General features: G+C 39.1%; 1 protein-coding gene across 3 annotated transcripts; it reads left to right on the plus strand.

Annotated features, from left to right (window-relative positions):
- Positions 1-30,548: 30,548 nt before the first annotated feature.
- On the plus strand, positions 30,549-111,787 carry Rb1cc1 (RB1 inducible coiled-coil 1). 3 transcript variants are annotated; one of them, XM_063258507.1, is made up of 24 exons: positions 30,549-30,948; positions 53,953-54,067; positions 55,298-55,419; positions 56,874-57,000; positions 57,171-57,341; positions 69,926-70,128; positions 71,909-72,335; positions 76,455-76,625; positions 79,868-80,052; positions 80,268-80,454; positions 80,553-80,634; positions 80,918-80,979; positions 82,760-82,863; positions 83,339-83,465; positions 83,542-85,442; positions 95,215-95,380; positions 96,869-96,977; positions 97,071-97,311; positions 98,919-98,973; positions 99,595-99,642; positions 102,323-102,381; positions 105,036-105,163; positions 106,116-106,186; positions 106,887-111,787. In XM_063258507.1, the coding sequence occupies exons 3-24, from the start codon at positions 55,349-55,351 to the stop codon at positions 106,962-106,964; spliced, it is 4,773 nt and encodes a 1,590-aa protein (XP_063114577.1). In that variant the 5' UTR covers positions 30,549-30,948; positions 53,953-54,067; positions 55,298-55,348; the 3' UTR covers positions 106,965-111,787. The 3 variants fall into 3 exon arrangements, with proteins under 3 accessions (XP_063114577.1, XP_063114578.1, XP_063114576.1); XM_063258508.1 differs by having other exon boundaries at positions 106,122-106,186; XM_063258506.1 differs by having other exon boundaries at positions 30,550-30,948; positions 105,036-105,172.
- The last annotated feature ends 32,392 nt before the right edge of the window (positions 111,788-144,179 follow it).

Here is a 144,179-nt window from a genome sequence, read left to right on the forward strand (position 1 = left end):
GGTCCAAGAACAAATGAGCTCGGGTGTATTCAGAGTGTAGACTCAGTCCTTCAACTGTTACTAAGATTGTGAGTCTTTCCACCAGTTGCTGCCCTCATTCTGGGTGACTGCACTGTATCATTGGACAATTCATTCATTACACTTTTTGAGATCCTCAAATTGAATCACTCACCAGTCAGTATCTCCCCTCTGGATGAGCCAGAGAAGCCCTCTTTGGCCTGGACACCAGGTCAGTGCCTCCTCTAGCCTCGCCCTAAGCAGGAGCCAGCTGGGGTACGGTAGTATTACTGGAATCTCTTGATTACCCCGAAATGTTATCAGGTAGCTCCTTCCAAAAGTGGTTCACCAATTACACATTAGCAGCTCTGGGTTACTCTTCCTTCCCTCTGGAGTTAGATTCCAGGTTCTTTTCCTCTCCAGCAAACAACTGAACAAAACAAGCAACAAACAGGGGCAAAGTTCCTTTTTTCTCCCCGCCAATCCATTTTATTTCAAAGAGGAAAATAGAAGACTTCAAAGCACAACAATCAGGGGACAACCAAAGTTTCTTTGAAAGATAAGAGTGAGGAGTGGAAGAAACTGAGTCTGCAGAGTGAGCCTGAGCTGAGTAAAAGAGGAAACAGCAGGGTAAAGCACCCCCTGGAGCAAGCGGTGTGGGTTACCCGGACAGCAAGCCCTTCTGTCGGGGTCCTTTTACACTGTCCAGCCTCCTCTGCACAGGGTTCCACCCCACAGGCCCAGGTCAGGCCCAGGCCATCCTGCTGAAAACCCGCTCCAGGTCTTGCCCGAAGGGCAGATACTGGGCTTTAGGAGGGGTATTGGGAATTGAACTCACAACCCCGTGCTTGTCAGGCACATGCTTAAGCTGCTGAACTATATCCCTGGCCCAAGTTCACAGTCTTTTTTTTTTAAGTTCCACAATCTTAAACTATTTTTTTATTTTGGGGGGTTTGGCTTTTTGAGACAGGGTCTTACTATGTAGTTCAGGCTGACCTTGAACTCCAGGAAGTTCTACAGGCATTGACCGCCACACTTGGCCACAATCTTTAATTCTTTTGTTATTGCATGTTTATAGTATGTAATGATTAGGTTCACTGTAGGAAACTGGAAAACATCCTAATGCTTTTTTTTACCCCTCCCCTCCCCTCTTCTCCTTGTGGCCTCCTTCCATTTCTTTAGGCTCCTTCCCTTTGGTTAACTCTTCTCCTGTAAGCAATACTTCCTGGCTCAAAACTAACCCCAATGGTACCTTGTTTCCTGCTCCTTTCCAGGTCATTGCTCTGTGTTTGTTTGTTTGATTCTGTTCTGTTCCTTTTTTTTGAGACAGGGTCTCAGGCTGGCTTGGAGCCCACTATGCAGCCCAGGCTGCCCTTGAACTCATGGCAGTCCTCTTGCCTCAGCCTCCCAGGTGCTGGTATTGGAGGCCTGTGCCCCAGGTCACTGTTTGGGCTTTTGTAAATTACAGCCCTTGAAATGGAACCTGGAGAGGAAAAGGGAAAAAGGGGACTTCCTAGGCCAGCTTCAGTCTCTTATCTTCCAGCTTATTTGTGATTTGCCTCCAGCTTGCTAACCAAGTACTCTAGTGCTGAGCTATGTCCTCAGCCCAGAATCCTAAATCCTAGAATTTATTTGGAAGATGCTTGCAGAATTTTTCTATATAATTGCTAGTATCTAGTGCTGCCTGGAGCACAAAAGAACCTCAACAACTATTTGCTAAACCAAAAATGTAGGGAGAAGAAGAGGAAAGAATGAAAAATGAATGAAGTGTGTTATGTACCTGCCAGACATGGTGGCTTACACTTGCCTGAATTTACATAGTGAGACTTTGTCTAAAAATAAACAAAAATAAAGATGTGTCATGTATTTGTATTAACTCCCCACAATGAATGTAATCAGTATATATTGCAAACCTCCTGTACTAATAAAAAAATGAAATAAATACTACTTGGTAAACCAACAGATCAATCTCAGTCTATGATAACACAGACTTTGATGAATCCCATACGCAAAATCATCTTTTAGGGTGAATCCCTGGGATAAAGCTATACCCCATCTCCTCAGGGACAGAAATAACTCCTACTTGGAAGTTTAAGGAAGTCTGGAAACGCTTTCTTGCATTTATGTATTTATTTAAAGACAGGATCTCACTTCAAGCTAGGCGAGAACTCCTGCCTATCTTTCCACTTCAGCCTCCTGCTTGCTGGGATCATAGGCCTGCACCACCACGCCCAGTTTATTTATAAATACTGGGGCTGAAATGATAACCTTTGCACAGAGCTATGTCCCCAGTCCTTTTAATCCACTTTTGTTTCATTTAGGTTTTGGCTTTGAGACAGGGCCTTGCTATGCAGCCCAGGCTGCCTGGAACCCAGGGCACTCCTCCTGCTTCAACCTCCCTTGTGCTGGGATCACAGGTATGCACCACAGCTCCCAGCGATTTTATTTTTGTTTTGAGATAATCACAATAACTTGCTGGATTGCCCAGGTGTGGCTGGTTTGGGGATTTTCCTGCCTCAGAGTGCTGGAATTACAGGTGTGTAGTGTTAGAGCTTTCTGGAGCAATAGAGAAGTGAAATGAGAAAAAAGAAAAGAATGGGTTTATTGAGGGTTATTGAGAAAGGAACACACGACCCCTGAGGCTGGGCTGTCTCCTTCCACCAGATACGGGTGGGAGGATATATGACCCTCCGCCGGATGTGGCGCTTGGGGTGGGCATTTATGACTCCCTGGGAGCTGATTGGGATTTTCTTTGCAAACTGGGAAAGGAAGGAGGAAGTGGCCCTCAGGGTAAGCGTTCCCAATGTGGCCTTCCACCATGAGAGGCCACCACCATGATGTCCTGTGATTTATTCTAGGGCAAAACTATTTCATGTACCACCATGTCCAGCTCTTGGGTCGTTTTTTAAAATTTAAATTAAAATGGCAAGAACTGATGATACAAGGCAATGAAGTTTCCAACCTAGGTTTCTGGTGGGAGCTCATGTTTGCTAAAAGTGAATGAATTTTAGGAACAATGGTGGTTAAGAGCAGAATATGTTTATTGAGAGAAAGAAAGCTTCTGCTTGAAAGACAGAGGGGGTTGCCAGGGACTCTGTCTTTTCTAGGGACTTTTACAGAGCAAAACCATGAGGTGAGATGGATCCAGGATGGGGAAAACATGGGAACTCAAAGACAGGAGGGCATGAGCTAGGACAGAACTAGAGTAAATCAATGAGATGGATTGTTCAGGTATAATTGATTTAATCAGGACCAGTGGGGAAACAGCCCTGTGGTAAGCAGGCACACTTACAGGGCAGTGACTCTCCCTGTAGGAGGTTGGGGTGGTGACTCCTGGCTTCCTCCAGGTGACCCATACCTATTCAGAATATTAATCCCTAGGTTTATACTTAGGGTGGGGCTGTGTTGGTTTTGTCTTTTGTCTTGAGGTCTGGCCTTCTGCACTGGCTCCTTCACAACTGCCTGTAATATTGGGATACATATAACAATACTCTTAACTAGGATTTAAGGAAATCCAGTGAATCCAAAACTAACCCTTGTTCAGCCTGTGACTTTTCTCTGCCTCTTAGCATCTTCTCTGGGTTCTGGGAAAGGGTGAGTTACAACTTTACCGTGTAATTAGTGCCATATTTTAAACATTAAATATAGTGAATTGATTTCTTGCCAGCATAGAAAAATGAAAAACAAAATAATTTGGCCATTTTTTTTTTTTTTTTTGTCATTGCCAGTACTAAAGATTGAGCCAGGGAGTGCTGGGCTACACCCCTAACCCTTTTGATTTTATTTTGAGATGAAAGTCTCCCTAAATTTCCCAGGCACACTGGGTAGTGTCTACCCATAATCCCAGAACTTGGGAGGCTGAAGCAGGAGAATCACTGTGAGTCTGAGGCCAGCCTAGGCTACAAGGTGAGTTCAAAGTCAGCCTGGACTACATAGGAAGACCTTATCTAAAAATTAAATAGCCCAGGCAGTATTTAAACCTCTCCAGTGGCTGGAGTTATAGACTTACTACCATGCTCAATGATTTGGTCATTTTTGAGCATAAGTTTGTTACTGTACTGAGTATATAGAATTACAAATGTTTTAAATACATTTTCCTTAATTATTGTTTGAGAATTAAAATAATTTCAAGTAAACTTTCAAATGCAAAAGCTAAGCCTTATCCTCTTGATATGGGGGAATGAAATGCCCAATTTACTATGTCCATAAGTTCATACTCTCTAAAATTGAAGAATGAATTTTAGGAACAATGGAGGTGAAGAGTAGAATATATTTGTTGAGGGAAAAAAAGCTTCTGCCTGAAGAGAGACAGAAGGGGGTCCCCAGCTGGTTGCCTAAGACTCTGTCTTTTCCAGGGACTTTTATAGACTAAAAGACATGAGGGGCTGGGGTTTTAGCTCAGCGGCATAAGCACCTGCCTTGCAAGTGTGTGGTTGTGAGTTTGATCCTCAGTACCGATTAAAAAAAAAAAGAATAAAAACCATGGTTCATGGTGGGACATAACTATAGTTAGCCAATAAGATCAATAGTTTAGGTAAAATTGATTAAATTGGGGACAAATGGGAAAGCAAGTCACGTAGGAAGGGGGCATTCTTAAAGATCAGTGACTCCTCCTATAGGGGCTGGAATGGTGGCTCCTGACTTAAAGGTGATCCAGATTTAATTCCTAAGGATTATACTTAAGGGTGTGGCTGCATTTGTTTGGCCTTCTGTTTTGAGATCTGGCCTACAGCAAGAGGAGTGTGTCCTTTCCAAGGTCACCAGACATCTGGGTCTCTGTGCCAGCTTCCTCGAGGGCCCAGCCCTGTCTGACTGCCTGTAATATTTCTAACTCAGCTGCCTGCAACACTTTCATTAAGCCTTCTATCAAACCAAAATGTTTTAAATATGAAATTAATGTGTATGATCTGCATACCTGGAAACAGAGTGAAATTCTTTTTTGTGGGGTGCTGGGGAAATTTTTCTGTGCTGAGAAATGAAGGCTTTTGCTTTTGCTATTTTTTTGTTTTGCTGAGAGTCAAATCCAGGGTCTCCTATGTACGAGGCAAGTGGTCTTGTCCCTAGCCAAGATGCCAAGAAATTTACAAGATGAAATAAATTTCAGCAACTAGAACTCCGACTTTGATATCTGAAATGTCCTCAAGTTGTTTTATCTTTCAGGATATCTAGATGGGTAAATATAATTAGGAATGTCTGACTTGAAAATTTCTTTGCAAAATCAACACATTAGGAAGATTCTATGAAAGGTAGTGATTTCAGAAGGACAAACTGATCTGAGTTATACTTCCAATTTGTCTATCCTTGAGAATTAGATTTTGCTCTCAAAAGGTCTCTAATCTGGTTTTATCCAAGAAATGAGATGCTAAATTAAACTAGGGTTTTGAGGGGTTTCTTGTTACTGGGATTGAACTCATGACCGAGCCCTTGCCAGGTAGGTGTTTATGCCATTGAGCTAAACCTTCCAGCCCCTATGAGATGCTAAATTAACCCTTAAGTCAGTGAGTCAGTAGAATATCTTAAGGAAGGTGGTGTATTTTCCTGGAACATTAGTGTCTGTTATTTATTTATTTGTTTATTCAGGGCCGAGGAATGAACTCAGGGCTTCATATATGCTAGCTGAGCGCTCTACCACTGAACTGTGTCTCCAGTTCCTCAAACACTATGGTTTGGTTTGGTTTGGTTTTAAAACAGGGTCTTGCTATGCTGTTCAGGCTAGTTTTGACCTCACTGTGTAGCTCAGGCTGGCTGTAAGCTCATGACAATCCTCCTGGCTCAGCCTCCCATTGTGCCACCACCCCCAGTGTATTTTTGAAGTTTAATTCAAATGTTTTAGTTCAAATCATTGTTAGAAGCCTAAGAATGTGTGTGTGTATATATATATCTTTTTTTTTTTTTTGATACTGGAATCAAACTCAGGACCTTGCACTTGCCAGGCAGATGCTTTACTACTAAGTTTTATCCCTGGCCCAAGAATGTGTATCTTGAGGTAATAGTCCATACACTAGAAGCCTAAGTACTTAGTGCTTTATGACATACCATTTCAACTTGTGTGTGTGTGTGTGTGTGTGTGTGTGAGAGAGAGAGAGAGAGAGAGAGAGAGAGAGAGTCTCACTATGTAGTCCAGGCCAGCCTCGAGCTCACCTTGTAGCCCAGGCCAGACTCTAATTTGCAGGAACCTTCCTGCCTCAGTCTCCCAAGTGCTGCTGTGATTACAGGTGTGCGGCAACACTCCCAGCAAGCATTTCACCTTTATTTTATTTTTTTCCAGAACCGGGGATCGAACTCACAACCACCTGCTTGCAAGACAGGTGCTTATGCTGCTGAGCTAAATCCCCAGCCCTATTTTTTTTTTTTAAAGACAGGGTCTCGCTATGCAGTTCGGGCTGCCTTGAGTTCTCTTGATAACTGAAGCGGTCTTGAACTTGCAGTGATCCTCTTGCCTCAGCCTCCTGAGTATTGGGATTACAGGATGCACCACCATGCCTGGCTTTGCCTTTTTTGTATTTGATTCTTCTTTAAAATTCCCTTTCCCCAGCACTTGGGAGGCTAATGCAAGAGGATCCCTGTGAGTTCCAGGTCAGCATGGACTAGAAAGTGAGTTGAAGTCCAACCTGAATGGTAGAGTGAGACCCTGCCTTAAAAGAACCCAAAAGATAAAAAATAGTAATAATAACATAAATAAACAAAAACTTGGTTTTAATTTTTTGTGTATAAGACATGGTTTTTCTAGGTAGCCCAGGCCAGCCTTGAACTTGTTATGTGCCCCAGGCTGGCCTCAAACTTGTAATTCTCCTGCCTGGCTAAATCACAGGCATGTGCTATGGGGCCCTGTTTAAAAAGCTACAATCTACTTGAAGTTTTCCTCGAAGCTCATGGGATCCCTTTTCTTTTTTTCCCTTTACTCCGTGCCTTCTTATATTGCCAGCTTGTGGCAGTCTTGGGCAGGGATTAATACAATCTACTTCAGATTGCAAAAATAACAACCATACCGTTTCCATCCTCTCTTTCCCTCACTTCATTTCATTCTTTGCCTCTGTCCTTCATTTTTGGAGATAGTCTCCATATATAGTTCAGGTTGGTTTTGAACCTGAGATCCTTCTGCCTCATCCTCCTTATGCCTCCAGCATAACCAGGATTAGCCAGGGATGGAGGTGCACACCTATAGTCCTAGCACTGGGAGGTTTGGAGCAGACAGTTTGAAGCTAGCCTGGGCTACAAAATGAATTCAAGGTCAGCCTAAACTACATAGTGAAATCCTGTATCAAAACAAACAACAACAAAAAAACCCACCTAAGTTAACTGGGCTTATAACCATGTGTCACCGGGCCCAGTGTTATTAATAGTTTTATGTTTTATTTTGTTTTAGGTTTTTTGAGACAGTTCTCACTGTGTAGCCCAGGCTAACTTTGAACTCACTATGTAGCCCAGGCTGGCCTTGAACTCAGGATGATCCTCTTGTCTCAACCTCTGGGATGCTGAGATTACAGGCCAAGGCCACCACACCCGTCTTGTTATGATCTATATCCAGATGTCCCACCTCCTGTGTTGATAGGGAAGTGATCAGCGAGAGAGTGTGATATCATTAATGGGATAATTCACTGATAAGTTTGTAGCTCAGTGTGATTTGGGAGTTTGAGGCCTGCCTGGAGGGGAGAGTCATTGTGGGTGTGGTCTGGAAAAATCTTTTCTCCCTCCTATAACTCTTTCTGCTTCGCATCTGCCATCCTCATGCTTTCTCCGCCGTGAAGCCCCTCTGCCATGCAGCCCCTCTGCCGTGCAGCCCCTCTGCCGTGCCACCTGCCTGAGAGCCAGCAGTCTGTGGACTGAAAGTTCTGCAAACTGTAAGCCAAGATAAATCCTTCTTGCTTTAACTTGAGTGTTGGCATACTGTGTCTTAGCCAGGACAAAGTGACTGAGACACCCAGCTAGGGGAGCACTTTTATGTCTGCCTTCTTTCACTCAGCATAATGCTTCTGAGATCCATCTGCCCTATGTGTAATTTGGTACTTTGTTTGGTATGCTGAATCCACTGACTGTCCACTCTCTCTCCTGCATCTACCCACTCAGCTATTGATGGGCTTTGGGTTGTGGTCAGTGTGCAGTTGTCGTGCTGATGGCTCCTAGGAAGATCTACCATACCAGTCTTGATGTGGACACTGAATTTATTTCTTTAAAAGAATATAAGAGTAGGATTGCCAGGGTGCATGGGAAGTGCTTAACTTTCTGAAGAATGGTCAAAATGTTTTTTCCAAAGTGAATGTGCAATTTTGAATTTCTTACTAGGACTATATGAGCATAAAAGTTGCTTTGTAATCATTTCCAATATTTGACGTACAAAGTCTATAATATTTTGAGAATAAAGTGGTTTCTTTATTTTAATTTGCATTTCCTTTGATGACTAATAATCGTGAACATTTTGTGTACTAATTTGCCATCTACTTCTAGGTGAACTGTGTGCTTTGTTGTATTTGTTTTATTTGGAATTTGTTGAGTTTCTTTGGTTTATAGTTTTCTTCACATCTAATAATATGCAGCTATTTCTTCAAATATCTTTCATCTGAACCCCTCGGCTCCCCCCCTTTCTGAGACTCTAATTCTATGTGTAATTCCATATGTATTTTAGATCACATGATGTTGCTCTTCCAACTTTCCAAATCTTTTCCCTCTGTTCCATTCCAAGTACTTTTGGTGCTGTCTCGGTTCTGGCAGTTGGACCTGTGGCCCTCATGATGAACTCTATCGCCAGCCCATTTTAATTTTTTGTATGTAAGTTTCTGACTTAAAAAGTTTTTTTTTTTAGAATGTATTTATTGAGAGAAAGAAAGCTGCTGTCCGAGAGAGACAGAAGGGGTCCCAAATGGGTTGCCCTATTTTTTATTTTGAAACAGTGTCTTGTAGACTGCCAAAACCTAGGTAGAATTTGGAATCCTTCCACCTCAGCCTCTGGGTCCTGAGATCACAGACTGTGCTTTTTGTTTTCTTTTTTCCAGACAACATCTTTTCATACTGTCCAGAATGGTTCACTCTTCTCAAGTGAACTTTCTCTGAATTCCCAAGTACTAGGACTATGGATGTGCCACCACTCCCTGGAGAAATATGATATTTAAAATATCATAACAAGAGATCTCAGAAAATATTTGTAAACTACATAGTTAAGAAAAGATCATTAGGCTGGGGATTTAACTTGGTGTGGCATAAGTGCTTTCCTGGCAAGCACGCCACACGGTCGTGAGTTCGACCCCCAATGCCAAAAGAAAAGAAAAGAAAAGAAAAGACTGTTATCTAGAATAAAGAACCCTAAAGCTAGGCACCATGGCACAAGCCTATCATCCCAGCACTTGAGAGGTTCAGGTAGTAAGAGCCAGGTTGAAGCCAGCCTGGGTTATGTGAGTCCAAGGTCACATGAGATCCTGTCTCAAAAGAAACTAAAGCAAAAAAGAACAGAAATAATTCTAAAAATTGAATACTAAACAAAAAGCTAATTAGGAAATGAGCAACGGACGCAAGCATAGACATGACCAGCACCTGAAAAAATGACCACTTTCGTCACACATTAGGGAAAGGCAAATTAAACTAAAATGAAATATCGGGGCTGGGGATTTAGCTCAGTGGCATAAGCACCTGCCTTGCAAGCAGGCGGTCATGAGTTCGATCCCTGGTACCGATAAAAAGTTAAAAAAAAAAATCAATGCATACCTACCAAAATGACCAATATAGATAAAAAATAATTGCTGGCAGTAGCAATGAATACTTGTAACCTTAGCTATGCAAGAGGCTTAGGCAGGAGTACCCTTAGCCTGAGCCAAATTAGCAAGACCCTGGCTCAAAAATAAAAAAATAAAAAGGTTGAGGATATGGGGAGAACGCCTCCCTCCCCAGGTGTAAAGCCTAGGATTTGATGCCTAACCTTGAAAAAAACTACTTAAAATTAGATTTTTGGTAATCTCAGGAGTCCTAAAGCCAACCGCCCATCTATCCATGAACAAGAGGTTTTCAAGTCTACTCCTCTGTCTGGTAGCGGCATTGCTTTCACCTGGGGGCAAACACACTTGCCACAGGAATAAGCAAATTAGTAATAAGGGTCAGAGACCTTGTTCCTCATGCGCATACCTTCACGGGGGACAGATAAGCATCACAGTTTTGGTTCTCTAAAGTCTCTCTCATGTTTTACTTGAATTTCTCTGACCAAAGAGGTTATGTCTGTTTTCGTATGTTACAATCAAGGTGTTTCCCATGTGAATTTTTCATATTGTTGCTTTATTTTTCTCATTGCACTAATCTGTGTTCCCCTGGATGAGTGATTCTTCCCAGGTTCCCAGGTTGTGTTCCCTCCCCTCAACTTCACGCTGTAGTACAGACCTTTAATCTGTGTGTATCTGAATCTTGTGGTATCTGGATATCCCATCTTGTTTGTCCGTGGGCTTGGGCCTTATTCTTAGCCCGTCTTATTTACTAGCCCATCTGTGAGTGAGTGTGGGGGTAGTGGGAAATGAATGTGGGTATAGGATGCCCTGAGATTGTAACACCAGGTTCAGAGTAGTTTCTGTCTCTTTCTCTGTCATTTTTTCTCCCTCCGTGTCTGTCTGTTTTTTTGTTGTTGTTGTTGTTGTTGTTTTTTTCTTTTTGCATTGCTGTGAATTCATTCAGGGCCTTTGCACTGAGGCATATTCTGAATCGCTTTTTTTACTTTGAGGCAAGGTCTTGCAGAGTGGCTGGACTCAAACTTTCCTCTTTGCCTCAGCTTCCCAGAGTGCTGGGGTCACAGGCTTGTACCTCCAGGCTCAGCCTCCCTACACATCTCGTAAGATAAACACCAAATTGGGAGAATGTGTTTTTGGTCTCACCAGTAGGATTTGTGAAGTAGTCATTTTAGGATTATAGAAACTGCAGTGGATTTCCATTATAGGATACAATTGTTAAACAAGTTTCCATATAAATTGTAGCGCTTTTTTGTTATAAGCAAGAAAACAGTGAGGTTTTATAAAATGCTCAAGTACTTGGATAGGATTATAGAAATCCTCATGTAGTAATCTCTTTCTAGATGACAAATGTAGATGACAAATGTAGGCAGGGGGCTGGGGATTTAGCTCAGTGGCATAAGCACCTGCCTTGCAAGCAGGCGGTTGTGAGTTCAATCCCTGTGTACCGATTAAAAAAAAAAAGAAAAATGTAGGCAGAAATATTACATAAATATATTTTATTTTATTTGTCTTTCCTTCCTTCCTTCTTTTCTTTCCTTCTTTCATGTGTGTGGTACTGGAGTTTGAACCCAGAGCATTTACACTGGGCTAGGTGCCCAGCCCTCTGTATTTTTATTTATAGATATGGTCTCAATGAGTTCCCCAGACAGGACTAGCACTAGTGATCCTCCTGCCTCAGCCTCCCAGAGTGAGGGGGCTTGTACGCATGTACCATAATGCCAGCTAGAATGCTTCTATTATGTGCCACAAATTCAAGAATTCATATTTTCTGATTTTAAGTCTTACACTTTATCCATGATACTATACCCAATTTTTGCAGGGGTCCTAAGACCCCTGTAAGTATGCCGCTTTGTCTGTGGCAGTATCTCTTCAAATCCTAAACAAAGATTTTTTTCTCTTTTTAAAAAAGTTGAATTGAAATTAGACAATTTCAAGGTGATTAAAGGTAATATGAGCTACTATAAAAGCAGGAGATAGAGAAAATAATTCACCAAGTATCAAGTATTCAAATAAATCCTGAGAGTAAACTCAGTATTTTAAGACATGGTCGGCAGTGTTTAGCCTACAGTGACCTCTGGTGTTACTCTGAAAAATGTGCAGCCTGCTATTCATATCGCTAATCTGGAATACTGGGGGGAGTGGGGAGTCCTGAAATTTTTTAAAAGAATACAGCTCTTAAATGTAAGACATGAGGCCAGGTGTGGTGGCACACAACTGTAATCCCAGCTCTCAGGAGGCTGAGGCAGGAGGATTGCTCTAAACCCAAGCCCAGCCTGAACTACATATAAGACCCCATCTCAAAACAACAAATACACACACAGAGATGATAATATAATATGAAAATTTTCTTCTTAACAATCCAGTTGAGGCCATTTCCTATAGTCAAAATGCCTACAATCAAAGAATGAGAGAAAAGGGAAAAGGAGGGAAAGTGTGAAACCCAAGCTGAGGACGTGAGGAATGGGCTTCCTGTTACCTAGACAGCTACAGCGTAGGCCTGCGGGAAGTACTGTACAGGAGCAACCAAAGGAAGGAAATGTAGGATGATGAGACCGAGGGACCACAGAGGCCAAAACAGGGAGATGAAGCCGGCCCAAAACCTGGAGGGCCTCCACAGGAAGACGTCGGTGTTTATGGCATTTTAAGTTGTTGCAAGGCACTGGCCTCTCAGAGACAGAAGCCAGAAACAACTTTCGGCAGCTTGAAACCGGGAGTGTGCAGAGCCTTGGCTTATGACTTACTGTGGAGGAGATGGGAAGTAAACACAGACTTCCCGTGCCAGGTGTATATATTCATCCTTGGTACCCCCAGATTTGTTCAGTGCCAATCCCCCAACAAAATACTAAAGTCCATTTTTTTGGGCTGATTTGAGACAGGGACTCACTGTGTGGTTGCGGCTGGCTTGGCCTCGATGTGCAGGAGGATTGCAATCCTCCTGCTTCCTGTAATCCCGAGTGCTAGGATTACAGGCATGTGCCGCCATGCTCATTTAAAATGGTGTAATGTTTGCATATAATCACCCCAAGATTATTTCAGATACCTAACAGTGAACATGCTATGTAATATTTTTGTTGCTGTATTATTTAGGGATGATAAGGAAAAAGGTATTTAGTAAAAATACATTTTTTGTTGTGTTACTAATGATTGAACTCAGGAGCCCTCTGCCACTGAGCTTCATCCTGAGCCCTTTTTATTTTTCATTTTGAGATGGAGTCTTGCTGGGTTGTCTAGGCTAACCTCAGACTTGCGATCCTCCTGCTTCAGCCTCCTATAGTAGCTGGGATTGTAGGCATGTGCCCCTGTGTCTGACTAAAGATGTATTTTTTTCTATTGTCCATCATTCATGGTTGAATCTCCAGAAGTAGAATCCAAAGATACAGAAGGCTGTGAAAATAACTTGTAGAAATAAACTTGAAAAAAATTCTAAATACCAATAATGGAGCAGTTTAATAAATGTGTTATATCCATATGGATAAACTTTTATTCTATATATTGAAATACTATACAGGCATTAAAAGAATTGCAGTATATATGCCTATTGACATCATACATATTTATAAATTTGAATAACAGTTGACTATGTGAATAATTTGGGACAAATGAAAGTATTGAGCTTTTACATAATTCATTTTTAATGATCATTTCTATGTTTTCTAAGTTATTTCCAGTATAATAAGATTATTACCTAGTAGAGATCACCGTTTTTATTTTTATTTTTAAAAGTAGGTTAAAGTAATTGTAATAGAGAAAGCAACATTTGAACATTTTTAGGGGCCAAGGGTATAGCTCAGCAGCCTGGTGCCTGCCTGCAAGCACAAGGTCCTGATTGATTTCTTTTTTTTTTTAAATTTATTTTGAAGATAGTAAAATACAACAGAACAAGACAGAATAAAGGCAACTGAGACAGTGTAGTAAAATTGGTACAGAACTTCACAGCAGGTTACCGGGATAACAGTAATAGATATCACAGTATATTTCATTATTTTTACAATAGTTGTTCTTTCAATCATGTATATCAAAATAAAATGAAATATAGAACATTATAGAACTTAAAACAGAATATTGAATGGGGCAGTACCATTAATCATAATAAAGCAAAATAGTGATAAAAATATTTGCCTTCAAAGAGATGGTAGAAGGAAATCCCCTTATTTACTATGGTCAGCCTCCCAAGAGATGCTCAGATCTCTGGTTCACATTTGCTAATGGGGAACAGGCGAAGGGGGATAGGGGAAGTGGGATGTTTGACTCTAAGCCGTGCACCAGTAGGTTCACTATTGCTTAGCAGGGAGGCAGGCTGGTTGCTTGGTTTCCCAGCATCCTAAGTTCCAACATGGCACGGATCTCAGGAGACAATGGTGGTTCTCCCCGTGGACGGTCCACAGCCTGCCACACCACAGCCGCTTACTAGGGAGGGGAAGGGTCCTTATTTCTATTCCCTGTTTTGAAATACTGCTTCAGTGATATTTATATCTTTTTTTCTCTTTAAAATTGCCCGCTCATAGTTCCTGCTGCAGTTCTGGTTGCTTTAGTCTCTTAGACACAGCTGGTCACTGTGATGAATGTCAGAGCCAAACGAGCTGCCCTCCTTGGTAATTCAGAACCACTCACAGTTTGTAGAGGATTCAGTCCACACTTAGCACCTAGATACTACAGTAGTTTGGTCCTGCGAGCGGTCAGGAGAATGCATGTTCCCTCATCCACCAGCTAGCGTTACTGGTCAGCTTTACTGGTCAGCTCATACCTCTCCTCTCCCCAGGGGAGGGGACTGCTCCTGCATGAGGTGAGGTGCTGTGCTCTCCCAGTCTATCAAACAATCCTAGTTGTCTTTTCCTGAATAGATAGTCCATAAGCTTCAAAACTTAAATGACCCAAGAACCACAGGGGAAAGTTTCATTTCCCCAACGTGGGCCTGAAACACCTAGGTTTACTTTTTGGAAGCAGTTGGTACCCCTCTATCTCTGCTCCTCTAGAACTCTCTGAGACACATGGAGATTTCTGTTTTGTCCCAGAAGCATTGGATGCATAACTCACTTAACCTTCCTCTTTTAAAATTTTTTTGGGGCAGGATTTTGTTATATAGTTCAGGCTGGCCTTGAAGTCACAGTGATCCTCCTGCCTCAGATTCCTGAGTCCTGAGATTTTAAAAATGCTGTCAGGCGCAGGTATAGAGAGATGAATAAGGCATGTTTTCTGTTTTCAAGCTACGCAATGTTTGGGATAAGCAGAAAGGGCTGGTGTGCTCTGAGGAAAAAGAGGCGCTGCTTGCACGCAAATGTAATCATGAGCAAATGGGAAGAGCAGACAAACTACCTAGTCAGAGCCTCTGTCTGCGATAGATGCTTGCTGAGTCAGTGAGCCAGCAAGTGCACAAAGGCCGGCTATGATAAAATACCTAAATATGGACTTCCTTTGTTCGATTTTTTTCTAGAGACAAAGCCTAAGTATTCTAGACTAACTCAAACTTATTTATTTATTCATTCATTTATTTGGGGTACCAGGAATCAAACTGCAGACTTCAGCCTTGACAGACAGGTGCTGCACCATCAAGTTAAAATCTTCGGTCCACTAACTCAGACTCTGGATGCTCTTTAATTTTAATTTTTAATTTTTTTTTTGATACCAAGGATCCAATCATGACCATGCACTTGCAAGGCAGGCGCTTATGCTGCTGAAGTGAATCCCCAGCCCTTATTTTTTTTTTAATTTTAATTTTTCTGATCTTGTCTCAGCCTCCAAAGTGCTGGATTGGGCACAAATGCATAAGGAGCTGGTTGGAAATCCTTGCTATCAACTGGAGTGTTTAAGGGATGGCTAGGTGAAGCTGTACATGGGAAAATCCAGCCCTAGTCCAAGGTTCTCTTTAAGTTCTGAAAGACAAATGGGATAGGTTAGAGCAGGAAACTGTAGTTTTATTGCTATTAAACCCCTTATTCTTTTCTCAGTTTTCATAACTTCAATAACCAGTTAGTCAAAGAAACACTACAAATGGAGGCTGATTTTTACACTTGTAATGTTGACTGTACTCATTAGTCATATTGAATCCCAGTGACACTTCCAGCCAGCTAAAGGTCACCACACCCTGTCTATATTTACACAGAATTAAGGGTAAGTCTGAAAGAAAGAAGAGTTAGTCTGGTTACTTTGTGAAGACAGCGCCAATTATCTGAACTCAGATTCAAGTTTGTGTATGGGGACCAAGTAGCAGGTTCCGTCTGAAAACTTTGGGTGCTGACAGTTCACTGGTGGGGAATTTTGGCACAGGACACTGTCTGATATTTGTGTAATGATGCTTTTTTGTGACTGGGCAAAAGAACACTCACTGTGGTTAATTTTGCCAGGGCCGTACTTGGATGCCATTCTGTCTTGGAATTTCTATGTTTCCTTCTATAATTAATTAGCTGACTACCATGGGAATAGAATTCACTTTGAAATGTTTACAATTGTTATCTAATTTTGGTTTATGTGGGGTTTTTAAACTTCATTTGTGGATTTATTTGTTTAGAGTTAGGGTCTTGTTACATTGGTTGGGTTCCCCCCCCCACACACACACACACAAGGGCTTGCTATATGGTTCAGGTTGCCCTTGAACTCACTATGTGGCCCCCCACTGGCCTTGATTTTTATGGAAATCCTCTTGCCTCAGCCGTCTGACTGCTGGGCTCATAGTCATGTGCCTCCATGCCCATTGGCAAGGAAGAACTACCAGAAGGGCACAATTTTTTTTTTTTTTTTTTGACTTTTTTGAGACGGTGTCTCACTATGCAGTTCAGGCTGGCCTTGAGCTCACTTTGTAGCCCAGCCTGGTCTTAAACTCACAACTATCCTCCTGCCTCACCTTCCTGAGTGCTGGGATTATAGGCATGAGCCACCACACCCAGAAATCCTCAGTTCTTTTTACCATTGTTTATTTTGAGACAAGTTCTTGCTAACTTGGACAGGCTGGCCTCAGACTCATCCTCCTGCCTCAGCCTTAAAAGTAGCTGGGATTACAGGCTTGCATTACCAAGCCCAGTTATCCATGGTGTTGAGTTGTTTTTGTGGGATGGGGTAGGGGGAATTTTTTAAAATCTTTATTTTTCTTGTGCCATTAAGATTTTTTTAAAAATTTTATTTAAGGAGAAAAAAGAAAAAAAAAAAAAAACAGAAAAAGGGTACAAGTTATACAGAATTTCAGAAAAAATAAACAGGAGGTTACTAGTTAATTACTTATTGTCATCTTAGAAATAGTTGTTGAAGTTACAAAATTAAAGCATATAGAGGGGACTTTCAAATATATTATAGTAACCCACTTTGATTTCCTACTAACTTGATTTGAAACTCTGTATTGCTCTCACCATCTTGTTTTGACTGATTTTCCTCTATTCTGTTATGCTTGATAGTACCAAGTTTGAAAGTCTAGTGCTGTGAGACTGCAGACAGTTTTGTTCAATGATCCAACAAAACTCAGTAATATGGTTATCTATCCTATACACTTAAATATATATGCAGTTATATCTTTTAGAGAACTTTCTTTTCCTTTCTTTTGTACAATGACAATTACACATTTTGGGTTTTATTACTCCCACAGTTCTTATTACTTTTTTTTTTTTTGAAGAAAGTAAAACCAAATGTGACATACCAGGACAGAGTCAGTCAAATCAAAAGGATGGACATAATACAAAATGTAAAAACAATACAAGGTGATCAACAATGGTTACCATAATGCCTCTTATTATCTTAAAAAGAATTGCCTATATCATCAGTTATAATAAAATTGAACAAAACAGTAAAGAATAAGACCAATAAAACCAAAACATTGGCGACATTAGAGGATTTCAAAAGAAGATAATAGTCAACCAGAAGGGGGGCGTCACAATGGATCTTATTGTCTTCATAGTTGTTGCCTAGACTTTCAAACTTGGTACTATCAAGCATAACAGAATAGAGGAAAATCAGTCAAAACAAGATGGTGAGAGCAATACAGAGTTTCAAATCAAGTTAATAGGAAATCAAAGTGGGTTACTATAATATATCCTGCTATTTTTATTTTTCCCTTAATTAAAAGGATAAAAATGAAAAAGTAAATAATAAAAAGGAGATTGAGATAAAAAAGAGGGCATAACAACAAAACAGTGCAGGTCAAAACATAGCCATTTAAGCAAAATAGTGTTTCACCACAAGATAATCTCGACATAATAGTAGTTACCATAGTGTCTCTTCCCTTAAAATCTTTGGGTATAACTTCGTATACTGTAGCATCAAACATATCAAGACAATGTAAAACCATTCAAGAGAATGACAGTATTACAGGGTATTTAGAATCAACTAACAGAAAATGAACAATGGTTTCTGTATAATCTCCTTGTCTATAAAAGTTTTTGTTTATATTATCACGTATAATAAAATCCAATAAGATACAGTGCCATTAAGATTTAATTTGATTTTTTTTTGAGACAGGATGTTCTGAGACAGAATACACAGTTTAGGGCAGGCTTGAACTCACTACTTGGCCCAGGCTGGCCTCAAACTCACAGTGATCCGCCTGCCCAGCCTACTGAGTGCTGGGATTACAAGTGTGCACCACCATTCTTGGCCCATTAAGAATTTTAAATAGAATTTGCATTAAAAACAATTAAGCCTGAGCTTCTGTTTCCTTGTATAAAATGGCACTTGTGATAAAAGTACCAGGGTGGGGGTTGTAGCTCAGTGTGGAAGGCTTGCTTAAGCATGTATGAGGCCCTGGGTGCAATTCCTAGCACAGCAAAAAGAGCGCACACCCCATCACACACTTGCTTACCTATGTTAGCTCCCCACCCGACCACCACCTCAGCGTCTCTGCGGCCACTAGAGAATGCACTAGATCACTGTGTGACTTTGGGGATCAGAGCAAGGGAGAAGAGAAGCCAAGTAGGGGCTGAAGGGTTAAGAGGGATTCATTTGTAACTTAATGTGTAGAAGAACAGCTGATACTTTATAATCTTGGTTTGCTGCCCAAACAAACAGCAAGGAAATAACAGAATGTAATAAATAAAACTCATTAATCCACACATTTCAGAAGTTACCTATTTTCCTTTCTGTTTCCCTCTTTCTCGTTTCTCTCTTTCTCATCATAAATTCCTAGGCTTCTCTCATCCCACCTCATCCGTCCTCTTCTTCTTCACAGACTTTCTTTTTTTCCCAATTATAGGGAGACCTAGAGTGGACCACTTGTAGATCTTTCCTCTAAAGGGGAACGCTATTTTCATGCTGGGATGGAATGTGGAATTCATGCCCTTGAACAAGCTAAGCAGGCATTCCAGCTACCAACTCCCAGCCGGACAAAGTTATTTTACATACTCATGAAATGAAGTGACCAACAACATGGAGCAAGAAGAAATTAAGAAATTTAAAATTTTTAAATTTTCCTTTCTATGATTATGATTATGATATTCAAACTTTTTTTTTTTGGTCCTTTGAGCTAGGGTCTTGCTATGCAGTTCAGGCTGGTCTTGAGCTCACTTTGTAACCCAGGCTGGTCTTGAACTTGCAATGATCCTCCTGCCTCAGCCTTGGGAGGGGACTACTGGCATGTGCCACCATGCTCAGCTTGATATTCACAAGGATTTTAAACAATATGGTAGAAAGACAAGGAAAAAATACTTTTACATGCGGATTTTTTTTTGTTTGGTTTGGTTTTTTTTTGAGACAGGGTCTCACTGTGCAGTTCAGGCTGGCCTTGAGCTCACTTTGTAACCCAGGCTAGTCTTGAACTTGCCGTAATACTCCTGCCTCAGTCCCCTAGCGCTGGTATTGCAGGTGTGTGCCACCACACCTGGCTTTTTTTTTTTTTTTTTTTTAAGTAAGGCTGGATGGGCATGAGAAAACAGTGAGAAAGAAAGTTTTGTACAGAGGCTCAGAATAGAATGACGGAGTTGAAGTCATTCTGGTCTTTGTACAATCAGAGGAGGGCATTTGTGACCAGTGGGGGAAGTGACTTGTATTCAAGTCAAGGGTGCAGTTGAATATTTTAAGACACAGGGCAGCATCTTATAACAAAGGACTGTTTTGGCCCCAAAGGACAGCAGAGTGAGAAACTCTGACTTGGACTAAAAAAGACCTTTTTTGGGGAAGAGTATGTCTTTTTTTACTGACATTGTTTAGGACAGAGCAGACTGACTTTGGCTGTTTGCACTCTTGTGTAACAATAACATGGAAAATGTGTGCCCTTTATTGGCCTCACCCACAGGGTAACCCTTCCCACCGCAGTTCCATGTGGCTTAAGCTCAGCGCTCAGCGCTCCGTTGGATCTCCCCACATCTCTAACTTAGCAAGCCTAGTGGATGTGAAATGGCACCTCACTGGAATTCTGATTTGCATTTCCTAATGACTAGTGAGGCTGAGCACTTCTTGTATTTATTTAAATACTATTTTATTGGTACATTAGACATACGTAATCATTACACACCATAGAGGATTTGTGTCTGTAACTTGATTACTGTTTCCCATTCCTCTACCCTCCCTTCAATCCTTCTGCCCCTTCCCATTTGCAAAAGCTTTATTTCCACTTTTTTTCTTTTCCTTTGTTTCCTACCTCACCTCCCATATCCCCTACCCCCATCTGAACATTGTTGCCACAGGGTCTCATGCAACTCCAGCTGGCCTCAACTCTCAACCTGCAGGCCTCAGCTTCCCAAGCTGCATACCATTGTAGATGTGTCTATTCAAATTTTAGCTTTTTAGGTTGTCTTTACAATTGTTTATAAATTCTGCTGGGTGTGGCAGTGAGTGCGTGTAATTCTAGCCCTTGGGAAACTGAGACAGGAGGATCTCATGAGTTTCAGTTCTGGGCATAGCGATTTCAAGACCAGCCTAAACTACATAGCAAGACCTTGTCTCAAAAATCCTTTTAAAGACTATTCTGTGTGCTTCTCTGCAGTGCAGGGGATCAAACTGTCTTTTGGAGACAGGGTCTTGCATGAAGTTTAGGATGGCCTTAAACTCAGTGTAATCCAGCCTAGCCTCAACTGTGGCCATTCTCCTACCTTACTTAGCCTCCCAAACATGCCCATCTTTTTTCTTGAAAGTGTCTTGTTAAATTGCCTGAGCTGGCCTCAAACTTTTGATGCTCCTACCTCAGCCTTCCAAGTGGCTGGGATTACAGGTGTGCACCACCATGGTTGGCTATATCTTGACAGAGTCCTGTGAAAGCATAAAAGATTTAAATCTTGATGAGTTCCAATAGGTTCTTGAGTGTTCCTTTGGCATAATGCATGACTGCCTACTCCAAAACTACAAAGGTTTTCTTCTAAGCATTTTAATCAAGTAAAGTGAGCTAGGGTTTATTTTGCATGTGCTTTGGGGTAAGCACATCCACTGCACTTTTTTCTTAGGGATATCTCATCACCCTAACGCCACTGTGGAGGCTGTTCTACCTCTACTGAACTATCTTGGTTGTCTTGTTGCAAATCAGTTAGTGTTACAGAGCTTATTTCTGAACTGTGATTTCTGTACCCTCCAATCTTAGGTCAATACCATACTGTATTGATTACAGTGGCTTTGTGTAGGAAGTTTTAAAATAGGGAAGTGTGAATGTTCTATATTCTGCTTCAAGATTGTTTTGGCTGTTTGGTGCCTTTTGTCTTTCCATATGAATTTTAGGATGAGCTTGAGTTTCCGCAAAAAAGCCAACTGAATCTGTAAATAATTTGGGACGTATGTCCTTCTAATAAGAGTTTCAAGCTATGAACATGAGATCCTTAATTTCTTTCAACAGTTTTTGTGGTTAAGTGTATATAAGGTAAAAAGTTTAGAGAACCCAAAATGAAAGAGTTTTGATGATATAGTAAGTGGAATTTTTTTCTGAAGTACCTGTTATTATTGCTACTAATTTTATGGTACTGGGGATTGACCCTAGGGCCTTCGCATTGAGTTACATCCCTGCCCTTTTTTTATTTTGAAATAATGTCTTGACAAGTTGCCCCGGCTGGGCTCAAACTCATGACCCTATTGCTTTGGCCTCACAAAGTATTGGGATTATATGCATGCATGAGCATGCTCAGCCATGCACTTTAAGTTTTATTATGTTTGATGGAGCTGGAATTGAACCCAGGACCTTTGTGCATGCTAGACAGGTACTCTACTACTGAGCTATAGCCTAAGTTTATACATATTTTTAAAAGATTAGGCCCATTTAAGAATGACATAAGCTCAAATGAATCAGAGAATAACAATATAAAAACACAGAAAGCTTGTGACTACTTTGTATTTTTCCAAATAATTCATTTCATAAAAGGTATGGCATGTATTGAGAAAGATTTAGGATTGTAAGGATCTTTAGATTTAGTCCTCTCTTACGTCCAGAAACACTGAAGAATACGCATCAAATTCTCCCTAGGGGCTGCAGGGTGTAAACCAGTGGTAAAGCTTATCTAGAGTATGAGAAGCCCTGGATTTGATCCCTAGCAAACAAAGGAAGACACAAAAGAAATACAGGAGCTATCCACTATTTATGGTGTAGCCTGGAATCCAGGTTTCCAGACATTTAGTTCAGTGTTCTTTTTTGGGCCAAAAGCCCTGGCTTTGTGGATGCCAAAACACCAAACTCAGCCTCCCATCCCAAAAGGCATGTTAAAGACAGCAGTGGTGCAGGACAGGAAAGGAGTGTAATTAGTACTGCTATCACTGGGAAGAACAGGTAAAGAGATTACCGTCTCTGAAGGGCTGAAGGAAGCTTTGGGAGTTTACAGAAAAGGAGAACAAAGGCAAAGGTTGCAAGTTTGCACAGCTGGTCAATAGGTAATCCTGACCACGCAGAGGCCTGATTGACAGATATCACAGGTGTGGTCCTGTGATGATGTTTTTTGTTGTTGTTGTTTTGGTACCAGGATTGAACTCACAACTTTGTTTGCCAAGCAGGCACGTACACCGTACACCGCAGAGCTAAACCCTGGCTGTGATGAGGGTTCTGTAAGAAGCCATCGTGATCTGGTGGGGAGGAATGACTGAGGCAGCCTCACCTCCACTCATGGAGGAATCTTTTCCTGCTTGCAGTGGGGCATGATGCCATCTCTGATTCCTGCCGTAAAACAACTACTCCCACTTGGGGACCATCTGCTTAAGGGTAGTTTCTGCCCCTTGTCATAAAGTTTCTGTCATTCAGATCTGCCGCTCCAGGAATCAAAGGTGACTGGAGAGGGAATGGCTTGAAAGAAAAAGTTCAGAAGACAAATGGAACCAGAGTAACAAATTTACTTAGGTCCATGACCACCAGGCAAAGTACTTCGCATGCATGGACAGCAGGTTGTTTGACTAAAACAAAGGGATTGTTTGAGGAACTAAGACAAAACAAATGATGCCAAAATGGATTTCATCAAATTAAAAATTCTTCAGATGAACAGAGGTCATTTTAAGTTCCAAAGGATTAATGACACATTTTTCAAAATTCAAGAGAAGTGTACACAGATGGGGAAAAACCACTAAATTTTTATTTTACATACATGAGGCTTTGGTAGACATTAGATACATTATATTGTCCTTTTACACATATGAAGAGGTAAATATAAGCCACATACATTAGTTAAAGGCATTTTAAAATATTTTTAAGTTTTAAAATCTAACTTTTTAAGTTAACTTTTGACTCAGAACAATTTATCTTTTGTACTACTGAAAACATTTACAAAAAAAAAACCCTTTTCTTAAAAAGTATCCATAAAAGAATAAAAGTCATGGCACTAAAAGCTGTTTTTGAAAATACAAGTCTGATTCATTACCTGTATGTTCCACAAATTTTTGGTATATCAGGTTTCAATATATGTTTCACTATTGTCTTTATTTATTTTTGGTATCAGGAATCAAATTCATGCCTTTGTGCTTGCAAGGCAGGTGCTCATCAGCTGAGCTAAATCCTCAGCCCTAAATAATGTCTTTAGAATTCTGTTTTACCAAGCTAGCATCATTTTTTATTAGTATTTTTGGTACCAGGGATTGAACTCACAACTGTGGGCTTGCAAGGCAGGTGCTTATGCAACTGAAGAGCTAAATCCTTGGCCCTATTATTTTTGTTGACGGGGACTCACTACAGAGGTGACTGGCCTCGAACTTACTATTTAGCACATGCTGACCTCAAACTTGCAGTGAACCTTCTGTCTCCAGTGTCTCCCGAACGATGGGGTAACATGCGCCACTATGCTCAGCTGCAGTTTTGATGTTCTGAACACACAGGAAACGAATGGCATCTGACTGACAAACTGTTAGGGCCCCAGTGCACTAGATTGATTTGTCTTTTTGAGACAGGGTCTCACACTGCAGTTCAAGCTGGGCCTTGAGCTCCCTTTGTAGCCTAGGACGGCCTCCACTATCCTCCAGCCTCAGCCTCCCAGAGCGCTGGGATTATTGGCATGCTGTACACACCCAGCAGGAAGTCAACTCTGAACACCCAGAGGTCCTAACACTTCAAAGAAGTGTTCTTTGTGGTCAGTTCTTTGTTCTTTGGGTATTTGACAGTGAATTTCAAATGAGACATGTGCTGGGATTACCAGGGTCTGCAATCACACGTGGCTACTTTTTTTTTTTTTTTTTTTTTTTTGGTCTTTTTGAGACAGGGTCTCCTATGCTGCCCAGGCTGGTTTTGAATTTGCAACAGTTCTCTTCCCTCAACCTCCGGAGTGCTGGGATTGCAGGTGTGCGCCACCACACCCAGCTTTGTTTCTTTCTTTTTTTAGACAGGCCTCTAAATACACTCACTGTGTAGTTCAGGCTGGCTTTGAATTTAGTATTACCAGGCAGGCCTGAAAACCTGCTGTGATCCTCCTGCTTCAACCTCCCAACTGCTGTAATTACAGGTGTGTCCTACGCGTGGTGGCACCTAAGCCACTATTAAATTTACCTAGAACTGAGATATTAAAATATGAAAAATAGTAAAATTCAGTAATTTCTCTAATTTGGGATATTTTCCTGTCTTTAGATGTTTCTCTAAAATGAAACTGTAGTGGCTAAATAAATAGTACTGACATAATATAGAGGTGCCAAACTTTACCACTGTGATTCTGGGGAAAAGTCTGATTTTGCCCTTTTAGGAATGTTGAGATTTTTGGTTATCACACCTGGATGTGATGTTGTCACCTAGTGGGTAGAAGGCAGGGTTACTGTTAAACATTCTAAAATGCACAGTGCAGCCCCTTGTCCTGGCTAAATGCTGAGGGAGAAACTCTGCAGCCTGCTTGACTCAGCGTTCACTTTTTTCTTCCTCAAATTGACTGACACGGAATGGAGGGGCGGCACATCCTAGTGTTTAAGGAACTGGATTCACTGATTCAAATCCCAACCAGTTAAAAAACACTTAATTAGGAGGAAATGCATCAAATTAATAACTTAATCCATCCATATCTCAGTTCCCTATATGTAAACATAGAGAAAATTTATAGGACCAGATAGAGCTTCTATGACAAATAGCTTTACAAAAATGTAAAACCTGTGACCAACATGTATGACACTTCGAGTGTTTCCTCATCTTCAGTTTGCTTAGCTTAAAAAAATAAACATAATCACAAGCTCCAGTATTGAGGTTAACAGAGGAAGGTGCTGATGGGAAAACTAGGAACAAAGAATCTCAAGGCTTGGGTGTACATCCTTGACTCTCACGTCATTCAAGCCATTAGATGGCTGTAAAGTCAGGGTCAAGATGAGCCCTGGGGATGAGACAGAAAACAGCGCTGTGCCACAGCAACTTTTTTAAAAAAATGAAACATTTTCACTAGTCTGAAGGCCTTAAATGTGAGTCACAGTTAAAGAACTTTGAAGCTGGGTGTGACAGGGAACACCTATAACTCTAGCACTTGGGAGCCAGGAAGATCCTAGGTTGAGGCCAGCCTGAGCTATATATAGCTAGTTCAGGGCCAGCCAGGACTACACAGGGAGACCCTTCTCAAAATAAAAAACAAATAAAAAATTGAGGTCCAACTATGCGATATTTAAGTCTGTTTGACATCTGTATTTTTTTTTAAGTTTACTGATATATTTTAGGTATACAAAATGATCATATTCACTAGAGGGAATTTGTTTCTGTACGATACAACTTTTTTCTATTCCCCTACTTTCCCTTCAAACCTTCTTCCCCTCCTTATTTATAAAGCTTTGTTTCCATTTTTTCCTTTTCTCATCATTTTTTTCTCTTCCCTTCCTTTGTTTTCCTCCCCCCACCAGATCCCCTTTCCATTTGAACATTTTCTTATTTTACAACATCAATTATACATTTTGGTCCTTATTTACATTTTTGGTTTCTCACACCAGAAAGACAATGAAGTATTGTATGTGTGTCTGATTTATTTCATTTAAGAGTATGACTTCAAGGTACATCCATTTAACTAGACAGGTTTCAAGTTTATCCTTCATGGCTGAGTAGTGCTCCAATGAATAAAAAAAATCCCACATCTTTATCCATTCATCAGTTGATGGGCATCTGGGCTGTTTCCAAGACTTAGCTATTAAAAACTGCCACTATACAATGAGTGTGCATATTTTGCTGTGTTATGACAGCTGTATTTTATTATTATTTTTTCAAATCCATTTTACTTTAAAGAGAAAAAAAGAAAAATAGAAAACAATTTCAAAACATATCAATCGGGGTGCAACAATGGTACATATGTTGCATATTGTCATCCCCCAATTATTCGCCCAGAGCACAAGGTAACTGACAGCTGTATTTTTTTTGTACCAGGAATTGAACTCATGACCTTGTGCTTGCCAGGCAAGTGTTTACACTGCTGAACTAAATCCCCAGCCCCTGACAGCTGTAATTTTAAGATTGGTGTTTGGATCAAGTTTTCCAGGAACAGTGACAACTTTACTTTTGAACATTCTGCTAAGAAACATCAAAACAAGACAATAAAATATCATACTAAAGAGATATAGCTTCTTTCAATGTTAAAAAATAACTACAAATATTTAGTTTCAATTTTTAGAGTTAAATCTTTCTAAAAATTAAGCATTCATGTGTTCTGTTATGTAGAAAGTCTTGCTCAGCAGCTCTTGAAATTCATCGCTAGCTTTGAAGATAGGCATTCATAAGTTAACCATTATCATTATCTTTAATAATAAATGTGAGCACAGACAGACCAGCGGAGGGGCAGCTGTAAAACCTGTAAACAGTCCTGAAAACATTAACTTAATCACGGTGTCCACGGCACTCCAAATAGTACAGATCGTGTATACCAAATTAGTTACTATCTTAAAAATAAAGTCCTAACCAATACATCTTTTTAATCCCTTTAAAGGTAGACAGTAAAATGTGATCCATACTTTTGAATAGATAAATTACATAAATGGTGGCTGCTGGTTGTCTGGAAATAACCTAAAAAAAAAAAATTAGGGTCTGACACCAATTTATCTGAGAAATATCTACTGCATGTGCTGAAAGAAATCCCTAATCAGGTAGAATTGGAACAAGGTGTATACCATCATTTTTCCCACATCCTAAATATATTTTGGTGGACAATTAATGCCATGTAGACTTTTGCCATTTTGCTAAACAGTCCTCTACTAGTCTTTGAGATATCTCAGGGCAGGAATTTTCCATAGAAACAATCAAGCTTCAGTGTAAGTTATTTCCAGAATTTACTGCAGTCAACAGTAATTTATTAATCATTGACTGTGCCAACTTAGCTGTAAAGTTCTAGGAATTTATAAATTAATAATGCATAATTTTCTTTTTAACATTTTTATAGTGCTGGGGATTTAACTCATTACATTCCAGGAAAATACTCTACCACTAAGCCACAGCCCCAATTCCTAGAGTTGCAGCTCTAAAATTTCATAGACCTTTTTAGAGGGGAGATAAAAGGCTACATTGTAGCCAGGCTGATGGCTCATGCCTGTTCTATTCCAGTACTCTGGGAGGCTGAGGTAGGAGATAGGCAAGTTCAAACCCAGCTGAGCAACTGAGCAAGATCACATCTTAAAAATGCAAAAAGAGTTGGGGATGTAGCTCAATAGGAAGTTCCCGGATTCAATCCCCAGTACCTCAGAACAAAATAAAACAAAATTACAGTTGTGTGACATGGAGCTGTAGAAGGGCTGGTGACTGCTAGATTGTCTAGAAGCTAGAAGCAGCTAAATGATATGCAAAAGGCTGAGTAAGTACCAGGCATAGTGGCATACAGCTATGACACCAGTTCCCAGGGAAGCTGAAGCAAGAGGATTTTAAGTTTGACCCAGCCTGAGGAGCTTCAGACCCTGTCCCAAAACAAAAACAGGGCTGGGATTTAGCTCAGTCATCTGAGCATCCCTGAATTTAATCTCCAGTGTGGCAGGGTGATTCTCACATGGGCAAACTTACATGATGTATCACAGAAGAAATGCACCAGTGCATACACAATTAGAAGAGACCGATTGAAACCTAACCTTCAGAGCTTTTGGTGCTGTTAAAATGTTTAAATTGTATCTAAAATACAAAAACAAACAAACAAAAAACCAGTAAAGGTTGTTGGGAAGAGAAATGATACTAAGCTAGTCTTGGAGTATATAATGGAGACTAACAAGGGTCAGTCCAGGTATCAGTTTAAGGCACTCTAATAAATGTTTATCGAGTACATGTTAGGGTACACCAGGTACTGGGCAAACAGTTCATCATGTAAAGAGGGATTTACAGTCACCATGTTAGATGAAAAACCAAAAGATAAAAGGTGAAAGTATAGGACAGCAGTGTCCAACCTATGGCATGAAGGCCACAGTGAGCTGTTTATTATTATGGAAAGCTCTAAAAGGTTTCCCGGTACTGGCCTGGGGAATTACAGGATGTCAGGGAAAGACTGAGAAGATGACCCTAGACTTGATACCTTAGGGAAAAAATTAGGATTTCCGAAATTGGAACTGATACGAAGTACTTAGGGTATTTTTTTTGTCTTTTTTGTTTTTATCGGTACCAGGGATCGAACTCACGACTGCCTGCTTGTAAGGCAGGCGCTTATGCCGCTGAGCTAAATCCCCAGCCCCATACTTAGGGTATTTTTAAGTAAGTGTAATCCCTCCATACTCCTAAAGAAATCCACTTCCTTTCCCTTATGATAGGAGACATTAATATACATATAAATTAGTAATAAATTGTATTTCCCCTAGATTCTTGTACATATATAATAGAATTAATGTTAACACATTTTCACTTATCTATAGGCATTTTAGAGATGGATACGAACTCTATAAAGATCTACATTAAAGAAGTAACCTATAAGGTATGGATCAAGTCATTTCTGCTAATTCCTTCAGCCTATGATTAATGATCAGAACTGAGTCAGTTTTCTAAAGTCAGAGACAAGAAGAGTATTTTATTATTTAGAAGATTGTCATGGACATACGAGCTTTTGCATTCTAAATTGGAATGCCATTGATAACTAAGTGAAACACAGGCTCCAACATGTTCTTTAGATATTCCATACTGTTTTCTACACTACATTTTCTGGATCAACACCTTTTTCCACTTATTTTCTGTGTGGCGATTACTGTGCCAAATCAAGCTCTTCACTGTGCCATTTCCTACTGTCTCCTAAGGCATAATAACAAATTAGTGCTTAATTTTAATTTTCCTTCTCCACTCTGCTGGGCTAGTTATAAAATTTCAGCTTAATAAAAAAGTTAAATGACATGTCAAGAGATGATAGGGTAAGGTTCTCTGTGATAATGTAAGCGCAAAATTTTAAAAAGTGGTAAAAAAAAAAAACAGCAAGCTGGTCTCTCAGCTTTCAGATACAGGGAAGTGACAGTAACTGAAAATCACGAGTGCTTACTAATGTTTATCGGTCTCTGCCATAACAAAGCAAGGATTACAAACTTGGTTCTGTTTGGTGCCCTCTTTTGCTGCTCAGTTTTGCAAACAACTCAAAAGTCCTGAGAACTTAAGTCGCAACCTTCAACTTTTTATTTACACCAGATATTCTTAGATATAACTGAGATTTGAAAAGTACTCTATAAGCCGGGAATGGGGGGCACACACCTGTAATCCTAGCCCTGGGGTGGCTAAGGCAGGAAGATTCCCTGCAAATTCGAGACTAGTTTGGGCAAGGCCAGCTTGAACTGCATGGCAAGACCATGTCTCAAAAAGATAAAACAAAAAACAAAACTATATAATTATTCTACGTTCAACACCTGCTCGTCAGATATTAGTGAAATCACCCGAGACTGATAATGTTCACAAATGCAGGATTCCTCTGAAATTTGTCTTCCATCTAATGACAGTCATCTTAACCACTAATCCGCAAAAAAACCCCAAACCAAACCAAACCAAAACTCCGGACTTTTATGTACACTGAGAGCTAATGTTTGTGGCATTTACGGTTTCGGTCCTGTCAGCCCAGCCGAAGCGCTCTCCTCTTGAATACCTTCTTTGCCTTACCCGCTCTGACCCAAACTGTGCTGTCCCACCCTTGCAAAGATAGCAGTGACCCTTGCCCAGCTGCCTGCCATCTCTGGCCCGACCTGATGGCAGGAGTGTGGAAACTGGCCCCGCCCTCCAGGCACTGTGTGCTCGGTGTGCTCTCCCGGACCCGGTCAGGTCCGCGGGCCGCCTGGGGACCAGCGATCAGGGCACCGGCAGGTCCAATCTTCCGTGATATGCTGAAAGGACTGAGTTTTTATTCCCCCTGGGGCTGATTACAACTCTGCAGGGTCTGCGCAGCCTGGGCTTACTCGCTGCACCGAGAAAGGTCAAGCTCACCTTGCACAAGTCCAGATAGCAACTAGCACGCAAGAGGCAAGCCCAGCAAAATCTTCCCGGGGTCAGAGGAGGACACCCAGGCCCATCGTAACCGGAGGCGGGGACGCCCCCTTTCCGGCGAGCCGCAGACTTCCGGACCTGCGCAGACGCCTCTCCGCGCCGCCGGGGATCCCAGCGTGCCCCTCCCCCCACGGCCGGCCGTTTCCCGACATGCTCCTCGGAGGAAGGGACGGAGTCGACAATAACAAACCCAGCCGCGATCGTGTCCGCGGCCCTGCCGAGCCCTCTGTGCTGCCTAGGGGACCCTCAGTTGCCCCGGCCCCTCGGCTCTGACCGGCCACGGCCCCCTGACTCCCGGCCCCTTATCAAGAGCCGAGGGGCCTGACAGGGTCCACCGCCCCGACCCCTCCCTTCCACCTGGTGTTGGGGCCGCAGCCGGAGCTCAGGCTCCCAGGCGCCGGCAGTTGTGTCGGTTGCGTGCCGAATGGGCGGTTGGTAGCCGCCGCCGAAGGCTAGGCGGCGGCAGAAGATGGTGCCGGGGGCCGCCGGCTGTGCTGCTGCCGCCGGCGGAGGAGGAGACGCTGCTGGGTAAGCGTTGCCACCGCCCGCGACCCCTTCCCCCATCTGGGCACCACGGCCGCCCCGAGCGGTGGCCCAGGAGCGCGAGTCCCGACCCGGGCGCGGCGTTCGCCTGCCGGCCTCGCGCATCCGGCCCCGGCAGGTGTTGCTCCGCGGCATGTCAGCCCCTGCGGAGACAAAAGCAGCTCGTTCTGATGCCCCACTGGACCGCTGGAGGAATGGGTTTGCCTGCTGCTTCCTCGGCAGGGCTTCCTGGTCCGTCTTGGAGCAGGTCTGCTCCTAGTGGGATCGCGGGAGCGACCCCAGGCGAGCATCGCCCGAACCCACAGGGACGCGTCGTTACTTGCCAGGGCGCTGCCCTGTGGTGTGCCGGCTCCAGAAACCTGGAGAGTAGGGTTGGGCTGAGGCTGATCCGAATGCAGAGTGGGAGGAATCTAGCGAGGTTGTCTTTGTCCCGACCCCGGAGTGTGAGGATCGGTGTAAAGTTACTCCTAGGGATGACTCAGCCTCTGCCTGCCCCACTGATAGATTTGGGATAGGGTGTGCATGTGGATTTCACAACTTCCTTGGTGGGAACAAAAATACATTAACCACCAGGCGAAATGATAGCTTCAGAGTTGAGTGTCTATAGTTTATAACACCACCTGGAGAATGGGCTACGACTGTTCTGTTTATGGTTTTGTAATCTAGGCTTTTCAAAACGTCATGACTCCTTAAAGTGTGATCATACCATTAAGTGGTATAGGCCTGGGTGTCAAGAAATACTTATGTGTTGCTCACCGCTGGTAGAGTCACTGCGATACATTCAACTACATGGGAATGCTTTCAAGTCGGCGAGCAAAATACTATATACGTATTTTACTAACCTGAGAGAGAGAGAGAGAGACAGACAGACAGACTTTGTGTGTGTGTGGTTTATTTAAGTTTTTGTGTTGATAGAGATTTCATCATTTAAAGGTTTGGAAAGCTAGCTATTAGAAGATTCTTGAATGTGTGTGTTTGATCAAGAATGTTGTACTTTCATAAATGACACAAAGTGGTATCTTCCACTTTGGGTCGCATATTGCTGTGAGGTGCAATCTTCTGAAGGGAGTGGGTGATTTTGGTTTTTAGCTTGATGTATAAGTGGACCATTGTTGTGGGCGTGAGAATTTTTTTTTTCTTTTTTGGATTTAGTGTTATAACAGAATATATGAACATATTTTCTCTGTGCCATTTTGGGTTTTTTTTTGTTTGTTTGTTTTTACAATTTTATTCAAGTCGTAGAGTTATGTGATGAATGCTTCTAGCACACAGTGTTAACCATGAAAAGTTTCTGTTGAAAGAAATTGAATATGGATTTAGGCCACATTTTAAGAGTAATTTTATTATCGCTTTTGAATGTTTTGTGTTAATCAAATTGTGATATTTATGAGCCTAATCCTATTTCTGTTTCTGGATGTTGGTGAAAACAATAAAGCAGTACTCTTGGTTCCATGGAAAAGTTTGTCTAGCCTTTGCTAAGAGACTCCAGGACCCAGGGCATAGCAAGTGCGATGTAATCTCAGCACTCTGGGAGACTGAGTCAGGCAGAACTTGAGTTGGAGCAGGACTCTCTCAAAATAAAGCAAAGCAGGGCTTGGGTTGTGGCCCTGCAAAACCTGGGTTCAGTGCACAAGAGAGTTCAGGTGCCTTTCACCGCTCAAAAAAAAGAATATATAGCAGATTGACAAAAGAGCAGAGGACACAAGACCTTGGTTTTGTTTGATTTCAGGCGCTTGTGGTGGAATCCGGGGTCTTGCAAATGCTAGGCAAGCGCTTTATCACTGAGCTACACCCTAAACTGCATTGCCTCTTGTCTTTGAAAGCCAAATGTAAGTTTGAAAGCTTTTGTTTGACATTTCATTTTGAGATTATCTTTAAATTTTATTCATATTTAGCAATTATTTCAGGATCAGTATGGTTTACTTAGCAGATGTATATCCCTTTATGGTTTTTTTTTAAAGTGAAACCAGTACAATAAAATCTTCTCATTCAAGTAATGATATTCTCTAATCCCATTTACTCTTCTTTTGTAGTCAGTAGTGGCAGAAATAACTTCAGTGAGAATCTAGCAATCCCTTCCCACATTTATGGTCTTTTTATTACTACATTAACATAGATCGTTGAACTGATTGAAGAATACATTTTAAAGAAGTTCTTGCTTTTACAAAGGAGAAAAAGTCTTATATAAGACCTATATTATAGTAAATTGGTATGAGGGAATTTGAGCTTTTATAGAACATAGAGAATTTTGGGAAGAAAAAAATAAGTATGGGATAACATGCGTTTGGGACCCTGTCTCAAAATAAAAAGTGCTAGGGATGTAATTCAGTGTAGTATTTGTTGAGCATGCGTGAGGCCCTGGGTTTAATCGCAAGTCCTGCAAAAATAAAGCAATGAAAAAAAATTCAGATGTCCTGGGTTAATGGTCGTGGACTTGTGGCATGTTTGCAGCAGGGGCTGTTCGTTTTATTGAGAGCTCTAAAAGGCTGTCTGCTGACCTAGGACATTTCAAAGCTTTGACAGTTACTTACTGGGTACTTGCTAGTACTGCTCGAAAAGGTAAGGATTCTAGGAAAAGTTGAGCATAAAATTTCATACTGCTAGGGAGAAAAAAACAAGGCAGGAAAGAGAGAGGACATGAAATGCCTAGGGGCAGGGGAAAAGTTAAAACTTTACAGAAGATGACCATGGAAAGCCTTACTGGAAGACTGAATGAAGATCCAGGAGAACTAGGAGAGCTAGGTACTTGATGGTCTGACAAAATACATTTTTTTTTTTTTTTTTTTTTTTTTTTTTGGTCAAGAGGAACTAATGCAAAGCTTCTAAGGAAAAAGGTTACTGAAAACTCGCTGGCATGTGGGGTGAGTAGTGGGAGATGCTCCAGAGATAGTATTTGTAGGTCATGGTAAGGAAACTGAAAAACACCCTTATCTGAAATGTATAAAGGCACGGAGATGAGTTGTAGTAAAAGCAGTACGGTTGGGAAGCACTTGAAGCCATTCATTCATTCACTCCTGAAATTTTACTTGAGCCTCTACTTGAGGTGACCATCATACTCTTATCCTTAGCGCTATACCACTGAACTAGAGGAACTAAAGTTGTGTGTGTGTGTGTTGGTGTTCCAGGAAGTGATGAACCATTGGAGATTTATAAGAAGGTAAAACGAAAGTGTAGATTGATGTGGTAGAACTCAAAGATGGCTAAGAGTCAGAGTGTGAAGTGCTAGGTTGGAAGAGTTTGTAGTATTCTCTTAGATAAAAAGGTACAGAGCTTATTTACCCCATTTCTCACTTTCGTTATTATGGGCGCAGGAAACCTGATTTACCTATCCGCTGAACCAATGCTGTCCACAGTCCTGGAGCCTGACCTTTTATTCCACCCCTGTATAAAGTTAAGGTTCTGATAAGTCAGTTTTTGCGAGTGTGTGCAGTATATGAGTGCCCACAAGCGTTCATTCTTTGGTTGGTTTGTTTCTGCTTTCACAGCTGTTTGAGTGCCCTGAGGATTGGGAGATAGCACTTTTTCTATCCATGTTTCTGTTCTTTTGAATTCTGGTACTTTATGGACATGTTATTAAGCTAAGAGGTACAAGTAACTATTACTCATTTTCATTTTTGTTACTGAATGTTTTTTCAGTACTGCAGTTAAGCCAGGGCGGTAGTACTGAGTTATAACCCCAGCCTCCTCACTGTTTTATATTGAGGTGGGGTCTCTTTAGCAGCTAGTTGATCTGGCAGGGCTCAGACTTAACTCTTGATCCTTGTACCTCAAACTCCAGAGTGTTTACTGATTTTGTCTTTAGTATTCTACGTAATAACTGGTAACTGTCAAGGATATCTGTTGAAATTCATCATTTCAGCACCATGCTGATGATATTTTCATGGCCTTTGATAATAAATCTTATTTGCACATGTCAGGTTAATGCATGATTTTCTGATAACTGTGTGTTTGTACATACATAGCTAATAATTAGCTCCATAGAATGGGGCTAATTTAATATTTGTAAAATTTTGATGTTATTTTTGGTATGTACTGTAAAATAAAAACGCAGAACTAAAATTTTTTCATTGAAGTCATGCTGGATTGTTGTCTGCCTCTACTTGCCTGCCTGCCTGTCAGTCTCTTTCTCTGTGTGTCTTTTATTGGGGATTGTACCCAGAATCTTCATCTTCACGCGAGCTATAACGCAGTCCTTTAGTCATTTTTTATTTTGGATTGGGGAGTCTCACTAAATTGTGCAGCTGGGGGTCAAATTTGTGTTCCTGCCTTGGCACACCAGAGTGCTGGGATTATAAATGTACAGGCAGGTGCCCCGTCACCAGGTTATATCTACACAGTCTTTACGAATGACAAGACTCCATAATGACAATGTGTTTATATGTGCTGATGTGGAAAGATTTTCATGTTACATAGTTCTAGTAAGATAGCTGTATGACATTGTATGTTTTATAAAACCAAATTGTGTTTGTGTGTTCATAACACCACCTGTATACTTTGGGAATAAATAGGCAATATATATTCCAGAGTTTTAAAGTATTCTGTTTTGTTTTACCATCTTGTCTGTCTTTGGGCACTAGTTTTCCAAATACTGTCTCCATCCCCTTCTTGCTGTCCTTACATGAAACTGCTCGTCTAGTTTCAGACAAAGCTTACATTTAGGAGATCCTGGGCCTTTATGAAAAAGTTTTCTGTTGTAGAGAATGTGAGGGAAATGCCTGACCTACTCTTCTTTCCTTCCTTTTCCTTAGCCTTTGGCAGAGAATGGGTATTGTCAAATGGGACTACATCTGATTTGGAAAGGGCTGCACCCAGTTTTCAGTCCCTGAGCAGGCTTGTGTTAGACATTATTTTTATTGGTGCCTGAGCCAGTGAGTATTCACTGTGGTAAAATTCCTAAAAATTTTGCAGTTTATAGAATTAGAAAGCAGGCAGAATTGTCTCAGATTGGCTTTTCTCTGTGAAGCATTAAGTCGACTTTATATGGCAACATCCAAATACCATGAATTCTATTCAACATGAAAAACAACTTGAAGGCATTTGTATTCCTAGCACCTAGTACAATGTCTGGCTTATTAAATGCACCCAAAATATTGTGTGAAGAATGAATGTGTTTAGTTTTAGAAATCAGAGTTGTCATCTTCGGTTTCTCCCTTTTATTTCTCTGTATCAGGAAACTAAACATAAATTGTTAATGTGTTAGAGTGATTGACTGTGTTGCAGTGAGTGATCTAGTTACAGTGGTAATTAATCTTCCAACAGGATGGTTTTGAGACAGGGTCTCACTCTGGAGTTTTTAAAGTTTTTTAGACATCATCTCATGATTTAGTCCAAGCTGGCCTTGAACTAGCTGTGTAATCCAGTCTGACCTCAAACTCTGAGCAGTCTTGCCTCAGCCTCCTGAGTGCTGGAATGATCATGTCCCGCCACACCTGGCTTCAGTTCATGTTTGTAGCTGTGCTAAGAAGGGTCTGGAGGACTAACTTGTCCTTCTGTCGTGAGATTTCCCCCATCCGTAAGAGATCATTCATACTGCGTTACGTAGCTAGTTAAGAAGTTATAGCTTCCTTATGTAGCTGTAAATTCGTAGGAGAAAATAATACTGTGGTTCACCAGGGCATAGGGAAGATCTCCCAGCAATGGCAGGAGGAAGACCATACTTGAAAAGTCAGACAGACAGAGTTGCAGGTGGGGTGGTTTTACCTGACCGGACTAAGCAGTGATGAGGTGCATTGGTGAGACTGCTAGGAAGAGAAGCAGAGCTTCATTCTGAAGCCATTGAATTGTAGTTCAAAGCCATGAAGTTTGAGTAAACTTAGACTTGCCGCCGGTTTTTACTTTGTTAGTATATTTCTGACTTGGGAAACAATCTGAAGTACGCCGTTGCTGTCCTCACCTCTGTGGAAAATGACAGTTCTGTTGATGGATAGAGGTTCGAAGGTTTGGTGGGATAGTTGGAATTCAAGTGTAGAGGTAAACCTTGTTTCAGAGACTATCGTTTTCATGTTAATCGAGCCTGTATTGGAGAGGAAAATTCATATAGTGGGGTTGACATGGAAATGAAATTATTTGGGCACCCCTGAAATCCTAGGAAAAATGCTGCAAGGGAGCAAAGAGCACTTCGGGACACTGGCTGGTGCCTCCACAGGCAGTTGTGAAGCTCCAGAAGGACACTGTAGTTGTGGAAAGCAGCCCGACAAGTGTGTGAAGTGGTAGGCCTGTTCAGAGAGGATCAGAGGAGAGAGGGGCAGAGTCTTCACTGGGACTAAAGCAATGGTGGCAGTGGGGCATGGTGGGGCGTGCCTGTAATCCCAGCACTTGGGAAACTGAGGTAGAAGGTTGCTGCAAGCTCTCGGGAAACCTGAAGTGAGGCCTGAACTCAAAACAAAAAATACAGCAGTGCTGACTTGTGACATGGGCTGCAGCAGGCTGCTGGCATCACCAAAAGCTCAAAGGTCGCTGTCACTGCACCGAAATAACTCATGCCACGAGAAAGTGAGGGATTAAACTATAAAGGGAAAAATGGGTAGGATTTGGACAGAAACTGTTTTTTTCTCTTGGTGCCAGGGATTGAACTCACAACCATGTGCCTAACAGGCAGGTACTGTATTGCTAAGCAGTATCCCTGCCCCTCCAACTTTTTTAACAGTAGAAAAATTTATTGGAGAGCAGGAGTAGGGAATAGGCATGGGGTCATGAAAACAGGGGGCTTCTGAGACACAGGACGGGTCCCACATGGGTTGCCCCAGAAACAGTAAATTTGAGGTAGCAGGAAAATGGAAGTTCTGTCCACAGTGAAACTAGGGAATAGGGTTAAAGAAACACACTGAGTTGAAGTGTTGACCTGCTGGCCTGGGGTATGGCTCAGTGGTAGTTCTTTTACATAACTTGTGTGAAGCTCTGAATTCAGTTCGTGGCACTAAGGGTCTGGGAGCGAGAATGTAGACCCATTATTTTGAGTAACTGGGGGATTTGAGCTCAGGATACTCGATATTGGTCTTGTTGGTGCTGAGATCAGAATAGATCCAAATTGGTTTTACAGCATTATTTGATGCTTGTGTTGTACTTTGTGGTTTATACAGCTCTTCTGCGAGTAGCTTGCTCTGTAGACCCTGCAGTCGACTCTGTGACATGGGTGGTTTCTTTCCCTTTTGTAATGTAAGGAAAAAAACTTGTTAGATGAAGCCAGTCTAGTCATCTAATGAATGAGTAAGGACTGGACGTCAGTACAGGACTTCTGACTCTATCTCTCAGTGCTTTTCAGTCTGTTTTCCCTCTTGTGTCTACAAAATGACCATTTGGAGGAATGACCATGTGGAGAAGCACTGTACTGTGTGCAGGCTGGGTTAGGGCGAAACTCCACTACAGCCGCATTGGAGGGTAAAAGGAGGAAAGCAGACACAAATCTTTGTTTTGCTCTTTTGGTTGGAATTAGCTGTGCTATGACAGACAATTCAAGTGTTTTTTTACTTCTTGGTGAATGTGTATGTCCAGATTTTTTTGGATCACACTATGAATAACTATTTGTCACAAGACTATTTGAAAACTTCATCCTTTCCCATCATTTTAAGTTCTGTCATTATTATATGTCTGTGTATGTATATGAGGATATGTTTGGATCTCTTCCGTTCCATGAATTACCTTTTTATTAACATAGCATGGTCTCAGTTAACACTTTGGGTTTAAGAGAACGATTGACATGTGTAATGCAGGTGTAAGTAGGCACTTAATTTTGTCTTGCTAGACATATACTAATGTCTGTATTTAGGCAGAAGGTCAAATAATATGGCCTTAGTTTTATAAAAACTGGGGACAATTTTTCTTTTTTTAATCAGATTTTTTTGGGAGGAGAGTACCAGGGATCGAACTCATGGCCTTGCACCTGCCAGGCGGGTGCTTATGCTGCTGAGCTAAATCCCTGGCCCTTAATCAGATTTTATTGATGTATTTGAGATATACATAAAGATCACATTCATCATAGAGAATTTGTTACCTGTGTATGGTATAACTTGTTTTTTCTTTCCCCATTCCCCTTCCTACCCTCCCTTCAGTCCTTCCTCTCCCAATTTACAGAAGTTTTCTTTCCCATGTTTTCCTTCTTTTCTGTCTCGCTTTAAAAAAAAAAAAAAAACTTTTCCGTTTAGGAAAGATTTTTCTATAAAATAATCGTGTCGAATTTTAGAAAATCTTGGTAAAAAGTCATAGATACCCTTGGCCCTTTGTGGCCCTGTATCCTATATCCACAGACAACCTCAGATTGAAAATATTTGGGGAGAAATAGTTGTACTGAATATTTACAGACTTTCTCTATCCACTGTTTCCTAAGCAAGTCAGTATAAAAGTTACTTGCATAGTCTTCACAGTACGGTCAGTACTTACTTATTTTCATTGAGACAGGGGTTCACTGCGTGGTTCTGGCTGATCTTGAACTCACAACGATCCTGATCATCCTGCCTCAGCTTCTGGAGTGCAGGATTTACAGATGAGTGCCACTACACCCGGCTATATTCAGCATTATAAGTAATCTATAGATTGTTCAAAACTTCTGGGAAGCTGTGTGTAGTTTGTATACAAATTGCCAGGCATGCTGGTGCATGGCTGTAATCCCAGCATTCCAGAGGCAGAGGCAAAAAGTTTGTTATGCACTTGAGATAACCCGAGCTACACAATGAATGCAGGACCAACCTTGAGTATACTGACACACCCTGTCTCAAAGAAGAAAAATTAGTTAAACAGTATACCGTTTTATGCAAGGGACTTGAGCATCCTCAGGTTTGGATATACTTGAGGGGGTCTTGGGATCAGTCTTCCATGGATGTGAAAGGATGACTATACTCAAATACTAGACTTGTGCATAAGGCTTATAAACTTAATTTCTAATTCCTTTAGTTGCAGTTGCTTTTTATGCTGATACCTGACAATTTCATGTAATAAATTTAGTTCTAAATCCTACAGACTTATCCCCTTTATGGAATATGGTAGATTTAATATTAAGGGAAAAAGTACATATGATAAGTTCTCTTTAATTATGGTTTTCTTTAAAAAAATTAGTGAGTCTGTTACCACGCTTATTCTAAGATTTAGATGTGATCAATGAGGGTAAATTGTACATTTCCAGTTGGAACTTGATTTTATTTATTCTGATTTTTCCCAGTGACATCTTTGGATTTTTGTCCATTTCTTTTCAATATAATTTTTGCATGCCTACTTTCATAATATCTACCATATCATAATATTCACTTAATGTGTTTTTTTTTATCTTACAAAGGATAAAACAATCAAAACAAACCAGTGTAAAAGATAACAGGACTTGAAAATATTACAGAATCGACAATAGTTACCATAATGTCTTTTGATGTTTTCAAAATAGCTGCAAATAACTTCGGACATAGTAAAAATCAAACTGAACAGAATAGAATAGAAACAATAAAAACAAAACAACAAATGCAATAAAGGACTTAAGAACAAGCCACTGGTAAATCCACAATTGCCACCATAATATATCTTGCTATCTTTGAAATAAACAGCTGCTCCTGCCATTGGATTTGACATGATCAAACAAAACAAAGAGAGAATAAAACCCAACCCAACAAAACAATAGAAACGATACAGGGCTTCCAAAGCAAGACCATAAGGAATACACAGGGGCTACAACCCTCAGAGGGAGAGCCCCCTAGATGTCACACTGTGCACCACTACCCTCTGAGCCTGTGATCAGACCTGTGGCCCTAGCCCTGCCATGTTAGTGAAACGTGATAAGGTTTTTGAAAGGCAAACAGCATATAGTTGATTGTGGCCATTGGCAGACAAGATTCTTTTTGATATTGTTCAATGTACATTAGAACTGGGTTTAATGTGTAATATGACTGTGGTGTTTTGGAATATTGGAGGAATCATCTCATGTTCCCTTTTGTCTTTTGGATGAGACTGAGAAATTTGCTTTCAAGGTCATAGAAATAAATATGTTAAGCCAGCCCTAAAACCCAAATCTTTGTTTCTGCTTAAACAGCGTTCATTTCAGTATAACCAAAATATGTGGTTGACTCCTTATGTCCTTTCTATCTTTAACAGCTCTCTACAAAGAAGAGAATTCAACTTTGTCGAATCATCTTATTTTAATAGTGTTCTGATTTAATCCACTTTCTGATTCCCATAGTTTTGGTTTTTGTTTTAGTCTTCATGTATAGATTTGGCCTCAAACATTTATTTTCTGTTCACTGTCTCTCAATAGTGTGTTAGGTGTTGTGGTTAAAGAAAGGCCAGTGAAAAGCACCATCAAATGTTCTCTAGTCATTTACAGTACAGCTTGGCAATGTAAGATACATGGCAAGTGGCCAAAAAAATATGTAACGGAGACATTTACTTACTTTCTGTATACAGACTTAGTTATTAGAATTTGGAGTGGTGGCTGTAAGTGCTTAATGAACAGACCATTGACTGCTAGCAGATTCGGGAGGACTGTGACAGTATTTGTAGAAATTGAAATGACATCGATAAAGGTATGAAAAACCCTATGGCACATCCATCTCATCTCAGATCAGTCCCGTGGTGTGGCATGACTCAGAAGAGCAGCAGTAGGCTGTCCCTCTAAGGAGTGTTGAGTGTCTGTTGGGTAGACATTATGAAGAGCTCTTAGTTTGGGGGTTGCAGGGGAAATAACTTTGGGTTAAGGCTAGGATGGTTTTGTTGATGTCATCCAAGATGAATTTGAGATGGAGACTGCAGGTAGAAGAAGTTCAAATAAGTAACTGTCAAGAGCCCAGCTGTCCCATAGTAAGCATGGAGGAGGTAAGTGTCAGGTAATAAGTGGAAGAGGACAGAATATTTTCTGACTGTTAGATGGATTCCAGACAAGGGAGGCCTTGTTCACATGGTGTTCAACCACTTAGCTAGCATATACAAGGTCACTTGTATGTGTCTAATAGTATCTACAGCTTCCTGTAGGTAAGCAGACATACATAAACGTAGGTAAATTTCCATTGTGTAGCAGCACCTAACCAGAAGAAAGGATAAAGTTAAAGATTTTTGTATTCTTAAACTCTTGGCCTTATTGTTCAACAAAAACTACTTTAGACCTGAAAAAAATGTTTTTCTTGAGTTTCCCAGAACTTGGCATTGCACTGACAGAAAATTTGACCAAAATGACTCTTAATGTCCACCTAGATTCTAAACTGGGTGGGGTGGGCGATGCATGTGCAGGGCGAAGGCAGGAGGATCCCCATAAATCTGAGGCCAGCCTGGGCTACGTAGTGAGAGTGAGTTAAGGTCAGCCTGAACTACACAGTGATATTCTGTCGCAAAAAAAATCTGTAGGGTTCTTTATCCAGCTCTTTATAGAAGCACACACAACTTGCTGGAAATGCTGTGCAGTCTTAATTATATGTTAATTAAATGTTTAGAAGGGTTAAGCAGAGCTAGATCTGTAAAGTAACAGTCAAGGGGAAGGAGTCCATGCTTTCTTGCGTGAGTAGTGTCCTAGGCAAAAGAAGCGGGGCACTGCCTGGCTTTTCTCACGCAGACACTGTTTTCCCATGAGCTAATCTCTTTGTAAACCTCCTTCATCTCAGGTTCTCTCTTTACCCCATAGTGTCTTCTTTAACAGACTTGATGAGTTCCGTGATAAGTGCTTGCTGTGGCACCTTCAGCCCTAGCACCACACTGGGTGTGGAGGCACACACCACACCTGTAATCCAAACGTGCAGGGAGGCTGAGACAGCAGGTCAGCAAGTCTGAACCCAGCCTCGGCAATCTATAAGACTTTATCTCAATTTGAAAAAATTATAATAATAATAATAAAAAGGACTGGGCATGTAGTTCAGTTCCAAGGCTCTGGGTTCAGTCTTGAGTATGAAAAGGGAAAAAAACTCCCTAGCACCAAACAGCGTATTTCTATCTCAACGGCTGTTTTTCTACTAGATACTAATTTTTTTTTCTTTTTTTTTTTTGGTACCAGGGATCAAACTCATGACCTCACACTTGCTAGGCAAGCGCTTATGCCGCTGAGCTAAGTCCCCTGCCCTAGATACTAATTTTTAGTAATCATGTCATAACAAGGTATGTGTGTTTGGTACAGAAAAGATTTTATTTCCTGTTTGTTTGTATTTCACTGGTTAGACCCAAAAAGGCAATATGGATACTTTTGAGGGGATACAGGAATCAAACTCAGAACCTTGGGCTTGCCAGGCAGCACTCATTGCACTGAGCACCCTCAGCCCGTAGGCGTTCACTGTTGTTAAGCAAGATAAAAGCTTATTACATGTAACTGAATAAAACATCTGTGCATGTCATTTTAGGTTTATTGAAAGAAGTGTCGGGAGGCAGGGTTCCCTGTATGTGTGTTTTCTGTCATGATTTGGCTGCAGGTATGTTGGAATTGATCTGCCATGTATAGTTATTCAAGGACATAATGGGTTCTTTTTTTACTTTTTTTTTTTTTTTTTATTGGTACCAGGGATTGAACTCATGATTGCCTGCTTACAAAGCAGGTGCTTATGCCGTTGAGCTAAATCCCCAGCTCCCAACATAACGGTTCTTTTTTCCATAGAGGAAAAAGAATTTTCATAGGCTTAGAAAAGTGAAAGCTAGCTTTTAGAGTTTGCATGCTAAACCGGGCTATGACCTGTAGATTCACCGTTTGAGCAGCATGATCTTTCTCGTGATCCAGAACGTATGGGGGATAATTACTTTCCTGCACGAGCCATGGGAGGAGGCACACTTCAGTATGTGTGTTACTCTTGCATAGGCAATGTGCTGGGGTCATAGTAGTCGTCATTAGAGCAATGACTACTGCTCTTTACAGCAGCTTTCTATAAGATGGACTTGCTTTAGTGAGATAGCTCTTTTGGTGTTGTACAAAAAACAACCAAAGTCAACTTAGTGATCTGAGTTTGTGTCTATATCATTTTTATCCTGTTGTATGATTGGGGAACCTCTGGAGGTGTTCTGTAAATTTTGTTTCTGTATTTTCATAATTGTTTTTCTTGTGGAAATTAAAAACACAAAATGAACAAAACAAGAATGAGCCATATGTACCCACTGCTTTGTTTCTATAGTTATCTTACTTTTTTGCGGGGAGGGTTCTGGGGATCAAACTCACAACCGCTTGCTTGCAAGGCAGGAGCTTATGCCACTGAGCTAAATCCCTGGTATAGTTATCTTTTTATGACCAATCTGATTTTAGCTATTCTGTCTTATTACTTTAGTTCTACAAGGTTGTCTTGTTTTGTTCTTGCTGTACTGGGGATCAAACCAAGAGGTGCTCTACCAGAACTACATCCCCAGCCCTTTCTGATTTTTTATTTTGACATAAGGTCTTGCCACTACATAGGCTGGCCTTGAGTCTTGTGCTCCTCTGCTTCAGTAGCTAGGATTAGAGGGATAGACCACTGTGCCTGCCCAATACTCTTTAAGTTTTGAAGAGCATTAATCCCTGCAATAGTTCTGCAATGTGTGCTCTCCTTTTGAGATGAGAAAGTAGAATCTTAAGAGAAAATCTCTGGTGTGATTAAAAAAATACAGTGATAGTTTACTTTGTATTTTAAATTTATTAGAGTAATTTATTATTGCCATTATCCCCCCAGCATACTCTTCTTCCCTCCAAACACACCTCACTGTTCTTTAAAACTTTTTTTTTTGTACCTGGGCTGGAACTCCCAACCTTGCAGGCAGGCGCTTACACACTGAGCTAAATCCCTGGCCCACCCCACTGTTCTTAAGTTTCTTTCTGTCTCCTTTTTATGTGTGTGTGTGAGATAGGCTCTGACTATATAGTTTTAGCGGGCCTTGAACTCATGGCAGTCCTCTTGCCTCAGCCTCATGAATGCTGATACTACAGGTGTGAGCCACCACGCCTCCTGGCACTTTCTGACACAGTCCTGGAAGTCTTCAGTTGCACTGTTGTGCTTGTCTAAGTGTTCTTTCAGTATGTGACTTTGCGAAGGAGACAGAGGTCATAGGATGTCAGGATAAGGTGATGAGGACACGTGACGTTACTCTGTGCTTGCGGTAGATGGCCCTCAGCAGCAGCAGTCACCTGAGTTTTGCTGTTTTTTTTAACCATGGTTTTGATTATTGCATTTTTCTTAGTACTGGGAATTGAACGAGCCTTTTCACTGTGCTGCTTCCCTGACCCTTTTTTATTTTTTGAGTCTGGGTTCTCCGGGTTGCCCCGGTTCGGTTTGATCTTGTGATCCTCCTTCCTTAGCCTTACAGAATGATAAGGTAACAGATATGCAGTACCATGCTTGACTCAAAACTTTTCTTAAAAGCCAATATTGCTTAGCACTGTTACAATCTTTTTTGTAGCCAGGATTTACAAGAGAAAAGACTTAATACAGGACATATAATTTATAGGATTATTTTATAGTAGACATTCAAAGAGTCAAGTGCAAAAGAGTGTGGGAGATCTATCTGTCCACACACTAGAGACCCAAAAAATACAGCCGAGGGCCTGGGTCCTACAGCAGTGTCCTGCACAAGTCCAGCTGAAGACCTAGAGCCCATGGCAATCTCTCATGCAAGTCTGTATCAAGGATCTGCACTGGGCAGACCCAAAGGTCAGTGGTAGAATCTAGAAAGTGCACCAGTGGGATAAAGGATCTGTGCTGGTGGGCTGAGGGATCTGCACTGGAGCCAGGAAGTACTGAGTTACGAAGTGATGCTCAAGGTAAGGATGAGAGCTCCCCTAAAGAGAACTGTAGCCATCCTCAGTGGCAGCCAGGACCCCGGCTTTCCCAAACAGGAGAACAGCTGAGTTCATATCAGGAAAGCCAGTGACAGGTTTTCCAGGAGAATCAACAGCACATCATCTTCCCCTTCTGTTCTTTTAATCCTCAAGTGGACCATCAACACCCAGCACCGTGTTGAGTCAGTTCACTGGATGTTACGAGGTGACTATTGGTTGATCCACCACTAACCTTGTGGATCTCAGTTACTGGGTTTTTTTTGGAATGGGAGTACTGAGTACCTTACTCAGAACCTCATGCTTGCCAGGCAGGCACTGTACCACTGAGCTTAGTCTCTAGCCCATCGGTTACTGATTTTTGAGGAAAAAAATGAAGTCACAATTTTGGCTGTTCAGATTTAGTCAAGAGGGAGTTGGTAATGGAAAATCACTTGTTTGGTTCTTTGTCTTTTGCCCTCTCCCACAAGTCATCTGTGTGATCCATCTTCAGCCTGTCATCTGGTGTTATGATGTACATTAGCCACCCCCCCCCCCATGTCTCATGAGCTCAGGGTGGGGCTTTGGGAGATGATTGGACTGTGGGATGTGATACTTAGTGGATTGTTTCAAAGGTGAGTTTATAGCTGAATGTGGTGCTGGGAAGTGTGAGCCTGGTTGGAGGAGGTGGGTTACAGGTGGGGGTAGGGAGGGGGTGGCCCAGAAGGCTCCATCCCTTTCTCTTCTTCCTTGATCTCTGTCTCTGTTCCTACCACCATGCTGTAAACTGTTTCTTCTCTGCCATGTCATTCTCTCTTGGAGCCAGCTGACTGAAACCTTTATACACTGAGACAAACCTTTCCACCTTAGATTGTGGGTGTAGTGTCTCAGAAAGTAGCTAAGATCTCTGTTAAAAAGAAAAGCAGGAAATTGGCCCTGGACACCCAAGAGACATTTTTGCTATTGTTGTCATCACTGTCATTCAGCGCTGTTGTTCCTGGCAGCACGGCTTTCCCGAGCCTTTAGTTTTTGTGTTTGAGATGCTGAGTGAGATATTCATAGCAAAACCTCCAGCCTGCCCGCATTTTTCTGGGATGGCCCATCTTGGGTAGTAGGTAGCCTTTATGTCCAGTTGCTATGGTTTGGAAATGCTTACCTGAGGGGTGGGTCTGGCAGCCAGGAGCTGGCAGTGATACAATTGCGGGATTCCCATGTCTCCCAGAGTTCACGTGTTAGAGACTTGGTCGTCAGCCTGCAGTGTCAAGGCAAGGTGAGGTCTATTTTTTTTTTTTTTTATTTTATTTAAGGAGAAAAGAAAAAAAAAAAGCAGGGAAAGGGTACAAGTTATACAGATTTACAGAAAAAAAAATGAACAGTAGGAAATCACTAGTTAATGGATTACATATTGTCATCTTAGAAATAATTGTTCAAGTCACAAAATTAAAGCTTGTAAAGTGGACATTCCATCAGTGATACTGCAAACAGTTCTGTTCATTGATCCAATAAAACTCTGTGATATCATTTTCTATCTTATACATTTAAATATACATGCAGTTCTATAGTTTGGAGCACTTTCTTTTCCTCTCTTTTGTACCATGACTATTACACATTTTGGGTAGTAAAGAGTCACTGGCAGTGCTGCCTTTGGGAGGGTTGAAGTAGTGCTCAGAGGCACTGCTGCTTCATTGTAAAGGGAATAAACATGCCTCCTCCCTGTGTAATATTCCTGTCTAACCTTGCTGTCATGTGGTTCCTCCCAGTGTGATGGCATCCACTGTGAGGGTTTCATCAGAACTGAGCGAAGGTGAGGGCCAGGGCTTTGAACCCCTAAAATGCAGGTAAATATAAATGTTTTTTTGCTTTATACAATAACTAGTAGCAGGCATTTCACTGTAGTGACAGAATGTGGACTGACATAGAAGCCAACACTGCATAAATTTCTTCTTAAAAGCTCCTAGATCTTAGTCAGCCTTGACTTCCCCAGAGGCCAGGCAGCTTGGTGGTTATCCCACTTTTGAAGGGCCCAAATGTGGCTGCTTTTCTAGCAGTAGGAGTGGAATGACCTTTATTGCTAGCCCCATTATGTATATCCTGGGCAGCTGAAGGCAGCCCTGAAATTGGTTGGATAGAGGTGCACACCGGGAGGCGGTTTTCAGCTTCACAGCCGCCATCCACTTCTTCTTCACTACTATAGGTTGGTTCTCTGTATATTTACCATTTACCACTGCTTTTTTGCGAGGGAGGTGGTATTGCAAATTGAAGCCAGAGCTTCACACATACATGCTAGGCAAGTACTCTACCCCAGAGCCATGTTACCTAACTTCTGCTGTGATATTTTCAGTATACACATTCCACATTGCCACGACGACCAAATATAGAAGGATTTCCTGTCTTAGGCCAAGGACCTCTTTTTTACATTTATGGACCCACGGAAATCTTGTTCTTCCTGAACTTATTAGTCCATTGTACTTCTGATTAGCAACTAACTTACTTACTTTACTTTCTTTTTTCTTTCTTTCTTTCATTCTTTCTTTCGAGAAAAGTCTCACTGTGTGGCCCAGGATAGCCTTGAAATCATGGATTCTCCTGCCTCTGCCTCCTGAATGCTGGCATTACAGGCATGTGCCACCAAGCCCAGCTGATCAGCCTGACATTTTAGTTGAAAACTGTCATATTTTTATGTATTCTGCTATCTTCTAATTTTTTTTGGCTGTTTGACAAAAAAATATATATTTTAAAATGGTAACAGTAAGAGCCTGCCTGGCAAGTACAAAGTCATGAATTCAATTCCTGGTACAAAAAAATAAAAAATAAAAAAGAAATAAAAGTTATACAAGGGATAAAATTGTGGGGAAAAGAAGCCTTGGTATTCCAGAGGGTCAGAAAACGCTGAGTCATAGAAAATGCTTAGTAATTGTAATCACATGGAAAGGGTCTTGATGTTTTAGTGGTACATTCATGTTTGCCCCAATCCCACCCCCTGCTTAATCCTAGCTGTGGGTTTTAACTCTGACTATAGGAAAATCACGTGAATACATTTTGTCATTTGAATGACAAGGATAAGACAAGCCTTTCTCATAAAAGCAGAGTTAAAGCAGTCATGTAACTGCTGTACGTATTTTGGAATTTTTTTTTTTTTTTTACCTAAAAATGCTTTTATTAACTTTTTAAAGAAGTGAGTATCATTTATGTGTATAAATATAAAATTTCCGGGTTGCTCACTGTTGGACTTTGTGGCAACAAATATGTATTTCTTTTGTTTTTATTTTTATTTTTTATTTTAAAGAGAATAAAACCAAGCCAAACAAAACAGTACAAAGCCAATCAAAACAAAGCAGTTAAGTGACATAGATCTTCAAAAACAATAGGAAATCAACAATGGTTACCAGTGTCCCCTGCTGCCTTCAAAATAGCTGCAGATACTTTCAGAAGTAGTAAAAATCGAACAAACCAGAAGAGAATAGAACCAATAAAAACAAAGCAATGAATGCAGTAAAGGACTTCAGAATAAGATAGTAGTAAATCTGAAATGGCTGCCATAATATGTCTTGTTATCTTTGAAACAGCTGCCCATGCCATGGGATACCATAAAGTCCTACAAAATAAAACAACAGAACCCAACCCAACAAAACAGTGAAAATGTACTGAACTCCAAAGCAAGACAGTAGAGAATCAACAGTGGCCACCACCTCAGAAGGAGATCCCCATAGATGCCACACTGCTATTGCCATCCTCTGAATGTATTTTACTACAGCAGCCATCATTGGGTAGGGGTGAGGGTGGGGGAGGTCGGGGTGACTTCTTGTTGCCCAGCCCCCTTTCTGGGAGGGGCTGGCACCTGGCTCTTGCCCCTGGAAACTCGCTTGTAGCTGGATTCGCAGAGAGGGCTTGCTTCTTGGTGACTTCTTGTTCTTTTCCCCCATAATGTTGGAATGACACTAAGTCATGGAAAAAGGCTCAGGTCTGACTTTCCCCCGCCCAGTGGCTTGCATGTGGTGCTGATTTGCAGGGAGGACTTGCTTCTTAGTGACTTCTATTTTCCTTAACCAGAGCAAAAGAAAAAAATTGTCTGTACAAGTGTCTTGGTTACTTTTCTCATTACTTTTTCTCTAAGACAAAATTAGGGAAGGAAAGGTTTATTCAGCTTATAGTTTTTGGAGGCAGGGTGGTGTGGTTGTGGGGCAACTGTTCATGGTGGCCATAAATGACAGAAGCGAAAGGGCAAAAAGAAAGGTACAAGAGGGAGGCACGCATCTCCTTCCCGCTTCTATATTGTATGCTGGTTTCCCACCCCTGCGTGGGTACAGCACTCACCCCACCAATGCTACTGCAAATCCACGAGTTAATCACAGATGTTAGATTCACCCACCTCTGTGACTGCATGAGGCTTGGGGGCCACCCAGACAAAGCCATAATAACAAGATTCTTAAACGTTTTTTGTGTGTTTTGGAGGGAGGGTGTATATGTAATGTAGATTCAGCACAGGGCTGCCTCCATGGTAGGCAAGCACTCTGCTATCAAGCTCTATATCCCAGCCAGTCACATGGTATTTTTATTGAATAAATGTAGCAAGTTGATCTAAATTCAAGCTATTCAATATGGAAACATTAATGATATTAATGTTTCATGTGTTGCAATAAATTAATGCATATAAAACAGTGTAATGATTGTGCAGTGAATCACCCTTGTGTTAGCTATGATGATTAATTTCATGTGCCATACTTGGATATGTGGAATAAATAAAGAGCATTTGTGACCATAAAAGCCACATATGTGACATTTATTTACAGGTTATCAACCCAGGCAGACCCATCGGAAAGTGATACCTGATTTGCTGTGTAGTTCATTTTTCTTTGTCTATTTGTAGGGAAGTTTTGGTTGGTAACAGTTAATGAGTATGCAGAGTGAAGATTCAGATGGGAGCTTCTAGTTAAACCTTCCAATTTTACAGCTGTAACAGGGGATAAAAACTTAGGGTGCTTTACCAGAATGGTCAGGAGTAACTTCTCAAAATGCTATTTGTTACTAATAGCTCTTAGGAGCTGTTGGAAATGAGGTAAATGACAAATGCCTGGCACTTGTGTATAAACCCGAGTGCATTAATTGTCTTGGTCAGTTGTGTTGAATGCTTTCATCTTATATATACTTTGCCTTGCTTAATCTTTAAATAATTCCTATTGGGTGAGTGTTATCATTTTTTCCTAATGATTGAGGGTCCTTGTTCAAGAACTGCCTTACTGCTTCCTTCCATGTCGGTCACAGTGCCTGACATGTAGTAGATAGTCTGTAAAGGAGTAAGAAACTGAGCAATTGTAGATAGCATGTAAATCTAAAGTAACCAATTTTGCTAGCAAGCATTGAGAAGTGTGACACTGGCAAGGATACAGTGACCTTGTAACAGTGTATATTGCCTGAGAAGTATAAATTGCTGAAAGCAATTGTGTAGCATACTCAAGTAGCCACAAAATACTTGAATGTTTTTATCTAGCAGTTTTAGTTTTAAAACTCTTATTTTGTGGAAGCAATCCTCAACACAACAAATGAGTATATGCTGTGAGATTAAAACCTGTGAAGTAGTAATAATAAATTATGGCGAATTCACAAGTGAGACTATTCTTTGAGCTGTTAGTATTATTAGTCATTTTGTAATAATATGAAAAATGCCTACTAGAAGGAAAGTAATGTGATGCAGAACAGACTCAGTGCACGTTTTGTTTCTTTCATGCAGGGACGGGCTTAATGCGGACAGCCTAGAGGACCCCGTTCATTTTTAACTGCATAGCCCAGCTTTGTGACTTGAAGGCTCTGTCACCTACTTTATTGTCACATTAATTTTACTGGCTTTATAGTGACTACTTTATTAAAAGACTTGATATTAATCTCCAGCATAATTGAAATCTAATTCCATTTGGTTTTGTAGTGTCTTTAGTCTTGATTAAGTTGGTGGAGCTGGTGTGTGTGTGTGTGTGTGTGTGTGTGTCTCACCACAGCATGGGGGAGGCGTCCTGCCCATTGTGTGTCTGCATCATCCATAAACATAAGGGTGGGGAGGGTGTGTTGATGGTGCATAAGCTGGAGCCTTGTCATTGCCATAGAGGTGACCATGTTGGAAAATGTAGATGTTGGAAAATTCATAGATTTTTGCTAAAGAATGAGCCAAAGAGATCTTGGTTTGTAGATGTCCGATGGGTGACTTACAGATCTTAACACAAGATATAAATTGTGTGGGGGGGGGTATTGGGATTGAACTTGGGTACTTTACCACCTTGCTGCCTCCCCAGGTTTTTAAAAATTTTTGAGATACCTTCTAGCTCAGTTGTGAGCTAGATGGCCTCAAAGTTTAGATCCTTTTGCCTTAGTCTCTTGAATGTTTGGGACTACAGGCTTCTGCCACCACACCTGGACAATCGTGAGAAACTTGCAGTTTGTTTTATTCCTGGAATTTCAGCAGTGTAGTAGTTGGGGTTAGAAAGTTGGTGGTGGGTGCAGTGGAAGGATCTGGGTAGGAAGTTGAGGACAGAAGAGGCCATCTCAGGTTTGTGTCTTGGGAGTTACTGTAACTGTTAAAAGCAAGAAATACGTAGTTGAAGTGTCAGGTTTGAATCATCAGTCACCTGTAACATTAACTTTTTCGTTCTCTTCCTTACTCTAAAACAATTATAGTACTGTACCATCCACTTTAAAGGATTTTCGTGAGGAAAAGGTGAAAACATTGCCTTTACGGAAGCATGTAGAATGATTTCCTAGGATATAGTAAATACGCACAATAGTAGCTGCTTCCATAAAAATAATCACCAGGAAATTTAAGCAGCAGATAAAGATGACTTGCTAGCATTTAGAATGACCTCTGCGTTGTAGAGGATGGCGGATCAGGGATTGAGGAAATGTAGGGAAGGTAGAGAAACTGTTGTAAAAAGCTAGAGAATAAGCAGAAAGTCTGACTTAAGGTTCTTAGCAAGAGAGAGAGAAAGAGAGAGAGAGAGAAAATATCTAAGTGTTAGAATTTACAGGGCAGACTTGGTGATATTTCTTTGCCTGTTAGGAAAGTTAGGCTAAAGGACAGCATGTGATAGAGCTTGGAGGAATGTGGATTCCATTGATCCAGAGAGAAATGAAAAATGAAAGGGCAAGTTGGAGAACAGAAGATAAGGAGTTCACATTTAGATATAGAACTAAAAAAATGACTTGAGGAAATCAACTTGAACTTGTTGAATTTCAGAAGCGTTGGATAAATTTAAGAAAAGTTGAGACTGGGTTTGGAACCAAGTGCTCAGCAGTGGTGGTGATAGCTGCAGCCATAGGAGCAAGTAAGTTCTGGACGAGGGTGACAGAGCCTGAGGAACCCCCCCCCCCCCAAACATGGAAGAATTCCTACCTGCCCATCACTGTGTTCTAACGACGATTTTCCCTTCACATTTTTGTAGCATGATGTCATTGTGCTATATATATGCATTGCTTATCCATTGCTGAATCAGAAATTGCTACATTCCTGAAGCTACTTAAATGCTATTGCAGATTCTTGGCTTGGCTCGGATGGGTTTTCTGCAATCAAGATCTTATTCAGGGTTACTATCTTTTAGGAGGCTCAGCTGGGAAAGGATCTATTCACTGACTCATGTCATGTGTCAAGATTAGTTCCTTGAGTGTCAGACTGAGATTTCTAGCTTCTTGCTGTTGCTGGCCACCTCAAGTTTCCTACCACATTCAACTCTGTATGGCTGCTTACATGGCAGAGCTGCCAAGGAGAAGTTTGCTAGCAAGATAGAAGTTAAATCTTGGTAACAACTGGGGCCATAATATTCCATCATTCTTGTGTTTGTTTTTGATTACAGACATTATAGGCCTGGCCTAAGGGAATGGATTTTTCTAGAGTAGACATCAGGAAGTAGAGGTGGCACAGATAATTGGTGCTATCTTAGAGGCTGTTTGCTACAAGTAACCCTTTATTCCTGTTGACAGAAGAAGAAACTGAAAGCAGTTAAGTGATTTGCCCTGAATTATATCTTGGGTCAGGCCCAAATCCTTCACCACAGTTGGTTTCTTTGTCATTATTTATTAAGGACTGAGAAGTGGCTATAGAAATAATATTTTGGGGCAGTTTTTCTTTTCTGTTTTCCTTGTCCTCGTTTTTTGGGGAGTCATTTAGTGGAGCGATGTGGTAGTTGAGTCTTGATTGTGGTCTCCATGAATATGCAAAGGAAAGGGGGCTGAGATGAGACTGCTCAAAGACGGTTATTTTAAAGGGAAGAAGAGAAATAATCGAATGTTAACTATATGTTGTTACTCATTGAATTGTTTCTCTGTGTAGTGATTCAGAAATTTTTCTTTTCCAGTTCTCTGCGTTTAACCAGTAATGCCATTCAGTTGCCAATATCAAACAAAGCAAACGTAAGCCAGTTTTGATCTGCTTTGTAAGAAACGTGGTACTGCTTTTCACAGTGCCTCACGGTGAGTTGCAGTTAACTGCCATTACAACTTAAGGTTTGGATCTCATACATTCAGAATGATTTTTTGAAACCTAATTTCAAAGGTACCTACTAGTTTTTGAAGACTAATAGTTGCTTTATACCACGTTTATTAATCAGTGAGATTTCAGCCAGTCATTTTTTAAAAATAAAATAGTAGATCATGATGACGAACCTTTTAGGAGCTTTTAATGATACAGAGGGCACAATGGCGAGAGTCCAGCACCACTGTACTAGGTATGAAATCTGTTCCTTTTATACCACCCCTCCCCTACCCGTAAGGCTGTGTAGTCTAGGCTGGCCGTGAACTCCTGGTGATCTTCCTGCCTCAGCCTGCAAAGTGCTGGGATTACACCCGTGTGCCACCACACTACGTATTACCCTTACATGTTTTAGATGAGGAAGCTTTTGTGATAGAAGAGCTTTTAACTTGGACAGTGTTCTTATCTCTAGCCCTGTAAAGTGACATAACTGTTAGAGCCAGATGCTTTACGTTTTTTGGTTTTGTATTTTCGGGGTGTGAGAGTTTCTTTTGAAACATTTATGGCTCACTGTGAAGGTAGAGGCAGCTGCTAGAAGGAATTGGTACTTATTTCCCCCTAACTTGAAAAAGTAATATAATAATTGTTTTTATTAAAATAAAGACTGATCTATTTCTAGTTCTTAGAAAAAAGAAGTGGGTAAAGACTTAAGTTGCTAAATTGCCTGTGCTGAGCTAGAATTTGCGATCATCCTGCCTTAGCCTCCAAACTAGTGTGTAGCTCCACACCTGCCTCAAGCGTTTTATACTTAATGTAGAAAGCTATAAACTCCACACCAACTTTTCCCCTAATAATCTGGTGTCTTACTTGTCTGAAAACAAATGTTTTTAACGGAAAATTGTATTTTTCACTAATCTCATTTTTTATTTGTAAGCATAGAGCTTACCAAATTGTCCATTCAGTAATCCTGGGCATCAGAATTCATTTAGATTTTGTCATTTATATGACAAGACTGAATGATGATTTACTGGTAAAACTTGCGCACAAGCACCTGGCCTAAGACCAGGTCTTGTTCGTTAGTTCAGGCTGGCCTGGGACTTGTTAAGTACCGTAGGCTGGCCAAGAACCCTCAGTCTTCCAGTCCTCTCACCCCAGGCTCTGGAATGCCACTAGGGTAGCAAACATGCACCGCCATGACCAGCTGACCACATTTTCCCCTTCCTTTCTTTTAGGAACTGTATCAGAAGGTGAGGTTTAAGCTCACAGAATCTGGAGAGATCATCATGAAGTTGTATGTATTTCTGGTTAACACTGGAACTACTCTAACATTTGACACTGAACTTACAGTGCAGACGTGAGTTGTGTTTCATTCATTCTCTTCAGTTTTGCTTTTTTATTTGATACTTATTTTTGATACTAGAAGTGAAACTCAGGGCCTTGCGCTTGCCAGGCGGGTGCTGTGCCACCGAGCTCCATGCCTGGCCCTTCAGTTTTACATTTTCTACATATGTGAAATGTTAAAGTGCACTTGAGTCCTGTAATATATCACATATATAATCACCACCATTCTTTGCAGCTCTAAATTCTTTAAATGTGTTTTAATCTAGGCTATTCAGAATTACCTGTTTCTTGTGAATTGGACACATTTACTCAGATGTAGCCACAGCCCTTTTACTTAATAATGTTATATTATGTTATGTTATTAGACAGGTTCTAAGGTGCCTAGGTTGGACAACTTGAAATCTTCCTGCTCAGCCTCCCAGAGTGCTGGGATTACAACATGTGCCACCATCCTCTGTTTCACAGGACACTGTTAAAGGAGTCACTGATAGCTTTGTGAATCAATATGTATCACTTCTTTCTTTTTGGCTGTTTTCTATTCCCTTATATGAATAAAGTTAATAGGTTTGTTAATGGGAAAAGAAAGTGATGTTAAAATTTTAGCCAAATTAGTAGGACTTTGTCTAATTCTTCACCTTGTTGGGATTTCAAGTGCTATGTCTGACTGTCGAGTGCCTCTGTCTATACTTGTAAAAACTGGGGAGAGTGCTTGGGTCGGGAGATTATATTTTGAGGCTAAACAAGTAGGAAAATAGGGAAGTAGTATTTGTTTTTTGAGTTTTTAGACCTTGTGTCTTGGATTGGAACTGAAGGGCCCAAGCAAATCCTCTTGTTCCAGCCTCCCAAGTAATTGAGACACAAACTGAATTACCATAGCTAGTTGATACTCAAATCATTGCAGCTTGTTTAACCAGAAATCTTTGTTTGAAAAATGGTAATAAGGGGTTATTTTATTTTTAAAAAAGACTAACTTTCATTCAATGCATTTTACCTCTAGAGAACAGTTTTTTTGAAAGTAGGAAAACAAGGAATTTTCTCATGGATTAGATCTAATAGAGTTTCTATACCATGATGTGAAGACTTTAACAAATTTTGAGTTTGCACGAATTTAATAGACTTGATGCCAATATAAGCATATTCCTTGGTTTATGCATGATACAGATTGCCAGTGTATTTCATAGACTTTGTTTACTTAGGCTCTCGTCGTGTATTCCTGCCTGGCCTTGATTTCACTACGTGGCTCACTCTTCTGGGTCCCCTTCCAAGTGCACTGTCATGATGTTTACTCTCAGATTAGATACAGCAAATGGGGAATCTAATTCAAGGAATAGGAAACTTTGTTTTCTTACTATGTTTTGGGGAAAGTTTAAGAATGAGATTTGCTTGTCCATTGGGTATTTATTATGAAGTGCTGTTTTGATAATAAAGTCAGTGTAAATAACTGATTTTTGGTTTTTTTCTTGGAAGTGTGGCAGACCTTAAACATGCCATTCAAAGCAAATACAAGATTGCTATTCAGCACCAGGTGCTGGTGGTCAATGGAGGAGAATGCATGGCTGCAGATCGAAGAGTGTGCACCTATAGCGCTGGGACGGTAGGTGTAGAAGGACCAGGTCCTTTCGTACTAAGGGCCTTGACAGTAGAGGCGTTCCACTGGGACTGTTCAGAAGTAAAGCTAATCTGCTTCAGATTTTTGGGGAAATGTATATGTTCAGAATTTGTAACATTTTAATTTCAGTTATTTCTGCTTTTTTAAAAATATAGGACACGAATCCAATTTTTCTTTTTAACAAAGAAATGATCTTATGTGATCGTGCGCCTGCTATTCCTAAAACTACGTTTTCGACCGAAAATGACATGGAAATAAAAGTTGAAGAATCTCTTATGATGCCTGCAGTTTTTCACACTGTTGCTTCAAGGACACAACTTGCTGTGGTAAGTCATAAGATGGTTACTTTAACTAGTAACAGATTATACCTGAAGTGTACAACTGTAAATAGTCTTCTGAAGTACAGTGGAAGTGTGCAAAACTTATGAAAAGTACCAAACTTTTTTAAAAAGTACTTTGTAGTTAATATATATAGTTTTTAAATTTCAGGCTAAGAGTTTTTCAGTGTATGCTTTTGGGTTGCTACTTTCAGTCCTCACAAATTATTTGGCAGTCGTTTGGTTTTCCTTTTTAATTTGCTGTTTATCTCACTGTATTACTATTGCCTGTAAGCCATCAGGAGTAAGCGGTATTTGCTTTCATGTGTGAAAAGTATGTCTGAGGACTAATAAAATAACAGTATTTACCTTATTTACCTTTTATAAAAATAAGTAGGTTAGTCATATTAAACATTTCATTAGTAAAACTCATTGTGGTTGACAGTAGAGCCCCAGAATTCATGGGGGTTACATTCCTAGAGCACCTGAGAATTATGAAAATCTGCAAATTTCAGAGATGGTCCAAAAAATGCCTATAAATATCTGTAGTTTAAACCCTAAATATGCTATGTCTTCTGCAGCTATGTAACTTAGCTTAGTAAAATACTGTATTATTTACTAATACAGGCTGTTTTGATGGCAGGATTAGGGCTTTAAGAAGAACAAAATGGATAGTTGCACGCAGTATGGACAGCTGTGCGAGGCTGGAGATTGCTGACGGGGCAGCAGCCCGTCAGCAGCAAGAACTGAATAAGTCCCCTGGATATTGGCTACTTGTAAACCTTCCACCAAAACACTATTGCAGAGGATATTTGTGGTTTCCGGGAGCAATTATTAGGTTGAAAACCTTGGAGGAGTAGGGCCCTGAACTACGAACTGTGTTATCCAATTGTGAACTTACCTCCTTTCCATATAGGATACAATGTAAAGGAAATAACCACATCTTTCTGAAATATATTTAATTAGCATTGAAGAGTTCAAAAGTATTTTTTGAGAGGATAAATTTGGTTTTTTGAGATCAAGTGTCACTTACATAGCCTAGGCCTGCAGTCAGCTTGGTATGTCGCCCAAGCACGCCTCAAACTTGGAATCTTCATTCTCTGGGTCATGAGAAGATAAAAATATTTATTTTAAAGAAAATAATTCTATAAAGTGAATTTATTTAGAGTCCTTTTGATGATTGGGGGGGGCAGTCTGGTGATTGAACCCAGTGGCTGTGCACTGGGTTTTGCTCCAACCCTTTTTAAAATTCTTTATCTTGAATCAGGGTTTACTAAGATGCATAGTCCTGGCTCAGACTTGTGATCCTCCTACTACAGCCTCCAAGAGTGCAGCCTCCAAGAGCTGCAGTTAAAGATAGATACTGCATTTAATTAGAGAAAATACAGTATTGAACATGGTTGGACATACAACTCTCAAATGCTTAGAGAATACAGAGCAAATAAAAGTTTAGTCAACAAAATGATCCGTACATCAGAAGTCTTTAAAAATGAGCTGGCATGATTTCTCTACTAATACAAGGTAGTAACAAGATTAAATAAATGATGTAAGAAAGAGGAGCATTGCTGTCGAGATCCCAAGTTAGCAATTTGAGATTCAAGCAGCAGAAAAATATAAAAATGGTCAGTATTCAGCTAGGTGTGGTGGTGTAAGCCTATAATTTTAGTGGTTCTTTGAGGCTGGGGCAGGAGGGAATCACAAATTCAAGCTCAGCTTAGGCAAATTAAGAAGATAGCAAGTCTATCTCAGAATAAAAAAAGAGCTGTGAATATACTTTATGCAAAGGCCCTAGATTCAAATACCAGAACAGATCACTTCTTCAGGAAATTGATTTTATATCTAAAGCAGGGAAAATCCAAAATAGTTTGTGAGCCTGAGATGTCTTGTACAAGTGTCTAATGGTGCCATAATAAGTATGAGGTGTCTAGTGAAAGTTTGTCCAAAAGAAACCCGATAATGAGAATAATAAGAGTACTCTGTAAAAAGCATTATTGAGATTAAAGAGGTGTGGCAGTGTAAATCCAGAAGTAAACTGTTGATAGCCTCTGGCAGTACATAGTGACAAGCGAAACATTCTGAATATGTATTTCATCCAGGCAAATATCGAGAGAAGTAGGAAAAAATAAGGGAAGGGATTGGCATGTGAGGTAAAGATATTGTAAGGCCTGATATTCTGAAGGGAGGCTTAAAAAGTAGCAAAGAAGAACTGATAAATTTCATTGGTCTAGCAAAAAATCTAAAAAAGGAAAATAATCAAAACACTAAACATTAAATGGTGAGATTCATACAGTTAATAACCAACTATCTTGATTTCTAAACCAGAGATTACTGTTTTGTACTTCTTTTTGGACTTTATATAAATGGAATCGTATAATTTTTACATGCCTTTGAGCATGGTTTGGGTCAAACATTGTTCCTGAGAAGTCTTCAGTGCCACTGCATGTAATGATGGTCGTGTTTATTGCCGCATGGCATTCCACAGTATGCCCAATGTCATCCCAGGTTCTGGCCTATATTGTTTTCATTTTGGACTCAGATGACTTAAGGGTGCTATGTGAATACATTTGTACAACATTGGGTGCATTTTTTTCTTCATTGCATTTCTCTGGAGGTCATAGCTAAGCGACGTCTATAGTTCACCTTTATATGCTGATTTTTTTGAGCATGTGTGTCCACTTGTACCCCCTGCAACAGTGTGAGTGTTGCACTTACTCAGCGAACTCACCGACACTTGCTTCTGTCAGGGCTTTTAATGTTAGCTGTTGTGGTGAGTGTGTGCTGGAGGCCATTTTGGATCTGTTTGTTTTCTTTGGTCATTAGTGATTTTGGGAGCTTTCCCAATTATGAGCCATTTGGATATCTCTTTTTTTTAATCCAAAAGGAAACATCAAGTTTAAAGAAAACAGCTAGACATTGTTGGCAAGACTAATAGAGCAAACCTCCTGAAAAACAATTTAGTACCTTGGTGAACATGTCTAATGGAAAGCTAAGAGAAAAACAAAAATGGTACTTAGCTAAAATGTTGTAAGGGTTTTTGCAAATCAACTCACTTCATTGGTAAATCCTCTGGCCATTTCTCAGCTTCACTGTGTGTGCAGCCTTGTCCTCCGGATGTCTGATGCAGCTGAACAGCCAGATGCTGCCACACAGGTTGGATTCCCATTTTAGCCAGCTCTTAGTGGACGGGCAACTAGCACAACACTGTCTCCCTGGACAGGGAGCATTGGGACCCTCGGTTTCATTGATTTGTGTATCTCTTCATGCATCTCTCCGTCAGTCTCTGTGTGTAGTGGTCACAGCTTCTTCCACATCTTCCCATACCGCGTTTAAATGCTGACCGTAATCATGCGATCTGCCTTGAAGCTCTGAGCTACTCCTCATTTCACGTAGATTTGCTCATCTAACCTGGTGCCAAATGATGGGTTAGTTTTAATTTTTACAATTACTGCTGAGTTGTCCTCTGCAGATGCTCTACCAGTGTATACTTCATCAGGATTGAATACATATTTTTCTTCCTTCCCCCATCAGCACAGGTATTACTAGCAAGCTATAGCTGATCGTTTTTGTAATTTTACCTTTCTTGAATCGAGTATCTTTTGATAGATTTATAATCCAGCTTATTTTCCCGTGTTGTTAGTATGTGTGTTCCTGCCCTTAGTGCCATCTTATTTTATCAACGGTGCCCCCCCCCCCCCATATCTTATCAAAGTTAGAAAAGAATGCGTAATTCAGCATGGGTATACTTTCCCACCAACTCCTTTATATATTTTCTTAATTTTGCAGTCTTTTTCTCTTACAGTTTTATGTTACGGTGTAATAATACTTTTTTCAACTGTCACCCAGTTATATTGAACCACTTATTAAGTAGTAGAACTTTTATCCATTCAAAATAAATGCTACATACAGTACTATAGTAAATTCCAGTATCTATGTGTTTTCATTTAAATTTTGATCTCAGTAATTGTGTGGATTCATATAGGGGAAATTAAATTGCTTTATTAAAGTTACTATTTGTAAAAGATCTTTGTATTTCTGTTTATATGCTGGAAAGCTATTTACTTACTTATTTATTTATTTATTTATTTTTTTGTCTTTTTCCTTTTTGATCAGTACCGGGGATCGAACTCACAACTGTCTGCTTGCAAGGCAGGCGCTTATGCCGCTGAGCTAAATCCCCAGCCCCGCTATGTATTTATTTATACCACCACTTTTCTCTTTCTTTTTTATATTAAAAATGTTCATGTCTTGGTCCTGAATCTTGGTTTCTATCTTATCCTACTATTAGACAGGTTTTTTTATTTTTATTTTTTAAACTTTTTTGGTACTGGGGATTGAACTCAGGACCTTGCACTTGCCAGGCAGGCACCTTGCCACTGAGCTAAATCCTCAGCTGTATTTTTAAAAGTGAGCAGCAATATTTCACTTTTTTGTGTGGGGATGTAGTTTACAAAACGTATAAACCATTGTTTCTAGTTATGAATCCTTTCAGAATCTTGTGAATTGCTTACTTAACCCCTCCTTTGTAGTTCATTACATATTTGTGTTTTAAAACATTCTTGTTTTCATGTCTTGGAATTGCTGTTATTATTCCTTAAAAATCTTATTTGGAAAGTCTTTTGAGTCAATTTCAACACTCCAGAGAAATTTTGCTGACTGTATTAAGGAATTTTTTTCAGTCAGTGTAAGGATGTTTTTTGTGTTTTGTTTGTCTCTGGCTTTGCTGGGACTCAGGCTCAGTGCCTCATGCATGCTGAGTAGTGGGTGCTTAACACTCTGCACTGCACCTATGTCCTCATTTTCTTACGTTTATAAAATTGAGTTCAGTATGCTAACTTGTATATCCATGGCTGGTTTTTTTGTGCATTTGTACTTACTTATTTTTAGTATTTTATTGGACTACTCAGTCTAAGAGTATCGTCGTCACCCTAGCAATATTGGAAATCTGTACTACACTGGAGAATGTTCAGATTACTGGGGAATCCAACTGACATTAATGAGCAACTATGTTGGGATACTAAGTATAACCTAATATTAATGGGATTCTAAGTATAATACTGTAATAGTTAATGAGGAATGCTAATTGCCCCCATGGGCTTAAGCTTTCCTTTCTATTCTCATTTTTTTTAATACCCAGGATCGAACTCATGACCTTGGGCTTGCCTGGCAGGCGCTTACGCAGCTGAGCTAAAATCCTGGCCCTCAGCATTCCTTTCTTTCTAAAATGGTTAAAATTATCTGTTTATTATTTTATCAGTTTAAGATTTATTATTTTACTCTAGAAAATGCCTAGGCTGGGGATTTAGCTCAGTGGCATAAGTGCTTGCCTGGCAACCACAAGGTAGTGAGTTCGATCCCTATACTAAAATAAATGAATAAATACATACATACATAAATACAGGTTTAAAAAAAAATGAAAATGCCATAAAGTTTCCATTGAGCATTATTTTCCTTGTAGTTTGATGTGTCATGTATTTATTTTTTAAGTAGATCTTCTGCAGTTAAGAGTTTTTCTTTAGTGACGCAAGTATTGTATAGGAAAGAATTTTTAAGTTTCTAGGTGTTGAAGTACTTGCTTTTTTTGTTAATGATTTTCTTATTTCTAATTTCATCTCTTAATTGGACACATTATTCATCTATTTATTTCTTTTGATTACACAAGCCTATCATGCCAGAGTAGTCTTATCTTTTTTATTTAGACAAATTTGTTGTCTTTTGTTTTATTTTTGATTTTTTTGTGACTGAGTCTCTGTCCGTAGCCCAAGTTGGCTTTGAACTTGTGGCAGTCCTCCTGTCTCAGCCTCCTGATGGAAGTAATTTTTTATTAAGACTTATTTTATTTACTATGACTTTTAGACGAAAATTTGAAAACATATGATTAAGATTGATTTTTCTCCTTGGTATTAGATATTGAATTCAGGGTCTTCGTACATTGTATGGATTTACTTATTTATTTAGGTTGAGATAGCATTTCACTAAACCGCCAAGCTACCTGAGCTAATCTTGAATTTTGATCCTCTTGCCTCACCCTTCCAGGTTTCTGTGATTATAGGTGTAAACTTCCACTCCTGGCCTTTGATTAAAATTCTTTCTGTTGCATTCTTTGAATAATATCTTTCCTGTTTATAGCTTTTACGTAACAAATGTGCTTTTTTATTTATTTATTTATTTTTTTACCTCTTTTCTTTTTCCTTTGGTCTTTTGTTGTGCGTATATATGTGTGTGTGTTCCTTTGGGTATTCACAAGATTTGTGGTGTGTTTTGAGTTCTGAGACCTCTTTTGAGGAGGGATCAGTACTGGCGATTTAACCAAGGGTCTTTGCACTGAGCTGTACTCCTGCCCATTTCTTCTGATACAAAGTCTCACTGAGTGACTCAAGCCAGCACTTGCCTCAGCCTCCTGGAGTGCTGGGATTACCTTGCCTAGCATGTTTTGTAGTCTTTTAACTGTGCTAGCTGGCCCTGAACTCAGCACTTCTCCTGCCTCAGTCTCCCAAGTGCTGGGATTAGAGGTATGCACCACCCCCAGCCAGATCCCTGCCTTTAATTGTCATACTCTGATCTCAAATTGGTCACTTGACTTTCAGTATAATTTTTAATCTCCGGAATTTCTTTTTAGTCTTTCATGGACTAGTTCTTTGCTAAACCAGTCATTGTGTTTTGTATCATTTTTAGCTCAGCTAGCTTTTTGTTAGTTTATTCTGTGAGCTCCCTGATTGTTTTACTACCCCTGAGAAATTACCTTCCTGGAGGCCACCATGCATCACGTTAGCCTGGTTTTTAATCTGGCACTGTCCTGTCCAGTTTGGCCCCTGGCTTTTGCTTTTCTTCCTATTTGTGCCCCATGAATTGGCTTTGTAGTTGGGAGTTTTGGGGGGCATTTTGGGGCTTGTCTTTCCATCTTTCCTGTTTGTGTGTTCTGTCCTTACAGTTGACTTTGTTTCTAGAGTGGAGATCTCTTTAGTTAATTTATTTTTCTGTGATGCACATAATGTACCACTCATAAGGCAGAAAAAAAATGTGCAATTACAGTATAAACCCAAGGACAAGCTAGATCCTGACATACAGCAAATACCTACTGTTATGGGTTGAGAACTGTTCGTCAACTTAACGCCAGCTGGATTACATTAGCATGCATTGAGCAAAGATTCTCCACCTGAGGAGGGTAGCCAGGCTAAATAGATGGAGAAGAAGAGAGATGTTGAGGGGTTGAGGCGTTAAAGAGGCATCGTGGGTTCTCCTACGAGTTGCTGTCTGAGCTGTTGGTTCTCCTGGAGAAGCTTTGGTCTTTATATCGAGCATTGCTTCCTGGCTCTAGAGGGGACGATATGTGCTGCTTGGTCTCCAGGATGAACACTCGTCATGCTGCTTCCTGGCACGTACCCGACTGTGCTTGTCGGAGGAGCTCGGAGCCTCCGTGTCGCAGAAGACAGCTGTGGTGCCATTCAGGATAGCCCTGGTCTTTGTTGTGAGTGTGACTTCTCGGCTCCGTCATCCCACTAACACACCTCCTTCATCGTGCTGCATAGACTTTCTGGTTTCCACTGCTGACCTTTGGGTCTTTCCGGCACAGATCCGTAAAAGAGACTGGCGTGAGTCCTTCTTGTGGGCTCTGGACCTTCAGTTGGACTCGTGGGAGGCATTGTCTTGAGCTCTGGGTTTTTATCTGAACTTATGAGGAACATTGCTGTCGGGTTTAGGCTCTTGACTAAATAATCTATGTCTTTGGTGTTGTGGATAAATTTCCTGCATTTTCAAATGTTAACTTCCTGTGACTATTATAAAAATATTATAAACTCCATGTCCTAATCCTAGTTGTTCTGTGTGTACAACTCCTGACTAGAACACCTACTTTCTCTTTTTGGTAGGGGACGTTGAACTCAGCTTCACACTTGCCAAGCATGTGCTTAGTTAAATCCGCGGCCTGCAAACATCTTCTGAGTGCAGTAACTGTACCCTCCAATTACAATGGGAAAGAATTGACAGTAGTGGCATTGAGTTAACTATCTAAAGACGAATAAGCTTAATGGTTATGCTATTAAAGATATACAGATTGGGAATGAGTAGCTATGAGTTTGAAAATTTACACAATGACAGATGGGAACAAGGAGAAATAAGATACAAGGATCAATCTTGTTTTAGAGTAGAAGGATATTTATAGAATTAGATAAAGTTAACCAAAACCACGCAAGAAATAGAAGGTCTAGAAAGGGATAAAAGATACACTAAAGAGAATAAAAAAATAGAAAATTTTTTTTTTTTTTTTTTGGTCTTGTTGAGACAGGGTCTCACTATACAGTTCAGGCTGGTGTTAGGCTCACTTTTTAGCCCAGGTTGTTTTTGAACTTGTAACAATCCGCCTGCCAGCCTCCCAAATGTTAGGGTTACCGGAGTGCGCCAGCATGCACTCCTGTAATTTTTTTAGAGATAATAAAATCTTAACAAAACAAAACAGAGTAAAGCCAATCAAAACAAAGCAGTGAAAGTGGTACAGAGGTTCGAAGCAGGATAACAGGCAGTCAGCAATGGTTACCATAGCACATCTTGCCTTGTTACCTTCCCAGAAGCTGTCCTTTCCATTAAACATAGTAAAGTGAAACAAAACAAAACAACCAATCAAAAGAGAATATGAATAAAGCAAAATAGTAAACCAGAACAAAACAGTGAGAACAATATTGGATTTTAAAAACAAGACAGAACCCCCCCCCCCTTTTGCTGTATTACACACTGGTCATCCTAACAGATGCTCAGACATGCAGTTATTTTTGTACCTCAGTTGCTGTCAATGACGCCTGTCCTCCAAACCGACAGGCTGCTTGGGAGTGGGGTGTCTTGGTGTTGGTTGGCTCACAGAAGGGCTCTCTGGCTTCTGTCTTCCTGAGCCCATGTGGCTTGCACGGTTTACCAGAAGGCTTTTTCCTCATTTTGACCTGCTCCTCACAGACTGCGCGGTGCCTGCCAGTTCACGGGAGGGCTATTTGACTTCTCTAAAAGTAAAAAAAATCGAAAGGAAAAGATTTAAGAAAAAGGAAAATAAGTCTCAAAACAATTTTTCTGATTACATGTGTTAGGACATAACATTTCTTGTGGGGAGTTGGTGTGTGTGTGTGTGTGTATAATGCTTCTCAGTTCATGTTTTCTTCTTTCCCTTGGCTGCCCCTTGCTCCCAAATGAGTGATTTCCTTCTTGGGGTTGCAGTTTTGGAGCCCTGCACATCTGTTTTCCGGCCCTGGGGCTGTGGCTTTGCGAGGCGCACTGCTTATTGCAGCGGCGGCTCTCACTCATCTTGGTGCACAGGGCAGGCAGGCAGACATCAGATCTGTGCTGCTACAGGGAGCAGCGCAAGGGTTCCGTACTTGGTGCTGGTGAGGACTTCTGCCTCAGGTATTTCTGGGTGTAACTGCAGCTGGTCCTGGCTTTTCCAGGAAGGGTGGTACCCACGTCCCGGTTGGAGTTTAAACTTCTCAGGGGCTGTCTTTGTAGGCCACTCTCTCTCCACGTCTTTCCTTGCTGTGTCACCCGGGTACTGTGGCAGGGTGACACTGGAGCCCTGAAGTTGAAGGGTTTTCTTTTTTTATTTTCTGAATCCCAGATTTAAATAATCAATTTTCTTTCCTGAAATGGCACCCGGCCAAGCATGTTCTGTTGATGTGGCTGATACCTGGGCTTAGGTCCCTCTCTGGCTTGTGCGTCCTGTGTAGAAGGAGGTCCCAGAGCAGTGCCCAAGCTGTTTTGTCTTTTACACTAAGGCCTTGGATCCTGCTGCATCTCCCTGCCCTGGTCGTTTATTTGGTTCCCTTTCTTAATGAGCTGCAAGAGCCAATGGGAGATTCCAGATTGTTTCTGTATTTTCTCTGCAATGTGGATGCTGTGTCCAGTTTCTCTGTAGTAGCTTCTCATTTTTACTGTCAGTTCTTTCCCTATTCCTGGTCTGGTCTGGTCTTTTCTTTTCAAGTTGTTTTCCAGTTGCTGGATGCCAGATCTTGGAGATGCTGAGTTTTGCTACCTGTCACTGTCCTGTCGTGTTACTTCTCTTTTCCTCCTATTTTGGACCAGTGGTGTACATTAGTTTTAATGACAGGTCACTCAGAATTTTTGCTGACAGTTCCAGCCCATAGAGACCGTCTTATTCATTGATTTCTGTAAATTTTGTTGTTGCGTTTACAGCACTTGCCTGAGAACTTGAGAATGACCACTTCTCATCCATTCTTTCAGGCATCTACTTCCCATTTTACTGTGTAAAGCTTTTTCTCCGGCCATCAGGCCTGTGCTTCCCCACCTCTACCTCACTGCTGGGGATTGATCCCAGGGTCTCACAGTGAACTGCATCTCCATTTTACGTATTTCAACAGTATTTTTATTTTGAGGCAGAATTTCACTGAGTGGCCCAGACTGGTCTGGAACTTGTGCCCTTCCCTGCCTGAGCATCACTGAGTGCTTGGGTGACAGGTGTGTGCCACCACGCCAGTGTTTGATCCTAGTCTTCTTTGTCAGAGAACTTTTCAGGTGGTTTTTGTTTCCTGAGTAAAGTCCAGCCCCGTCCTTGGTATTTTCTGAGTCATGTGTGTGTCCTGGGAATGAACTCGGGCTTTTTGGATGAACCACATTCTTTATTATGTTTTTCTACTTCTTGCCTGCCTGCCCAACTTCCTTCCTTCCTTCCTTCCTTCCTTCCCTCCTTCCTTCCTTCCTTCCTTCCTTCCTTCCTTCCTTCCTTCCTTCCTTCCTTCCTGCCTGCCTGCCTGCCTGCCTGCCTGCCTGCCCGCCCGCCCGCCCGCCCGCCCGCCCTTTCTTCCTTGTTGAGTTGCTCAGCATAGACAGCCCTTGGCCTCAGCAGAAATCTGGTGTGATGGGCTGGGCTGGGCTGGGGCTCAGCAGTGGGCGCCTTGAGGGCAAGTGCGGTGTCCCAAGTTTGGTTCTCAGTGCCACTGCCACCATCACACAAAACAGAGCACACTTGGCCAACTCCTTGCTGTGTTTTCTGAGTCTTTTATTATCCAGCCTTCTCTGTATCTTTTCCCTCAGCTGTTTTTTCTTCACCAATTGTAGTTAACATTGTCTTGATTTTGCCATTTTTCCGCCTCAGTCTTCTGAAACCCTTTTTATAAACTTTTGTCCATCTCCCTTTATACCTCAGTTCTTGCTCTTCATGTTTCTCTCAAGTTTGTATCTGCCTATACCAGTTACCAAAGTTAGAACAATCTCTTATTTCCTAGAAGACTGAAATCTTTCGTGCCAAAGGACTTCTTTCACTCAGTACATCTCTTGAATTGCTTTCTAGAAGTTTGTACTTATTAAATACTTTGTTGTGTGTATGTATCTTTGGAGCAGTTAAGCTCCAAAGATGCTCTGTCACTAGCCTCCACTCTTTTTATTTTTTATTTTGAAATATATTTTTTTCCTCTCTTTTTGAGACAAGATTTCACTGTGTAATTTTGGCTCACCTTGAACTTGCAGAGACCCTCCTGCCTCAGCCTCCCCAGTGTTGGGGTTAAGGGCATGCACTACTGTGCCTGACCTGAGATATACTTAAGTCCTTTTGTGTCTTAATCTTTGGAACTGAATTCAAACATCTGTTGTGTTTCAAAGACATTTTCAATATTTTTACAAACTATTTCCCAGAATCTCACTAAGTACAAAATATTGGTAATCTAGAAGTTGATGTATATATAAGTCTTCTTGTTTTTGTCATTAGGAAAAAATTGTTTTTATTTTATTTTATTTATTTTGGTACTGGGGATCAAACTCATGACCTTGCACTTGCCAGGCAGGTGCTTACACTGCTGTGCTAAATTTTCCCGGCCCTTAAAATAATATTTTTAATATGTTTAGATAACGCTTTAGAGGATAGTAACATTTGCAATGACACACTTTCGTCAGATCATTGGGATTTTATTTTCACTGTTCTGAACATTTCCTTTAGTAACATATTTTGGACTCTCAGGATATCTGTCCTGAAAAATATCAGCATTCATATCCTTTGTTTGTTTGGGGCTCACTGTGTAGTCCAGATTGGCCTTGAACTTATTATGTAGCCCAGGATGACCCTGAGTTTACAGCAATCCTTCTGCCTCAGTCTCCCAAGTGCTGAGATTACAGGTGTACACTATCATGCCCTGCTTAGTACTGCTATCTTTTGTTACTTTTAGGTTCTTACATGACCATAATATTGGCATGACCAATTTTAAAAAGTTCTGTTTGTTGTTGTTGGTGGTGGTGCTTTTGTGTTCCTGGTGATCAAACACAGGAACAGGGACATGCTAGGTAACTACCTCTCAGTGCAGATGAGCGTCTCCACCTGGGCTTGGGGCTTTTGTGCCCTTCCTCATGATTCCTCCTCATGTCCTCCAGGTGAACTTGATCTTGCCTTTTCCCCTTTGACTGTCCAAGCTTGCTCTGCAGAGCCAGTCTCTCCCTCACTCTTTGCATTTACTTTTTAAAATAAACTCTGCTACTGAGTTTTGCTCATTTTGCACAATTTTTTGTGCAACTGGGGGTGGTGTGTGTAGAATGCAGTCGTGAAAACATGGATATACACAGATGCACAGAAGTCATTACCCTTATTTTTATTATGTTCTTTTTCCTTTTCAATGTAGGAAATGTATGAAGTTGCCAAGAAACTTTGTTCTTTCTGTGAAGGTCTTGTCCACGATGAACATCTTCAACACCAAGGCTGGGCTGCAATCATGGCCAATCTGGAGGATTGTTCAAATTCATACCAAAAACTGCTTTTCAAGTTTGAAAGTATTTATTCAAATTATCTGCAATCTATAGAAGACATCAAGTTAAAACTTACTCAGTATGTTTACCGTTAAGTAGATAATAAGATATTTATTTAAAATGTGTTTGATTATCAGGTTTGTTTGTTCTTTGTTTCGTCTTTGTGACACAGGGCCGGCCTTGAACTCTTTGTGGCCCAGGCTGACCCTGAATTCTGTGATCCTTCTGCCTCCAATTCTTGGGATTACAGGATGCACCACCAAGCTGAACCTAGTCACTGTTTCTTGAACATGTAGCATGTTTGTTTTTTGAGTCTTACGATAGTGCTTCATAGGCTATAATTTTTCTAGGTGTATGAATTTATAAATTTATAATTTAAAAATTACTGTTTCTTTTGTCATATATAACTCTTCTGTATACTTTTTATTGTTGTGTGATAAAAAGGGCTCGAAATACTGAAGTCATTTATAAAACTAGTAATTTTTTCTCATACTGTGTTTTACATTACAGAGAAAAGACATGATATAAAAATAGTGTATCTAATAGAAATGTAAATGTTAACTGATGAAATCAGGAAGGAAAAATTTAAGTTTGTTTTCCAGTATTGCCATCCTAGCCAGGCGTAGTGTACAATCCTGTAACCCTAGCAATCAGGAAATTGAGGCCACAGGATTACATGGTTTCAAGGCCAGCCTGGGCTGTGTAGAGTCGTTTTAAGGACAGGCTGAATTACACGGGAAGAAAGAACCTATAATTAGGGTTAGGGAACCCTAACCCTAACCCTAAGTTAACAGAGGGACAGTTAAAAATGAATATAACTGGTGTGTAGGTGCACATGCCTGCACGTCCAAGATTTTCAAGGTTTTTGTGTTACTTTTGGTTCTGTGTGTTTTGCTTGTGTCATTAACTTGATCTTGAATTAGAGGCGAGTAGCACGGTTGCCCCGTATTTTTCATTTACCCATCCTTCCATTCTCCCTGGCTCCCTTCCTCCCTCTGCCTGTCCCCCCATTGCTATATTTTGAGGTATGAATAATTTATATTTTGGTCTTAGGTTGACAATAAAAGAAATCTTGGGAGGAAAAAGAAGTAATAAGAATAGAAAAGCCTTTTAAAGACTTTTATAACCTTTACAAGTAACTTTTTTCAGGGGAGATTTTATGTCAATTTAATGTAGGTACCTGTACCATAGAATTTTGAGAGAGTGCTTGTCAATTTTTTGTAGAGACCTGGCTGTTTTATATACATTTCAGAAGATAAGGAGTTGTTGTATTTCCTCATACCTTTTAACTGTATACATCTATCTTATTCAGATCAAATGTTCCTAAGAATAAGACTTAAATTTTATCCTATATTTTCAGAATATTAAGTATGTTTGATTGACTTGACAAAATACGAAATTTGTGTAAATTTGAATTTTTAATGCTTCCTTAATGTTTAGTAAAAGGTGGATAACTAGCTTTAGTTTAGGATTTTGTGTTTGGTTTTTTGTTTATGTGTGGTCCCCCCCTCCCTCACCGAGAGGGGGCTTCACTGTGTAGTTCAGGCCGGCCTTGAACTCAGTTTGCACCTCAGTCTGACCTTGAACTCACAGTGGTTCTCTGCTTTCAGTGTCGCAAGTGCTGGGATCACAGGCCTGTGTCACCATGCCCGGTGCCAGTTTGGTATTTTGCTATCTTAACCATAAACGTTCTGTCTCTACTAACCTGGGCTTCTGTAAGTGAGCAGATAGTTTATAAATTACTGTATCTATGAATAGCACATAGGCAAGTGATGAAGTCTTGTGTGTGTGTATGTTAATAAGATGGGATCTTAACTAGAGAAATCTAGCTTTACTGACAGACCTTTTTGTGTTTTAAGTTTAGGAACTGCGGTTTCAGTAATGGCCAAGATCCCATTGTTGGAGTGCCTCACCAGACATAGTTACAGGGAATGTTTGGGAAGACTGGATTCTTTAAATGACCATGAAGGCTCAGAAAAGGCTGAAATGAAACGATCCACTGAACTGGTGCTCTCTCCTGATATGCCTAGAACAACTAATACATCCTTATTAACCTCATTTCACAAGTCAATGGAACCTGTAGCCCCAGATACCACAGATGCTGAGAGTGGCAAAGAAATTAGGGAATCTTGTCAAAGTAGTGTGCAGCAAGATGAAACTTCAGTAGATGCTAAAGACAGTGATCTGCCTTTTTTTAATGTTTCTTTGTTAGACTGGATAAATGTTCAGGATAGACCTAATGATGTGGAATCTTTGGTCAGAAAGTGCTTTGATTCTATGAGCAGGGTAAGTATTGTTAATTTGATATTTTTTGTGTTGTTTACATTATTTATTATATAATGGGAAAAGTAGGTAGTGGAAGCAGTGTGCTGTGGAGTAAAATTTCTAGACTGATGCAAACTTGTAATCTTATTTATGAATTGACTGTAAATTTGTAAAGATCGTATGAAAATGTATAGGTCTGTCTAATATAATGAGAATTATTTATATATAACAGACTACATAGGTTTTGCGTTGTTAAGAAGTAAACTACAATCTGGCTTCAGGAGAAGAGGGAAGGTGAAGACACAGCACACTCCACTGTGTGTTGCCAGGTGCTGCCCAGTGTCCTGTCCTACCTCAGGATTCTTCCAGGAAGAAGGCCATCACCAGATGTGGCTCCTTAACCTTAGATTTCCAGAATTATGAGCCAGAATAAAAACCTTTTCTTTATAACTCTGATAAGTAAGAAAACAAAACCACCACCATCCAGAATAAGACACCAAACATTTCCATCATGCAGTGTCCCTGATGCCTTTTTCCAATCACCATTTCCCTAGAGGAAACCTCTTTTGGACTTTTTAAAGAAACATTTTTAAATACTACATCTCCTTAAAATCAGAAAACTTACATTGTGGTTTTAATTTTAGTTTACAAATAAACCTGAGAAATTTTGTCTGTCTCATCCATAAATTGATAGCATGTGTAAGGAAGTTGGGGGCACGCATTTTAGCGATACAAAATAGTAGCAGTGTTATGACTACTTCTATTGTCTAAATACAACTCGACCGCAAACTTTTCTTGAGGGACAGTTTCAAAAAGACCCTTGGTTCTTCAATCCTTGGTTCACTAGAAAACACACACATTTCCTAAGGTGCCCAGCAAACACCGCATACTGTGCTCGTCTAAGTTATGACACACAGTAAAAAGGTAAACTAAAAGGTGGGATCTCATAATTTTTTTCAGTGTCTGTTTCCTTGAAGATATCCAGCAGCATAGGTTTCTCATTCAACTAGGATGTTTGCTGGAACAGGAAAATTTATAATACATTTTGCAGAGCCAAAAATGAATGAAACAAAGCTGGGCTGATTATTTCTGCTCACACCGTTGACATTTTAGTAACCTAAAAATTGCTTTTAGAATTAGAATCAGCCATGTGATTGGGATTGGGATAAAAGGCACTTTTTTTTTTTTTTTTTTAACACAAACTACATACATTCTATGTTAGAACACTGTTTATAGACCATTAAAACCTTGGTTGGCTTTGAATTCATGTTTAAGTGCAAAATCTAGCAGAACCGTAGGTTGTATTCATTTTATGTGACAAGAGGAAGGAGATAGTTGTACGCAACTGGTTTAACAATATTAAAAACTGTTATCCCTACAGGAAGCAGAAGTTAGCTGTTACTATTGTTGTCAAGGAATTACGTCATTGAATCTCAGAGGTCAATGCTTGTTTTATGGGTCATAGCAATAAGCTCTGAAGTCTGCAGCATTTTATGTGACTGCTGTGAAAGCAGATGCCAACTTTGATTCAAGTGTGCATGTTCTGTGTAAAATTAGCACGACTTTACTACAGTGTAGCATGCGTCAGTTGCATAGGCATATTAGGTTAAAGTGTTTTTGTTCTAAAGCAGCAGAAATTCATTTTGGAAAAATTTAATATTTTTGTAAACTATGTGCAGTTTTATAAGTGAGATGTACATATTTTTCTCCTATAACCACTTTTTGTGGTGTCCCTCGTGGCATTTCTCTGAAGACTAACTTGAACATGATATTCTCTAGGATCAGGAATACTTTTTTTTTTTTTTTTTTTGGTGTAATGTTTTATAGTTGTTGCTCTGTTGGGTTTTTAAATTCATTTATTTTAGTCTTTTTGAGATGGGGACTCGCATAGTTGTGGCTCTAACTCAGTACTTAGTCCGGGACGTGGCAGCCCCTCTGCTTTCTTCTGTCCTTGCTGGAGACTCTAAACTTTTTTGGTGTGTGTGTTTTGAGACAGGGTCTCACTGTGTGGTTCAGATTGGCCTTCAATTCACTGTCTGTCCCACAGTGGCATCGGGCTCACAGCAATCTTCCTACCTCAGCCTCCCAAGGGTTGGGATTACAGGCTTGTGCCACCAGGCTCAGCAGATGTTTTATTTAAATTACACCTCAGTAGTAGGGAAACCTGACTTCAAAAACACCAAATTTGTGCTTCTGCCTATTAATAATTGGAAACATGTGCCCTTGGCTCATAGTCTGCCAAAGTTACTGTTGGCATAATTCGTTGACTCAAGAATTTCTTTCAAACTTGTGGTATTAGGGAATGTTAGTTGCTAAGAGGGAGGGCTTAAGAGTGTGATAGTTAAGTATGGAGAGGATAAGAAATTGTTGTTTTTACCATTTCTTCTCTAGGGCAGCAGTGTTAGATGTTGTGAGTATAACTAATCAGAGAGTGAGCCCACGAGTAAACATTGGTAGAGCACTCAGTGTCGAATACAATTTGCAACATAAGCATTAATATGGTCTGTGGTGTGGACTGTACACCTTCTAAAGCTGTTCTTCAGAAACTTTATGTGGACGTTTTAATTTTCATTCTCTGTTAACATGGAAAAATTACTTTTCCTTTTGATGGTTCTGGGATTGAACCATGGCCTTAATACTGTGCATCTTCCTTGAAGGTATTGCTATTTTAAATTTACATATAGTTGTAATTTTGTCAAAATTCCTCTTTCATCACCCTAATAATTTATAAGTAGCATGGTGTGTATCATACTGCATAATGGAAATAAATGTGTACATTCCCTCAAGTTGTCACAAGCTTGATAAAAGAGAAATTATTCACCTACACACAACATCAGTTAGTATTGTGCAGAGTTAGTGTTACATATAATAAAGAAGTCTCAGTCCTCTGTATTGTAGGAAGAAGACATAAAGAAGGAATAAAAATGGGTTTAAACAGGGAGCCATTACAACTTATGGGGTAGTGATCAAGTGGAGAAGTGCAAGGTTTGCCTTGAAGTTGTTTGTTGTTGGACTTGAAATAGTTGGTGTAGAAAGATTGGCTGGTGTCCGATGACTCGAGTGTTTGGGCACAAAGAAACCAGCTAAGGGTTTCACCGAGAGACAACTATGGTAAGTCAGCAGGAGTAAGTCACGTGATTGACAGCCACATGTGGGAGTTACAGGCACGTAGAGATAACTGAGAATCTGGGGGTCAGACTTGGCTGTCCTGGCTGTGAAGCTTACCTTGCATAGAGGCTGTGCTTGTTGCTAAAATTATAGAGAAGGGTAAAAATGGGGAAGGACAGGTCCTTCTGGAGGTTGATCATCATCATGTGGAGAAAACCTCAGTGAGAGATGCTGTGAGGGAACCAGCAGAAACTGTTCTCAAACCTGTAGAGTTTGGGAAATGTCATCTGCTTTGCTAAATGTACCATAATGTTGAGTGAAGTGAGGTCACTTGGTGATTTTTTTCCTTTTTTTTTTTTTGGTACCGGGGATGGAACTCAGACTGCAGGCTTGCAAGGCAGGTGCTTCTGCCGCCGAGCTACAGCCCCAGCCCACTGGGTGATTTTTTGACCAAGCAGTTTTAATGGAAAAATACAGACGCAGAAATGGCTAGTATAAAATGTTTTATCAGGGTAAATAAAGGCAGCAAGGTTGAACAGTTTTTAGGTTCTACAAATTCCAGTAGAAGTCGGGGATTAAAGAATAAGAAAGCATAATGTTGAGCCTCATTCATTCTTAAGGAGACAGAGAGAAGATTTATTGTGTGTTTCCAAGACGGGGCGGTAGCACTGACTGAAGAACTTTGTGTATTTTAGAGAGAAGCCAAATTGAAAAGTTATTGTTAACTAGGGAGTGAGTTTAGTTATTAACTGTCTGTACTTTATAAGAGCTTGAAAATAATGTTTTCTGAGGAATACTGATTATTGATTAAATTTGGCTTTCATTGAATTATATGACTTTTGGAACTTTATTCTTAATGTCATATTCTGGTATATTCAGTACAGTTTTTAAAGATATGTCTTGTTCTTGACCTTCGCAGAGGTGTGTCCCATATTCTGCTCTTGTATGACATTTTCTCTGTTTCTCTGATGCTGTATGTGAAAATTGCATGGAAAAACACTATCTGCTCATATTGATTTTCTTGTCTCTTAGCTTGATCCAAAGATTATCAGACCATTTATAGTAGAATGCCATCAAACTATTGCCAAACTTGATAATCAGAATATGAAAGCCATCAAAGGCCTCGAAGACCGGCTCTATGCGTTGGACCAGATGATTGCCAGCTGTGGCCGGCTGGTGAATGAACAGAAGGAGCTTGCTCAGGTACGTACTTCTGGCCTTCATCAGAAGGGATTTGTAATTTGTCTTATGAACGTATTATATGTGCTGAATCAGTTTGATACATACATTGTGTTTCGGCTTCCTCTTTGAATGTTAATGGTGCGGGATTGCTCCTTCCATGCACTAAAGAATCCTGTTGTGTTGGCCGGGCGTGAAAGCTTACGCCTGTAATCCCAGCACTCAGGAGGCCGAGGCAGGAGGATAGGAAGATTGTTGTGAGTTCAAGACCAGCCTAGGCTACAAAGTGAGCTCAAGGCCAGCCTGATCTGCACAGGGAGACCCTGTCTCAAAAAGACAAAAAAAAAAAAACAAAAAACAAAAAAACAAAACAAAAAAAAAAAAAAAACAATCCTGCTGTGAATGGCTGAGTTTGGTAAAATGAGGTGAGCACAGTTTATGGTGGATTAAAGCTAAAATACAAACCCCAAAATGCTTGGGGAGATCAATATTTGTTGGTACGATAAGAGCAGTCATTGTATGTTTGAGTATTCCTGCTTCCCCCTTGAAAAAGGTGAAAAGTCTGAGAAATAAAATGTTTGAGGAGATAAAAAAGATTAACTCTTGAAGGATTTACTGATACTTTATTGATAATCACTTTTTCCCCACCTACCGTGAAAAGTACTGTGGCAAACAAGCAGTTGTGTTTCATAATTGGATTTTAATGCCTACTTTGCTAGTTTAACTGTCTCTGCCACTAACTTTCCTCTGAATACACTCTGTCTAGGATGTATGAAGAGCATATTCCCCATTATTAACCTTTTTCCTACGTTTTTCAAAAAAAAAACCTTGCTGTGGTGTAGGCTGCTGTAAATTAGAATGTCCTTTGTTTCTTTTCAGTGACAGATTTAATTTTTTCGTTTGGAAATCTCTTTATAGAACTTTTCTGGAGGGTATGTTTGCTTCCTATACAGTTTGGGACGTTTTAGCAGTTTGGCTGTGGTGTAGCACAGTGTGGCTTTTGCTGTGTTGATCCTGTTTTGATCCTGATGACGTCTGTTGAATCTTGGTTTAATGAAAAGTTACTGATTCTTTTGGCGTTTGCCTCACTCACTGTCACTTGTCATTCAGTGTTACCAGATTGACATTCTGGTGTCAGACCTTCGCTGTATTTTTTTAGGTGCTTAGTTTTGACTGATTTAACAGTTGTAACTACTTCTCTTTTCAGAGATGACTAAATGTAGGTAACTATTAATTTCTTATTTATGTTGCTCATTTTTCACCCTTGAAATTTTTTGCTTCTTTTAATATAGTTTTCAGTTTTTGTTTTTGTTTTTTTTAATCGGTACCAGGGATCGAACTCACGACTGCTTGCTTGCAAGGCAGGCGCTTATGCCGCTGAGCTAAATCCCCAGCTCCGGTTTTCAGTTTTTATCACAGTATTGTCTTACCTATCATCTCCTTGATCACATTAACTACACAGTAATTTTTAAAGTTTCTGAATGGTTAATTCCATTACCTGTTAACTCTATGTCTGTTGATGTTTTCTGTTGTTTCTTGTAGTTTTTTATTCCTGGAAATCCTACCTTTTCATGTTCTCAATTACTTTCCATTTTTTATTTTTATTTTATTTTTTTGTCCTTTTTTTGAGACAGGGTCTCACTTATGCAGTTCAGGCTGGCCTTGAGCTCACTTTGTAACCTAGGCTGGCCTGGAACTCGCAACCATCTCCTGCCTCAGCCTCCAGAGTGCTAGGATTACGGGTGTGCGCCATCAGTTACTTTTAGTAGGAAAAAAACAAAACAAAAGAATAGTCTCAGGCCTAAGATACCCTACATGTTAGATGTCTCTTAGCATTTCAGAGAATTTTTGATGGGACAGTCATAATCTTTAATCCCTTTAACCTGGTTTCAGAGATTCAGATGACTGGAAGTTGATTTGTTCCTTGGAACGACCTGTCAACTTTTGGGTTACCTTTATTTGTAGGACGTAGCTTTAAGAGATAGAAGTACAAAGTGTTCTGTTCTTTTCCTTGACCAGCTCTGGTCTCCAGTTTTTTAAATTTCTTAGTTCTATGTGGAAGGAAAACTGTTGACTATGTTGACAAGTACAGTTATTAGTTTGACCAGCACCTCTGGTGGGCGTCTGAGGAAATCTCCAAGATAAAGCATTCCTAGTTTTCTTTCTGTTCTGCTTCCTTTGGACCCCAGGCTTTAGATTATTTTGTCTCCTCCTTTCATAGCTCTCCCATACCCAAAGCCACAAATTACTCTTTCTGCAGACCTACCTTCCTGATCTTTTTGTTTTATTTGATTTTTGTTTCTGTTTGTTGGAGACAGGGTCTCACTGTGCGGCTCAGGGTGACTTTGAACTCATGGCATTCTCTTGCCTTAGCTTCCCATGTGCAGAGATATCGGGCATGCGCCACCACACCCAGCTCTGCGTTCCTGATGTTTTGATTATTCTCTGGGTCACTCTTTTTAGCTTTCCACAGAATGACTCAGATATAACTGAGAAAAAGCCTAATTTATCTTTTTGTGTATTTTTTGTCTTTGTTTTTGTTTGTTGTTTCTTGTTTCTACCAGGGTTTTCCTGGATTGTCCAAACTGGCCTTGTGCTCATTGGCCTCGATCTTGTGATCTTTTGCTTAGGTATCGAGTGCTAGGGTTACACTTTTTGTTTTTATTACAAGTACTATTTGAATATCCCAATATGTCTTTCTTTACATGTGTGATTAGTATTTACTTAAGCACAATCCTCAGTAATGGAATTGCTAGACTAAGATGTATATCCATTTTAAATATTAAGTAATAATGTGTAATGATCCGTTTTATAAAGGCAAAATTAAAATCTGTCAACATTCCCCAGTAAATGAGAATAATAATTTCCCCTTTATCATTGTTTCATAATTTCCTCTGAGTTGTCATTTGCCACATGATTATAATCTTTTTGTTTTGTTGTTATACCAGGCATCAAACTCATGCCCTCACCCTTGCCAGCGAGAATCAGTCATATGTAATCTGGTTAATCCTTTGCCTGTTACACAGCCAATATTTTAATGTCTTTTTAGTTTACTTATAGTCCTTTATGGTCTTTCTAGTTTGATAAAGCAAATATTTCTTTGATTCTAGGAATTACGTTATAAATACATCATTCAGAAAATTAGATTTCAATTTCTTGTTTGAAAGTAGAACAATTCATGTTTAATAGAGATTTTTCTCTTAAGTGAATATTTGTATTGTTAGTAGAATAAAATTAAATGTTTTTTGAAATACTTTTCCTCAAAGGGATTTTTAGCAAATCAAATGAGAGCTGAAAATTTGAAAGATGCATCTGTATTACCTGATTTGTGCCTGAGTCATGCGAATCAGTTGATGATTATGTTGCAAAATCATAGAAAGCTATTGGATATTAAACAGAAGTGTACCACTGCCAAACAAGAATTAGCAAATAATCTACACGTCAGATTGAAGTAAGTGATTTTGTTATATCTAATTTTGCATCTTTATAATATAATTTATTTGTTTCTCCCCATGATAAAATAATTTTCTGTCACTACTTTATTTAACTACAATTTGGGGATTAAATTATTTTTACTGAACATGTACATCTTGATTTCTTTAGCTTAATTAAATTATTCCTAGCAAACCTTTGTGACTGTTGAAAATAATGAATTTTATTCTATAGGTGGTGTTGCTTTGTGATGCTTCACGCTGATCAAGATGGAGAAAAATTGCAAGCTTTACTCCGCCTCGTAATAGAACTTTTAGAAAGAGTCAAAATTGTTGAAGCTCTTAGTACTGTTCCTCAGATGTATTGCTTAGCTGTTGTTGAGGTTGTCAGGAGAAAAATGTTCATTAAACACTACAGGGAGGTATGGAGTTTCAGTTCTTTTTTAATTATACATGAACAGTAATGAATTGGTGCCTTTATTAACACACATTTTTGCCTACATACATTTTTCTCTACTAGTGGGCTGGTGCTTTAGTCAAAGATGGGAAGCGACTCTATGAAGCTGAGAAGTCCAAAAGGGAATCCTTTGGGAAAGTGTTTAGTAAGTGTTCTTGAGTAATGGCTCCATTTACCTTTTTTTTTTTTTTTTTTTTTTTTTAAGAAAAAGGAAATTTTTGTTTCATAAATAATTATTTCTATATCACTATATTCATTACCTGATATTAATTACATTGGAGTCTAGAAAAGCATTATTTTTAATGCTTATAAAGTTTATTCTATTGTTAAGTTTTAAATGTTAAGCCTTGTCAGACTTTTTCAAAAACCAGAGGTTTTTGGCTTAATAAAAGATGTAAAGTAATCATATTATTAATTTCTTTATATAGGGAAGTCTTTTTTAAGAAATCGTCTGTTTAGGGGATTGGACTCCTGGCCACCTTCCTTTTGTGTAAGTATTTACTTTCTAATCATGACTAAACGCCCATCCCCTAGTGGGATTGTCAGAAAGAAAAAAAAAATGATTTTCATGAAATCAACAACAAAATGTTTTTGGTTTTAAAAGTTAGTTGGTATAAAGCTTTTTTTTTTTTTAAAAAAACAGAAAAACGAAAAACAGGGTCTTGCTACGTAGTTCAGGTTAATATGCCCCATGGCACAAAGCTTTTGATCAGAACTTGGTCGCACAGGAAGGTACCTCATGTTATACTGTTGGGATTAGTAGGAAGTTGTGTCTTCTCCCACCCTTTCTGTTCGTTGGAGTTTTTTGAAGACAGGGTCTCACTGGGTAGTCCAGGCTGGCCTTGAACTAATGGTAGCCCTCCTTCCCCAAGAGGCTGGGATTTAGAGGTGTGCACCACCTGCCCATCTTTTTCTAGGGTGTTTTTTTCCCCCTTTCTCTTTTTCTCTCCTCTCCTGTTCCTCCACCCCATCCTTGTTTCCTGTTTTCATACCACTTTCTGCTCTTGTTCTTTTGATATATTAAAATAGAGGAGTGTCTTCATTACTTTATATATAACTAGGACACGCTATCCAATACCAGCAAATTAAAGGAGAGGTTTGTTTTAGCTCACAGTTTGTAGAGCTTTCAGTCCGTAGTTGCTGGCTTCAAGCAGGGGAGCGTGACGAGGAGAACTGCTTAGCAGACAGGAGGGAGGAGAAGAAGGGAAGAAGAAGGGAGGTGTGTCTCTCTAGACACGCCCCCAGGGGCCTTCCTCTTCCTCGTGGCTTCATCTCCCAGGATCACAAACTCAGCTTTGAGTGATTAGTGGACTAAATACACTGAGGGGTCGTAGGCCCCGTGATCCAGTCACCTCCCAAAGCCCCACCTGAATGGGGATACCTACATATAAACCACAGCAGGACTAATTAAACCTCAGCCTAACTCGGTGTTGCCTGTACTTACTAATCTTGTTAAATGTGAAGAATACATGAATCATCCAATACTGTTAGGAGATGCTAGTATGCTTCCACTGCTCCCTCTTCATGTCAATGCCTTGACTTCAGATACATTGCCATACTGCAGGATTGATTGCTTAGGGTTTAAATACATATGCTTTAATACCTACTCAGTGGGTGACATATGAGGGGATTTCCACACTCACTCTACCTTTTTTATGAAAAGTATTCTGACATTTCTATGTCTGCGTGAGTAGTGATTACAATAGTTATTTTAAAGTATTCTAGTCTTACTGATATTGTAAAGAAAATGCTAGTGCTTCCACTTTTTCTTTAAATTGAAATTGATCAAGAGTTTGTATTTTAGAAAAAGTAGTGGAAATGTCAAAGACGAGTAAAGCAGGAAATATCTGAACAAAAAATCTTAACCATGGTTCAGCAATAAGACTTGGTAATGAAGAGAAAGAGGGCTAGTGAGGTCTTTCATGGGTGTGGTGTGTGTGTCAAGGAAAAATTTGTGAGCATTACATGCAGTAGTGCAACACGTTTTTATTTAATATTGATAGGAATACTAGAATTCCCATAAAGTGACACTAAAAACATGAAAGGGGTGACAGGTGTACCAACTGATCCTGAACAGTTTATGTCTCAGTCTGTTAAGGGCCGGAAAAGTAGCATACCATGTCTGCTTCAAATGGTTTTTCCTCTTGTGGTGGTTAAATAGATCATTTAAAACATTTTTGCCAATTTATGTTGTATTTAATTATGGCAAGAAACCTTATATAAATGAGTCCTATAGTTTTGTGTTAAAAAAAAATTTTTTTTTTATACAGACTCAGAAGCCTCGAAAGTTTGACTGTGAACTTCCAGATATTTCATTAAAAGATTTACAGTTTCTGCAATCATTTTGTCCTTCTGAAGTTCAGCCATTCCTCAGGTAAATGTCAGAATTTTTAAACTTCAGTTATAACCTTAAAATATTTTTGTTTGGAGGTATGGATAGGCACATCAGTTCTTGTAGGAAATGCCAGGATAAAGAAGTGTTTTATGATCGACCTTTTAGAGGCATGATCTGATTATGTAGTCCAGGATGGCCTTAAGCTTACTATGTAGCTCAAGGTGGCCTCAACTCATGGTGGTCCTGGTGCCTTCACCTCCCAAATTCTGAGGTTACAGGCTTGTGCCACCACACTTGGCCTATGTAGGATTTTTAATATTTTGTGGTTATTCCGATTTGATTGTATTACTGGGAGATTTGTGCCTTAGAACTCGAGTTCTTTCAAAATTTCCTCGCATTGATTAGAAAGGAGGTATCATGCTGTACTTATTTGTAGCAGTGAAATAGTTTATTTTCTGTTACTTATCTTTTAGCTAAGAAACCAGACACCTAGTTTGCTTGCATTCTGTTTCAGGGTACCCTTGCTTTGTGACTTTGAACCTCTACACCAGCATGTACTTGCCCTACATAATTTGGTAAAAGCAGCACAAAGTTTGGATGAAATGTCACAGACCATTACAGATCTTCTCAATGAACAAAAGGTAAGGAAAGTTCTCTTCACTAGGATGGCAGCTTATGTTGCCACAGTTCTTTTAAGCCCTTTTCTCTGTCTTCCAGGTATCCATGAGTCAAGCATCCCCTCAGTGGGCTTCTTCCCCGCGGACAGAAAGTACAGCGGGAATTACAACTACTACCTCACCGAGAACTCCCCCTCCACTCACTGTTGAGGGTACCTTGTGTCCAGCAGTTTGTCCCTTAGAAGAATTATCTCCAGATAGCATTGATGCACATACATTTGATTTTGAAACTATACCCCATCCAAACATTGAACAAACTATTCACCAAGTATCTTTAGACTTAGATTCATTAGCTGAAAGTCCAGAGTCAGATTTTATGTCTGCTGTGAATGAGTTTGTGATAGAAGAAAATTTATCATCTCCTAATCCTATAAGTGATCCCCAAAGTCCAGAAATGATGGTGGAATCACTTTATTCATCAGTTATCAATGCGATAGATAGTAGACGTTTGCAAGATACAAATACAGGTGGCAAAGAGGATTTTGGAGATAATGCTTCTCTGAATGTCCAGTTGGAAAAATACAGAGTTTTTGCCCAAAATTCTCATTGTAGTATACAGACCATTAAGGAAGATCTGTGTCACTTCAAAACATTTGTACAAAAAGAACAGTGTGACTTCTCGAATTCTTTAAAATGTACAGCAGTAGAAATAAGAAACATTATTGAAAAAGTAAAATGTTCCCTGGAAATAACACTAAAAGAAAAGCATCAAAAAGAACTACATTCTTTGAAAAGTGAGTATGAAGGTAAAATCAGTGCATTAGTAAAGGAGAGTGAAGAAAATGAAAACAAGATTAAGAAGCTGAAAGGAGACTTGGTCTATCTTGAGGAAGTTTTACAAAATAAAGATAATGAATTTGCTTTGGTTAAGCATGAAAAAGAAGCTGTCATCTGCCTGCAAAATGAAAAGGATCGAAAGTTGTTGGAGATGGAAAATATAGTGCACACTCAAAATTGCGAAATTAATGAACTAAAGCAGTCACGAGAGGTTGTGTTAGAAGACTTAAAAAAGCTCCATGCTGAAAATGATGAAAAGATTGAGTTACTGAGGGCAGAGCTTCAGTGCCTTGAGCAGAGCCACCTAAAGGAATTAGAGGACACTCTGCATGTCAGGCACACACAAGAGTTTGAGAAAGTCATGACAGACCACAAAATTTCTTTGGAAAAATTAAAACAAGAAAATCAACAAAGAATTGATCAGCTACAAGAATCTCACACCACAGCTATCCATGAAAAAGAACAGCAGCTGCAGGAACTAAAACTGAAGGTTTCTGATTTGTCAGACACGAGGTGTAAGTTAGAGGTTGAACTGGCATTGAAAGAAGCAGAAACAGATGAAATAAAAATGTTGCTGGAAGAAAGCAGAATGCAACAGAAAGAGACACTTAAGTCTCTTCTTGAAAAAGAAACAGAAAACTTAAGAATAGAGATAAGTCAACTAAACCAAAAGATTCAAGATAATAATGAAAATTATCAGGTGGGTTTAGCAGAGCTACGAACTCTAATGACAGTTGAAAAAGATTTGTGCATTTCAGAATTAATTAGTAGACATGAAGAAGAATCTAATATACTTAAAACTGAACTAGACAAAGTAACATCTTTGCATCATCAAGCATTTGAAATAGAAAAAAACCTAAAAGAACAAGTAGTTGAGCTGCAGAATAAATTGGATTCAGAATTGCATGCTCTTGCTAAACAAAAAGATGAAAAAATCACTCAACAAGAAGAGAAATATGAAGCAATTATTCAGAACCTTGAGGAAGACAAAGAGAAACTGATTATGAGCTATGAACAAGAGAGAGAACAGTTAATTCAGAAGCTCAGCTGTGAAAAAGAGGAAGCTGTTCAGACTGCTCTAAAAGAGTTTAAGTTGGAAAGAGAAGTTGTCGAGAAAGAGTTATTAGAAAAAATTAAACATCTTGAAAATCAAATAGCACAAAGGTAAGAATTAAATTTAGTCTAATTATAAAGTGAAAATACTGGTGATTCCAGTATGTACACGTAATCACAGTACCTGTTTTACTCATATACTTTTGGTGAACGTAGCAGTCAGAATGTTTTCATGAAGTAAACACATTACTTTTTAAATAGTGCTTTTTGTAAAAAAAAAAAAAAAAAATAACTAGACTACATAAATTCATTAGTTTCTTCTAAAAATTCATGTTTTAGATTTTCAGAGGAATGACTTTTTGGAAAATTTGAAATGTTTTAATGTACAGTACTTTTCCTTTCTTAAACTGCTTTGATTTGGAGTTTCTACTAAATTCATTAGTTGAAATTCTTTGCTTTTGTTCTCCTTATATTTAGTATGTGTGTATAATTATTAAAACATGTAAGAGTTTTTTTCAGAGCATTGTTTAACAAAGAATCACACGGAATATATGGCAATTCTTATTGTAATATTCTTTACAAACAATTTCAGTTACTGTCTCTGTGATAGGAAGATAATGTTCTAAATTCCAGGTTTGATACTATGGTTGTGGACTGGGTTTCTTGGTTTGTTTGTTTTTATATTTTTATTATTGTTATTGTCTTAATGTTTTGCCCTTTTTTTTTTAATTTTAAGATTTTATTACTTCAATACATATGTTTTAAATTGCTTCTGGTTTTTTTTTTTTTTTTAAATCGGTACTGGGGATCAAACTCATGACCATGCACTTGCAAGGCAGGCGCTTATGCCACTGAGCTAAATCCCCAGCCTCTGTTTTGCCCTTTTGATCAGGGAAGATAATTTTTTAGTATTTCTTCCTTTAAAAATGTGTGACAGGATTTTATAGCCCAACAAACAGTTTCTGGAGCATAAGGTACCATCTATTCTATCATTAATTCTCAAAGTGAATATATTTATAAGTGTGTGTACGTGTAACTTTTTATCCTCTTTCCTGCCTTATCATTTCTAAACAATCTCCTGGCATTGATTGCTATGTAATACTCATATTTTGGTATACAGACAAAACTTTGCCTTCTGATCTGAAAATAGAAGTTCTCATACATATCTCAGGAAATTAGAGGATTTAATAGAAGATTTAGGATTTGCACATATGTTTACATAGATGAGGGAACAAAGGTCAGTGGAGTCACTGCCAAGGAAAGCTGCCAGAGGACCAGAGCTGGACAGCAGTTAAAGTGTAAGAACAGGTTTGTGTTCAGGAACTAGCGCGGCAGGAGGGAGAGACCTCGGTGTAGAGATGAGATCAGTTCTGAGTACCTGATGAACAAATGCAGTTTGTAGCCCAGCAGCAGGGTGGAGAACAGTAGATGGACATTTTTAACTCTCAGAAAACATCTGGAGTAAGGGGGATTCTGGCCTAAAAGAATTCTTCCTGAAGGCAAGCCAGGGTGACAAGATGTCAAGAGTATAAAATAAGGAATTTGATCATGCTTTGAAAACCATCAGGGATCAAGGGTGGGGAGTTCTCTCTGGAGTGCCTAAGCTTCTAAGCTTCTTACTACAACTGGGTAATGAAGGCCCAACAAGAACAAACGCCAAGGTCAAAGCCTACGGGCCTAGAAGAGCTGATTTAAAGTTTACTTGGAGTGAGTCTGTCAAGCTCTAAGTGAAAACAGGGACTTAGATTGAAGCACTCGTCAGAGAGGATGGTTCTTCTCCCTTGGGAAGCTGCTACAGCAGTCAAGAAAATGTCTGCAAAGCACTAATGGTCTGGCTTACTCTGCAGCACAGAACAAGTGGCTCTCAGTGCCAGGCAGGCAGCTGCTGTGAGACTGCATCTGACTACAGCCCCTGTGGACTAGCGTGGGCTTCTCGTCTGCTTTCCAGACGTCAAAACGTGTTCTTTTCATGACAGTCCTGAAGCTATGCAGGGGAGCATGGGAAATGCAGCCTGCATGGCAGTGTGTGTGGAGCACAGGGAGAAATGGGGGCAGTGCTGGGGGCTCTGGTAGCCTGTTGGAAGGTCAGCAGTCAGACGTTTGTTTTGCCCCTATCAACTTCTAAATAAAGAAACCTCGGTGAAATTTCTGTTTGATGTGATACAAGTTATGTCTCTCATATCACAATGTATCCTTAGTGCTCTACATAAGGTTCAACTCAGACTGATACCGTTTCTAGGGCAGAGCAAACACCTGATGTTCATTTTCTCTTGTCACAATCTCTTAGACACTCTAAACAGTAAAATACAGGATTAACTGCCACTGTCACACCTTAACTTACAAAATAGGGGAATGGAAAACAGGAGTAAGGCTAAAAATTGGATTATATATTGGCTTAATTAAGACTTTGTTTCTGTAACCAGTCTTGTAACTCTAGTAGGTATTTGCACCTTCCTTTTATTATTCACTGTATTTATTAGCTTAGTGCCTCATCTGAGGTTAGTTTATTGCCTGATACACGTCTCAAATCTTTTCTAGACAGACTACCATTAATTTAGTAGTTGTTTTTTATTGATTTTTTAAAAAAAATGTCATGGCCAGTGTCAAGGAGATCCCTTGGGATTCTATTATATTCCTTCTTGCCCTCATTGTATTGAAGAATGTTCTCATTGATAATGAAGTTCAGTCACCTATGTGGCGGCGTTACACTGCAGGATCAGTATCAGAGCCCTAAGTGACCGAATGGAAGAAGAAGTATAAGCTTCTTCCCATTCAAGTGAGCCCCTGCTTTTGTCTACTGATTAAGGAGTTCTTTTTGTAAACTAAATCATCATTCTAAGTCAGTGTGGCCCTAAAATTATATATTCTTTAATTATAGTTTATTGGGGCAATAGCGATTCCAAATTTCATTTCTGTTTCTCTGATCTATCCAGATTATGGGTGAATTGGTATCACAGTGGTTTCTGGTTCAGAGACATGTGTTACTTACCCCTGCTGTGTGAAATGTCGCTCAAATGGTACTGTGAGTAGATTGGTCCACAGCTTACTGGGAATTAACATATGTGACGACAGTAGTGTCTTCTATGGGTATGTGGTCATCTCTGTATATTTTGAGAATTGTTCTGTTCGAAGCAATTAGAGTGATTACAACATTTTTTAAATTAAGGAATGATGGTTTTGGCAGAAATACTATGATCTGGGTAGAGAGTACCTGACCTGGTGAAGACAAATTATTCTTCCTTCCAAAATGGTTGTATTCCAGATTAATTACCTCTCCATCCAGTGACCTGCTGTTCTTCCTAGGGAATGTAGCAGTATGGGGGAGGAGGCTGGGTTCGTTGCTTAATGTGTAGAAACCTGTGGCTTTATGCTTCCATTGGGGATTTTTCATTAGTTTTTGTAACAGATAGCTATTACTGGAGAAAGGTTAGTGGTGTCCCCCAAAATATTCACATTGTTGTTGTGATTCTAAGTTTCCTTGTAGTGTGGCACATAATATCCTCAGAGGATTTAAAGGTCCCCACATCTTAACCTCATTTTGACATACTCCTCTTCCACAAATTTCTTGTCACTAGATTTCACTCTAGTTCTTTTCTCTACTATCCAAACTTTAAAGCTAGTTTGCATGAATCATTGTAGGGCATTTTCATGACTTAATGTGTTAGAAAAATACAATTTCCACATATTGAGTCACTGCACACTTGAATTTTCATGAGCTTCACTGTCACTTTGGGACACAATGTTTATTCAGGTAGTTTAGGTAGGTACTGTCCCATATTTATTAGGACCACACAACATATACTGAATGTGTTAAATGGTATTATGATGTTCTATGGAGTCTTCCAACTAGATTTTTCACCCTGAATATTGTATTTTAGGAAAAAAATGCTTACTACCACAATTTTAGTGGTCTTCCACTTCCAAGCAATGAAAGTGTTCATTAGAGTCAGACATTTTTGATAACACTTAAATTGTTAAGAAAACTGCCCTACAAGGTCAGTCTCCCAATATTTGAGGCCAGATTCAAGGGGGAAAAACAGTCCTGCCAAATAGATTCTATCAGAATTGGAGTATAATCCCAAGATTGCATAGTGAAAGAATACTGCTGTCTATGTAGGTAGAAGCAAACTGGTTATTTGTCATGTATACCCGAAATTGACAAACAGGGTTCTGTGAGAATCCAGCCACCACTTGCTTTGCAGATAATTGCTCCCTCAGCCAGTTTCACTTGCTTGTAGTCAGCCGGCATCATTGTAACTAAACAATCCTTTTTCTGATGTTTCATCAAAAGGTCCATAGCAGTGTCATGCTGTAACACCGTAGCTACCAGATTTCCCCACTGCATCTCATCATGTACACATCACAAGTATGGTATTCTAAGTGAGCTCATTTGTGTTATTCTGTATTACAGGTCTAGTAGACTTTAATCAACCCATTCTTTTAAAGCTTGAGGGATGACCACTGAGAAAGAGTCTTCTGAGACAAATATAATTGCTGCTCTGGCTCTGCTGCCTATAGTGGAGCCATATCGATCATGTATCTGGTGTTTGTGTGCCACTAATTGATCTCTGCCACCAGAATCCTGTCATTCCCACGAAATTTGGTGGATTTCGAGTTTCAGATACTTCTACTCTCGGTCCTGCAGAGAACCACCATTTCTCAAAAGCTTTGATGAAGTAACCTTTGTAAGACTGGCACTGTATATATTTGCAAATCTTCCACATTCTCTGTTACAGTCTGTTTCAATTTTTATGTAATGAAAAAAAATCAAGTTTTTACAATAATATATTGAGAAAATGGGCATGTTTAAATAGCCTCTATATTTGATTCTATATACTGGTTATTACTAAATTAAAAACCAGTAAGTGCTAATTTCTTTCTTTTTTTTATTTAAGGAGAAAAAGAAAAAAAAAGTTATACTGAATTTCAGACAAAATAAACTGGAAGTCACTAGTTGATAGATTACATATTGTCATCTTAGAAATAGTTCAAATTACAAAATTAAAGCATATAAAGTGGACATTCAAACAGTGAGACTGCAAACAGTTATGTTCAGTGATTCAATAAAACTCAGTAATAACATTGTCTTTCTTATACACTTAAATATATCCTTTAGAGCACTTTCTTTTTCTCTCTTTTGTATAATGACAATTACACATTTTGGCTTTTATTATTCCCACAGTTCTTACTACTATTTTTTGAAGAGAGTAAAACCAAATGTGACATAACAAAACAGGGTCAGTCAAATCAAAAGGATGCACATAATACATAATGTAAAAACAAAATACCAGGTGATCAACAATGGTTACCATGGGCTGGGGATTTAGCTCAGCAGCATAAGCGCCTGCCTTGCAAGCAGGCAGTCTTGAGTTCGATCCCTGGTACCGATAAAAACGAAAAAGACCAAACAAACAAACAAACAAAAAAATGGTTACCATAATGCCTCTTGCTATCTTAAAAAGAATTGCCTATATCATCAGTTATAATAAAATTGAACATAACAGTGAAGAATAAAACCAAAACATTGGAGACATTACAGGACTTCAAAAGAATTTAATAATCAAACCAGAATGGGCATCATAATGAATCTTGTCTTCACAGTTGTTGCCTATACTCTCGAAGTTGGTACTGTCAAGCAAAACAGAATAGAGGAAAATTAGTCAAAACAAGATGGTGAGAACAATACAGGGTTTCAAATCAAGTTAATAGGAAATCAAGTGGGTTACTATAATATATCCTATTTTTTATTTTTCCATTAATTAAAAAGATAAAAAAATAATAAAGGAGATTGAGATAAATGAGGGCATAACAAAACAGTGCAGGTCAAAACATAACCATTTAAGCAAAATATTGTTTCATCGCAAGATATCCTGACATAGAAGTAGTTACCATAGTGTCTCTTTCTTTGAAATCTTTGAGTGTAACTTCGTATACTGTGGCATCAAACATATCAAGACAATGTAAAACCATTCAAGAGAATGACAAAATTACATGGTATTTAGAATCAACTAGCAAAAAATGAACAATCTGTATAATCTCCTTGAGTATAAAAGTTTTTGTTTATATTATCACATATAAAACCCAATAATATACAACATGTTAAGACCAATGGAGATAGAACAACAAAAGCTTGATGGGACTTCAAGATGATATTAAATAAGCACTAGCTATTATGGTGTCTTGTTTTCTCCAAAATAGCTGTTCCTACCATCTAACCTTCTCTGCCTGATATCTGTTGAGCTCTTTTGCTGTCATTAGTTGTCAGTTTGTCCTCTTCATTTTGCTTTCTGCTCCATTCATTGTAGCCTCTCTGCCACTGTTTCTGGAATCTTGGTATTTTTCTTTTTTAGAGTATCCTGCAGTATTCTCTGTAGAGTTGAATTGGTGGTTGCAAATTTCTCTAGTTCCTCTTTATCCTGGAAGCACCTTGTTTTTCCATCAATTTCTAGGCACAATTGTGCAGGATATATCAATCTTGGCTGGAGGTTATTATCTTTCAAAGCTTGAATTATTTCCCCCCATGCTCATGATTTGACGGTTTGTGCCGAGAAGTCTGCTGTAATTCTGATGAGTGTTCTCTTGTAAGTGATCTATTTCTTATCTCTGGCGCCTTTTAATATTCTGTTATTATATTGTGTTTCTGGAATTTTGATTATTACATGCCTGGGTGTAGCTCTGTTTGGGTTGTAGGTGGGTGGGGTCCTGTATGCCTCATAGATGAGTATCTTTACCTTTTCCCATTTAGGGAAGTTCTCCTTGATTATTTCTGTGAATAGCCTTTGCAGTTCATTTGTTTGCATCCCTGCTTCTTCTTTTACATTCTTAATTCTTAAGTTAGATCCCTCTTATCATCTTCTAGCCTTTGTATTATTGCTGTTTGTTTCCTTGTTATTTTTAAGAAGTTTTTCATTTCATGCTCCCACATTACAAATCTGTCCTTCAGAGAATCTATCCTTAGTTTCTTTCAAGCTGTTATGCCAGCTTTCAATAGAGTTTTTAGTTTCCTGGTAATCTCTTTGAACCTGTTTCATGTATTCTGTTTTCTCTATTTTCTCCTTCAAACAATTCTGCCCTTGTTTTCTGTTTTCCTATTCTACCATCTGTTTTTTTTCTTGGGCAGTGCTTAGCATTTCTCTAACCATTCTACTTAGATCTTGCCTTACTTCATTAAATACTTCACTTTTGAACTCGTCTATGAGGCTCTGGACAGATCGCTTTATGTCTATTGGTGCCATGTCTGACATTGCATGTTTTCTGTCCTCATTCTGCTTTGGATTTACCTTTCCTGGATCAGTGTTCTCAGGATTGGAGACAGGACCCTTTCTTGTTGCACCCTCTTCCCATACTTTTTGTCCCTTCCATACAAGTGTATATAGTAGGCCCAGTTTTTTTCTTTGTCGGTTACAGTTTGTTTGAATTCGCTGGCTAGGTGTTCCCACCCACTGCAGTGTACTTGGGAGACATGGACCTGGGCAGTGTCTGCTGGCCCGCCCTCCAGGTCAACCTTCTGAAGACTTCATTGCTAGGGTGCACCACCACGTGCAGGGACCTGGTTTGGGCTAGCCTCCTGGGTCTTAGTCCACGGTGTTACCCAGGCCAAGTGCTCCCCCACCAGTCCCGCTTGAGAGGGGAATATGCGACTAAAGTCACTGCAGCGTCCTGTTCCAGCTAGTCTGCTTGGTCCCAGAATGTTCTCTGTTGGAGCCTCCTAGTCTATGAAAGGGTCCCCATTCCTCTTACTCACTGCAGGTCAATGCAGGGCTCCCCACCGGTCTTATTCTCAACTCCATTTGCTGATTCCTGCTCTCAGTTGTTTTGCCTCTCTGTCCCTGCTGTGCCGATTCAGGTGCAGCAGTGGCAGCAAAAAATTCAAATCGCGGCTTCCAGAGGTGCGAGTTTCAGCTTCCATGCTGATATTTTATCTGTTCAGTTTATAGCATCGGGATTGCATTTCCAGTTGGTTTTTCTCAGCTTAGTTTGTTCCTGGGTCGACAGGGTATATCTCCCCTTGCTTAGGACTCCTCATACCGCACCATTCCTGGATTCTATGCTGGTTGTCTCAGAGAGCCTCCATAGCTGCTATTATCTATCCACCATGTTCTCCCAAAGTGCTAAGTGCTAATTTCTTGAACTTTAATTTCCTAGTGGAACATGAAATTTTCAGTTGATTTTTTTCAGTCTTTGCATTAATATCCGGACTGAGCAGAAAGTAATGTTACGGTAGAGCACACACACAGTCCAGGATTTCTCCTCACCTTCCCACTGCTGTGTAGTATGCCAGAGGGAGCTGTAGAGGGGCCAACCACCAAGAGGGTAGTAACTATCTGTAATGTCATAGACCTCCCACAAATCACAAAGATTCACAATCCATAAGAAAGATGGGCAGAAGATGTGGACAGTCAGAAAAGTGCAAGTGACCAGTTATGCGAGTGACTGTCCAGTGTACTTGGAATTAAGGAAATGTGAACTTAAGTATTTGTTAAATCTATAGTTTTTGAAAAACTAGGGGAAAGGTATCCCTCACATACCTATGTACAAAGAAATGAGTATACAGTGTGTGTGTACTACTCAGCTCATCACCTGTGGTGATACAGACCCAGGTGAGTATGGGTGGGAGCATTTTATTTTGTCATTTGAAGCACTTCACAATTGTTGATTGATCAAAATGTATGATGAGTATTTGAACTTCCTACAATAGAAGACACATTGCCATCAACCCTCTGCCCCATGTGGTCCCCTTTTTTCAAACACTTATCCTGGCATTCTTGCCATTATCCGAGGCAGTACTGAAGAGGTCTTTTTTTGAACCTTTACAAGGGGTGATGAAAAAATAACGTGAATCCTGTCAAGTGCCATCTGACTGAAAGACAGGCTTCAGTATGTACTTACCCTCTTCGTCACAAATCCAGCTCTTCTTTGAAGTCAAAATAATCATGAAAGGTAAATGCTTTGAGTGATTCAGGATATTGGGCTGCTCCAGCCGAATGACTAGACTCAAAAGAGGACTTCAAGTACTGTTTCACATAGCGGTAGGGATGAAGAGATAAATGTCTTACAAGTGAGAGTATGATGAGAGATTAATGGAAATGTCTTTTACCATAATAAAGGCTTTTAAAAACTTTTCAGTGTATTTTTGTTACATAATAGTAATACATTAAGTACAGAGACAATCTAGTGTTGATTTTCTACTTTATTAGAAATATTTGCATAAAAGAAATTTTTGCTAGACCTAACTTACTAACAATGTCCGCTTCCCTGAATTGTAATTTCAGTATCTCTATGGCATTCATGTATAGGAAGACAAGATTATGTGGATTCTTGGTAGAGGGAGGTATGGGCAAGTTTTGTTGATAAATTTTTTAGGTTTCTGTGGTGGTTTTGTTAGATCAACTCTTTTTAAGCTTCCTGCCCTTCCTACCTCCAAAATTTAGTTCCTTGCTTCCCTAGAGAACGATAAACATAGTAGTGCTAGAGGAAAAAAACAAAACCCTGTTTTAAAACTGTTTCATTGGTTGGGTTATGTCAGTATGGTGTATGATCCTAGAGTAAGGTAAAGTAAAACAGAGTTATGTACGTGACAGTCATTTGGGTTTTCACTGGCCTTGACCTGTCCGTGTAGCCCAGGCTGACTAAAACTCACAGCAGTCCTCCTGCCTTAGTCTCTCAAGTCCTGTGCCACCACACCCTGCTGGACAAACTAGTAGTATAGGATACATTTTCAGCCAAGTTGATACAACGGTTTTTAGTTACAAAGTTAGCAAATTCACACAGATACACTGTTTCTCAGTCTATTAGTTTATACAAGATAAATAGGCTATTTGATGTATTTGATTGAATCTGTAATTTTTGAGAAAAAATTTTAATGCTGCATTCAATTTTTAAGTGCTGTCATTGAATCTACCAGAGAAGATTCTTCAAGCTTAGTTGCTGAACTTCAAGAAAAGCTTCAGGAAGAAAAAGCTAAATTTCTGGAACAACTTGAAGAGCAAGAGAAGAGAAAGAATGAAGAAATGCAAAATGTTCGAACATCTTTGATTGCTGAACAACAGGCATGTGCCTCTCATTGCATTTATTTCTGATTTTTTCTGTGTAGCTGAAGGTTTCAAGTATAAGATGACAGATATCTAGTAGAGGACTTCGGGGTTTTATTTTGTTTTTTTTTTTTTTTTTTTTTTTTTTTTTTTTTGGTTTATTCCAGCAGTCTCACTGTGGAGCCCAAATTGGCCTGGGTCTTGGCAGCAAAATGCCCATATCATCTTCCCAAGGGCTGGGATTACAGGGGTGTGCCACCAGGCCAGCCCTTGAGTTCTTAGTATTTTAAAACATATATATATGTAGCGGGATTTGGAGAAAGACTGTTAAGGTACCTTCCAGGTTTCAGTAGTATACACTCAGTGTTAATAAAACCTTGTTTTCTTTTGGTGGCTTGAGTTTGTTTGAGTTTGGTGGCTTAGTTGTTTCTTAAGAAACATTTTAAAAATGTCTATTATAAATGAGAATTCTAAGAATTCATTTCATATCACAGAAATTACAAAGTGCATAAAAAGTCTACTGTTATTACAAATCTCTAATTGGCTGTATATAAATAATACAAAGGTATTTTCACACAAGGCTGTATTTTAAATGTTCCTTTTTGAGGGTTATTCTGGTATGCTTACTGCCCAGACGTTAGTATTTATACTGGGGAATGAACTCACAACCTTGTGCTTGCCAGGTAGATGTTTACACTATTGAGCTAGATCCTCAGCCTCAGAAGTTAGTATTTGTATCTAAAAAAAAAAAAAAAGTCAACTTATTTTCCTGTTAAATCTCTGTATTCCTGTGATAGCATTATTACCATTATTCATTGATTCAAGAACTAAAGAACTCTTAAAAGTTTGGAGTGCAGTCAGGCATGGTAGGCACAGTGTCTTGATCTCAGCACTTGGGACTCTCAGGCAGAAGGGTCACAGGTTTGAGGCTAGCATGGACAGTAAAGTAAGAAATTTCCTCACAATTTTAAAAAATGAAAAATTTTGCAATTGGAAATGCTAGACCAATGGAAAAATTAGATAATTCTGTCATTTTATATCCCAGTAAGAGTCTTATATGAGGTGCTACAACCAAACTTTTAACCAACAGTTTGCTTATAAACAACTTGGTAGTTAACATTACCAGTTTCCTTGTGAGATTTATGCAGGCAACTAAATGAGCTTCTTGATAAGTATACCAAAGTTGGGGAGTTTTAGATACAGACAACAAAGAAGTTCAGTGGCCACTGTTAATATTCAAATCAGAGACAGATGGAGCTAGCCTTCAAATATTAATGTAATCAGCACTTAGCTAATTCAGAAAGAGTACTCAGAAAGTGATATGTATGGCAACAATCTTTAAATTGTAGGTCATTTTACTTCTTAAAATTTCAAAACGTATTTGTGAATCATAACAATCTTCTCAACATGCAAATGGACCACTGAAAAGAATATTTGAAATTTTATTTTCTTAGCTTTAGCTACTGTGTGCAGGTAGTTTAAATAGTTACTATTCTGTTCTTTCAGACCAATTTTAACACTGTTTTAACAAGAGAGAAAATGAAGAAAGAAAACATAATAAATGATCTTAGTGATAAGTTGAAAAGTACGATGAAACAACAGGAACGGGATAAAGGTTAGTACTGTCTTGGTATGACCTTTGGGTTCTTTTTGAAATTAAAATATTCACATGAAAGTTTAATTACTGTTTCTTTCATCCGCCTCCCAGATTTGATAGAATCACTTTCTGAAGACAGAGCTCGTTTGCTTGAGGAGAAGAAAAAGCTTGAAGAAGAAGTCAGTAAGTTGCGGGGCAGCACTTTGGTTCCTTCACCGTATGCAGCTGCAGCCCCGGAACTTTACGGAGCCTGTGCACCCGAGTTCCCAGGGGAAGCCGACAGCGCGGCCTCAGAGGCAGCCGATGAAGGGAGGATGGACTCAGCGATGGAGACGAGCATGGTGTCTGTCCAGTAAGGCTGCCATTTAAGACTGTAAACCAGCAGTGGCGTTCTGTACATTAGCAAACTCTGGAGAAAAGTACTTGGGACGTTACTGACTTTCCGTAACTCATATAAAGTGTACTTCCAAAAGGCAAGGTGTATTATGTGAAGAAAATGTAGTAATCTAAAAACATAAAATTACAAAAGTAAGCCTGAACATGGGGAAAATGTCAAAACAAAATACCAGCAAGGCACATGCCTTTAATCCCAGCAGGTTTGTAAGTTCCAGGCCAGCCTAAGCAACTGAGCAAGACCTTGTCTCAAGATAATGGAATAACAAGGGCCGGGGACATAGCCCAGTGCCCCTGGATTCAATCCCCGGACACAGACATAAGCTGTCTCAGGAACAAAATATGTCTGGCTACATTCAGTGTATAGGAGAGTCAGCTAAAATAAAGTGATGCAGAAAGACAGCTGTAATATGGAAAAGGTAAATAAAGCAAGTAATGAATAGCAGCTCAAAATTACAGAAGGAAATTTTAAAAATTGAGGTAATCTCATTTTTAGACAAGGTATGTTTCACCAAATAGTTAACTCATAGATAGTATACAATGTGATTTTGAAAAAAATAATTTTGATCTGCTTTTCTGAATCAAAAATTCATTACATAGAATTGGAACTTTCAAAAACCAACATAGAGTAGGTTAGGACTCTTCTCAAAAGAAACCAGTAAAAAGGAAGCAATGAAAAAATCCATTTTGTCTACACAATTTTGAAAAATCAACATATGCTAAATCACAAAGGAAGCTTCAAAATTCCAAATGTGTATTTATATGGATACAGATATGTAGATATTGAGGCCTATATATAGAATTTATTGATGGATAAAAATGGATTTACTCAGAACTAAGCAACAGTATTGAAAACAGATACAATCAAGTGATGTGGGCCAGGGATTTTGCTCAGTGGCACAAGCACCTGCCTGGCAAGCGCAAAGTCTTGAGTTTGATTCCCAGTAAAAAAATAATAAAACTAAAAAAAAAAAAAAAAAAAAACAAAAAACGATGAGCTGGGAGGCATACATATACCTCCTCAAGTGCTTGGTTTTTTTTTTTTTTTTTGTTTTTTTTTTTTTTTTTGTTTTTTTTTTTTGTACTAGGAATCAAACTCAGGGCCTCACGCTTGCCAGGCAGGTCCTGTGCCTCTGAGCTACATCTCTGGCCCAAGTACATTTATTAACACTTTTTTTTTTTTTTTTTAAACCGGGGCTCAAACTCCCAACCTTGCACCTGCCAGGCAGGCGCTTATACTGCTGAACTAAATCCCTGGCCCCATTTATTAAAACTTTATCCACTCATGTAGGAACATGTAGGAAGAAGACTGGAAACAGATTATCCCCAGATAAGTTCACGTACAATGTTTTGCTCATAATTTCAAAAAAGTTTGAAGATCTCTGTCTCATGCACAGACAGCATTGATATACCACTGTGTAGGGTACTATTGAAAACTTAGTGTGTGACCTCGAGTTGCTAATATGATCTGCAGTAATACTGAAAACTTTCCAAATCTTACTGAGGGAGACCTAAAGCTCATCATTTCAAAATACTAAAACTTGACTACTGATTATTCACTTTCAGGGAAAATGTCCATATGCTTTCTGAAGAAAAGCAGAGAATAATGCTCTTAGAAAGAGTAAGTAAATTATCTTCTTGAAATACATTCACTTTGGTAATAAATTTGAATTTTACACATTTATTTCAAAGATAAAATATTAAACATTTCTTTGAAAGTTAATGAAGAAATAAGTTATTTTTTAATAAAGATGAAGTGAGCAGGAAAAAAACTGGCAGGATGGGGGCTTTTTTTCTTTATTCAATTACTAGGTAGGCCTTTTAAGGTTTTCAACAATTGCTTTTGTAACAACTTACGGAAAAAAATGCAAAGTCAAAATTGTACAGATTTTCCAGATAATACCATTCTTTTGTTATTAAGGGCTATGTGACAACCACCTCAGATGTCTCCTGTAAATCTTAGATGTGTCCCACTGGGAAAGTCATGGTCTCAAATATTTACTTTTTTTTTTTAATTTCACAGCTAATAGGTATTAAAACTTGACAATTGCTGCTGGTTTACGTAAATGTATGAAAATTATCCTCATTAAAATAGTAAATAAAACAGTTGGAAAAATTCATGTAAAATAGTATTCACATTAACTTTTCATACCAGAACCAAACATTAGTTTGAAAATAACTTTTCTCCAATCATTGTGTACTTAGGACAAGGAGTAACCAAGTCTCTTTTTACCACCTGCAGACACTGCAGTTGAAAGAGGAAGAAAATAAGCGGTTAAATCAAAGACTGGTAAGAATGTTTTCTGGAAACACGATATTACCATTTAAAAATTATTTTTATGATACCTCATTAAGAAGATGCACTGCGGAGGATGTATGCTTCATTATGTCTAGCAGTGTTTGTTATGTTGCTCACTGATTAATTCTCAGTCAGGTCAGAGTCGTTACCTGTAACTTTAGACTCACACTTTCCTCTTGACTTGAAAATTGTTTTAGTAAGAAATAAGACTAAAACTGGCAAAGTGGCTACTTTTACTATGAGAAGGATACAAGGGAAGAAATACAATTTTTGATTCTTTTTTTTTTTGGCAGGACCAGGGATCGAGCTCATGACCTCTTGCTTGCCAGGCAGGCGCTTATGCCGCTGAGCTAAATCCCCAGCCCATAATTTTTGATTCTTAGGAAAACTAATTTCTTAGAATTCCATTATTTGGTTGTAATTTTAGCAGTAAATCTTAATTCAGCAAGTTAAAACTTAGAGCTGTTTTTCAGAAGTATTTAAAACTTAGAGCTGTGTTTCATAAGCATTTTGAAGATTAACATGCTTATTCTCACACTATCTGTGATTTTCATATATTTTTCCCAAGAATTTTACCTTTAAGTGAAGATTACCTCAAAGACGTAGCGCCTGCTTAACTGTGCATGTACTCTTAACTTGTGAATTTAATCAGGTGCGCTGGCACTCAGTTTTACAGTCAATTAACATTTACACGAGGAAATAGTAATTTAAGCTAGTGTTCAATACTTCTGAAGTTTTGAAATACTTTTCAGAGTTGAATTTTTAAATGAAATACCTTCATAGTGAACTACTTTCTTATGCCTTCACTTGAACAAAAATTACTAAGTACTTATACTGTCAAATCATTAAGTTTTTATTGTTATAAATGCATGTTAGTACCTAATGATTATATTCATGAAAGGAAGGTTGGCACTTACCTATCCCATCTGAATCCTTTCATTCCTTTTCCTCCTCCTCTGCCTTCTAGTTGGCTTACCCTAGATAGCACTCAATACATTTTATGCAGTGGAGTTAAGAGAATGTAAGCTACATTCTGTAAAGACTTGAGTCTTTCCCCCTCATTGCTGTGCTCTTGGCATCTTGAAGAGTAACTTGTATCGCACAGATACTTCTACAACTGACAAATGAACTTTGCCTTTCAGATATGCAGATCCTCACACTTGCATGCAGAGGGGTGTTCAAATATGAATCACAGCTGGATGCATATTTACAACTCTATTCATTTCACATAATTTTTCTCCAAATCTAAACTCTAATTTATAGTAAATATATGAAAAAAGTTAAGCTTTTCAATGATCTGAGTAAAGCTGAATGTAGTGTTAAAAATAAATGGTGTTTACTGGAACTTTATTTTTCTGGTTAATTTTAGTAAGTTATTAGCTCTTGCTGGTCATTATTTGTTTTTCTTCTCTCTTGTTTTCAATACTTAAAGAGACACTGTGTGGTGTAAGATAGTGTTTGGAAGGAAATGAGCAAATTCAGAGTCTAAACATTAGACTCACTAACATGCATCATACCTGACTTGGTTTCACTGGGCCACTTATTTTGCTTACGAAAGACAGGCATTCTTGCTATCCACACAGGTCCCTAAACACTGGAACTCGTGCCTCAGGAATGATGAGACTAGGTAATGTTTGTGTTGAAGTCTGATGGGTGCAGCAGTCCCTACTCTGCTACGGCAACTCCAAATCAGAAAGTATGATTCCCAAAGGAGCTCTTCTTTTTGCTGATGGAAAAGCAATCTAGTATAACCATTATGGAAAACAGTACAGAGCTTCCTCAAAAAACTAAAATGAAAAATCCCATTGAACTCAGCTACTCCTAAGAGTTGAAATCATATTACAGTGACACATGCCTACCCATGTTGCATAGCTAAGTAAAACAATCGCTAAGTCTTATAGGTTCTATATAGACTGTCCATCACCAGATGACTGGATAAAGAAAACATTGTATTTATACACATGAAGTATATTACTCTGCCATAAAGGATAAATTTGAGTCACCTGCAGGAAAATTGCTGCATCTTAAGTGAAATAAATCATCTAGATACACAGGGTTCAATTTCCACATGGTTTCTCTTACAGAAATGTTATACAGATGTTCAACTCTTCATGATGAAGACAATCATTATGTATTGCAAACATACCAATAAAAAGAAAATGCAAAGTATTCATCCCTTGTGCTTATCGTTAGGAAACACTGGCTGCCCCACCTTTTATTATTTAGTAATTACTTAAATAGAGACATTTTGGGAATTGTCTGGAAGGTAAGAAAGGAGGGAAGTTGCCAGCCCCGAGAACTTTCTACTGTCCTCTAGTTCAGTTAGAGTGCCGATAGGAGCATTTTAAAGGTATTTTTGTTTGATTTGTTGTTTTTCCACAAATACTTAAAAGCCAATGTGCCAGAACTTTCAAACTCTGACTCAAGAAAATTTCAGTCTTTTTCTGTAATATGAAACAATTTAAAATGCTTTTAAAATCAGGTTTTACTTCACCAGATGTGATAAATGAATAAAAATATAGGTAAATTTATCCAATGAAACTAATTGTAGAAGTTAATTATATTAATTAGCAATTAGTCTGAACTTTCAGTTGGAGCACAGACGAGTGTGTAAAACTGCTTTGTATACAGAGGTCTAAATGTGTGGCTTCACACTGTTCGTGTTTTTTAGATGTCTCAGAGCATGTCTTCTGTGTCTGCAAGGCATTCTGAAAAGATAGCAATCAGAGAGTAAGTATTTTCATTTTCTTTTTTTCTGTGAAAAAATTCACTGAATGGAATTGTTAACAAAAATAATCAGGTTCATGTTCATGCAACTTAGTTCTTTTATATTAAGTAAAAAAAATGTAATAAAGTGAGTTCTAAATTGTTCTGAAACCATCAGGATTATACTGCAGGTCATCTTCATTCACACATATATCTCTGAAGCCTTTTTGATTATAGTTAACAGTTCAGCTGAGGCTACCTCTTAAATCCCATTTATCTCATTAGTTTTTTCCATTTTCAGTTGAAGAGTCTTCATTTTAATTTGGTGTTTCATTTTTATTTTATTAACATACTGAAGACTTATTATCAAGTCAGTATCAGCTGAATAATTTGGTAGTCATTTCTCCCGAACTAGATTTTCCCAGTCACAATTGTTCATTTCAGTTATTTGTAAAAAACTCTTCGGGAGAGAGGAAAATTGTTAGCAGTCATGAATAACACACTATGATATTTTAAAGACAATAAAACCCAAGAAAACAAAACAGAATAAAGCCAATCAATAAAGCAATGAAAGTGGTTCAGAGCTTCCAAAGAGGGTAATAGGAAATGAACGGTGGCTACCATAATGTATCTTGCTACCTTCACAGTAGTTGTCTATTTCATCAGACATAGCAAAATCAAACAGAACCAAATAAAAGCAGTCAAAGCATAACAGGATAAAATGAAACAGATTGGAACAAAACAAAGCAGTGAGAACTGTGCTGCACATTGTTATCTTCAAATAGTTTCTCAGGTTACCAGACACAGGTGTAAACAAAACCGTAAAATGGAACAAAACATTGGATTTCAAAAACAAGATAGGAGGAAATCCCCCACAGGTGACACAGCACACACTGCTGTTCAGGTAGATGCCCTGACCACCAGCCCCAAGCCTGCAGAGTCAGCCAAGCAATGCCAAGCATCAGGTTGTTCCCTTCCCCTCCGTTGCCCTCATCTCACCGAGTGTTTTGAATCGGGCATGGCGTGTGGGGCGGGTGTTGGACACTTCTGATTCTTAAGCCTGATCACAGAAAGGCGTGGTTTCTCTTCTAGCTGAGGCTCTTACCGATCAGCACTAGCAGAGCCTGCTTCACAGGAAGGCCAACAGACTGTATTTTAACATTAAAAGCACAAACGCAAAAATTAGTGTATTTTTAAAGGTACTTTATTTTGCTGAGTGTGGTGGTGCAGGCTTGTAATCCCAGCACTAAGGAAGCTGAAACTGGAAGATCACTGTGAATCTGAGACCAGACAGGTCTGCATATTGAGGTTGAAGGACAGCATCGACTATTGTGAAGCGCCGTGTACAAAAAACAAAAGTAAAACAAAGTATTTTACTTATAGTAGACCTGTTGACAAGTTCTGGTTGGTCATACTTGTGGTTTCAACCTTTCACATTGCTTTAGAATTTTATCTTCTAGGTGATTTGAAAGAACAGAATGTTGTATTTACCAGCTCTACCGTCAAATCAAGGAGTGATCCTTGATGTTTTTAAGATTATGGAGATGAACTTTAACTGTCTCAGACAGGCCCCGGTTTGCCCCTTTTAATGCTTTAACCTTTGGTGTTCAGCTGCAGTAGTACTTGCTTGGTGGTGTGGCTGTGTCTGTGGCATAGTCAGTTAATGAACAAAAAGCTGCCAACTTTCCAAATCTGCCTCTCTAATTTTAATGATTATCTGGAGCAGCAGCTAAGAAAGCTGAGACTAATGTCCAAAATCTGCTTTCCTAAACAGTTCTAAAAAGGCTCTAGGGACACACCATTGAGCATGCAACACAAACTTTTGTTCATCCCTTCCAGCTGGTACCTGGAGCTGATATGTGTCTCTCTCGAGCTGCAGAACCTTTTGACTTGCTCAGGCCTAATCAAGCATGCGGATCTAGCTCTGCTGCTTCTTGTGTCGTATTGAAGAGTTCTGCACCTGTAAACTGTAGCAGCACTGTCTAGTTCTTTGACACTATAGCTGTTAATTAGATCTCTCTGTCTGAATATAAGCTTATAGCTATGAAATGAAAGGTCAGGAAAACTCCCTATGATTGAATCAACTATAATGGGTACTTTTTATACCCACATGTAAACAGGGGTTCTTTGGTGTTTCACCTTTTTTTTTTTTTTTAATTAAAGAAACGTTTTGCCTTTGACACTTGCTAGTATCACGCTTTTGAGTGTGTGTTTTCGTGAGTGAGGGGGGAGAGAGACTATTTGGAGCTCTGTAGAGTTCAAAAAGAATATAGAAATGTCATATTCAGTATTGCATCACTTTTTGTATTGAACATCACAGAATACAGTTGTGTCTCAGTAGCCTCGGTATTGCTTGCAGTATCTCCTTAAGACATCAGAATTCTTGGATGCATACAAATTGTTTATATCTAACCTATGTGTGTATGTTCCTAGATAAATCTTTAGGTTAAACTAAGCTTGTGCATTGTAAATTGTGTTATACCATAGTATATTTGGAATAATGCTAAGAAAAAGGCCTATACATGTCTGGTACTGATGCAGGACCCCCACCCCCAGCTCACCTGCCCTAGATATTTTGGTCCTTGGCTGGATAAGTCTGACAGAAGAGGGCTCACTGTTAAAAAGCCGTGTGACTGATGTTAACTGTAGGACAGTAAACTTAGCTTTCTTTTCTTTAGTTTTCAGGTGGGAGATCTGGTACTCATCATCTTAGATGAACGCCACGACAATTATGTATTATTTACTGTTAGTCCTACTTTATATTTTTTGCATTCAGAGTCTCTGCCTGCCCTGGATCTCAAACCAGGTGAGGGTGGTAAGTGTCACATCCATGACTAAAATACTTCCCTAGACTGAAAGGAATATATTTTAAAAGGTTTTTTTTAATCCCATGCTGTAATTACTCAAAAACTAAAGTCACTGACAAATTCTGCATTTTTTTAAAAAATCTGAATTAACCGTATTATTTTTGTGCATTCTAGTTTATTTTCATGGTACAAAAATCAGTTATATCCTCTGTTAAGAATCCCAAAGGCTTTTAGATAAATTGAATGATTTACTGGGTGTATAAGTGACTTTATTGTGACATTTCTTAAAGGAAATGAACAGTGAGTGTTTTACCTCTTAGTAGCTACAGCGTTGCTTGAGGACTAGCCTTCTCGTCCTCTTTTGTTCTCCGTCTCCTATATAAGAACTGCCTTGCCAATTCAGATTTGTGGCCTTTACTAAGCTCTTCCTTGAGCACCACCTGTGTCCACACTGCCATCCCCAATCTGGCTGTAGGTGTGAAGCAGTGTAGACCCTGCCCTTCCCACGAGGGTGATTGCAAAGCCCAGCTCTTCAGAAAGCAGTCTTTTTTGCTTTTAGGAAAGTGTGGTGGGTTTTTTTGCTTTTAGATATGGAGGAGGTCATCTTTGTCAGTTCTTTCAGTAGATGGCAGTGTTGAGTTAGCCTTGAAAGGCTAGATTTGTTTGTTCATGATTTGTACTTAATACATATTGATAGTATTACATATTAATAGTATTAATACATATTATTTCCTGAACTGTTATTGCTGATTTGATGTACCATGTATATATAGTAAATGTGTTAAAACCATATATTACTGGTTAAAGTTAACAATTCAGTTCTATTTCATGAATTAGAATATTACACATTTTTTTCAGCCATGAGAATGTCATTAGTTTTGATTTTGGAAGTTCTTTCATAAATAATTATAACTACATTTTGAAACAGAAATTAACAGTTTGATTTGTTAGCTTCAGGTGCATCTAGAAGACCCTGGGTTCTTGGAAAAGTAATGGAAAAGGAGTATTGTCAAGCTAAAAAGGTACAGACTACATCCTGTAATATAAACTACAAATCGTATTTTTATAGAAAATGCTTTTAGCCTATTAGGTCACCTGAGTTAGAGCTTGAATTTAATTAGATTGAATTAAAAGAATTTTATAACTTATATTATTTGTCCTTGGAGAGTAAAGGTAGATTACCAACAGTCCATCAGCCTATGAAGGAAAACTACCATAAGGCTTTTTTATTACTATAACAGTAAATTACTGATTGTAATTTAATGTGCAAATAATGCCCCTGCATAATTGGTTGTAACAGTGAGTTCTGTTTGTATCTAGAGTTGATGTTTACTTATTGTCATAACATAAACACAGTGTAAAATATTTGGTGTTAAAAACTGACCTGACTGAAATACCTGCTTTCCCAGTGCTGCAGGAGTCGTCCTCCTGACTCACTGTGTTCTGTACCTCAGCCGGTAAACTGGAGCTCTGCACTAAGGGTTTTGTTTTTAGTTGAATGACATGGCTCACTTGGTAACATTCTCTAACAATGGGTACAGCAGCTTTATCTTCCATCAGTGTGTGAGTAGCTCAATGTATTTCACTTGGTGAAGAGTGGGTCATATGTAGTTAGACACTGTCGCTGTGCCCCCAGATACTTCAGCAGGGGTAGTGTAATACAGAGTAGCTGTATAATTTGGTTTGATCATTCAGGTAATTCTTTTTTTATTTCTTCTGTAGGCACAAAACAGATTTAAAGTTCCTTTGGGGACAAAGTTCTACAGAGTCAAAGCTGTGTCATGGAATAAGAAAGTATAGCTGTGGAAGCGATGACCGCATTCTGTGTCAGTTCTAACTTGTTTGACATTGCTCATTAACCACCCCAAAACAGCAGGCATCTTTTTATACAAAACTCATCAATAGACTTCACAGGTGTCCTTTTTAACTGGCTACATTTTAGGAACGATAAATTCGTCAGAACCCTCGGCTGAATTGAAATGGTTTGGGGTTTTCTTTCTTTTGTACCCAGATAACTCTAGAAATGCGGACCAAACTAACTCATCTTCTCAAAGGGCACACCCTGTGCATTGTGGCTTATGTCAGCCGTGTTAATTAACTCCTGCCTGTTCACTGTACCTTAGCCTGAACTCTGATGTTAAATGTTAGTTACTATTACCAGCATTTGTCCTTTTGTGAAATCAGTATCAGAATACTTGCACTCTTTAACACATCCTTTATAAAAATGTGTAAATTCTTCAAAACTATTTAAAGAGTGTTACTGCATGCAGATAATCATAACTTTGAGTTTACCTCAGTAGATTACTAAAGCAAATTCTTTGATTTTTAAAAATGCCCTTTGATATTTCAAAAAAGGAACTGTTATTTGAGTGACTGACTTTAAGATCAGCCATAAGAAAACAGCAATCGTGAAAAGCACTTTCAACAGACTTAGTCACCTGGGTTCTACAGGGAAGAGTCTGCTGTGGTGTTTCCACCGCGGCACTCAAGCCTTCCCACCATCCTTACGACTCTGTTTAGAATAATCATACTGATGAGATCGTAATTCATGGTTGAGTTTCAGAAAAACATGCATTGTATATTAACCATTTAGAGGTCATTTAAATAACAAAATATTGTATTGTAAAAGACCTGTACAATTTTAAAACAATAAAGATTTGAACCTGTAAATGTGTGTGCCTTTTAAAGGAGGATACATTTTTAATATATTTGAGTGATTGAGGGGAGTATGAGAAAACTGTTATTTATTATTATATCAAAGAAAAAATGTTTATTACAAAAATGTTCTTTAATTATATACCATGTAACAGTGTAAAACAGTGTTATGTAGAATAGAATTGTGTAAACTAGACTTTAGAGATGTTGCTATTGAGCAGAGATATTTAAATGACTTAAGTGGATTTGGATGAAAGTTGTTTCAAGTTTGTTGGTAGAGAACAGTAACTGATTTTTTTCAGAAAATATTTAATTTCCTCATAAAAATGAGTTAAATATTTTTTTAAATATGTATCTAATAGTACAAAATGGAATAAGCATCATAGTGTATAGAAAACTGAATTTGACAACATATTAATGAATAAATGAATGATGATTTCATATGTTTCTACTCAGTCCTTCCATGACATCTTTGTGCAAAGAACATCAACACAATAAATGGCTTTATATACAGTGTTTCTGTTAAGCAGACTTAGTTGGTTTATAAGTGAATCTGCTATTAGTGGTACCCTTCCAATTTAATTTGTGGTCATTGCTGTGATTTGTGGTGTCAAATTACCATCTCATTAGTACTGATTTTTATTGTTTAGTGCTGTTGCTTGATAGCTTTTGTTATATCCTATTTTATATTGATCCATATCAGTGTTCACATATACTTTAAAAAGAAGCCTGAAATGATTTTATTAGCTGAAAAGCAGACAAGAGGCCAGGTGTTGTAGCACAGGCCTGTAATCCCAGCTACATGAGAGGTTGTGGCAGGAAGATCGTGAGACCTTTTCTAAAAAAAAAAAAAGAATAACCATGGAAATGTAAGCTGTCAATTGGTTTAGGTAATTGAAAAGCAATACACTATGATCCTTGGCACCTGAATACATGATTTCCAGTTTCAGATTAACTGCAGATGGGTTGTATGAATTCTTGGAACTCATTTATCTCATGTTTAAGAAGAGGTGTAATAAATCCTGTCTTGTAGAGTTATTTTGCTCATTTAACGACATGTAAAAATGGTTAACTGCTTTGAACAAATTCAGGTGTATATTAAACACTGAACACCTGTTTGCTATTAAAATTTCTTTATATAATTCAGACACTAATCAGGCTCAACACACAGCTTCCTTTTATTACATGAGTGATACTTAAGTCATACTTTATTGGAAGTAAACTACGCATGAATTAAGTGTATTTATTTTGATAAAAGTAACTGGTTATACTAAAAGGCTGTACAAAAATATAAATGTTCGTTTTATTGAGTTGAAAAAATTATCAATCTGTAAAGCATACATATTCTTTAAAACACATGTGTGCCCCCACACAGACACACACAACAGGATTCTTGTATTTGTTTTGCCACTTAAACGTAATCCTAACATTTTTGATGGCTTTTATGTGGTATGCTATATTACGTGGCTATACTAATGTATCTTGGTATGTTGATTTACTTTCTTACATTATACAAAGATCTAGTTCTTTCATAACCTTTCCCACTTTCATCTTTTATATGTAGTGTTATATTCATTTGTTCATTAGGATTCACATTATGTAACTTTTTACTCTGTTCGGCGAAGTCTTGAACTAAGATATTTCCTTCCTTCTACAGCCTGCAAATGTTTTGTGAAGATTTCCTGCTTTTTCCTTCTTGTGGTATTTTGTAATTATTGTGGCTTTATCTTTTCAACTGTTATTGTGGGACCCCTCTTTGTATTTCTGTTAGCCAGTCTTCCTTGGAACTTCCACTTGTGTTGATGTTTTTAGACAGCATCATAGCATGTCATTCAGGCCAGCCTGGAACTTGCCACACAGCCCAGACTGGCCTTGAACTTGCTGCACTCCTGCTCCTACCATCTCTGGTGTGCCGGCTTTGCCTTCCTCTTGCTGGAGCTATCTAACTTCTCAGTAAAGTATCAAAGAGGGGAGTTTACTGAATCTCTGCAAATGTAATAGTCTTCGTGATGGATAATAGTTTTTGCAGACACTGTTGCTTTGTCTCCTGTTATCTAAGTTACTTCTGTTAAGATTGTGTTTTCTACCCACCCTTAGGCTTCCCTCAGAAATTTTGGGGAGCTTCCTTTTAAACCTTGTATAAGGAAATGGCTTATGAGTCCTTTCATCCTACAGATTTGTGTCCAGCAGCAACAGTAAGGAGATTTTTATAAAATTTATTATTTTTCTTTCAGACTTACTGGATAGTAAGCCTTACAGATGTCTGTTTGCTATCATCTCCAACTGATAATTGTAGTTTTTTCTAGTTTTCAAAGTGCTCCATTTAAACCACTTTTCAAGAGTGCTGATTCACCTATTGAGGAATTCTACAGACCTACTTTTCAAATCTTTGAAGATATAAATTAGGATTCTCCTTCTAAAGTTATCTTGTATCTCCATGTCTCTTAGGCTTTTTTCTTTATTGTTCTGTTTCATTACATTACTCCACTAATGTCTGATATCCCTTTTTCTTTCATATTTAAGAGTAGGGCATTGAAAAGCTGATGGGCAAGAGTACATTTAACCTCTTATAGCGTTCCCAGAAGGTGCAGATGGAATGGTTACAGAATTATGGTTTCAAAGCTTTGTGCAATTTAGAAGTCGTCCCACCTTGTCCCTTCTGGTTGTTCATTTTTTGATTCTAAGGTAAAGTCCACACTTCAAGAATCCATGTTTACGGTAAAATAATATACATGAAATATGCCATAAATTCATCCATTTGTTGAACATTGGATGATTTTTAAATTTCGATTGTGGTTACTAGTGCTTCAGCTGAATATGTACATGTGTTTGGGGAGGGAAAGTGCTGGAACATAACTGTATATATGTATCTTTACCCTTCAGAGAAACTGCCATATTGGTTTCTATAGTGGCTAAACCATTTTATGCTCTCACAGGTTGTACACCTCAGTTATTTGACAGTACAGGTGTGCACAAGCTAGACAACTGCTCCACGTCCCCAGATTTTTTTAAGTTTGGGGAACATTCTCATTATGTTGCCCAGATAGGCACTCAGCTTGTGGTGTTTCTGCCTCAGCTTTCCAAATAGCTGGAATTACAAGTGCGTGCCACCACTCCTGACTCCCAGTGGGTATTTTACGTACTTGTAAGCACTGTCTTTATTGGAGAATGTCTATTTAAGATTCTTCACCATTTTGTTTAAGTTGGGCTTTTACCACTGCATTGTAAGTTTTGAATATTAGACTCAGCTGATTTATTTTCTTTCATTCTTCACATTCTCTTGCTGCTGTCCTGACAATCTCCTTTAGTGCATTCAATTTTTATATTTTGTCCAATTTATCTAGTGATTTTTTGTTTTTGCTTCCATTTTTGATGTCAAGTCTTAATGTATTGCCAAGTAAAAAGCTGTGAAGATTTACCCATGTGTTGTCTTTTAAAAGGAGTTCTACAGAGTTAGATCTTATATTTAGGTTGTTGGCCCATCTTGAGTTTATTTTTGTATATAGTGTAAGGTCATCTTCCATAGTTACTCTTTCGATTGTTTTTCCATTATGAGTCCCAGTATACTGCTTATGAATTTTCGTGCTGTCTGACTGCTCTGTTTTAGAAAAAAGGCTATTAGAATTTTGATAAGGATCAAACCAAAATGTGCATTTTAACTGTGGTCTACTAACCCATGAATAAAAGGGTATTTTCCACTTACGTTTTAACTTCAGGAATGTTGTATAGTTTTCAGCATCTTCACTTACATGAAATTCTAGCTACTCTGTTCTTTTGGATGCTGTTAGAGTACTTTATTTCCTTAATGAATTATTTTTTGCCATTACATAGAAGTACAACTGACTGTTGCGTGTCACTTTTGTACCCTGAAACTGCTGACTTTATAGCTCTGCTGTTGCTGTATGACTGTGTGTCTGTCCTGTCAGATTCCCAAGTCATCTGCAAATACAGTTCTACTTCCTTTCCAATTTGTATGCCTTTTCTTTCTTGCCTAATCACTCTTGCTGGAACTCCAGACAATGTCCATTTTGACATTGCTGTATTATGATCATAAAAAAAAGCTTTCAGTTTCGCCATTATGGTATTAATTAGTCATACCTCACAGACTTCTCTGGGGTGCTACAGTGCTACGCAAAAACATTCTTCAGACTCTAAGGAGTTACTTCTGGCTAAGAAGGATGTACTATGCATTCAGTGAACAATGAAGTCTTAAAATGGTGTTACAGCCCAATTTGATCATAAACTTGAAATTTATATGGTTACTAACCATCTGGATGGCACCTGACTTCTCTGCATTGCAGTACATCACTGACCCTTGTAATTTTTTGAGAGAGCATCTTGCTAGGTTGCCCAGATTCTGCTTGAATTTGTGATCCTCCTGTTTCAGCCTCTCATACTGCTAGAATTTACAGGTATGCGCCATACCTGGCTGTAAAGCTGAGAATCTCCACTAGTTCCTGTGTCCTCCTGTATGTTTGCTCAATTATTCCTGAAGATTATACAGCATCTCTTTTTCATATTCTACATACACAGCTAAACAAAGCCAGCTGACATACCTTGAACATTTTTCCTGGAAAACTACTTAACCAGCAACACAGGTTTGTTGATTTGGCCAACTTTTTTACTACTATGAGACTAGTCTTTGTCTTTCCAGCTTTGAATAGCGCTTTCTTTACTTTTAATTTCTGGTAACAGTTTGTTCACTACTCCAACCCTCCCAAGTAGTGAAATGTGTGTTACGGCAGAATGTCACTGTTACCAATTTTTACATTAGGTATGTCGTTGTGTAACTGATCATTTTAACTCTTCTCTGGCTGCAGTCATCTGTTACCTCAGCTCGAGCCAGGAGGCCCGTCCCAATACCTTCACTCAATTCCTAAGCCCTCAGCTTAGTCAGGGATACAATCCCCTGTGTAGCCTGCCCTTATCAGCAAGCAGTATTCTTATACAGTGCCCAGTAGTCCCAAAAAGTCACAGCAGAGTCAGGGCTTGGGAGACACGGCACTTCTACCACACTCCTTTGGTCAAAGTAGGCCAGAGACAACTCCGATTTAAAGTGTAACTGTAGCTGGAAGAAGATGTAGTCTTTTTGAAACCACATTTCTTTTTAAAGTTAGATCTAAAATAGCTGTTTCCTTTTATGACTTAGATACAGGTTTATATTCTTGGGGATTAAAAAAATAAGCATGTTTAATAATGCCTAGAGCCAACTAAACTTGGAAATATTTATCTTAAAATGTGATTTCCACAAATTTATCTATCATAGTGATAACTATCAAGCAGTTAAAACTGTTACTAATGTCTAATTGGTCATTCTCTTAAGTCTGTGGCCAATTTTTAAAAATACTTTGTACAACTTACAAGCTTTTGTGAGTAAGACGGAAATTCTTTCAAACAATTCTTAACAGAGTGGTAGACAGACTGAATAGTCAGCTCCCAGCTATGCGGTTTACATTCTTCCAGTGACTCGGACTTAGAGACCATTCAGAGTAGGCTCCACCTGTTTGTTTCACTGCCACCTTACAGTAAATAAAGCACGGGAGCAGCACCAAGCCTGATATTAGGGCAAAGCAGCAGCACTTGAGGTAAATGCAAGCTTAGTCCTTGATGTACTTTTGTAATCAAAGCAGAAATAGAATATGTGTATCCTGAAGAAAACCTCCCAGGGTGGCCTCTGTAGAATCCGCACCCCACTGAAATTCTGCACCCCTGAAGTATTTTAATGGATGTCCCCATTTTCCTTCCCAGCAGGGTGCTAGGCATGCTAGAGGCAGGAATCCCTCCCAAGTCCTAGACTTACCACTAAAGTTTTATGCTGACAATTCTTCCACCACTTTCAGTGTCTAAACAACTGGCTTTGGTTTTGTTTTGTTTTTAACGAATGTTATATTTTACTTCAGGATTCTCCCTCCAGTTTTGTGAAATTTAGTAGCAAAGATGCTTCTGACAGTCTTAATTCCAAGTCGATGATGAATCCCCTTTCTTACACTGCTTTAGAAATGACATTAATTCCTCCAATAGCCACAATAATATTATGGCTCAGTGAATATTTAAGAGAGGTGTCACTTGTGATCTCGCTGGAATTCCAGCAGTGGCTGCCTCCTGTTGTACCACGGGTATTCTGCTTAACCAACCAGGCTTCTAGTCGGAGTGCTTGCTGAGTTTTCCAGCAAGTGAGTTCTCAGCTGTTCTGAAGTATAAAGCCTACCCTAAGCACAATTCCTGCATTCTCTCAGCAATCCCTAGCATCATATATACAAGACTTCCTCTGAATCCAGACTGAGCAACAACTTCTGGGCATGTCCTGCTGCTTGCCTGTAGAGCAGACTCTCCACTTTATAACGCATCGTATCCCTTCCCCTCTGTCACGCTATCATCCACTCACCTAGATCTAAACAGAAACACATTTTCATTAGTATTCCTCAAACTGACGCTGCAGTATCAGAGAATTCATGAATGAACAGCTCACACTAAACTTTGACAGTGGTCACTTCACACCCTGGAAACTCGGCAGTGTGGTATTTTGACAAAGGGCAGATACTTGGTTTATAGAACTGTTCAACTACAGACTGCAAGGGAAATGACTGGTTAAAGTTATTAGGTTTTAGCCTTAGATTTCCTCTGAAAAAATAAATCTTACTTTATTGTAATGATCATAATGAGAGAAAGTGACAGTGCTTGCATGTTGAAAAGTGTTGTACACTTCACATCTCTAGAAAGACTGCAAAAACAGGCTTACAAAGCATTAACTGGAAGTAGCAGGACGGTCTCCCCAGGCTTCCACATCAATACTGTTAACTCCATTTTTTTCCACGAAATGTATAAGCGCTCTACTCTACTTCACCCCATCATCAACTCCACAAAAGCTGAACAGTTTACCCTTAAATACAGCTGACAGACAACACTGTACAGGTGAGGGTACACAGAGTCACTGAAATGAGTCTCTTATTTTCCTGTTTCCTTGGGATAAAGATTCTGATCGTCTTTCAAAAAAGAAGTATTACATTTTATCTAAAACATTACTTTTATCTTAGGAGTGCTGCTCCTCCAAATGACTGCTTCAGAAACTCACTGTGCCATTCCTCCCCCTGAGCACTTAGCACGTGTGCATGCAGCAGGCTGTGCTGCTGATCTGAGCAGCCCCGGCTTCACAACTAATCAGCTGAAAGACCATACACAATTTATTTGATCTTTCTGTCCCTCAGGTATCTGTAAAATGGGGTTAGTACTATAATAGCATAAGGTAACTGTAAGGAATAAATGACTTAAAAAGATATTTGTTTAAAACTGAGCCAGAAAAAAAATAGCATTTAAAAAAAACTGATCCATGAGGGCCCTGGGATATAGCTCCGTGGCACAGCACCTGCCTAGCAAGCACAAGGTCCTGAGATGTACTCCTGGTACCAAAACAAAACACAGAACACCTGAACCTAGTACACAGTAATACTTCTTAGGAAGCTCCCTTAAAAAGCACTTACAAGTACAATATTTTAATTTCCCTTCCAAAATTAATGGTGCTATTGAAGCACTTAAAGTTAGTATCTATATTTTAACCTTATTATAGTAAAAACATTATTTTAAATACTTTGTCTGTTTTACTTTAAATTATTAGAGATAAACTTTTTACTTTCACAATTCAACTTTTCATCTAATTTTCAAAGTAAAAATATAGCATAGAAAGATTTCTAATAATTAAAAATTTTAGAGAACCAACCATATTACACATAAAGGATTGAAGTATAGATATACACAATAAGATTTCTTTTCAAATGAAAAAATTAATTATAGAAAGAAAAATTAATTACATTGGACCCTTGAGTTATGACCAGCCTAATGTACAAACAACTTGGTTACAACCAGAATTTTAGGTTAAACTCACAACCAAAATCTTGAGTTAGGACCCAAATGCTGGCCTCTTGTGCATTTGTAAATAAAGACTTGTGATGCCAGAAAAGTGGATCTAAGCGTCAGTGTGACACCAAATGGACATGTTTGTGGATGTGATTTCAGTCGGTGCTTTATATGACTGCTACAATAACTGCTATCAAATTGGCCCCCAAAAAGCTAGAAACAAAGCTAAGGAAGAAAGGGAAAGAAAGCAGTCACAACTGAAAAGGAGGAGGGAACTGTGGAGAAATATGAGAGTGGCTCTCACTGATCTTGATAACGTAGAGCAGGTAAAAGTGACTCTTAACAGACTTACAAAGAAAAGACTTGCATAAAGAAGCCAGTGTTGCTAAAGGTGTCACTCAAATCAGGGAGTCCCGGTCACCAGTGCCAGAGGCGGCAGAAAGGCCATTATCGGTACGGATAAAAGAAAGGGCAGGTTGCGGCCTGAGTTTGAAGTCTGTGAAGCAGCTAGGGCTATAAACACAGATCTCATAAAGGATAAAGGATGCAGATCAATCAGTGAGTGATAACAGTGAAACATTTCATGCCAGTAAGGGGTAGTTTCACAATTTTACAGCAAGACCTGAAGTTGGTACCATACTAGGCATGGCAAAGCCACCAGTACTGGCAAAAGGGCTACTGGAAAATACATACATCACTTTGAAACAGTGACACAGAAAAATGGCTTTTGCTTTCATCAAATTTTCGACTACAATGAAACTGGCCTCTTCTGGAAGAAAATACCCAGGACAACACACGTTACTCCAGAAGAGAAGAAAATGTAAGGCCACAGGCCTATGAGGGCCAGGCTAACCTCAATGCTATTTGCAAATGCAAGTGGTGACCTGAAGATACAGCTTCTCTTGGTTTGTCACTCTGAGACCCTGTGAGTGTTCAGAAAACCTAAAGTCACAAAGAATAGGCTGGGGGTTATGTGAGGTCTAACACAAAAGCCTGGGCAACAAGAGTGCTTTATCTTGAGTCGATCAGGGAGCCCTTCCTACTGTTAAGAAATATCTAGAGATCAAAGGTTTACTATCCAAGGTCCTCCTCATCATGGACAAGGCTCCTGCTCACCCAGGAGACTTGGAAGAACTGGCTGAAGAATTCCCATAGCTCTCAGTCCACGGCCCCCTACCTACTACAACTCCTCTCCTGAAGCATATGGACCAGCAGCTTATAGCTCACTAAGAAGCTGTACCCCTGAAACTTCCTGAAGTGCTTCCAGATGAACTCACATTCAGATTTAACCCTTGAATAATTCTAGAAGGAACACTATGACATCCTTTCTCGTGTAAGGCTGAGAAATCCTAGGCCAGTGTCTAAGGACACAGAGATCTGCCTGAAACAAAGTGTGGCCTACAATTATACAGAAGACTTTGAAGGCGCTATAGAGGAGCTTGTGCCTTCAACTGATCCTGTGGCTGGTGAACTGTCACTATAGCACAGTGCACAGGCTTGCAGGGAGACAGTGGTGAGGCTGAGAACTGGTGGAGGAGCACTCAGAGGAACTGCTGGTGGAGGAACCCAGCAGCTTCTGGCTGAGCAAGAGAGTGGCATCTGAGGAGCTTTCTGAAGAGGATGGGGAGAATCAACAATCAGTGCAGCAAAGCCTTTCTTCTGAAATAAAGCAAATCCTGAAAAAGTGGACAGACACAAACATTTGTAGAGAAAACTCACCCAGAGGAAAAAGCCGATCACTGCATTCCCTTGTGTAATGACAGTGTCACACTACAGAACAGTGTTAAAGAAAAGACAGGAACCCACAACCTTAGACCAGTTTTTAGTTCTGAAAAGACTGACACCTAGTAAGCCGGAAACAGGTTCTAGTGGGCAACAGACTCTCCCTAGGAGAGCAAGCACACCAGAGGGCCAGATCCCTGATGTTCATATGGCAGGGGCTCTCCTTCCAAACAGTAACCACCTTCCATGCCATCCTCCCTTCCTGCAAGTCAACTTGAGTGTTAACTACAGCATAAAATTGTTGTTTCTGGTAAACTAGGCCCATTTCATATCTCTTTGGTGAATACACTAGGAAAGTTACTGCTATTTCTGTTAAATTACACACATTATACAACTCTCTTTTATTATGAAAAAGGTAGTTAAGGGGTGCACTGGGAGGCTTGGAATGCATTATTGATATTTCCATTATTTCTTATGGGAAAAAGTCTTGACTTACATGAACCTGCGTTACAACCATCCCTCGTGAACAAATTAAGTTTATAAGCCAAGGTCTGCTATATTTTAAAATTTAACTGAGTCCTTCAGGACTGTTATGAAAATGCTTCTTGTTTTCCCTTTGGTTTTTATAAACAGAGTTTCACTATGTAGCCCAGGCTGGCCTCAAACTCAAGGTGATCCTCCTGCCTCAGCCTCTCGAGTGTCAGGATGACGAGAGTGCACCACTATGCTAGGCACCTCCCAAATACTTAAGTTGGAAACGTGCATCAAAACAAATGAACTTGGAAAGTGTTCAGTTATATCACATTTCTGCACCCTTTAACTGTATTTGGCTTATCTTCACAAACTAAGGTCTTTACAGAAGATCTCAGATAAGTATGTTTACATTGCATATTTTTGCAAAGTATTGTACTCTTTACTTTGCATTACTGTGCAAATAAACTGCTGTGATATCTCAATTTTCCAACAGCTCCAAGGTCAAACTTTCCAATACTTGAACAAGCAAAGTTTGGAAAAAAAATCTGCTAGGTGTTTGTAGCTTTGCTCAATAGTTGAACTGAAAAGTCTAATTCAAAAAAAAAAAAAAAAAAACCTGTATGGGGCAAGCGTGAGTCATGAGAAAGGGGTGACACTTCAGTATAAGCACCACCTTCACCCAAACCACAGATAGCGCTTGTGTTAATGAATGAAAATATTTGTTACAGAAAGCCCTTCCAGGTCTTCCCTGCAATCCAGGAAGTTTGTATTTGTAATCTCAGGGAAAAATTATTGGAATTCTAACAAGTTAATTCCAATCTACCACTTCCAGTGCAGCCATAGTGAGAATAAAGACACTAAAGCACATCTGCAGTTTTGGGAATCCAGCTAGTATGATGGCTAACCAGAACAAAGGCTGGAACCTGAGGCCAAACCCAGGTTTCATTAATTCGTAAAGAGGGGAGTGGCTCCAGAATGAGTGACTGTGAGAGTGCTGTGAGCTGGGCTGGGCAGAAGCCTGAGCTCATCTTTGCAGTATGCAGAGAGAAGGACATGCAGAGAGAGTGACTTGCGTAACACGATCTGAGGTAGTATATGATGTTTTGGGGCCCGTGCTTCAGCTCTGACATGTAACCTTTCATGTGCTGGGAAGTCACAGCCTCTTCTGAACATGCAGCTCTCCCTCCTCCTGGCTCACACAGGCTTCTGGGGAGCTATGGGCGGGCCAACACTCCCCTGTTGCCTTGCTTCAAATCCTAGGCATCAGCACCTGAGGATAAGGAAAGTCCTAGCCACCTCTGTACACATCAACACATGGCAATGGGGTCAGGTTAGCAAAGCGGAGATAATTTCTCTTCTTTCAAAGAGAGTCATCCAGTGGTCCTCCATAATTTGTCATTGTGCTCTAATTTTTTTGCTTTATTTGTATAAAAATATTGTAACCGTGATTCCAAAAAAAGTCAGTGATAAGTCAGCAGTAAAACTAAGAGGAAAACTGTGAGAACCACCATAGAGTTAAAGAAATCATTGTGCAATGTGTTAAAAGTCTTGGAAAAATGAACTTATTACATGTAAACAGGGGCTGGGGATTTAACTCAGTGGCATAAGCGCCTGCCTTGCAAGCAGGCAGTCGCGAGTTTGATCCCTGGTACTGATAAAAAGGAAAAAGACAAAAAAAAAAAAGTAAACAGGCCTCAGAACCAATTATTTGGTTTTCCATTATTTCTTATGGGAAAGTATGTTCAGTTCTTAAACTTTTCTGTGTTTGAACAGGAGTTTAGAATGAACTGAATTTCACACCTGAGATATTGCTGCATAGATTTTCCATGATAATTAGCTCAAATAGGCTCTCCTCTCTGGTCTCCTTTCCTCACCTTTCCTTTTCCAGTGCTGGGAATGGAACCCAGGACCTTGTGAATGCTAAGCAACCATCACTGGCCCAAGGACCCCTGGCCCTAAATTGACTTTCTTAACAGAACTTTCATGACCTATATGGAATGGGACAACCTGACCCCAAACTCTTTTAATATTGTAAGCCCATGGCCTAAAATTTTTTAAGTTATAGGATCTCACTAGTTGTCCACATAGAACTGGAACTTGTGATCTTTCTGCCTCAGCCTCCCAGAGTGCTGGAATTTCAGGCATGCTTCACCTTATCCAGCTCAAATAGCTGTCACTAGCTGTCACTTACCAGTGTTTGTTAGGCAAGACCTTAGAAGAAGTTCCCTAACATTTTGGGGAGACAACAGTGAATCTAGGGAAAAGACAAAAGAAACTGTAAGTTCTCAATGAAAGCTGCACACACAGACTAGTATGTTTTTGACAGCCTGGTACATTCTGAAACGGACTTGCAATTTTCAGAAGTCCTTAAATGCTCAGTGTCTACACACCTGCTGAGAACTGACTCAGACACTCATCCCACTGGGACATCAGGGAACCATAATTCAATAATTAAGGGGGCTTTTTTAGTTGTCAGTTTATGATGAATATATGGAATTAGCTCACGAAAATAGCACAGCCAAAGTGTATGTAAATATTTCTTTCAGTGCCAAGCAAGAGCTAAAAATGAACTATCTCAACTAAGTAACAATGTATTTTTAAAAAACAGCTTTATAAAGATATTTGCGTATCACACAATCCACCCATTTAAAGTGTAAATCCAAAGATTCTTTGTATGTTCACAGGGTTTTGCAACCATCATCACCGTCAATTTTAGCATCTTCTTGTCACGTAAAAAGAAACCCTGTAACTATTAGTAGTCACTGCCCATGTCGCTGCCACTGCCATCTTGAGCTCATGGCTGGCTCTGTCCTTATAAAGGGATGGAAAGTAAGGGAGAAGAATCAAAAGCACTCGTCAAGACAGAACAATTCATGTGGGCACCTAAAAATAGCACCTTGGGAAATTACCATCTCTGGTCTTTCAAATCCAATTCTAGTTTAAGCTCACAAGGCAAAATGGAAAACAGTCCAGAAATAGACCCGCATATATATGGTCACTTGATTTACTACAAATGCAAAGCAATTCTGTAGGAAAAGAATGGTCTTTTTAATCAAAGTACTGGATGAAAAAACATAGTCCTTGGCCTTGACTTCCTATCATACACAAAATGTATTTGAAACACGTAAAAATGTGTATGGGACGGACCACAGAACTCAAAGTGAAAGGTGAAACATACCTTTTGGACAAAAACATACAATGTATCTCTTTTCCCGTGGAGAAGATAGATTCTTAAACAGGACAATAAAAAAATCAACTATTAAATTCTGGGCACGATGGTATACTGCTTAATCCCAGAATTCTGGGAGCCTGAGGCAGGAGGATTGAACGTTTAAGCCCAGCCTGGACAACTCAGTGACTTAAGGAGACCCTGTCTTACAGTGAAAAGAAAAATAGGGCTGGGGAGGTAGCTCAGTGTGAAAGCCCTATGTTCAATTCTCAGAGCAGGAAATAAAGTCAATCAGTGTAAAAGACTGATTTACCCGATTTCACAATTTCTACCACATGTTGCTTTACATATTTCTAGACTACATTATTAGATAGATCTATGTGTTACATCTTCTTGATATATTTGCCCTTAAACCTTTGTATAACATTCCACTGTATCGTATATGATCATTTATCTTTAAAAATATTATTTTCTTTTATATTTAAATTGTTACCCTTTGTCTCTTTCAATTTGTTTTGCCTGGCATAGCTTTTTCACTGTTTCCTGACGTGTGTGTGTGTGTGTGTGTGTATGTGTGTGTGTGTGTGTGTGTGTGTGTGTGTGTGTGTGTGCATGTGTGTGGTACCAGGGCCTCAGCCCAGGGCCTTTTCACGGAGCTGCATCCCCGGCCCTCTTGGTTTTTTTTTATTATTATTATAAAACAGAATCTCTTTGAGTCACTAAACTTCCCAGGCTGCCTCAAACTGCCGCAAGCCCCTGAGCACTGAAATTACAGGACTACACCACCAGGCCTGGTTTTGATGCTATTGTAAGGTAGTCAATAATCCTGAAACTGTCTTAGGTTTTTCTATTTGTTGTCTGCATTTGCATGTTTATCCTGCTTTATCCTGAGCTTCTCATACTGCCTTTCTGGTTGTCATGTGAGGTGTAGGGTTCCAGAAAGGCAAGAATGACTGCTGACAAACCAAACTTACTTTATTCTCTACAGTACTTGGTGTCTAACCTAAATCCACCCGGACACAACTGTAGAGAGCAAAACCTTTTGTCCGTGTCAGCTCACAGGATACATATGGTAGGAAACAGAAATTCAAAGAAAGAAAGTTGGGGGAAATCTGACACTGCAAGAGGAGACCCCTGAAAGGTGTGCACGGCTACAGTAGGCAGCAGTATGTCTAGAAAAGGCTCAGTGCTCAGAAGAAATCATCTGCTATTTTTGAAGGTTCAAATTAAATGATAAACATTATGGCTGAGGAAGTATTTGCATGAAGAAGAGTAGAGTCCTAGTGAAAAGATGCTAAAAGATGGTCTGTTTTTAATTTTTGAAGCCAGTTGCCTGCCCCACCTTCTTGGAGGCACCTACAAAGGCATTGCTTATGGCACTCGCCCCGCCCAGCCCCTGACATCCAGGCACCCGCAGTTCTCTGCCCCAGGGCTTAACCCATGTGCCCAAGTGACAGCCAGATGAACTGAAAACAGGAACTAAAGACAACACTGAAAAACAAATTACAGAATTAAGTACTTTTTAACTTTGTTAAAAACAGGTGGTTTGTCCACATGCAAATGAAAAATACTCTTCAGTGAATGTAATAACCAAAATGAAATAAATCTACAAAGAGAAATATACAAAGAGATATTACTTCTGCAAATGTGACTGGCTTACCTCTTTACATAATTAAAACTAAATAGAAATTAAGAAAATCACTAAGGCCAATCAATGAGTGACTCAAATTATTTTAAAAATGTTGACTCAAATTATTTTTAAAATGCTAAGAAATGCTTCAAACAGATTGGAACCTCTTTCATCTTAAAAACTTTAAGAAGAGACTATATCAAAAATTGAAATGAAAAAGTTTATTGCTTGATGGTCTAAATCTCAGACTATGTGCATCAAAGATTACTTTAGTACTTTTCCTCTCATCTACATTTTAGGGGGGTTCCATTTCTCTTACTGGATGAATTTAAACTTTTAAGAAGCACTGAAATCATTACAACACTATGTTTAGTTTTATTTTGTTTCTGATATTAAAAGCTTTGATATAATTATTTACTACATACCAGTCATGTTTATTTCTCCTATTTTCCTCTTCTCATGTATGCATCTCTGCTTTCTATTTATACATATTTTAGAGCTGCCCGCTAAACAAAAACTATAGTCATGTCATGTGTTTGTGTGTGGCAAATCTCATTACCCCATACTTTAATTTAGACAGCAAAAAATATATTAAACACTGAGATAAATTCAACACTATTCTGCCCACTTCATCAAACTTGGTTTAGTCTGTGCTGTACAAACTGTTAGGTCACTGTTGCGAAGTCTCAGGAACTCTCTCTTAATAAGCACCCAGCTGTTCAAAGCTTACAAGTACCTGCACTTACAGTACTTGTGTCCATCTCCAGTAATTTACATTCCTATGTCAGGGTGCGCAGTAAGAAACCGAAGCCAGTCTCACCCAGCTGCCTCCTGTGCTTTCTATCTTTGGAAATTTCACCCTAGATCTCTCCTTCTGGTGCATCTTACTGAATCCACATTCTAACTCACTGCCACGTCTCAGGAAAAACCATCTAGAAAAAAAAAGTGGCCTGCTGTCCATCACTGCCAATGCCAGCTTGCCCTGGCCATCAGTGGAGACCGACAGAGGCATCCCACGGAGCCCTCAAGTTAAAGCATGAAAACCAAAGTTTATTCCTTCTGCTTCACCAAAAAGAGCTGCATATGAAACTGCTAATATTGAAAAACTCAACGGAACATTTGTTTTATAGATGTCCTATATAGATTATGCAAAGTATAAAATTAATATATATTTAAGACCGAACATTATTTAAATTGATTTAATCATTCCATAAATCATTGTTACCTCATAAGAATATCAGAACAGGTAGGAAAAACCTAATGAAAGCTACTAAGACTCCAGTGTAATTAAAAGTGCCTACAGCATGCCCCATCTGCCTGGAGGACTGCTATGCTGCTGGCCTGCTGCCCTCAATGACCCTCTTCCTCTCCTAGACCAAATACTGCTGTTGAACTTTGGCTCCCACTCTTCCTCCCAGAACCTTGAACTGCAGTGGATTAACCATGTTGATGGGAGACTCAGTAACCCTTCACCCAAACAGAAGACCTCAGCAGGCTCCAATCACTGTGGTGAGTTTGTCCCTAAAAGAGAGGTTTTCCGAGGGTAAATAGGAGAAGTAGTAAGGCTCCTTCCAGCTGCAAGACCTTGGAGAGCTTGTCAAGGGTGTAGGTAATGCCTTCCTCCACACAGAGAATATCAGGCAGGTTGAGGAGTGTGCCAATAAGCGCTCCCCCAACTTGGAGAAAATTAAAAGGGCTTATGAGACATAAGTGACACAGTAGAGTCTCAGCTGAGACAAACACTATACACAGGGAGAGTGGGTGACCTGTAATAACCTGAAGACGTAGCAACAGGAGGAACTAAGGGTTGACTTACATTGCTACTCCTACGTTAGTCAGCAGGAAGAATATAGGACTCAGCCAACAGGACCCACAGGAAAAATTCAGGTGACTGGCCCTCCTCTTCACTGCGGTACTCAATAATCAGACAAACATCCACCACATGCTAGGACCCTAAGATACACACTACTGACAGTTGTGACTACTAGGACTGAAAAACCAAGTATTGGCCAAAAGGATGAAAATGACAAAACAAAAAAGCAAAATGCAATATCAAACATCTAGTCCATCAGGAGTAAGAACAGGTGACAGTGAAATAGAGGACTTCAAAGGTCATACACCAGGAATCTCTGGAAAGATAGCAAATGAAACAAAGAAACAAATCTCTGAAGCTATGGTGGAAATCAAATTACAAATAATTTCTCATGTAAAGACAGAAATAACAACTTAGTAAACAAGCTGCTCAGCATAACTAGAGAAGAAATAGAAAAAAAAAATACAGGACCATGGGAAACTGATTGAAACCTGAATGAACAATATAGAAAACAAGCAGAATCCATGAAACAAACTCAAAAAGACATCCAAGAAACAAAAAATTCTATTCAAAGCTGGCAAACCTTTTAAATGAAGCTGAAGATAGAATTTCAGATCTTGAAGACAGGATCATAGATAGTGGATCATGAAAGGGTAGAATTTATAAAAGCAACAAAGCAACAAGAAATGACAATCAGCAGCTTCAAGACGATGCCAAGAGAAACAATGTAAGACTACCAGGCATCAGTGAAGATGTAGGAGTCAATACAAACGACATACCTACAATATTCAGAGAAGTAATAGTAGAAAACTTCCCAAACATGGGGAGAAATCTGATATGCAGATAAGTGAATGCCAAACAGCCAAAATCAACATAAACCTATACCTAGATATATAATAATTAAGATCCCAGACATACAGCATAAAAACAGAATATTAAAAGCTGTTAGAGAAAAGATACAACTTACCTATCAAGGAAAGCCCATTAGAATCATGGTAGACTTTTAAGAGCAAACCTTCAAGTTAAGATGAACTTGGATTGAAGTATTTCAAGCCCTAAAAGAAAACAACTTTTATCCCAAACAGATGTACCCAGAAAAGCTGTCTTTCAAATTTAATGGAGAAACAAGATACCTCCATGACAAAGAACTACTGAAGAAATTCATGTTCACTAAACCAACCCTAGAAAGAGTGTTGAAAGATATACTAGATAGAGATAAAAATGACCACAATTCCCAGAAAACAACAGTAAGAAACCCCCAGGTAGGACAAGCAATTAAACAAAGGGGAAAAGCAGAAAGCAAACAACTGGAACATAATACAGCCAAGTCAAGCGAGTACATATCAATGATATTCATAAATGTAAATGGCCTCAATTCACCTATAAAAAGAAACAGGTTAACAGAATAGATCAAGAAACATGATCCCATAATATGCTGCATACAAGAAATGTATCTGACCCAGAAGGAAATTCATAGATTAAAAGTCAAAGGATAGAAAATAGTATTTCATGCAACAGCAACCCAGAAAAAAGCAGGAGTAACTATGTTATTTGCAGACAATGTGAACTTCAAACCTAAAATGACTAAAAGAGATAAAGATTACTACATACTCTTTAGTGGAAAAATTCAAGAAGAAGAACTAACAATTATAAATATATATGCAACAGGAGCATTCAACTATATAAGACAAACACTAATGGACATGAAAAACCAAATGCAAAAGAACACAATTATAACAGGGGACCTTAATACCCCTTTGTCACAAACACATAAATCAATTAGACAAAAAGTCGGCATAGAAATAATACAATTGAATCATACCCGTGAGCAACTGGACTTAGAAGATGTTTACAGAGTGTTCCACTCAACCACATCAGACTCCACATTCTTCTCAGCTGCACATGGGACATTCTCCAAAAGAGACTGTATATTGTCCCCATAGCACACTGAAATTGGAAATTAATGGCAATAGAAACTGCAAAACCTGCATAAATACATGGAAATTAAATAACTTTCTGAACAAGCAGTAAGCTACAGATGAATTAAAGAAGAAATAAAGTAATACCTACAATTCAACGAAAATGCAGAAGCAACATACTGCAATCTGTGGGATGCAACGAAAGTGGACTTAAGAGGGAAATATATAGCAATAAACTGTCATATCAAAAAAACAGAATGAGCACAAATAAACAACCTAAAGCTTCATCACAAGTTTCTAGAAAAAGAAGAGTAAGTTAAACCTGACGTTCATAGAAGAGAGGAAACTGTAAAGATTAGAGCAGAAATCAATGCAGTTGAAACTAAAAAACAATACAAAGAATTAATGAGTCAGAAAGCTGACTTTTTGAGAGAATAAACCAAACTGACAAACCTCTAGCCAACCTTATAAAGAAAAAGAAAAAAAAACTTAAAGTCACACAATAAGGACTGAAAAGACGGAAATTACTACAGATCCCATGGAAATTCAAAAAATCATGAACCTACTTTGAAAATCTATACTCACAAAGGGTGAAAAACACAAAGAAAATGGACAGATTTCTAGACACATACGACTACCAAAGCTCAATCAAGAAGATATAACAATTTTGAATAACCCAGTATCAGTTACTGAAATTGAAAACATGACTAAAAACTTAGCAACAAAAAAAAGTCCAGGTCCTGATGGATTCACGGCTGAATTCTATAAGAAATTTAGAGAAGATCTGACATCAATACTCCTTAAACTATTCAATGAAACTGTAACAGAAGCAATCCTCCCTAACTCATTCCTGGAGGCAAGTATCACACTGATATCAAAACCAGGGAAAGACCCAATCAAGTCTCACTAATGAACATTGATGGAAATATTCTCAATAAAATATTGGCAAATAGAATTGCAGCAAATCATGAAGAAGATTATACATCATGACCAAGTGGGATTTATTTCAAGAAGGCAGGGATGGTTTAACATATGCAAATCAATAAATGTAATATACCACATCAACAGAGCCAAAAATAAAAATCACATGATCATCTCAATAGATGCAAAAAAAGCTTTTGATAAAGTCCAACACACGTTTATGATAAAAACTCTACAGAAACTCAGAATGGATGGTATCGACCTCAATCTCATAAAAGCCATTTGTGACAAACCAACAGCCAACAATATACTAAATGGACAAAAAAATACACTCTAAAACTTCACTCTAAAATCAGGAACAAGACAAGGATGTCCACTATCAAAACTCCTATTCAATATAGTTCTGGGAATATTAGCCAGAGCAATTAGACAAGAAAAAGAAAAGGCATAAAGATAGGAAAAGAAGAAGTTAAATTATCACTATTTGCAGGTAACATGATACTTTACATAGAAGACCAAAACACTCCATTAAAAGACTACTAGAGGTAATAAAAAAAATTCAGCAATATAGCTACATTCAAAGTCAACACTTAAAAATCAATAGCATTCCTGTACACAAACAAAACACTCCCTGAGAAATAAATTATGGAAATATCACCTTTCATAATAGCATCTAAAAAAATGAAGTACTTAGGAATCAACTAAGAATGTAAAACACCTATATGCTGAAAATTATATTACTCTAAAAAAGGATATTGAAGAAGATATTAGAAAATGGAAGCATATTCCTTGCTCTTGGCTAGGAAGAACCAATGTTGTGAAAATGGCCATATTCCTGGGCCAGCATATGCTGTCAACACCTCAACAGCACACTGGAGCAGGCAGGGTCACCTAGCCAGCACACTTCTGAAGAAACAGAATTTAAAAAAAGGGACTGGGGCTTCTTTATATGTCTGTAAGGAAGAAACAAAAAATATGAGGAGACAATAAGGAAAAGTTCCCAGCCCCCAATTCTGAGAACACTGATCCAAGAAAGGTAAACACAAAAGAGATTGAGGACAGCAAACATGCAATATCAGACATGGCATTAGCGGACATAAAGAAATATCTTCGGAACCTCATAGACAAGTTCAAAAGTGAAATATTTAACCAAGTAAAGCAAGATACAGATAGATTAATAAAAGAAATGCTAGGCACCTCTCAAGAAGACACGGAAGAATGGAGGAACACAAATAAAGGAAAGAACCATCTGATGAAGAATATAAAGAAAATATAGAATACATGAAGCAGATTCAAAGAGTTACCAGGAAATTAAAAACTCCATTGAAAGCTGGCAAAACTGCTTGAAAAAAACTAAGGATAGATTATCCAAATTGGAGGACAGGTTTGCAATGTGGGATTATGAAAGGAAAAACTTTTAAAAAATAACAAGGAAACAAGCAGTAACAATACAAAGGCTAGAAGATGACAAGAGGATCTATAACTTGAGAATAAAGAATGTGAATGTAGAAACAGGGGTACAAACAAAGGAACTACAAAGGCTATTTACAGATATAATTAAGGAAAACTTCCCAAACATAGGAAAAGGAAGTGATATTCAGATGTATGAAGCATACAGAACTCCAGCCACCTACAACCAAAACAGAGCCACACCCAGGTATATAATAATCAAGATCCCAGAAATTCAATATAAGAACAGAATATTAAAAGCTGTTAGAGATAAGAAACAGATCACCTATAAAGGAATGCCCATCAGAATTATGGCAGACTTCTCGACACAAATTATCAAGTCAAGAAGAGTCTGGAGCGAAATATTTCAAGTCCTGAAAGAAAATAACCTCCGAGGACTTCCGGGAGAACATGGCGGACAGATAACAGCAACTACTGGAGGCTCCCTGAAAAACTAGGCTGAGAAGCCAGGTATGGTGCGGACTAAAGAGACATAAGCAGGTGGAGTTATGCTCTGCTGACTCAGGAACGAACTCAGCTGAGAGAAACCAACTTGGAATGCAGTCCTGGTGCTAAAACGGGAACAGAAAAGTCTCGCTGCTGAGGCTGGACCCTGCGCCATTGGAAGCCGCGATTTGGGTTTCCCGCCGCGCGGCGGCTGGCTGCCTCTACATCAGCTCGGCAAGGAGAGGGACGCGCGGAAACTCTGAGAACGGGAGTCTGCGAACGGAGTCAAAAACAGGACGGGCAGGGAGGCATGTTCTGACTTGTGGTGAGGTGAGTGAGAGAAACTGACACTCCACCACAGTTTGACTCCAGCACACTTTCTGGGCCCGAGCAGTCCTGCGGGAGCAGGGCGCAGTGGCGACTCCAGCCACACATTCCCCTCTCAGGCGGGATTGGTGAAAAGTGCCTGGCCTGTGTGACGCTGCCGGCGGACCCTGTAGGCTGGCCCAACCCAGATCCCAGAGCCTGATGGTGGCCGGGAGGGGCGGGCCCCGCCTAGGCTGCCTGGTGTGCAGCGGTGAGTGGGAACACCTAACCGGCGCAATTCGATCAGGCTGTGGCTGACAGGCAGGGAAGCTGGGCCTCTCATATAAGCTTGCATATATAAGGAACAGAGAATATGGGAAGAGGCAGCAACAAGAAAGGCTCCTCGGCCCCCAATTCTGAGAAACAGGCAATAGCGGACACCGCACCAATACACATAAAGCACCATATAGAGAGCCTCATAGACCAATTCAGGAATGAAGTTATCAATGACCTGAAGCTAGAAGTATGCAAAATAGTTAGAGAAATGCTAAGCCCCACCCAAGAAAAAACAGATGGTGGAATGGAAGAACAGAAAAAGAGGGGAGAATTGTTTGATGGAGAAAACAGGGAAAGCATAGAATACGTGAAGCAGGTTCAAAGGGACTACCAAGAAACTAAGAAGTCTATCCAAGACTGGCATAACAGCTTGAAAGAAACTAAGGACAGACTATTTGAACTGGAGGGCAGAATTGTAATATGGGAGAATGAAATAAAAAACTTCTTAAAAATAACAAAGAAACAAACAGCAATAATACAAAGACAAGAAGATGATAAGAGGATCCATAACTTAAGGATTAAGAACATAAAAGAAGAAGTAGGGACACAAACAAATGAACTACAAAAGCTACTCACAGAAATAATCCAGGAGAATTTTCCTAATTTAGCAAAAGGTAAAGATACTCAGATGTATGAGGCATACAGGACCCCAGCTACCTACAACCCAAACAGAGCAACACCCAGGCATATAATAATAAAAATTCCAGAAATTCAATACAAGAACAGAATATTAAAAGCTGTCAGAGACAAGAAACAGACCACTTACAAGGGAGCACCCATCAGAATTACAGCAGATTTCTCTGCACAAACCATCAAATCACGAAGAGTGTGGGGGGAAATAATTCAAGCTTTGAAAGATAATAATCTCCAGCCAAGATTGAGATATCCTGCACAACTGTCCCTGGAAATTGATGGAAAAACAAGGTACTTCCAGGATAAAGAGGAACTGGGGGAATTTGCAACCACCAATTCAACTCTACAGAGAGTATTGCAGGATATTCTAAAAAAAGAAAAATACAAAGAATCCAGAAATAGTGGAGGCCACAACTAATGGAGCAGAGAACAAAGTGAAGAAGACAAACTGACAGCTACTGACAGAATAAGAGCTCAACAGAAATGAGGCAGAGAAGACTGGATGATAGGAACAGCTATTTTGGAGAAAATGACATCTTAATAGGTAATACTGATTTAGTATCATCTTGTTTTGAAGTCTCATCTAGCTTTTGTCCTTCTGTCTCCAATGGTCTAAATAGGTTGTATCTTACTGGATTTTATTATGTACGATAGTATAAGCAAAAACCTTTTAAAGACAAGGAGATTATACAGAAACCATTGTTCATTTTCTGTTAGTCGATTCTAAATACTCTGTAATGCTGTCATTCTCTTGAATGGTTTTACATTGTTTTGATATACTTAATGCTACAGTATACGAAGTTGTACTCAAGGATTTCAAAGAAAGAGACAATATGGTAACTACTTTTAGGTTAGGATTATCTGGTGGTGAAACACTATTCTGCTTAAATGGTTATGTTTTGATCTGCGCTGTTTCGTTGTTATGCCCTCTTTTATCTCAATCTCCACTCCATTATTTACTTTTTTATCTTTATCCTTTTAATTAAAGGAAAAAAAATAGCAGGATATATTATAGTAACCCACTTTGACTTTTCATTACCTTGATTTAAAGCCCTGTATTACTCTCACCATCTGGTTTTTAACTGATGTTCCCCTATTCTGTTTTGCTGGATAGTATCAGGTTCGAAAATTTAGGCATCAGCTGTGAAGATAATGAGATTCATTATAACGCCCATTCTCGTTGACTTTTATCTACTTTTGAAGACCTACAATGTCTCCAATGGTTTGGCTTTGTCGGTTTTGTTCTTTACTGTTTTGTTCAATTGTATTATAACTAATGGTATAGGCAATTCTATTAGAGATAGCGGGAGGCATTATGGTAACCATTGTTGATCACCTTGTATTATGTTTTCACATTATCTATTATGTCCACCCTTTTGACTTGACCGATTCTGTTCTGTTATGTCACATTTGGTTTTACTCTCTTCCAAAAAAGTAATAAGAACCGTGAGAGCAATGAAACCCAAAATGTGTAATAGTCATTGTACAAAAGAGAGTAAAAAAAAGTGCTCTAAACTATATAACTGCATGTATATTTAAGTGTATAAGATAGAATATGATATCACAGAGTTTTATTGGATCATTGAACAGAACTGTTTGCAGTATCATTGATGGAATGTCCACTTTACAAGCTTTAATTTTGTGACTTGAACAATTATTTCTAAGATGACAGTATGTAATCCATTAACTAGTGATTTCCTACTGTTCATTTTTTTTCTGCAAATCTGTATAACTTGTACCCTTTCTCTGCTTTTTTTTTCTTTTCTCCTTAAATAAAATTTAAAAAAAACAAACAAAAAAAAAGAAAATAACCTCCAGCCCAGATTGATATACCCTGTAAAACTGTCTCTAGAAATTAATGGAGAAACAAGACGCTTCCAAGACAAAAAGGAACTGGGGAAATTCGTGACCACCAATCCAACTCTACTGAGAATACTGTAGGGCATTCTAGCGAGAGAGAAAAGTACTAGGATTCCAGGAACAGTGGCAGAGAAGCCTCAATGAATGGAGCAGCAAGTAGAATGAAGAAGACATGCAGACAACTCAGGGCAAACAAAGAGCGTAACAGAAATGAGGCAGAGAAGGTTGGTTATAATCTCTAGTATAGACGGCCTTGATACACTAAATTAAAAAAAACACAATCACAGGTAGAATAGATCGGGAGGTAGGGTCCACTGAGATGCTCTTTAATCTGAAAAAGGGCATATTAACTGAAAATCAAATATGGGAAAACAATGCTCTATGGGACAGGGAGCCATAGAGTAATAGGGCCAACTAGACCAGTATTTGTTGATAGGTTGGAAAGACAGGCTTTAATAGGTAAAGCAATATAATTAGAGATCAAGTCCAGCAGGGAGAAAGTTCGGAACCAATTAGGTAAATAGCAGGTTGCCCCCTGCACCCAGTTTAAAACCGAGTGTCTAGATGAGACCCAAAAATACACAGTGCACCCTGGGGAAGTGAAAGAGGAGAAATGGTAAAGATGGCAGAACGTATTGTTAATAGTGTATCAAGAATTAAAACGCATATTACTTGCACCACTCTGCTTAGATTTTATTCTGTCCCAGTTTGTCTAATTGGATTAGATTTGAGGGCACACACAGCTATCCCCAAAACACCAGGATATAGCACAGTAATCATCATTAATTTCCTATTAACTTAACTTGGAGCCCTGTATGATTTATACTGGTTTAGCATCACTTATCTTAGTTATATCTGGTTTGTTTGATTGCTGTTTGGTATCGACAGATTTTATTCAAAATTGGTATGATTGATAGTATCAAGTCTGAGAGTTTAGGCAGTTACACTGAAGATGACAAGACTCACTATTTACCCATTCTGGCTTGATTACTACCTGTTTTTGAAGTTTTATACTATATACAAAATTGTGTTTTTATTAATACTGTTATGTACTGATATATTCAATTATACTATGTGTGATAATATAGCCAATTCTATTGAAGATAACAAGAAACAACACAGTAACCATTGTAGAACCCCTTGTATAGTGGTCTTACATGTCTTTTTTGTTTCATGTATTTATAGGAATGTTTTGTTTTGTCTTGCTTTGTTTTGTTCCTCCCTCTAATGTAAAAAGGATAGAAATACATGTTATGACTCATGCATGCACAGAACCTATAAACAGTTTATGAGAATTGATCTTATGACACATGATGAAATGAATAAGTACTTTGAAGAAAAAGAGACACTATAGTACCCAATGGTGATCTAGGAAGTGTCATAATGTGAAACCCAGCAATAGTATTATGCTTTGATCAGGGTGATTTTAGCTTGCTTGGATTTGTTCAATCTCAACATAAATGAAGATATGGATAACTGCATGTGTAAGTGTATAGGATTGATAACCATATTCCTAAGTTTTTGTTGAACAGAACTGGTTGCAGTCTCACTGTTTTAATCCTCACTTCATTTGCTCCACTTTTGTATCTTGAATAACTATTTGTAAGAGGACAATATGTAAATATCAACTAGTGATTTCTTATGGTTTATTTTTTCTTTGAAAGTATGTATTATTTCTACCCATTTTCTGTTTTTAGTCTTTCTTTAAATAAAATTTTAAAAAAAGAAAATGGCCATACTCCCAAAACTGTTACACAGATTTAATGCAATCCCAATTAAAATACCATTAGCATACTTTACAGATCTAGAGAAAATATTCCTAAAATTCATTTGGAAACAGAAGAAAACTAGAATAGCAAAGGCAATCCTGGGCAACAAAGCAAGACAGGAAGCATCCCAATTCCTGACTTGAAACTGTACTACAAAGCCACAGTGATAAAATCAGCATGGTACTGGCAAAGAAATAGACCTGAGGATCAATGGAACAGATTAGAAAATGCAAACCCAACTACAGAGACACTCAGCCACCTGATATTTGACAAAGGGGCTAAACATGTTCACTGGAAGAAGGATAGCCTCTTTAATAAACAATATTGGAAAAAGTGGCTTTCCACATGCCAAAGACTAAAACTAGACCCATTCCTATCACCATGCACTAAAGTCAAAATGGATCAAGAACCTAATTATTAAAGCAGAAACACTAAATCTACTGGAAGACAAGGTAAGTACAACTCTAAAGACCCAGGGGTAGGCAGAGAATTCATGAACAAAACACAAGCTGCATGGGAAATACTTCAAAGAATCAGTAACTGGGATCTCCCATTACTAAAAAGGTTTTGCACTTCAAAAGAAATCACCAACAGAGTGAAAAGAAAACCCATAGAATGGGAAAGAATGTTCCCAACAATCCCTCAGACAAAGGACTTTCCTCCATTAAAAGACTAGAGTATTACTCCAGAACATATAAAGAACTAAAAATTATCTAGTCCCCCAAATTCAAAGGCCCTCTCCAAAAACTGGACACCTGAGATGAACACACATTTCTCAGATGAAGATATACAAATGGCAAATAAATACATGAAGAAATGTTCACCATCACTGGTCATTCGAGAAATGCAAATTAAAACAGCATTGAGATATCATCTCACCTTGCAAAGAATGGCTGCTATCAAGAAATCAAATGATAATTAATGTTGGAGCTGTGGGGGAAAAGGAACATTTCTCCACTGTTGGTGGGGGTGTAGACTGGTGCAACCATTGTGGAAATCAGTATGGAGTTTCCTCAACAAATTAGGATTGGAAGTTCCATTCCACCCAGCTATTCCCCTCCTGGGTATTTTCCCAGAAAAATTGAAAAGGTCATGGCACAGTGATATATGTGCACCCATGTACATAGCAGCACAATTTGTAATAGCTAAATCTTGGAAACAACCAAAATGCCCATCAAATGCAGAGTGGATGAAAAAGATGTGGTATTTTCACACAATGAATACTACTCAGCTATAAAAAAGGATGATCTTGAGGCCTTTATAGCTAAATTGAGGCAACTTGAGACTATCCCTATAACTGAAATAAACAAGACTCACATTAGTAAACATCACATTGTCTCTGTAGTGTAAAAGATAATAAAAACTGAAAGAGTAATAAGATCCAAAATGCATAATAGATATTGTAAAAATGCAAGGCAAGGAAAGTACTCTAAAGGATATAATGCTATGTATAAGTGAGAAAGATAGATGACCATGTTACTAAATTTTTGTTGGATCATTAAACAGAATGGTTTGCCCTGTCAATGTTTTGAGGGTCTATCCACTTTTTATGGTTTGATTTTGTAACTTGAACAACCATTTCTTAGTGTCAATATTTTTTTGAATTCTGTATTACTCTACCTTTTCTTCTATTTTATTTTTTTTTCTTTCTTTAAATCAATAAAAAATTTCCTACAAGCCTTGTGAGTATGACTCAAGAGCAGGAGGGGCTCCAGAGTTTCTTAGTGGCCAAAGGACTAGGCACAATGACTGACCACCGAGTGTCCATATGGATATGTCAGAGTGTGGCTTCCTAGGTGGCTATCTCCATTTAGGAGGCTGGTACTTTACAGCTTTTGCCTCCTAGTAAGTAGCTCTGCTCCCAGAAAAGCAGGAGTTGCTTATTATCTTAGCAGTTTTGTGAAAATGCTTGTGGCCAAACCCAGGAACTTATTGCCAGTTTTGCCAAGATGCTAATGTATTTCCTGTAGACAAAGAATGCCAAATTCATCAGTAGTGTCCTACATGTCAGAATAAAAGAAAGCCACCTGATATATTACACTGGTGAAACCTGATTTGGTTTAGATGATGACTGTTAGTGAGTAAATGAATGCAAAGCAAGAACACTAACAAGTATCAGGACAGAGTTAAGAGCAGGACCCAAGCACCCCCTCAGAGGGAAAGCCCAACTGACCTTGCCAGCTCTGACCTTGAAGCTCTAGTTCCATGACTCAGTCTCTCCATCTGTAGAATGAAAATGGCAGTAACATTAATGTTCTGAACTCACAGGGCAGCTATGAGGCGAGAGTGCTAAGTGTGTGGACAGGCCCTGGAAGGAAGCTGCCACTGCCCAAGTCAGCTGGTCCCTGCGTTCGTGGCCGGCCCTGCAAATGCCTCCTTCACAGCTGTCCAGGGCAGAGGAGTCAGCAGGTCTTTCTCCTTCCTACAGTTAATGTGCTTCTGACAAGTTCACACATACTCACAACAGGGGAGTCACCTATGGTAATTCAGTAAAATTACTCTGCATGGGTACAAACACAATCCTGAGTGATTAATTAAAGAGTATTTACTGTTAGCAGTTATTTTAAAAGCATGATCTATTAGAAATTATGACTCAAAACTAGTAGAAAATAAACTTAGACATTCTCAGGTTTTTTCCCATCAAACTTAGTAATGAGAGATCTGGTTTAAAAATGGTCTAAACAAAAAAAGTGGTCTAAACAATAGATATTTACTTATTAAAATTACATACTTGATCCTTTAAGTATACTATAACATAAGCTATAAGATTATTAAACTAGGATACACAGACATGTTCTAATGGTTTTATTATAATGTCTTTTAAATTTACAGATGATACTTAAAATTATTTATCAGCAATAAGGACAAAATAACTTCTTTGCAAGGATAAATCATGACTGAAAGCTATTTTGACACAGGCAACATTTAGTTCTACTAAAATGCTTCCATTCTAATTTCTTATGGAAGTCTGAGGACACAACTAACAAAAAAGGCCTTAACTGTGCATCCCGAAGCAGGTTAGCAGAGAAGTGTAACAATGTCCTCTCTACCGACTGCTGACATTGTCAGAAAAAAACAGTTGAGATTTCGGCATCTGAAACACTGCCCCATATATAGCAGACGCCTCAAATAAAGGGCATCTACATAAATACCAAAGTCTAAATCATCTGAACTCCCCTAACAGGACAATAAGGAAACGTGAGGAAAAGGGCTTTTAGATTTCCAGTACACTGAGGAAACATGCACTCTCACTGCCCATCTGCTCCTCTCAAATATGGCTGGATGTGTTTCCTAGCAGCAGAAGGTGAACCTAGGCAAAATCTCACAAATGTCAGACTATGGTCCCACTGAAGACAACAATAATTATCTTGCTAAAGTAAGTGTAGAATATTTCAATTATCAGCAATCAAGTTTATGACACTTGATTTTCTCTTCAATCTAACATCTATGAATACTGAATAGAGTGCCAAGAGTATATGAAATTAATCTTGTTTCTTTGAAATTGCTTAATAATGCATAACACAGTAAGCCTCCTTATCATACACCTACATTAAATTTCTCTTTGAGCTAAGGAACAGGGGATGAAAAATCTAGTATCTAATTTTAAGGTGCTAGGAATATAGCTCAGTGGTAAAGTGCTTGGCCAGCAGATGTGAGGTCCTAGGTGTGATTCCTAGCAACACCACACACACACAGCAAAAATCTAATATGAGCATATAAATAAACATTTGGTAAGATTCTTTTGCAATTGGCATGTTGAAACTAATAGATCTTTATTAGCAGAAAATTTATCAAGAAAACCAAAATTTAATAGATGATTTAACTGAATGGCTTATGGTATTTTCAGCTGTGACTTTGATACAAAGCATGAATCAAATATTTGCTTTGGACCCAGTATTCAGCAATTGAAATCTAGCATACTCATCCATAGAGTTATATAAATCACAAAACATCAGAACATGAAGGCTGTCATTACCAATAAGCTAAGCAATGTTTAAATCTTGTCTACAGTATCTACAATATATCTGAATTCCCTATGGACATATAATTTATGTGTGACTTATTCTAGAGATAGATAAAGTTGACCACTTGGAACAACTTATCTCTGTGTAATTTTTGATTCTTAAAATATTATCCCTCCAACTTCAGCTCATTGGTCTTAAGGTACACAGAACAATTCTGATCCATCTTCCCTAGAAAAGCTTTCAAATAGGGAAAGTAATTACCCCAAGCTTCAGGGCTTCACAACTACTTTGGATAAATGATTTAACTTCTTTAAGATTTAACTTCCTACTGGGTTCTGAAAACACTGAACAAAGTCAGTACTTACTTATGAAGTACATTTTGGAAATAGATGATTTCAAAACTAATTTTTGAGCACTTCTTTATTAAATGGAAGAAGTGCCTGGGTAAAATATGAGTTCATAAGATAGCCAGGCCCTGAATGAACCTTGTATGAATTATGTCAGAAGATCAAACAGTGAACCACTTTATTCCATGGGTGATGGGCAAAATGAAAGATGAAATGTTTTGCAGCAATTTGGAGCATAAGAGTTTTGTTTTATTTTGCCATGTTCTATGATGAATTATGAAATCTCACTTTGCTGAATTACCATACGTTAAAAAAAAAAAAAAACAATGGAGACAGGATGATTAAACTTGCTCCACATAAGACGACAGGGATCAAGAACGAGCGGACATATTTCAGCCCTACCAGAAGGCAAAGACACTAATCCTGAAGATCATAAGACAAGCACAACAATCTTCAGGAAGGTAATGAGAAGGCAGAGCAGCTAGGAGCTGCAGAACCCAGATTTGAGTTTCCTGAGTGTTCTCTTTTTTTATCTCACATTTCTGACTGGTGCTGTAGAAGCTGCAAGCTCAGAAAGCCCAAAAGGGGACAAAGTTTACTCCACTGGTAAGAGGACTAGGAGAGGAGGAAAGGAGAAAGCTGGGAAAGACAGTCACCCATAAGTCAGATATAATAGAAAAAAACCACATCATCAGGAATAGTGAAGCAGCTGGCATGTATTTCCACTTTTTCCTGAAAGCCTGAGGCTCCTTCCCCTGAGCTGGTGTAATGTCCTATGAGATGAAATGTGGAGGCAGGACAGAGGTGCCCCAGCAACATGAGGGGACAGTACCACGTTTCCCTCTGCCAGCCAGCTACAGTAGTATCTGTGGAGGACTTGCGGGGAGCCTAAATCTCCACTTCTGCCCAGAAGTACTGAGGTACTATATTCCTTTGGAAACCACCAGAATCTGAGGGAAATATGCATTTTCACCTCAGACGACAGTAACATGATGTCCACCTTTCTTCACTCATACAGTATCACAGGATCACAGGAGATGTGCTAAAACAGAAGTTTATAGAATACCCCAAACCCCCAGCAAACACTGAAAATCATTCATTAAAAACAATGAGGAAAACACAAAGATGAGATTCTGAAATTGTAAGACAAAGCCTTTTGCATCATGTACTTGTATACTTCACATCAACTGGTAAAATGCCAGCCCCAGAAGACTGGTGAGTTATGTCTGTATAATACAATACCTCTAACCACTATTGAAATAAACTGAAACAAAGCAATACACTCAAGAGTTCTATAGGGAGCCAGGCATGGTGGTGCACGCCTATAATCCCAGCACTGGGAAGGCTGAGGGAGGAGGATCATTTAGAGTTCCACAGCAGCCAGGGATACACAGTGAGTTCAAGGCCAGCCTCAAATGCATAGTGAGATTCTGTCTCAAAAAAAAATCTGTGCCAAATTGTAGCTAAATTAAACTCTCAAACAGCAGTAATTTAAATAGTAAGAAAAATTAAACAGGAGAAATCCTGACTCAACTATATGCTGTCTGAAAAAAAAAATTTACTTCAAATGTAATTGTGCAAGTAGATTGAAAATAAAAGGACAGAAAATATATTCATGAAAAATTCATCCAAAGAAAAAAATAAAACCTCTACGTAAATATTAAATCAAGTACACTTTAAAGCCAAGAACATAATCATGGAGAGAAGTCACAGAAGAGCCAACCCATCAAGAAGACATTGCAAAATTATGTCACCAAACAACAAAGTTGTAAAATATGTGAAGAAAAACTAACAGAACCTGAAAGACATTAATTAGTAAAGACATAGCCAGATTAGAGACATAGACTGCAATGCCCCTTCTCAACAGATTATAGGAAAACTAGCAAATTAGTAACAACAGAGAATAATTTAATAACCCCACCAACTAATATGATCCAACTAATACTTATAGAACAGTCTGACAATAGAAAAATATGCATTCTTTTCAAATGTACATGAAAGATGGCTAAAGAGACTATATCTTGGCAATGAAATAATTTAAAGATGTAGGAGAGTTAAAATTCTACATGCAATGTTTTCTGACTATAATGGAATCAAACCAGAGGGTTTCTTTTTTAACAAACATAACAAAACATTTCTTCTAATATTAGAAAACTAATGGATATATTATTTATAAAGTATGTATTGCAAATTTTTTTAAGCTTCCTGTATTCCTGATTCCTTAAAATGCCCACAAACAGGCTGTGAGCATCCCAGCCAGGCAGCAAGTATAGCAATGTGAAAAGGCTGGTTTCTGCCAAAGTCCTCTTGTTCTCCTTGACTGCAAGCTAGTGGCTTTCAAACACACCAATGACATTCCATCATGCACTGCACTTGGTCCTTCACTCCCACCCCCAGAAAATGTATCCTCTCACAGATCCTCAACCTCTCAGCCCCTGACCTGTTTGGTTTCACCCTCTACCTGGGACTTCTATACAGCCTCTGCACGGTGCACCAAGCCTGCTTTTTCTAGGACCTGTGAGTGCAACAGCTCTGTCTGCCTGGCAAGTGCAAAGTCCTGAGTTCAATTTCTGACACCAAGAAAAACAAAAAAGAGCATCAAACAGTTTTAAGGAAAAAAATTTTAAAACACACTAATTTGAACATAAGTAAAAACAATGCACATTGGAATCTGATGTAACTAAAGCACAGTTGAGAAGAAAATTTATAGCAGTAAATGCCTACTTTAGAAAATGGAAAAATTCTATTATCAATAGCATAAGTCAGAGATAATCACTACAGACCCAGCAGACATCAAAAGAAAAAGAGAATTCTGTGACTAAGTCTATACATATGAACTTAGTAACCTCCGTAAAAGGGAGCAATCCCTTCAAAGAGTATAAACTGTAACAATGCTCCCATCTATTAATACAACTTAATTTCTGATATAAAAACTCCTCCCATCAAGCCAGGCACGGTGGCACACACCTGTAATCCCAGCACACAGAAGGCTGAGGCAGGAGGATCACGTGAATTTGAGGTAAGCCTGGGCTACATATGGGGTTCAGGGCCAGCCTGAACGACAAAGTGAGACTTGTCTCAAAAAAGAATTTTTTTGGGAGGATGAAAATATGAACTAGTAAGAAAACATGTTCAAGTGACATATCTGACAAAAGATTCATCTAGAGTCAATAAAGGACCTACCTGGTGTCTTGTTTACTTTTGTCTCATTGCTGGGTCAAAATACTCAGCACCCCAAATGGAGGCAGGAAAGGTTTATTTCGCTTACAATTTATGGAGGTCTCAGTCCATAATCAGCTGGCTCCAAGGCAAGGTGGTATGGCACCAGGACAATACTTCTAGGCAGCAGCCAGCAAAAGCAGCCAGAGCCAAAGGGGTAAGAGCAAGCCTCTGTTCCTGCTTTATAACCCATGTAGGCCACTCTTTCACTCACAAAATCTCTATGCCTCCATCTGGCACAGAATGAGGATATTAACAAAGAATCTTGGCTTTCCACTGAGTTTCTTAAACTTCTGAACTTCTTACCTTGACACAATGTATCAACTGTAACACCTGCCATACAAAAGACTCTCAAAACCCAATGGTAAACCAACAAGCAATCTAATTAGAAATGGTCTAGGACAGCAAGTCATAATTTATCACAGGGTATTTAGATGTCAAATAAAAGCAAAGTGTGCAGCATTATTAGCTACTAGGGGAGTGCAATTAAAATTCTGACGAGACATCACTATACATTTACTAAAATGCGTAAATTTTTAAAAACAGTGACAAAACCAAGTGCTGGCAAGAGCACAGAGAAACTGTACGATATTTCTGACACACATTTAAATCGGCACTCTGGAAGTAGTTCGACAGTATCTTATAAAATGAAACATACTTATTCATATGCCTAGCTATCACAGGCCTGGATATTTATGCCAGGAAAATGAAAACTTAAATTCAAACAAAAATCTATGAATGTTTACAGAAACTGTATCTGTGACAGACTTGAAACATTTGTAATATCTTTAACAAAAATTGGTTAAAAGACATCCCTACCATGGACTAGGACACAACAAATTTTAAAAACCTACTATATGCAGTGGTGTGTGTCTGTAACCCCAGCTGTTCAGGAGGCTAAGGAAGGAGGACTGGAAGTTTGAGGCCAGGCTGAAAATGTAGCAAAATCCTGTTTCAAAATAAAAAGGATTGGTGATAGAGCTCAGCCGGACTGCACCTCTGAGTTCAATTCTTGGTCCCCAAAATACAAACAAGCAAAAAAAAATTATCGACATGCATAACCTGGGTGGATTCTAAAGGTAATACCTGGTTGAGGGGGGAAATCTCCAAAGGTTACACACTGTTCAGATTCCACCTATACAAGTGTAGCATTCTGAATTAAAAGAAGTGGGTAATGAATGAGTGGCATCCTGAGGTCAGTATGGAGTTAGGTGGGGTTGGGTGTGACAACAGTGGTGACATTTGTGGTCTGCCTCTTGGTTATGTGGTTATAAAATGTGGTGATTATAAAATGTGGTGAGATGCACAAAATTATATATACATCTTAGATCCATGTCAATTTTCCTGGTTTTGAAAGCATGAAGTGGGGGGGGGGGTACGCAGCTTTTGAGAGGTAAGGGGGCAGCACAAAAACACCTGTTCAGTAATGAAAGAGGAAGTCTTTTTGACAATAATTTACTAACAAGGGAGAGAAAAATTTCTTAATCACCGTATATTTTTAATTCTCCCTAAAAAGCACCCAGCTGAGAGAGGGAAAGCACAGAAGAATCCTCTGCAGGTGAGGGTGAGGTGCCCAGGTTGAGGCCCTGGGATTTCACTGAGGATGAGGCAAGGCTGGGGAAAGGGTGCAGGTCTGGAGCAAAGGCTGCTGGCTCTGAGCTGCACCGGATCCACCAGCTCCCCAGCCAAAGGAAAAAGATCCGCAGTAAAATAGAAAACAACTAATTCCCTCATAAAACTGCCAGAAATCCCCTTGGGACAGCTGAGTTTAAGTAATCGTATTAATCACCCTCAGGAGATTTACGAGGAGATTAGCAGATACATAAGATAACTCTTTTTTTCCTTAAAGGGTGTGAATTGGTTTTATATTTAAGACTGTTTAAGAAGATAGAAGAGAGAAATTTAAACAGACTTCACAGTAAGCTTAACATGCTCCCCGGTGCAGGGGCTGGAAACTTTCCCTCTAACGGCTGCCTCAGCTGGCCATTGATCTCACCAAGAAAAAATGCACTAACCTCACGTGTGGCACAGAGTCCATTCATAAGAAACAGACCATCACAGCAGTGCTTATTTAAAGCAATAAATAACAGCTTTATCCCTACAGTTTAAATTTTGTTTCTCAAAGTTTATTGTAAATGAACATTTTGTTGCTAAATCAATAAAACAAAACAAGACAGTAGTAACTGACAGCCCACTGACACAGGAAAAGTTTTCACCATTATCCAAGTCATATCTAAACATCTCTTACAATCTAAGTAGAATGTAGTATTTACTCCTAAGAACCCTGCCCAATGAAGGTTAATTCCTTTTATTTCTTTTTTTTTTTTTTAATTTTAAAGATAGTAAAATCCAACAAAACAATGGAACAAAGCCAATCAAAACAAAGTAGCAAAACTGGTACAGCATTTCAAAGCAGGATACTAGGGAAACAACAATAGCTAATAGTATACCTGGTTACCTTCACAACAGTTGTCTATTCCATCAGGCATAGCAAAAAATCAAACTAAAAACAGAATAAATCAATCAAAAC

The sequence above is a fragment of the Cavia porcellus genome, unplaced genomic scaffold, assembly GCF_034190915.1.
Source record: "Cavia porcellus strain 051 isolate PalLab524CR breed Dunkin Hartley unplaced genomic scaffold, mCavPor4.1 scaffold_11, whole genome shotgun sequence".
Lineage (NCBI taxonomy): Eukaryota > Metazoa > Chordata > Mammalia > Rodentia > Caviidae > Cavia > Cavia porcellus.

Excerpts from the sequence above, each read along its gene's own strand:
- Rb1cc1 (XM_063258506.1), top strand. The coding sequence starts at position 55,349 with ATGAAGTTGTATGTATTTCTGGTTAACACTGGAACTACTCTAACATTT. Across the intron at positions 72,336-76,454 it reads GCTTTGATTCTATGAGCAGG|CTTGATCCAAAGATTATCAG; the intron begins GTAAGTATTGTT and ends CTTGTCTCTTAG. Across the intron at positions 105,173-106,115 it reads TCTCAAACCAGGTGAGGGTG|CTTCAGGTGCATCTAGAAGA; the intron begins GTAAGTGTCACA and ends TTGATTTGTTAG.